A 144,179-nucleotide genomic window follows, 5' to 3' on the forward strand; every position below is an offset into this window, starting at 1 on the left:
AGCAGAGCCATGCAGAAGACCAAAATGTCAAGACATTCTCCCATCATTCCCTGTCAGCCTCCTATGGAGCGAGGGGATGAAGATGGGTGGATTACGGCGGCCGCTAACAATTTACATCGGCATTTCCTGAGGCATGGGAAGCTACAAGAACATGCAATATACTACAAGTTATCACATCTGACTCCAGTTAACCAATTTGTATTTCCTCCTCTCATATAAACGGAAGCAAAAAGTTTATGCTCCATACATTAAACCTCTACTTATTATGGAATCCACACACACACACACAAATAAAGTAGTGACTTGGTGTTTCACAAGGAAAGGAGTTGCCCTCTGCTTTAACGAACTGCTTGAGGAACTGCCTGTTCTAAAGAGTGCAAATGAGTCGGACTGCCTCCTCCCAACCCCCACTCATACGCGCCCTCTTTCCAGTATGAAGAAAAAACTGTAATGACCTCAGCGTAGTCAGAGTCGGGCAGGTAGCCAGCTTCCTCGCTACGCAGCAGCAGTATCCTCCAGAGCTAACTGAAATAGCCTCCATAGCAAAAAAAAGCACAGTCAGTCAGAGATGACACACATACTCCCCTCCCCTCTGACAATAGATCTTGATGGAGAGATATCTGCCTGGCAGCTCTGGAGAAGTCATACAATCAGGGGCTGAAAGGCCTGGAGTTAGCAGGATAATGCACAACGACACAGAAAAGCATGGAGGCCGCTTCTGACCTTGGCCTAAACCTTTCCACTTGCCACTTGCTTTATTTCTCTTTTATCACAGAGCTACCAATACAGTGCGGGGTAAATGATTCATCAAGCAAAATGCCAAACTGACCTCAGAGCTGTTCCGAGGGTGTGGTTGTGTATTTGTGTGTACGTGAGTGTAGGAGGTGGGGTCAGAGGGCAACGGTGGTACAAAGAAAGCACCAAAGCCAGTCCCATTTGTCAATATGTCCTCCAGCTTTTGTCCAGACCGGCTGTTTAACAAGACCGAAAGGCTTGATTACTGACCGTGAGAGGGAATAATTAAAGTGAACGTTATAGAACGGGCCTCCAGACTTTACAGTCGGAGTAGTGAAAGTCAAGCACGCACACTATACGGCCTGAGCCTGATGAATGAGGATGGGCAGGTATACGGCCGCGGTGGCTGTTCCAGAGTAAATTACCCAGTTCATCAGGCGTGACGACCACGAGAGGCAAGAGCCAGGTCTGTAAACACAAAACAGCAACGACTCGCTAATGACGCAGGAAAGTGGACAAATTGGGGAGTGAGGTATAAGTAGTGAATGTAGCCGGGCGGTGTGTGGAGCTCTGGGTAAATTCCCAGAGAGTAGCAGAGTATTCATGTTACGTAACGCTCTGTGAAGAGAACTGATGGTTCTGAGTCCATCTGCCCGCTCTGATTAAAACCAAATCCTGTCCTGTTGCTGGAAATAGTCATTTCAGACTGCAACCTAGCTCCCACTAGCCAGCATCTGTAAACTGAATAAGTTAATTATTAGAGATTTTCTTTGTTTTGTAGTTTGTGTACAGAGGTCTGTGGATCATTGGGGACTCCGAATGGGGATCCCAAATGTGGATTACTTTCCTTTTACTGTCATATAACTAAGTTACTTTCATTATTATATTATTGTGGCTTTGGCCTCACCTATAAAACAGATTTATGTCATTTCATAAGCAAAAACAAAGCAATATAACATGGAAAAAGGGTGTTTTTGTGACAAAATTAAATTGGGTCAATAATCTAAAAAAACAACAACACATATTTGGAGATCCTCGATACAGAAAAAGACAACTTTATGACCCTGATCCAGGCTGAATGCAATAAAAACTAATCATTCTAAAAGTGGAATAAATAACAAAAGTGTCTCAGTGACAGGTAAAAAAAAAAAGTTTAGGAACAAAGGGTTAATTGTAAAGCATAACTTGATCCAAAAGTTCTTCCCTTCAACCTGAAGTGTCTCTCTCATTGTCCCTGTCTGTCCTCACCAGGCCTTTGGAGGACACAGAGGACACAGAGGACTCACTGGTGTCCCTCCACAGGGGGCAGCCTGGAGCTCCACCAGGCTGCAATGTGCTGATTGACCACAAGCAGCGAGGACATTCAAATGAGATGCAGATCACAACTCACAGCATTCTGAAACACACACCACACACTGCCTGCAGCCCTGTGATACTCAAAGCCCTCACTAGTGGGCGTGGCTTAATGCATGTGATACACATCAATCAACTCTGAAACAATAAGAAGATACAATGTTACCTTTTGGGGTTTTTTTCTGGAAGTTTCAGGATGTAATCCACTGAACTATCCGAGGAGCAGATCTGAGTCCACGAAGTCACTTTGGTCTCCTCGACAGGACGGTGCGCTCCTCGGTGCTCAGATCTCCGTTTAGTTTGCATGTGTGTGGCGCACAAAGCGGCCCTCCCTCTCCTCTCCTCTCCTCCCCTCTCCTCCGCCTCTTCTCATGTACCACCTCCTGCTGCGGTTTAAAGGGACAGAGGCCCCTTTTTATCCACAACACATAAGAAAAGGCAGGGACAGAGGCCCCTTTTTATCCACAACACATCAACTTCAACTTGGAGGAGCTCCCAAGGCTTCAGTCTAATGGCAATTATATATATAAAGATATACTGTACATTTGTATTCCTGTTCTTTTGTTGTATAGTATGTGTATTTATTGTCTGTGTAGTTGTATAGTATGTGTATTTATTGTCTGTGTAGTTGTATAGTATGTGTATTTATTGTCTGTGTAGTTGTATAGTATGTTCTGTGTAGTTGTATAGTATGTGTATTTATTGTCTGTGTAGTTGTATAGTATGTGTATTTATTGTCTGTGTAGTTGTATAGTATGTGTATTTATTGTCTGTGTAGTTGTATAGTATGTGTATTTATTGTCTGTGTAGTTGTATAGTATGTGTATTTATTGTCTGTGTAGTTGTATAGTATGTGTATTTATTGTCTGTGTGTAGTTGTATAGTATGTGTATTTATTGTCTGTGTAGTTGTATAGTATGTGTATTTATTGTCTGTGTAGTTGTATAGTATGTATAGTATTTATTGTCTGTGTCTGTGTAGTTGTATAGTATGTGTATTTATTGTCTGTGTAGTTGTATAGTATGTGTATTTATTGTCTGTGTAGTTGTATAGTATGTGTATTTATTGTCTGTGTAGTTGTATAGTATGTGTATTTATTGTCTGTGTAGTTGTATAGTATGTGTATTTATTGTCTGTGTAGTTGTATAGTATGTGTATTTATTGTCTGTGTAGTTGTATAGTATGTGTATTTATTGTCTGTGTAGTTGTATAGTATGTGTATTTATTGTCTGTGTAGTTGTATAGTATGTGTATTTATTGTCTGTGTAGTTGTATAGTATGTGTATTTATTGTCTGTGTAGTTGTATAGTATGTGTATTTATTGTCTGTGTAGTTGTATAGTATGTGTATTTATTGTCTGTGTAGTTGTATAGTATGTGTATTTATTGTCTGTGTAGTTGTATAGTATGTGTATTTATTGTCTGTGTAGTTGTATAGTATGTGTATTTATTGTCTGTGTAGTTGTATAGTATGTGTATTTATTGTCTGTGTCTGTGTAGTTGAGCTGCTGCAACACTTGAATTTCCCCCATGGGGATCAATAAAGGAATATAATTAAATCTGATCTTCAAAAAGTAAACAGCAGCAGGACATTTTAAAGGGGAGACATGTTGGGAGTTTCTTGGTTAGCGCCAAGCCCCAAATGAAGAGCGCCTTGGCTTTGAAGCAAATTTTGCATATTGACCAAACGGTGGAATCACAATTTCCATGTCCGTCACGTGATGCAATGAGGCCCAAAATAATACTTTTATTCCATAGACTTACATTGAGAAAGAGACACTTTTAACTAAGCAGATATCTTTTTTTTTAAGGGAAAACCTTCCCCAGTACAATCACTTGAATAACCCTTCAAACCGTTAAATCATTAGCTCCTAAAAGTTATAAAATGTGCTAATTGCCAAATCATCGTTTATGATCCGTTGGATGTTTGTATGAAGGAGAACAAGGCTGGATAGAGGGTCTTATCTTCGGCCCCCTGGATGAGAAAGATCGCCGGTAGTTTCAGGGATTTTCATCTTAATTATCAAACTTTTTTGCTTCATTCGCCACTTAGCAACTTTGAAAGGAAAGAATTGGGTAATTCATATTTATGCTACAGTGGTATAAAATCTCCAATCCAATCAAAATACAAAATACTTACTTGTATGCCTGCGTGTTCTCGAGGCCTATGCGTTGGGTTGATCAAAAGCCACACTCCTTCTCATGCATGCAACAAGGCACACATACAAACGTGTGCATAGTATGTTTTGGTAAATGTAATAGTAATTAAGTTATTAAATAATTAAAAATACTCACTAAATATTATAAATGTGCTAGCATGAGCAGAGTCCATAACATTCAGCAGGGATTAATGTTCTTCCTGCATATGATTTGTAGCATTAGGGCCAATGTACTGCAGGGTAGCCCTTACTATAATTAAAGGTCCAAACACATTGATTTATATTAGTACATACTTAAAATAGCCAAGATGGTAATGAGGGTTGACTTGGTACACAATTATTTTTGACAACTTCCAGATTACATTAACATGGGCCTTTAATTTCATACACATACAAAGCAAATGTACAACCTTTGATGTATTTACTCATTCCGGTTGTGTAGAAATGAGCTCGTTCCTGTGTGGTTACAAAAGCCATCTGGTCCTCAGGTGTGATCTTTACTTCCTGTTACTCTGAAGCGTCATGCGCCCACCTGTAACTATCATCAGGGCTTATATTAATACATGATGGACCAATTAGTGGTGCGGCGTTTTATGGGAAGCTCTGTCTGGGCCCTTCAGAACTTCAGTGAGGGTATACAGGACAAAGAACTTTGATGGCACACATCACCCCTGAAGCGGGCCCCTCATTCAATTATTGCTTCCTTGTGTGGCTTTGTGTTGTACGTTACATAATGAATCCAGCCTGGAAAGGCTACAGTAAGAAATTGGGACACAAGGGATTTTCTTTACTAGTGGAAACCTGTCAACTGGACAAACCAGCGATAAATATAATTGTGACCGAATGACTTCATCTAACAATTTCAGCAATTTATGTTACAATTTTCAGTTGCCTCAGATCCCTAAGTGCATTACACTTGAACCACACACTGTGGAAACTAGTGTCCATCCAAACTGCAAGAAGAGGGAGAGGGAGCGGCTGGCCGGAACAAACGGACTTACCAAAATAACTACGGTCATCTTATAGTCCCCATAATGCGCATTGAGTCAGAAACCAATTTAAGCATCCACCACCACCAATCAGTGCATTAAAAAGGCATTCATGAACGGCACCCTTTTCTCAAATTAGTATCCTCTCTCCAACAGCCAGTATTTCCTCTTCATATCCCCAAACCACCCTCAGTGAAGCTCACAAATGAGGCAATTAAATTCAGGGTCTTAAAACTCCTTTGAACTACACCTTCTGTCTGAATCCTTTATTATTCCAACTGTGGGTTCTCAAAGCTCATCAGGGCTATTTAGTACCCTGGGCTCTCCTTTTAAACAGGGACCACCAGCTCGCTCTCTCTCTCTTCTGTCATTCATTTCCTGAGGGAGAACGAAAGAGAGACAGAAGGACATGAATTTTTTTGCAGCAAGTGAAATGCCTCCTGTCTGTGATTCTTCTGTCGGAGGGAAATTTCCCATGTGTTTTTCAAAAAAGGGATTAGCGCTCGTTCCAATTCCCTGTTCTGTCCCATCCCATCTAATCTCCTCTCTTCTCATGCCTATGTGTTTAGTAGGTTAGCCCTGGATCAAGCTGAATGTGATCCAATTAGCATCTAACACCATCTGACATTGTGCTTCCGTCATGCGAGTGTGTCTCTGTTAGTTCAGGTACTTTTTTCAAACACATCGCTTTGGCCTTAAATACATACAAGCATCACTTTATGTGCAGTCTGATAGGTTTAAAGGGCCGACGGAGCCAGTTTATTCGGCCGAGGAACAAATGATGAGCTAATGAATTGCGTTGGAGCGCAGAGGAAGATGAAAAAGTCCAGAGGGGACATTTGTAACCAGATAACAGGATTTCACAGCATCTACACTGATCCAATTTATTGCTGCCCTGAGTAACACTAAGGTTAGGTGGAATTTCATCAACTAATTAGCCACAGGCAGACCTGATGCTAAAAAACACATTTATACACAGAGCGTTTTGCTCTCTCACATTTATGCACGCTTCCCTTTGATGTTTTCATGACTTGTCATTAAAGGTAATGCGCTTTTTGTGACACGATATACTCCGCGGAATTAAACACGTTCACCGTTTACCTGGAAATACCAATTAAAAAGGTGCATGCAGACTGAAAAACAGCCCTTTAGTTTACATTCTTTCATTTACTGCTGATATGGAGTGATAGTGGGTCACATCAAGGCAACCTCTATTTCCTCTCGTCATTAGAGAATAGCAGACTACTGATGTGCAATTTAGTGTTTATGTTTTTTTCATTCACTGTGTTAGAGCGGCGGTCGTGGTGAGGAGAGGGTTCTCAGTGGTAATGGCTTTGCTAGATGTGTGAATAGCCACAGAGGCCTTGTGGGTAAAAGTTGATCTCTCGTATACAGTTTTCAATTGAGCACCAGAACTGTTAACATTCAAAAATAATTTATTTCAGAAATGTACTGTGATCATATATTCATTCAGATTCTGCATGATAAGCTTTTGTTGCGTACAATGAAATCACCCCACAGAGAAAAAAAAAAAAGCTGATTTTTTTTCCTTTTTTTTAACTATGAAAACTAGGAACACACCACTGAGTCTTCACTATAGCGTTATGAGTGCGCCTGTCAGACGGCCGGCCGGTGCCAGCCCTCTGTGGCGTTACTCCAGGCATGTTTACAGATGCTGCAGGACAATCTCTTTATAACCAGACACACAGTGAATGATCCGTAAAGCTTATGCACAAGAAGTGTTATCACACGCACACATGCACACGCACGCACACACACACACACACACACACACACACAGACAGACATACACGCAAAATAGCATTTGGGACAATACAGTCACACCTGAATAGTACAGCGTGTTTGATTACACAAAAGGGAAAGAGGTGAGGCAATTCGATGACATCATCTCTTGGCGCAGGCTCAGCACTGCCCCGTGATTGTGAGCAGAAACAGAGAAGAGTTATACCAGCAGGGAAGGAAACAGGAAAAAAACAAAGTGTTTCTTATCAAAATCTCACGGTTAACATTTTAGCAGAACCAGCAGCTGTGCTCACGTGTGACAGTGTCAGTCTTCTTTAGACAGTTCTGACGCTCTTAAGTCGGACTTCAAAGCATTTCCGTGGACAAATGCAGAATGAGACTGATGTGTGTGTTTATGTGAGCCAGCAAAGGGTGAAAAGAAAACATGGGTCGTGAATGCAAACGAATTCACAGCCCACATCTGTCAGGATTAAAAGAAGGCTCTCTGAGCGCGAGGCCAGCCGTTACCATGCCGCAGTCCAGGGCACCATCAGCAGTTTCAGTAACAATTGGTACCAGATATCATAAATAATTGTTTCTCTATCAAGGCATCTCCGATCCACTTTAACACACAAAAACGACTTAAACACTTTCACTTTAACAGATATACACTATTTCCATATATCTGCAGGATCCCTCAGGCCCGGCACAGTCCTTGACATTTGACCCACCATGGCCAGTTGTCCGATTTTTCTCTGCATTAGTGTGCTATAGGCTAGAGAGCTGTTTCCATGGGAACCCATGATTGTTTCGCCAATGTCCGCTAATAACGCTCCCCGGTCAACACGTTCAAATTTGTTCAATTTGGCATGAAATTCCACATCCACGTTCGTCCTCATTTTTGTTGTTTTTACATCCAGTTCATCATGTCCAAGCAAACACTTGTCCTTTCACTTCCACAATATGGCTCCATCATATTGTTATTTCAGTCTCCATCAACGCAGACTCTGCATTGACTTGATTTTGTCTTTTAGGTACATCTACTATATATATGTTTATATATATATATATATATATGTATATATTTATATGCGTGTGTGTTTTCAAAGATTCTTGTGACTTTGTACAGAATCAAAGAGATTACCATTTGAATGTTTCCAAAGAAGAGTAACAAAAAAAGGGAGAAAAAGTCATGCATGCAAATAGTTCAAATAGCAAAATATAAACAAAACAATGATGCAGAGAGTATTTGATCATCTGGTGAGAGAAATCTACACTGGCACACTTCCACACATTAAACAATAAAAAAGTGCTCCAAAAGTGTTGTTCCGCATGTATCCAGGCTGACTAAAGAACAGTAACACGTAAAAAAAGAAAAAAGGAATCAAAAGCTAGAAAGCCGTAAATGGCTTGAATGGGTTGACTGCGTGCTTCTGTGTTCTCCTTCAACACGAGGTGTGTAGATATTTCCAGAAGTTTGGATGTCCTTTTCAGCATTTTTCACACAAAGGAGGAGAAGCCAGCGATTGGGGCCCGCGATCCAGGAGCTAGGCTGCTGGGGGGCCTGTAGAGGGTGCTGTGCTGGCTGGGGGGGTTGGAGATCTGTTGGGAGGGGGTCGGAGTCCGGCTACCTTTGGGCCTAAACAGGCTGCCTTGGCCCTGGGGCGGGACCTGAGGTGGACCCTGAGGCGGGCCCTGAGGCTGGCCCTGGGCCTGCTGAGGCTGGGGGCTGGGCGAACTGAGCTGGGGGCTTGGCGAGCTGAGCTGGGGCGGCAGTGGAGGTAGAGGAGGCAGTGGCGGCGGGGCGCAGTGATCCGGGTCGCCCGACTCGGACTCGGTGTAGCTGTAGGCCTGTGCCCGGGATATGCCTTTCTGTTGGCGCCGCCAGGAGTTGTAGTAGGTGGGGTCGCTTATGTAGTGGTTGACGAAGGAGTGGGTCTTCTGGCGGTTGGGGTCCACCTCGTACTCACTGTCGCTGCCCTGTGTTAAGAAAAACAAAAAAGAGGAGACTTTAATGTATGGAGTTAGCATGGGGAGGTCTGTAGTGTTTCCATGTGGAGCAGTTAGAGATGCTGAGGCTACAAATGTAAATGAACATGACGTTATTGAATTATTTCGAGCAAAGTCGTCAAATTCACAATCGTCCCTGTCTAAGCAGCACACACATGCACACACACTTACATTTACAACACGGCACAAGAACACATGGACACCAAAAATGGTCAAAGCATGATGACGGAGGGATGACTTGTTACTGAAGCGTGCATTGGAAACGGACCATCAACACAAGATGGCAAAGGTCAATTTTATCTTCTGGACTTAATCAGTATGTTCAGGATCTAAGATCTCTGTCTCCCCACCACGCCAGCAAGAAGCTGTTTGGTGATGCGTAGCACAGTGTACCACATAAAACCTGTAATGGGAATCTGAGGGAGAGGATTGGATGGGGACTAGCACTAGGAACCAGTCACCTATCAGGCTACAAACATTCAAAGCAAGCAGCCACAGGAACCTCACCAAATGCAGTGGAAGTGTATGTAGGCCACCTGTCCCATATGAAAACACCAGCGCCTCCTATGGGTGAACAAAACAATGGGTTTTACAGTACATCACCATAACAGAATGATTCAAATGGCCCAGTCATGACGATGATAATCATAGATATGTTATACATATGTATCGGTCCTTTGTGCCATTCTGGGTGAATGGTGTGAAAAGCTAAAGAAAATAAAAAGCAACATAGGTCGTGCATTTTCAAACATAGATTCCTATTTTAGGAGTTCATTTGGAAGGAAGTAGAATTTATTTTCCTCATTCTTTAATCAGTTTGAATTCCCTCCAAGCGATCTGTAAAGAAATGACAATAACCCTGGGCACATTCTCCCTACCGACCCAACAGCTAGGAACACTATTGTATTCACGTCAAGTAACATTCCATGCATCAGACAAAAAGCAATGTGATCATTGAGCACTCGGTTGGGATTGCTCATGGTCAACTAATTGCTCTGAAAGCAAGATGCCAATTGGCTATCCAGCCTGTGATTAATCACCTGGCCACAGAGAACTAATACACAGTCGACGCTGCCAAAATTGTCACTGGGTAATTTCCCAAAGAGGCTTATTTCTTTTCAGAAGAGTGCACCGTGAAAATGGTGCTGATAACTGTGACTTGTCTCTAGGTTCTTTATCTCTCACCCCTCATATTATCATGTTCAATCTTCTCATGCAGGAATCATTGGCTGCTGGCACGCACTCGAAGGATGCACTCCGGAGCACAGCTCTCACGCTGCATAATGCACAGCACATATGTGATGCATGTGGCAGTCGGCTCAGATTTCCCCTCAGCCTCAACATGTCTCCTACGCCGAATCCCTTCATGAGGACTTTTTCTTTTTCAGCTGTCAAAAGAGTTTATACATGTCCAAATAGACCTTGTATTGAGTATCCTGCTTTTTTGATCTTCTTTGGTTCTAAACAAAAGAAAGTAATCCCCTCCCCCCCCACTATTTTTTTCCCACAAACTAATCAAAGGCAGACATTTTTTCTCGAACTTTCTTTTATATTGCTGTTCCTCTCAATAAGGAGAGCAGGGGTCTGAGATGCATTAGTGCTTTCCTGTGTTTGTTGTCCATTTGTGATATTGTTACCCAGTTGTAAACACTTGAGGCCAACCAGTGCTGAAAGACATTCCAGTCACCCAAGTGTGTTTAGCAACACAACAACAAGATCCATTCACAGTGGACCAAGAAAACATACCGCACCACTTCAAGTGGTATTACCTCACTCTAAAAGAATTAGCACCGCATTGAGAGATGAGACACCCCTCCAGTTGTGTGTGTGTGTGTGTGTGTGTGTGTGTGTGTGTGTGTGTGTGTGTGTGTGTGTGTGTGTGTGTGTGTGTGTGTGAGTGGGAAAGAGCGTTGGTTGCCTGGCTGCTTGGCTGTATAGTGTGCACAACAGTTGGACTGACTTTTGAGATGTTCTACGTACAAGTATAAACCAATGCGATCTGTCCTTCTTTTTGCTTTTGGTTGATAAACAGTCTTTAACAGAAATAACTCAAGGATCCAATTGAGGTACCAACAGTGAAGATGCTTGACAATCTGCCTCTGGGGCAGCACGGCCTGTGAAACAGCTCCATACTTCAACTCATTAGGAGCTAATTACTAGAGCTGACTGCTGTGAAAGAAAGAGACTTGAAGGCATGAAGTGCAGCATTGCACCTCAGCCTCGAGAGAATCCACATCTTATGCATTCATGGATATGTTTTAGATAGACACATACCAGCCTGCCAGTAACAATTATAACACATTTTTACATCGTTACGATGTTAAATTAGGCAGAGAAAGCGATTAAGACATCTATCCAATTAACTGGTGAAACCTCTTGACAGTAGTTTATTTTATCATCACCAGAATAAAGTTGCCCTGGGTTACTGTTTACAATAGCTAACATCATGGAGGGGAGAACAACGTGGGAGAGGGACAAAAAGGAAAAAAATACAACAATGGATGTGCATTACATTTTGGACAAAATTACCATTTGGTGTAGATAAATTGGTCATTGTCGGCAAACAGAGCAGGTGTTCAGACAATCTACGCCCTGAACTATGAACTCTTGACCTCAGTCTAGTCAGAGTTCAACTGAAAATTTCACAAGAGCAATACGTTTGTATCTATATATTCATGACTAAAGATGTCCTGCAAAGCAGTTTAGGATTAACCGAAGGTTAAAGGTGCTTTGTCAATAATTGACTCTGCTATGGTTTATATAACGGCATGAGACTGAAACAACAGTCTTCTGACAAGCACGGCCCCCTACCCCCAAAATGTATGCATGCATAACTCAATACCCCAGAGTGGGTCAGTCCTTTGTCCTCTAGTTATGGATTATTGCAATGTGGAGGGGGACAAAAAGGGGGGGGGGCTGTCTATGTCACTCTCATTGATGAAGTGAACACAGCAGGGGTCCCCGCAGACAAAGACAGTATATGTGGGGCTCGAGGGGGATTAAACAGTCCAGTGACATTCAGGGTACATACATTTTTGTGTGCTTTCGGCGATCTCTGTGTAGAAAAAAAAAAGGATTAGAGTAGAGTAGAGGAAAAACAGGAATTTGTGTTTTTGGCATTCTGAAATGCCCGCCGTATCAAAGTAAACTTGTACTTTTTCATCATCAAGGCCGGGATATAGGCCTCCTTAGCAAACCCCAATCCCCTCTCACTGCTATAATCTATGCTGCTTCAATCAGAACAACTATGGTAAAGGGATTTGAGATGTTGTTGGGCATTAGTGCCGTCCCTGTCTGTCCAAGTTTAATGAGAGTAATGGAAGCGTGTGCTTTTTTTTGCAGTTCCCAGCAATTTTTTCTTTCTTTTCTTAATTTGCCACCCGTCTGAATAAGGGGCTAGTTTTAATCTCATAATTCCTACTTTCATCCACTACCCACTACTCTCTGTTGTGTACACACGCCTTAAAATTATAATCAAATTGAAATCTAATTTATTTGCAGTCATAATTTTCCTTTATTCAGGGTTATGACATCATGCTTCAGACTGGGCTAGTCACAACAAAGTGGTGCGTTGTCACTAGAGACAAACCCAAACATTACAGAGCTGAGTCTCAGTTGAGCCCCAGCCAAAAAGGAGCTACAGTAGTCGGAGAGACAGGGGGGTGGGGGGGTCGGAGGGTGGTGAAAGGGTGAGATAAACAGAGTCAGATAGGAAGAAAGGGAGAGAGAGCAATTAACAGAAAGCAGACATTTTCATTCCTCTCCCACGGAATGCCCCTCTGCAGAGAGAGCGTGATCGACGATCCATCTCTGACTCACAGATGAGATCATCTATCATTGAAGGGTTTCGGTCTTAAATGACACATAAAGACAGTGCCACAGAGGCAACCTTGCAAAATGAGAGAGCCTCTACTCTTAAGGGACAAAAAGTCAATAGGGAACTATCTGCAGGGGGGGCAGAGCAGTAATGGTGGCCTTGCCGCCTTGCCAAAGTCAATGTTAGCTTCCTCCAAATCCCCTCTTGAGGACGAGTACAATAGTCAACTTATACCTGCTGGCGGAGCCCCCGGGGATTAAAGGACAGACAGCACAATGTCATACTGATAGCTCAGAGTTATCCGCTCAATAAAACTTCAAAGAGCATTCCTGGATTCTTCCGAAGCACCATTGGGTGCTGATATGGCGGCCTGTCAGGGGCCTGGCAGACGAGCCGTAGGGTAACAGGCAGGGCTCTGTGTGGCGAAGCCCATCAAAGTCAACGTCAGCCCCTCCAATGTGCAGTGTGGCACCGGGCGGGCTTCGTCATCGCCTACTGCACTACTGCCATGTTTGACAATACACAAGTGCGGACGGTAGATATGTCAGACGGGCGATGAAATGACAAAATTATTTCATTTGAGGGAATGTTATCGTGCTGCGAAAGGTCCTGTCCGTAGCGATTCATTGTTGGGAGATTTTCATTTGATCTGGAAATGGGCTTTAGGTCCCGATAAGCCCAGGTGGGGAGAGATGTCTGGCTGCGGAATTCACACTGGGGACGTAGCTAGCTGAGAGATGTTCCAAGATCATTTTGAGAAATGCCCAAAAGTAAAGAATTTGCAGATAAAAGGGAAAATTGAAGGAAGCCTGAAAGCAAGGGAATCAGGACTACTACCCCCTCCCCTGAAGCTTTCATCTGACTGGGATCAAAACCAGACTGCACCACGCAAGATGGTTCACCCAAACCACAGAGAGACTGGGAGGGAGGCGACATAAACCAAAAACAGAAACAACATATGTACATATAAGACATCGGGGAAGAAAACAATTCAGATTTAAAAAAAACAACAACTTGAGAATAAAGGAAAGTCCCCAAAATGAAATAGAAATAGACAGGAAATCAGAGACATGAGGGCGGCACACAGACTGATCAATGGAAAGAGACAGAGAGGGACAGAGAGAAAGTCTGAATTTATCGATTGCACTCACTTACTGGGCAAAAGCAGTTTGGCTCAGCACATAGCAAATGCCACAAGTTAGACACTCGAGTGGTACTTGTTCATTTATCAGTCCTGGCAGTGTCTGCCAAGAACCCTTTGGAATTCCCAAGAGATTCAAAACTAAGATATCTGACTTCCTGCAACGCTAATGAGGCTAGGGTTCTGCCACAATGGAGGAGTGAAAAGCCAATACAGTATTTTAAGTCTTCCTCCGAGATGAGTTTTACTGACTCTGACCCTGACTTGCAGAAAATTCAGTAGGAAAGTTTGCTCGGCTGCCTGGCTGTTGGAGCGGTTCTTACCAATGGGTAACTAGCTTTGCATGTGCTCTCGTCGTCTTACATAACGAGTGCTGAGGCTGAGTGCAGTGGCCTGGATCGCAGGTGGATGTCTGCAGAGTGACATTCTCCACAGGCCACTGCCTGGTCTAAAAACTGCTCGCCCGCCAGCGAGCAGAGCCATTAATCTCTCATCTCTCCTGGTGCATTGCTCTAATGTATCTTACGACCTCTGCGGGGCGAACGGCATTCAGGTGAATGACAGAGGAAAGACAGAATGAACTGACACAAAACACTGTACTGTACAGCCCACAATGCAAGAAGCTGAATTCGCAAGGAATTCAAGGAGATGACAGTGTGCACACACGGACGGGTACAAACATTTAACAAAGACACACTTAATGCAGACGGACGGACAACATTTGACAGACAAACACCAGACAAGATGTAGCATAAAAAAAGGAGACTTGCTACTGCACCTGTGAGTCTGAGATCTCGGAGGGTTTTTCAGTCAGACTGCTGCTCTCTGCAGGGATCAGGTCGTTGTACTTTGTGCTGACGTCCTCGTCTGAATAGTGAAGACTGCCCGGACTGGGCCTAGGAGGAGACCTGGGCAGAGATGAGGACAGACTATTGGAATGATTCATCAGAAGAATTTTGTTTACTCTTTTTCTTGCATTTCATGACAACCATTTCCAATTAATTGAAAATCAAAGGATAGCTCCAGTTTATCTCAACCTGGTCTTAATTTTGTATTTTTTTTGCCGAATTCCTACTGAGCCTAATAACATTTTACTTATCAAAGTATTTGCTGAGTTCTGGGAACACACTGATAATAAAACAACGGGGGCAAGTTATAATTATTTTACAAAACTGCCTGATGTGAATCCATCACAGTTTGCAGACTGAATTTCTTTGTTTAGCATTGACTTCCAGAACTAATTGTGCACAGTTTTCCTGTGAAATTTCGGATAAATACAGAAATGTCTGCTGCGGTCACCTTCAGGTTCACCTCCAAATAGGTAGTTAAGATATTATGGTTAAACTGCTTGTGATTTTGCTCTGAACGCTTTAATTTCTTGTCCCATCTTTTTTGTATGGATGCTGCATTGTTCTTAGATCCCAGAAATTAACCACATTGGTGTCCTTTAAAGAGTAATTTGGCCTTCTTTATTGAATCCAGAAATCATATTCAATCAATCTCTGATTCACAAGCAAAGCTATGCAATGACTGGAGGCATTCCCCATTCTCACTAATGTCTGAGTCACCACTGTAAGCACTTCCTCTTAGTTTCTCATGTATCACTGTCTGTCTGAGTGTGTAGGAGTGCAGCCTGATGAGAATCATGGGACACTCATGAGATGGCTCTGTTGGGCTGTGGAACGTCAAACCGCTGGGCCCTTGTGACTAAATTAGAAACTGAACTCTTGGGATTCTCAAGGGGTCATCAAACAAAACGGCAGCCTCAGGCTTCGCTCAGGCAAATGTTATCAGAGCTCACATGAACGATTGCACGGATTAGACTGTCAGTGGCATCCTGCGGCGATCAAATATGTCATTCAGATGTATGTTTAAAGAGTGTAAGTGATAGGACTGAGCAAAGTAAGGCGGGTGAAGTGAGACCGGGGTCGAGGAGAGGTGTTGAGTGAATCTGAAAGCTGAAAGCTGAAAGAGAAAAGGAGTGAGGAAAAAAGAATGCAGAGAAAGATGAAATACTGGAAAAACATTCCCTAAAATGGTGTGCTCTAGTCAGTGGTTCTTTAAATAAATATGAGAGGAGAAAAAAAACGTGCCTAAGCTCCTCCGTACTTTCCACAGTCGCCGGTCCTGCTAAACAAACACCCATCTGTTTGTGCTGATTGGTGCTGGTTTGGCTGAGTCTACTGGGACATGCTGACTCCTGTTGACTTTCCAGCCCATAGTGTCGGCCGCCTGGCGCTGCCAGCGGAGCGGCTGCAGCACAAACACAGCCGCTTTGCTCATCGAAAACCACATTAGCATTTTTCCCAAATAAATACATCTCGAAAGCATTTCAAAAATGTTGTGGGTAAATTCCAGCAGTTTTCACTAGTATTTAGAGTATGGTGTGGACAAAATGGAAAACTCCACAGCGAAATCACAAAGCAAGCTGTAATTCAATTACACTTTAAATTAGAGTTAATTCACTTAACTTGAGTGCAGTGAAAAGTGAACAGTAGTGAGCTACATATATACAACACAATACAGGTTTATTAATTTGTGTCATATTTGAGGATGTTCAACAGAACTCTCAGGCTGTGCAGACATATTATATGACTGTGCTGACTACTTAAAATATTAACAAGGAATGTATTTTGTTTATCTTATTTGGTGTTGTAAAATAAGGGATAAAAAGGATGGATATTTACTTTGTAGGCTATATTAAAATGTACTTCTTTTAAAAAAATAAACAAGAAATTAGAGTTGGAAGGAACTCCATACAGACAAATGTAAGGAACTAATGGGGCCAATTAAAAGGACTAAGAATATAATCCTACTCAATATTAACTGTTGTCATGTGCTTGCAGATAGATATTCATGTGCATACATGTTTGGTTATGTGTGATATACATGTATGTATATCTCTCCTGTCCTTCCTTAGGTGAAAATGAAAATGCTCACTGAGCCTCACCGTGTTAAGGATGTACTTTGTTTACTTGTTTTTGCTCTACTCTATTACAAAATGTTCTCTTTATGATTGTAATTTGCACTATATTATCATCAACTGTTACATTGGGGGTTATGAATGCAGTCATTACATAATTAATCAACTAAATTAATGACAATAAAGCATTTAAAAGTTTGTAAATTTCTGTCAATCGACTACTTGATGAATAGACATAGCATTAAATATATAGCATTAAAACAACGTTTTGAGCAATAGCATTAAAACAACGTTTTGAATACTTTAAAGTGATGAAAAACTACTAATTAACACCATTTAGCACTTTTTAAAATAATGGCCAAGTTAAATATCCCCAGAGATACAATGTTTTCTAAGAAAAAGAAGAAGAAATGCTTTTTGTGAGGCCACTGGGCCATTATGATGAACTGCCTGTTTAAACACACTGAGTAAGCTCAACAACACTTTCACCTCTTCTCCTTGACTCTCTTACACTGTTGAGTGTGGTGTGAATTATTTATCAGCGCTCTCACTTGGACAGAGAAGGGTCCACTACTTAATCCTCTCGTAGCAAAATCCAGTCAACAGCGCGTCGGGGAAGAAATGAGAACGGGGGGGGAAATCAAATCTGCCTCTGGTCTACACTCATTATCAGACTCTCCTCTTGCTACGATCGCCTGTGGGGACTCATTAACATGTCTGAAGTGTTCAAGAGCTTTGTCACTCGGCAGTGTTTAAAACCATCTTAATCTAAACTGAATTACTTCACCAAGTAACCCCCCAACCAATGTGTCAAAGTGAATTTCAAACTATTGAAAGAAGAGGATGCAAAGACATACGGGAATGATGCTGTTAATCCGTTCCTCTTATCATAACAGCAGTAAAACCTCAAGCCCGAAACACATTTGGACTCCTGTGAGTGAGTCCAAGGAGGAGTGTATGTGCTGTCAGAGTGGATCTGGACTGCTAATGTCTGACATAAACTGTAGGACCGCATAATACCTAAATTGATTATTTTAAACTAAAATCAGCAATGTGAAGTGAAACGGATAAATCATGTATGTAACGATTCTAATCATTCATTTTAACCTTCTTAAGGTGCTGAAAAGGTACATTGACAATCTAAGTAGTATCAAGTTGTTAGTCACTCAAAGTGAACTTCACTGACTTCCCGGTGATGGTGCTTAAAATGTACTCTCATGCATATCGGCCCCTTTTGTTAAACTCTGGACAAATGATCCCCACAAAGAGAAAATCTCTGTATCCAAAATCAAACATGAATGACATTTGCTGTCTGACACGGCTCTGAGTTAGAAGGAACACAGTGGGATTAGGAATGTTTGATTTCTGATCCCGGTATCAGGCAGGGGACTTCATCCTGTCTTTGGTATTCTGAGACGGGAGATCAAGATGTGGCATTAATCTATAATCGGGGGGGCTCAGGTGTTGGGATTTGGATTCCCTCCGCTGTGGGCTGAGTTCAAAGAGTGCTGAGTCTGAAAGTACATCTGTGCATTCTTTCACTCCCCGCCTCCCCCCCCTTCGAGCCCGGAGACATAATAGGAAGCTGCCCTGGAAGCTCCTCAAAGACCCGGAGCGGCTTTGATCTGTTCTCGAGGCCGCGCTCACGTCCACACCTACAGATGCACACACCTTTACGAGTTCCTCACACGTTCTCATACACAAAACAATGCACTTCTTCACAATATGGACACGCAGACTCGTGCACATTTGCACACACGGAGGATGTTAATGAAATTTGGTGAAACATCCGAGTGCACCTGTCTCCCCTCGAATCACATCTCCCATTCAGTACCACTACAGAAAGCTATGACACCCATATGAGATACAGGTACTTCTGAAAAACTACCACAAACCTTTCAACTGTTCGCCACAGCACGACCGCAGCCGTCTCTAAATCCACCTCTTACCTGAACAGGTATTAATGATCTAATGCAAAGTGTACAGTTGGATCCAAAAGTGGGTTTATGTCTCTGCGGTGTTCTTAGCACATGTGTCAGTCAGAGTGATATTATTAACAAGGTCATGGTCTCATGTCCTGTAGCTGGGATTCACTGAAACACAGAAGCTCATTAAAAGTCTTTTATATGCTGCTTTTAGAGCAGGAAGAGTGGATTTGAGTTAAGTTGTCAGGAGGCAAGGTTTTTTTTTCCTACAGATATGACAATGTTTCCACAGATAATCCAATTATTTTACCATATGGTTATTTAATTGTGTCCTCTAGTTTAAATATAATCTGCCCTTTATATTTGCCGGCTCATAAGCTGGGTAGATCACTGACCTGGTGTAGACGCCGTTCTTCCGGCAGAATGAGTTCTTCACCGACAGCCTTCGGTTGTTGAGCTCCAGAGCGGGGAATCGACCTTCGTCCAGGCTGACCAGGTCTCCGTGGGTCAGAGCGTTGCAGTTGGAGTTGTTGCCTGGACAAACGTACAGAGACACTGTGTGACCACAGGCCGGACGGACAGGCAGGTTAGTGTACCGGGGGACTAATGGAGCGGTGAGTGAGTGAACTTAATTAGGGAATAAGGAAGGATGACTTAAATCATTAAATAATGATTTTAAATGAAAACATGGACGGATGAACCATCTGAAGAAAAATAATGAATGAGTGAATCGTAGAGATGCATCAAGTCCTCGACGACAAGTCTACATAAAGAGAACTGAAGACTTCTGGTCTTAAATGGCGATCGGGGATTTTTTGTTACGAAGCCATGCATCGTGTCAATAGCGCAGCTTTAAATATACAGCTGTGAAAAAGGTGTTTGGCCATGTGCTGTCTTTTTAATAATAATTTTTTTTGGCACATTAACAGGTCAAACATTTGCAAAACGTTTCAAGTCCAAGTAAACTCTCAAGAACTCATTTTTGTGACTTTTGCAAAAAAAAGCAAATAAGCCTATTTCAAAAAATGTTGACATATTCCTGAATTGACATCAAGTCACATCAATTATGTCTACATCTTTGTTTCTTATGTGTTAAAAGCAGGGACCTTTCACAATGAGATCTATAGTGCAAAAAAAGAAGAGAGAAAGACTTAAATGTCTTATGACAAAAGACAGAGTTTTAAGTTATGAGCACAGATGACACCAAACTCATGGAAAGGCATGTAACAAAACACGTCAGAATATGACAGATGAGTCTTCCTCCCTGTGTAAACACTGTGCATCACAGATGAACGGGCAATAACACAACTCTTTTGCATCGACTCCCAAGTGTCCCTCACGATTAATCAAACCGCCAACACACTATAAAGTGAGAGTGACAGACTGGCCATGCTGCTCTACACTAGATTAATGTTTGGAGGCGCTGTTGCTTGCCATGCTTCAGGTTCAAAAACACTTTCAGTCATCCTCAAGACTTATGAGCGACCACAGCGAGGCCAGGACCTCCGTGGTTGCTCCGGGGCTACTCATGGCCAATTGGCGGTTACGCAAACACACAGAAAAAGAAAGGGAAAAGAAACACACTGGGTAGGTCCGGTGGCCTGGGCCAGATTCCTGGTGGGGAATATGGAGGCTTTGAGAGCGTCTTTGTGTTAGAGTGAGAAGGAACCTCTTGTTTTTCCTCCGTCAGTCAGAAAGATGGGCAGTGACCCGCAGGGACCCCCCCCCCCCCCCCCCCCGCCTGGCAGCTAAACAGCGATGGCAGAAATGCTGAGTTGAGGGAAATACCCGCTGATGTCAGAGCTGCACTGAATGGATGTATGGCCGCCTTTCTCCTGCTTTTTTTTCTCTCTCCCTATACTCATTCTCTTGCTTATCGTTCCAAATTTCACTATGACCCTCTCAATAAAAGTTACCTCATGTTCACTGCTCAGTATTTGAAAACTACAAATCACTTTGAGACTAATTTATAAGAAAAAGACAATTCATCAGATTCTTGGCGGTCCGTGCCACTAGAAGGTAGAAGACTTCATTAAAAGCTATAGTGTCTAGTTAGAAACTGTACATTTAATTGTGTGCACTCACCTGATTCAGACTTCTTGGCGTACTTCTTGCTCTGTCCCCTGATAATGAGGATGAAGACCAGCAGCAGGATGAAGATGAGGCCCACCAGAGCCACCACAACCAGGAACCACCACTCCTCGTAGAAGGGCGCTACTTTTTGGGCTGGACAAAAAAAACACAGAAAATTGGAAGTCATGGTTGTTAAAAAACAACTGGACATATTTCTGTGATGTCTGAATAACCTTAGGGAATTTAATTAAGTCTGCAAAATTAATGTAATTTGAATTTTACAATCAAGAAATACATGAAAGCTCACCAGATATGGAAGGAGAAGGTAGACTGGGGGAGCCGTAGCCGTAGTCGTTCACTCCAATTACCCTGAAGTCATAACTGACGCCCTGCTTCAGGATGTCCATGTTGAACGTGTGCGATGTTACTTCCTTGGGGATGTCCTTGATTAGGATATCCCACAATCCCTCATCTGTAAAGTTGCGTTTTGGGGTGAGTATGGGTTTAAGGAGAAACTGAAACTTGTAAAACATCTGAACAATGTCAATATGTCTTCGTTAACAGGTCGGCTGTTTTGTTTGATATAAGGCTCCGGTCTGGCTGGCAGCTACCAAGGTGATTCATAATTCCTGCAAATATTACACAATCCATCAATTCCACTGCTCCCGTAAAATTAACAGCAACCAAATCTACATCATAAATATAGTTGCAGCCATATATCTCAAATGAAGCAACGTTAGGTGCTTAGCTTTGGAAATCCTGCCAGAGACTATTTATTACACCTCGCTGCTTGTAAACATCAATGTAAGTTTGACTCCTTTAATGGGGGTACACGTACATAAACAAGCTCCGGAGTTAATCCGACTCGTTGCTAAACTTTGGCAAAGTTAGAAAAGCTGACGTAATTAGATTTAAAGACAAAAACAAGTCATCAAGTTATACGACACTGCAGAGTTTTATGGCCCTTGGCATACGGAGACGAGAAGATGAGGGGGGGATGGGGCTGAGTGAAGTCAGTTTAACTATCAATCTATGCAATATATTACCATCAATAGTGTTGCTAATCCTCTTAAAAATCTAGCACTAAGAACCCCCTTCACTTTTACCTTAAAAAGTAGTGAAACACAACCCTCCCTGAGAGTCAGCTACCATCCATCACCCCCTTAACCCTGCCAGGGCCTGTCAATCACAACTGAAACCTGATGCTGATTGTCCCAACTGCAGCGCCACGATCAATAACCCATTAAAATACCGGTGAGACAGACTGCGGGGCAGCAGATGTTGACACTTTACACCACTTTATTTAATCAAAGCATCAAGGAGGCTAAAATAAGGCAAGGTTAACAAAACCAAGACTGAAGTGGTGATCAGCTGTTGATGCTGCTGCTGCCAGAGCATGTGCTCATTTGTAAATAATAATAACAAGCCACAATTAAAAAGCCAGTACGCCATTCACCGAGCTGTGCGAGCATCTGCGTATGACAAAATTGTCTTGCAAATATTTCAAAAATAAAAGCCTTGCGTAAACAAAGGGATTCTGTCCAAAGAAAGAGCCTAGAGGGCTTTTATTTCGAAACAAAAACAGAAGTTCTGAGTTTAAAATAGATTTCTCTTTTTCATTTCTGAGACATGTTCCACAGATATAGACACCAAGCTGTTGCTGCTCTAATGTCATAGATCATATTCACTCTATTTTTTCTGTGAACCAATAGATGAGACCTTGAATCCCTAGGATTTCTGAGCCGCGCTGCTCATACAGGTAGTGTGACCCGGCTATTATGCATCTGAGGCGCCCACCTGAAGGTCTGGCCTCGATCACGTAGCGCGTAATGGGAGCTCGTCCTGGGTCCCCGCTGGTCCAGTGGATGGTCAGGGCCGAACCATAGCGTGTGATAAAGGGTTCTCCGGGGGGTCCTGGGGCTCCTGAAGGAAGAATAATCAAGTGTTGAAGTAAAGCATTTCAAATGAAGAATTCAAAAACATTACATTTTCCATAAACAAACCTTCTCCCGGGCCGGTGGTGATGTTGGCCTCCACTTCGGGCCCGTAGATGAAAGTCTTGGCCCGGATGCGGAAGTTGTATGTGATGCCGTCGGCCAGGTCTCTGAGCTTCAACCAGAGCGGGCCGCTCCCCTTCACATCCACCGTCACTGTCTTACTGACGCCTGGGGGGGAGGGGGAGTGGAGACAGTCGGCACAGGCCACTGAAGACTCTAGACAAACAAACCACATTTAGAGCAGGTCTTACACAGGCCAGGCAATGTGGGAGCACACTCAACACACACACACACACACACACACACACACAGTCATGGAATTAGTAGCGGGAAATATGTTCACATTTTGACTCTGGAGTCACGAATCATTTACGATGATAATAGAAGATTTATAAAAATAAAAGGTTGCAATGACATACAAGCTGTTAAGGTCAAGGTGATGATTTGCTTACAGCCCAAGAATAAAATGCACACCACAAGATTTAGTTACATTGAGCCAAACAAAAGTCAAATTCTACACAGCGTTATTGATAATCCTGTTACATCTTGTTGTGTGCATAAAGCTTTAGCAGAAGCCAGCAGTCGATTTGAGCAGGTGAAGAAGGGTCAGACTGAGAGCTCACCATCTACCGGTGTGCAGGGCTCGTAGACCAGACGGTAGCCCTCAATTATGCCATTGGGGAAGGTGGGCTCGCCCCAGGACACGTTGACCGAGGTGGTGGTCAGCTCACTGAAGTGGATGAAGCTTGGAGCACTGGGAGCTGGAACATTCAGAGGTCAAAGGTTAGATGATGCAATAGTCAATAAATGAAGGATGCGTAAAGGATTTTGGAGGTTTTGGTAGTAAAATGTGTCTGTTTGTGTGACAGAGGGCACATTACAGATATAAAAGTTTAGATAACTAAAAGATAGCCAAATGGCAAAAGGTCAGGATCACTTTCTATTGATGAATACTTTATATATGAGAACTACATTTTGAAACTGCATAGAACAAGTTTTGACAGATTTTCTACAAAGGCTAATAAGAAAGTTTTCAGAACTGAAACGAACGATTTAGTAAATCAACTTAGTTTAACCTTCTGTAAATGATAACTAGTATAAGTAACAATGTTTTGAGTGGATGTAAAACACCTCATGGCACTTCTGCGGTAACCAGAGTAACCACAACAAGAAAAAGTTTCCCATGAGGGCAAATAACAAAATAGCTACGGAAATATTAACATCTGTGCATCCTAGACGCTATGACAGTTACAGATGCAGTTTTTTCTCTTTTTCTTTTTTTTCTAAAGCTGCAGTTTTCTTTGTGTATTTGGCAAAATTGAAAAAAGTGCTGTAGCTTTTATAACTGCACATCCAAAACTGCAGTTCTTAAATTGTTGTTGCTGCAGTTCTGCATCTGAAAGATATTGTCTGAGACTGGTTCCAGTGCTCTGCAGTGAGTCTGTGTCTTTGTTCAGCTGAACTGACTTGATTTGGTTGACATCACATTTTCGATATGTTTCATACAGGTTAAAAGGCTAGACATCCCTATCTGAACTAGGCCATACTTATTCACTATCACAATGACAATCCTCAGCCTCCAGGCCCCATCACAGCTGTCTGAGCATGTGACACCACTGAGCTCGACACAGTTTGCCCCGTTGTCTCTTAGCTTGTCAAGCAGAAGTTGAGACGCTTGCAAGAGACAAAGCTCCTTTGTCTTCTAAAAAGATGGGATAACTATCTCCACGGCGCTCCTCCCTCCTCCCCCTTCCGGCTTGTCATCTGCTTCCTCCTCTCAAGACAGTGGCCCAAGAGGGAAAGACACCAAGAGGCTGTGAACATGCTCTTTTTTTTTCATTCTTGCTGGGCCAAGCTTCAATATCGAAATGCACCAAAATTGTAAAAATGGCTTCTTTTACACAGGGGTTTAAAAAAAGAAAGAAAAATTAAGAAAAAGAGAGAGAACGGGATGGGTAAGGGGGCGGTTTGGCAGTGATTCTGTGTACAAATAACGAAGCCTTTAGAGAGAAAGGCTTGCTCAAAGTAATTTTCATACCGTCTACTTTTCAGACAAAACAGGAGCTTCAGCAAATGGGTTCAGAGTGGGTTTGCTGATTAGGAACTTATGCTCAGTGTGTGGTTCCGCTAACATCGTTTGGCATGCTGACAGAGACGATTAGCATCATCTTCACATCAAATTCTTTCCTCATACTTGACTCATCCACTTTGAGAAAACACTAAGAGTTCTCCAGCATCAGCAGCACCACCTCCAGCTCATAAATATGACAAATGAATAAACATGGCTGTACGTGATTCTAATTTATCCGCTTTAGTCATGTCGCCCTGTTGCCTCATTTGTCTTCAGCTTGTCTTCTTTATCTCAGTACCTCTCCATCTTGGTATTTGTTCTGCTATATTGCTCGATTGCAGTAGTCTTGCTTCACAGTGAACAAAAAGACGTACCCGCTTGCTGAGTGCGTCCCCTTGTCGGTGGGCTGCGAGGTCCGTCCCCCGCTGCATTGAAGGGCGCTACACTGATCATATAGGTGGTGTAACCGGTCAGGTTCTTCAGCTTCACCCCTCCTTCCGGCATGAACAGAGTCCGCAGCCGCTCCGTCTCATTCTTACGCTGGAATTCCCAGAAGTAGACCTAAATGGAATAAAAGTCATGAATGATTATTATACAGATGCTGTTCAGGGAAAACAGATATTTCTGCTTCTATGAGACTCACTCCCGTTTCAAACTCCCTTAGGGGAGAGCAGTTTCATTTCATTCCCTGTAAAGGTTTTCTTGAGCAACAGACTAAACCTTTCATTGGAAGCCCCTCTGGAAAACGGTCTTTGCTAAATGTGAAATCCTTTATTAGTCCCGCAGCGGGAAATTTGCAGGCTTAGTAAAGAAAGTGCACAGATAAAAATAAAAAAGAAAATAAAAATAAAAATAAAAATAAAATAAAAACAGTATTATAAATAAGCAATAAAAACAGTAGAAAAACACAATAACTGAAATATAATATTTACCAGAAAAAAAAAACTATATTAACCATTATTGCACAGTGTTTTTATTGTCAAAGTGCATTTAATGGTGATTAACATCAAATTGCTGTAGTCTCTTGTGAACCACAAGACAGATTTGAATATTTATATAAAGATAAAAAACTGAAGACAATGTTGTTGCCTTATTGTGAAGTAGGCCCATTAAAGGTTTTGCTCCTGGGTCCAATATGAAAGAATATGAAATGTGATTGAACAAAAAGTTGAGGTGCTAAATGGGATATGGAAACGCAGCTGTTTATGTTGACGTTGTCTTCTCCAATATTACCGTAATATGAAAATGTTTGTTTTTGTTTCTAGTCAGCATGAAATATGGCCAATACGAGCTGATATGAGAGAAGAATTCAAATTCCTGACGATAGTTTTCTCTCATAGATGGGTTTGAAGGCCAAGTTGACAGTTTGCTGGCTGATTACAGCCATGCACAGCTTGTACATTTTTACCTTTCAATTAGTTGCAGTGAGGGTACATCTTTAGGGCCTATTCAGATGTTCTTCCCTTGTCCTGACCTGAGGATCAGGTGGGTGAAAATTCACGATAGGACATACGGTTTTGTGAAAGGTGTAAGTGTAAATGGCTAAATGGGGAACTCTGAACTAGTAGCTTGTGACTGATAGAACCCTATTATTGGCACTGTTTTGAAAATATTTGTGTATTTATTTTTTTATTCTGTATTTAGTGTTAATTACTAGTATCTATTTAGATTGTTTTATTTTGTTAGTATTTACATTTAAGTATTACTTTATACTTTCATTTATTTTATTATAAACCTATTTATTAATCCTTTAACTGTATTAAATATAGTTATATAGATATAAATGTAGATATAATTGTCGTTTTCTGGTTCATGTTGAATGTCTTTTGTTGCTGTAAGCATTTTCTGAAAACTCAATAAAATATTAATTAAAAAAAATGAATGAACATGTGAATCTGACCTTGTAGCCCTGGATGTCTCCATTCTGTGCATCCACAGGAGGAGGGTCCCATGTCACGTCCAGCTGGGTGGCTGTTGCGGACTGAATGACCACATTCTGGGGTGGGGCTGTAGGCACTGTTGAAGGCCATCACACAAATGAACCATACTATACAAGACAAGGACATTTCTTCTGTATCATAAATGATTGTTAGCTTCATTGTATTGCACAAAAAACTACAATACCAACAATACAACTACAGTACATACCTGCTTCTCCCACAAACACCTCCTGTGGCGGACTGGTTGGCCCCTCCCCCACAGCGTTGTACACACTCATGCGTATCTCATAGCGTTTATGTTTACTTAGCTCTGCGGTAGAAGTAAACAACCAGGGATACAAAGTTAGGAATTGTACTTCCAATATTCCTTCCGCCCCATCCCACATCCCTAAACCTCTCTCCAGGTGCTTCAAACAATTTGTAAAACTTGGGAATGCAGTAATAAGGATAAAGATCTCTCACTGGTGGCCTACTCGTCCTCACAACACTACTTCTTGGAACGGAACACCGATTTTCCGTATTCTGTTAATAATTTCAAGTGTGCAGGAGAAATATGTGGCCATCTGCTTTTGAAATGCTAATCCAAATAGGCTGACATAAGCAAACCAAGTGTGTTGGAATATGCGAGCTTGTGGGCTCAGTGTCCAATCATTCCTGTGGACAGTTTGTACCGATGCGATGTGAATGTAATCGACCAAATGTTGTGTTAATTTGCCCGAGGCTGCTCTTCGGCAGGGCACTTGAGAACATATGTATAAGATGGCTTTAAAAACCGAATTCATTTTGGGGATTTAATCATTGATAACATATTTGAATGTGTGTTTTTGTGAGACAAAAGAAAAACTTACTGTCCAACTCATGCTGGGTCAGAGTGGAATCACTCAGGTTCTGGATGCTGTAGGGTGCTGCGGAGAAGAGGTGGAAAAAAAGAGCGTTAGAAAAGAGGTAACATGTGAGAGAGGAGATGGCTTAGTGTCCAAAGTCAATTTCCTTGTGGAGAAACCCTTCACTTTGGTAATAAAAAAAACAAAAAACAATCACAGTGATCATAGAGTGAGCGTCAGGATGACTCGAGAGCAAAATTATAGGCTAGGTTACACTGCGCACTGGAAACAGAGCAGCGACTGAATAAACCTAATGATATCTTGCAGCTGATAGCTACTGATCACAAGATGAAGTGTTTTGCTGTGAAGTGTCAAGACCAGCTGGGAGAGCTTGGAGACAGAATAGGTTTTTCCTCTGATGGGAAAAATGGTGTTGCATTGACTCCAGAGGAGTAATCAACCGTGACAGTCTTGTGTGAAATTGTTCCTGAACTAACGCAGATAGATAACACTTTTTATTCCCAACATACTATTGCTGAATGAATTTTGATGTTGATTCATTATTATAGAGCTTTAAATAGCGTACTTAATGTACAATTAATGCAACATACTGACAGTTCTAAATGAAAAATGTTCTGCAAAATGTATTTGTGTACTGAAGCAACAGCACAGGTGGTAAAATACTGCGATTTGTCACGTTAGCTGCGGTAATGCCTCACCAGTGAGCTCACCCCAGGTGGACATACTGTTGATGGTGTGAAGAGAGTAACTGCGGAGACGGTCGTACAGCAGCTCACGATATCGAATCCGAAAGCCCAATAAGATTCCATTTATCTTCTCCTCAGAGGGGTGCTGCAAGGGAGAAGATGGAGAGTTATGGTGTAATGTGGCACTTCTCTGCAGAACTGAGCCCAAGAAATGGCTTTGAATACTGCATGTGACCCACTTTTTAAGTTTTAATGCCATCATATAAATTGCTAATTTCGCCTAAATATGCATTTAACTTGTATGTTCCTTTAATGTAAAATTTCCACTCTAGCACTCTGTGTTTTGTCTCCAATGCTGCATTTCCACTGAACGCTACGGCTTTTAAAACTTAACTTAACTTTTTGGTGTCCCATTAGCACAATTAATGGAAAGCACCTGGTACTTGTTTTGGTAGAACCTCAGTTTAGGTTCAAATTGCTCTCCCAAACACTTCAGGCCACTGATTGGTCAGAGAGAATTATCACTAGAATTGTAGACACGGGACATGCTGCACAAATCCGCCATTTTTAAAATAGCCAAGCTACTGTTAGTAAAAAAAGCATTTTCTTTTGTATTTATTGACCCAGATTTCTAATAAATGGTAGCCCCCAAAACTACACTGTAAACTTGGCAAAGTGCAGACGTTTCTCTTTTTGGTTGCCAATAAAAGAATTAGGCAAGTTTCGTGTTGAACATGATTTCAAGGCAGTTTCATGCTGATCAACTGAGAATCCTGCCTTCACTGAGGGGGTACTAAAAAAAAGGTTGAGTCTAGCTGAACAATCTAGTGGAAATGAGGCACAATTTACCATCATTGAAGCGACTTACAGTAGTTTAAACAAAAAAAAACATCTCCCCAGACTGAGCTCACCCACGCATGACTCACAAAGAGAAATCCCCTGTTGTAGAACATGAGAGAGCAGGGCCAGAGGGGAGAAGCAAACAACTACCTCTCTGTCCTTATAAACTCTACAAGTGTTCTCCATAAAAGTGAAATCGTGGCTTAGAGCCTCCAGTTTTCCTCTTTACTGCCTGTGAATTCAGGTGCGAGTGTTTTTTGTTAAACTGGAAGTATAGATCTTCTCTGTGTACTGCCGTGGTCTCTCATTAGAGGCCACTTTCTTAGTCTTGCACTGATTTTGCAAACAATGAAACATATAAAAACCCAGTATGTATACTGTCTCCTCTTACCTGCCAGCGGATCAGCACGGACGTTGTTGTGTGCGGTGTGACAGAGAGGATCGTGGGTACTTCGTCAGGCGCTGAGGCAATAAAAATGGAGATTAATGGGCTAAATTGACCTGAAAATGTGCACAATTCAAGGTGCTAAATCTATCCAGGTGCAGTGGCATTCATGGAGCATAAACACACAATAGCTGCAACAGAACAAGCGCTGACAGATGAGTCAAAAATAGCAGTTGGAAAGAGGACATTTCTTTAGTCGGTTAAAGCACAGACGGGCAAACTCTGCCAAGGTTTTAATGCCGTCCTCTTGTCTTGTGGTAACTGCAGATGGTGCACACATGACATCACCTGCTGCCTTTGCCAGTAGTGTCTGGATCACAACAATAGGCTAATTCTAGCAGACATTAAACTCATTTCAGAGTGATACAGAAGTGTGTAGTGTTAATATCGTACATAAAGTATATCAGCATAGGGTATATTTGAAATATCTCTGTATTAAACATACAGCACATTACAGAAGATGCATAGTTTGACATCTTTGTCTTTACAGGACTATTTCTTGGGCGCAGTGACTTCCTGGAGTCTTGTCAACACTGTGACGTTTCCAGGCAACCAATGGAGAATCACTGCTCCAGCCAATAAATTGTCCGGGCACATCACGTCCCATAGGACCACATGTCGTTTTTGCACTTGGACAGATTCAACACATGACACATACGTGAGCTTTACGAGTGCTGGTTTGCTAGATTGTTTTACCTTCAATCCAGTCTTTATGCTAAGCTAAGCTAACCGACTACTGGCTGTAGCCTTGTGATTACCTCACAGACATGAAAGTGGTGTCAATCTTAAGAATCTAACACTTGGCAAGAATGCAAATAAGCACATTAAAGAAAATATCAAACTATTCCAAGTTAATTTACTGGTCAGATATTAATGGCGGGAATCTTGTGATGTCACTCTTACCGTCCTGTAGTGTCGTGATGGCTTCGCTCTCCTCGCTGTACTCGCTGTCCCCGATGTCATTGGTGGCTTTTACTCTGAACTGATAGGATGTGAAGGGCTTCAGCCTTGAGGATGGAAGCACAGGAAAGCACATCAATCTTGATGATAAACTACGACCCTTTAAGTCACAGATATCAAAAAAAATAATGAAGTCGCACCGTATGAGCTACTGTTTTTCAAGAATCTACTAGAAACAGATCTCAACCAAAACGAGACCTCATTGCTGATTGCTGCATATGCTGAATTCCTACCGCCCTACATGTGTTTGACTATACCGTTGTTAATGTTCTAAACCACACTGAGAACATTATTCTGTATTAGGATGTTGTTGATCTTCCAACTATACTGCAGCCGAGGGAATATTTAAGTGAACGTAGCAGTGGGGACTGTGAAAAGATAAAGTGTTGTTTCATTTAGTATCACCCTCTACGTCTGATGAGAACAAGTAGAAAAAAGACAACATTTGTTGTAACAAAGGGGATGAAATCCTCAACTCTACCTTGACACTATGTAGGAGGTGGCCTCGTGGTTGACGGAGGCAGAGTGGACTGTCCAGTTGTTCTCAGGGAGCTCTCTGAGCTGCACCGTGTAGTAACGCACAGGAGACAGGCCGTCGCTGCCGGGCTCCCACGACAGCAAAACCTGGCGGGCCTGGACATCTTTCTGAGGAACCATGGGTCGGCTGGTGGGCTGTGGACGAGCTGGAAGGACGGACACAACGGGAGAAAGTGTAAATGAGGCAAAAGAGACACCGGTAACAGAGGGGTTGGATTAGAGGAATTAAAAGATGGCGTAAAGGATAGAGCGTGATCAAAGGATTTAAGGAATGAATGGGGAGTGGATGTCGGTCGGAGGGATACAAAGAAGGACGGAGAAATTCAAAGAAAAAGTAAAGACTTCTATTGCTTGCTCTAATTTGCATTTCTTGCACAAACAAGAGAGAGGGGGGAAAAAGTGTGATTCTGATGAATGAAAAGTAGCCGAGAAATGAAAGTTGCAGAGTAAACAATCCTTAACATGCCTTGAGGGAAGCAGATGGACTCATTCGTTCTCACGACTGCATCAGAACGCTTCCGATAAACACCCACCGGGCACAAACACTGCTTTAGAAAACACATCTGCTGACTGGACTGTTAACTGGGAATGAACCGAGTGCGAGGGAGGCTTAGTGGGAGCTCTCTACAAGTTGTGTCATGACTGAGATCACATAATTCTGCTCGTGGAATTATGCCTACAATTTATGATGTGTTTCCTGTTTGCTACTATTCAATTTTATACTATTAGAGATAATTATTTTTTTTTCATGCATCATTCAGATCATTGTTATATAATCATCATCATATCCAGCACTTGTTAGAATTAAAAATACACAGTGTAGAATTTGAAGGGAAAGCCTGGAGAGTTTAAAAATATTTGGGGTGGTTTTCTTTAAAAAAAAAAAAAAAAAAAAGATAATACACCACACATTCATGAAGTTATGGTTACCTCTTTTCTCTGTGGTGACCACCAGAGCCTCAGCGGCCTCGCCCCAACCTTTCCTCGTCTGCGCTTTGATGCGGAACACGTAGACGGACTCCGGCTTGAGGCTGGTCACCGTGTACTGGCGAGCGCTGGGGATCAGCACGTCCACCGTGGGGGTGTTGCTCGTGGAGGAGTTGAGGTGGTACGTGATCTGGTAGGCTGGAGAGACGTTGGGGACAAATGATCTTATTGAAGGTGTCATAAGGAGATCAATGGTGAATAAAAAAAAAAAGGTCTGTGTTGGTTTTCCTAACACAAACAACAAGAATTCTATTTGCATCTTTGCTGCTGTGTGGATCATACATACTGTGCAGTTGAAAATTAATGATCAGACATATATATAATGACTCAAACACTCACAAGGAGATCCCCAATTAGCTCAAAAGGATATTCAACTGCCTTTACAGCTGGAGAGATGACAAGACTTGATATCAACATTAAAAAAAAGTATGTTTAGAGGCATAAGGGACTACACCTGTGGGCCTGATGCTACATTAAATCTAAATAAAGATATGTGGCATATTTGGTCGTTTCCTGGTGACTTACTGATACTAATGATGAAGTCATTTCTAGACTAGATTCTAGATTTCCTTAGTTTAATATCAATAAATAAAGCCGAACAAGATAAAATAAATAAAATAACCCCTAACCACCCTTTTCCTTCCCAAACAGGAAAAGGATGTAGCCTCGTTTTTAGTGTTGATTTAAACCGTGAAAACATCATGCCTTGAGAAATAAGTATTTGCAACAGTCTGCTCTCACGTACATTTAACACATGTTACTAACCAAGTATAATGCCATTGGGCTGCGAGGGGGACTGCCAAATAAGCCGGACTGATGTGGTCCGTACTTCGGGGAACAGGATCCCCACTGGAGGTCCTGGAACTGTGGGGAAAACAACAGATAATACATAGCATAACTTAACAACTCTGGAGTTACTCAAAATTCCAATTTGATGAACGAACATCCCATGAAACTATTCTCTCCTCTTCACCATTTTAATTTGAATTCAACGTTTAAATTTCCCCAACAAATCACAAAGGCCACTCAAATAAAACAAAATGTTCTACATTCCAAAAAGCCCTGATTAATTCAAGTCGAGATTTAACGAAAAATAGCCTTTTAACCCTTTTAGATCAAAACCCGATAATATTGTCAACCTATTCAACAACATACACATGTGTAACGTATAAAATGGACTATGAAGAGTTTTAATTTCATATAATTTCATTGGAGAAAGTATATACATTATTATTGCAATAGTACGATTCATGTTTTGACATACTGTAATAATGCTTTTTAACTATAACACTTATAGTTGCTTAATCTTTTTTCCATACCATCATCCAAAGTCCTCTCCAGTATGGGTGGAGAACTGGGCCGTCCATCTCCAATCCGCGTGAAAGCCAGGACCTGGATCTCATAGAGCACATACTTTCCCAGACCGGTCAGCTGGACACTGTGGGTGGCGTTTCCATCCACCATCCAGAAATGAACTGCACTGTCTGAGTCCTTCTCTTTGTACACCACCTGATCCAGCGAAGGAGACAAAGAGATAAAGAGAAGCTGGGATAAAAAGGTTTGGAAGCGGCCTCACAGCCTGTCACCCTGCTGCTTGGTATACTGCCTGAAAAAGAGCTATCCTTTCTAAAAATAAACAATTAGAGGTGTTTGACTGCTCAGTGAATAAATCAACACATAGAAAAGCACAAACAGACCTTGTAGCCCAGAATTAGACCATTTCTGTCTGGCTCAGGAACTTCAAACCAGCGCACCAGGATGCTGCTGGAGGTGGTGGCGAAGGAGGACACGTTGGTGGGTCCACAGGAGGGGACTGCAAAACAAAGGGAGCAGAGAGGCGGAAAACATTATGCCTGAATATTCCATTGTGTGCCATTTATTCTGAAAAAATTAGTTTGTTATGCTCGCTATGTGTGCGGATGTAGGTGTTCCACAGAGACGCAGTTTGAGTGATCTGCTACGGTTAGGTCGTGCGTGCGATGTGTTTGCTCAAAGCCTCTGATATCCTGGTATACCCTCAAGGCCCTGCTGTTAAAAAAAAAAAGACATTGCATTGGCCTTTTCTCTTCCTTGGCGCTCGTCCCTGGACATAATGCGCTGATTCCTAAGAATTTGCTGGAGTGAGTGGAAAAAAAAAAAGAGCACAGGAATTCAACATTGGAGTCCATGTGTTCTCAATTTCCTCAGACTCCTTCCACTACCCAATGTCTGGTGAGCAATATGAGGAACGAAGCATGGAGGGAAAGGGATGAGATTTTGAGCTTTGAGCTAAAAAAGACTCATCATTTTAACACATGGCAAAGTGACAACCCTGAGTGTATGTTCATGACACTAATGTGAATAATTATGTAGATATTCCACACATGTTGAGAAAAAACAGTACTCAGGATGCGTTCAGTAATTTGTGTGTTGCTGTGTTTTTTTTTTAGCTCTATAATAACTCTGCATTTCATTGTTGTTTCTGTTGACAAGAACTTGACAACAGTGCTTTTGAGTAATTAAGTAAGCAACGCTATGTCTTTGTGATGCAAATGATTCAGCGCGGTTTGCTGCTGCTCTAGGATCATGGATCATCACATCGTCATACATCAGACAACCAGTGTTTTTCTCTCTGAGGGTGACAGATGAGGCCCTAACTCACCCGACTCCCTCGTCCTGCCTCTGACCGGCTGGCTCCAGGGCCCCATCCCGATGCCGTTGACCGCCTGGACCCTGACCTCGTACTCTGTCCACTCCTCCAGGTCTTCGATGGTGAACTCTCTCTCCAGACGGTCTGCGATGACGTGGGTCAGCGCCCGGCCCTGCGAGAAGGCGCGGGAGTACTGAACCCTGTAGCCCACCTGCTCCGCGTTCCCGTTGTATTCCCATTCAGGCAGAGGCTGCGCATGGACATTGGGAGAGGTGGATGGAAAGGAAAAAGTGGGTCATAATGGTAAAGTGGGTTTTAATACAATTTCTGTCACTCATGGCTGTAATATTACAGTCTCCAGAACAATTGCTTTTTTTGGCATACTTTCAGTTTTAGATGACTCCAATGTCCCTGCTCATTTTCAGAAGGTCATTGCCTCTTCCTCTTTATTAGCTAGACGCTCAAGCTTATTCAAATTGAAGGCTCTACTCCTTCCATCACACAATCAATGGATCAAAGATGTGATAATCTTTGTGAATAGACCGACTGGCTTGGATCCATAAACTCATATTCATGCTTAAACACCTTCTGTTTCAGTTGCTGTTGTGTTGGGCCTTGTTTTTTTGTTTCTTTACAATATTCTTTTCTTTTTGCACATATTTGTACCTTGAGATGATAGCTTAAGTCAATGTCTTGTGTGATGAATGGATAAATAACTACAAATAAAGTGCAGAAAAAACAAAAACAAGCCAGACTCCTTAGGTTACATAATATTAGATTTAGATATGTAACATCATGATTGAGAAATGCAGTGACTAATTCAAACTGTATGCACACAGGAAGTTGATCCATGCTTACCATCCATCGTAACCAGAGGCTGGTCTCGCTGGCGGTGCGTAGGGTGACGTTGGCGGGGGCCATGTCAGGAGGAGCCGGCAGAGTCTGGATCTTCCTGGAGGGCTGACTGGGAGGACTGGTGCCCACAATGTTCACCTGACGCATTCGGAGCCTGGTGTTTGGAATTAAACGTTATGATGCAACTTTTGCATGAGGAGAAATCTCAGCTCAGAATCTGGCAACTTGAAACAAACATCCAGCATTACTGCGGTACTTGCAGCGAGCATCCTCTTACATGAGGCTTATTGCATTTGAACTGAGATCAGAGCACTGAATATGAATGCAGTCTGAACATGAGCGGAGGGCTTATTTGTGTTACAGCCTGAAAATGCAAAAAAACAACATTTTGATCCAACACGAGAAACATTTAAATCTACTCAGATGTAAACTGGCAGCACTGATGTTGGAATGATGATAACCCACTATAGCTGTTGTGGGTCTTCAGGGATTAATCAGTGATATTGAATGTGATCGTGGAAAACAAGCAGACTGCACCGAGATAAAGAATATGTGCATGCTGTAAAAAAATATATTTAAACCACACTATCCATAACAAGCCAAATCAAAGGAATGGAGAATAGGATAAGGCTCCTGTGATATGCTAAAAAATAAGATGAGATACTCAAGCTCGCATACACTTTATCTGCTGTTTGTCTCAATCTTCCATGTTATCTAGCATAAGTTTGTACTGTGGTTCTAATAACACTATTATAACGCAGTATGATGTGTAGGCATGTCTTATGTACAAAAATCTACTGACAGCAGATCAAAATCACATGTGTTTTGGGCTTATGATCTGCTTTGGTTCTTTCTATATATACATTTTTTAACACATTTTACTTCATTACATTTGCAGGATTGCAGAGGAAAGCTGATATATTTCTAATAGATGAATGTTCCCAGTATGGCTACCTGTAGAAGGTGTATGGGTTGAGACCTGGAACCTCCAAGGATCGGGCCTCGGGCTCGTTGGACACCTGGTGGACCGTCACCCAGTCCTCATTCTCTCCCACCACACCCACCTGGGACCAAGACAACAGAGAGCATGACAAACACAGTAGATACTGCAATGACTGCGCAAGCACCTCAAACCTCTCAGAGGATCTGTATTTGGCCTTGAAATCATATTTGAGTCAAGATCTTGAAACAATCCGACAGAAGGAAGATGAGCCCAAAAGCAATAACACATGATTAAGGACATTGGAGCTTCAACTCCGGATTAAATCTGGTTCACCTGAGCCTCCACCTGCCAGCGGGAAATGGAAGTTTTGCCATCGTAGCCCGGTTTGAACTGCAGGGTGACAGAGCGTGGGCCGATGTTGGAAATTGCCATGTTGGTAGGGGGGCCAGGAAGTTCTGTGAGGAGGCAGAGAGAGAGAGAGAGAGAGAGAGAGAGAGAGAGAGAGAGAGAGAGAAGACTGTTGGTTTATCCTGTGTGGCTGCCTTTCACACAGGGTGGTTTTGCTCTGCTTGGGAAAATCTATCTACCTCAGCGCCCCCTTGTGGCCGTACAGATACTGCACACAGATGCATTTCTCAGCATCCTCACTTTCTCTTGTTCTCCAAACTTCAGCTCAAACAGCAAACGTATATCGGATTTGGAAAAGAGACGCTTACAGGCGGAGACAAAGCCGTGAATGTCAATTACAGCGCAGTTATCTGGAGATACGATTCAATCTGATAGCTCACTGTTTACACTTGAGCTGAGTAAACAATAAGAATGGATTATTCCCCTGGAAATCCTGGAGGGGTAATAAATCTGAAAATGGTGAATTCAAAAAAACAGCAGGAGGGCGGTTTTTGTTGCGTATATGAATATCATGGTTTGAGTGTGTGTATGTGGGGAGCTTTTTGTGTTTCCGTTTCATCTTCTCTTTCCCACATCCTTCCCTCGGGATAAACAATAAACCCTACCATAACATATACCCATTCCAAAAGTGCAATATAGTTCACATAAATCCTGGCTGGAGATATTAACATCAGACTGAGGCGTGTTGGAGTGTGGACAACGGCCCTAATATTAAAAACATATAATCATTCCCATGGACACACTGAGCAATGTTTAAATGAGGATGTATTCAACCCTAATGAAACACAGATTATACGTGGTAGTAAAATTATCACTTTAAATCATTTGCATGACTAATTATTGAGGTGTTTTTTTAGCTGAGTCGTTGTGACACCATTGCAGGCTCATAGGTGTTTTCTTACCACGTATACAATGAGAGTAATTACTATTCTGGGGACTTTAACGGCTGCTCTGAAGCCTGCTCGCAATATAACAGCCTGTCATTGCACAGGTTCCACAGATGTACAGGCTCTGAATGCTGCTCCGGTAATTGATGTGGGCATTGTATGTCTATTACACAATTTTGCAAATATGAAATCATTAAACACTGTAATTGTCCTTAATGCTCTCGCGGGAGCTATTATGCCGCAGATGTGGTGCAGATATGTGTACGGGTGAGGTTTTTTCTTTGGCTCCGGCCCAGCTGAGGTGACTGGGGTTCAATTTCATCGTGTCTGGCGCCAGACAGCAGAGAGTGTGTTCACTAAATTTAATGTGAAACAGTAAATATGCAGGAAGGGAAGGTTTAATAAAGGTTTCCCAGCTATTGAAAAATGAACCCTGACTTAAATATGTTTACAGAAGGCCCATATTACAAACTGGAAGTGTGGAGGTTTGAAAGACGGCATTTATTTATGAAATATACTGTTGCATTATGGGAAATGTAGTATCCAGCGTTTTTGGAGCTTACTTAGAACTTTAAAGGCAAGATATCTTGGTCTTGATTGCTTTCATTTTGAGAATTGCTTTTTTAATCAGACTCTGAAGTCGCACAAGTAACCCTTTCAGTTTAGGAAGTGTTGGCCCGGATATCTGCTGGCTACACCAGAACACCAACAAAGTAGCACCTTGACTACAGAGGCTTATCTATCGTCAGACTAAGAATCAGTCCGAAGGGTTTTAAATAGTAAGGTTAGAGCAAAGATGCATGTGTTTGGCAAGTACTAAGCTTACAAACGGATCAATGAGACTCGGAGTAAACAGCATGATTTGTGTGAGAGTCTGCAAATCGATGTTTATGATAAAGCTTTGCTGTAGTTAATAAAAATAATAGTAATACATTTTATACAAGGTTCTCATAGACACTTTACAAACAGTAAAATCATCATAAACAGCTACACACTAAAAACATGGAATACTCAGCAGTTAAATGCGGCCCCCCATTTATTCAGTTCATCAAGACCTTTCTCTGTTTTTGATTCTTCGTTCAACATGCAAGTTTTCTTCACATGTGGGTAATTGATATAAAAATGATCAGTATGTGGGTAAAGTATTCCTTAAAGTATCTAAATTTACTGTTTGGTTACTGACCTGGTGGGACGCCGGAGGAGATGGTGGAGGAGGACAGCTGGCCCTGTCCCTTGGAGGTCATTCCTGCCACTTCAATGGTGTAGGTGGTGAGAGCAGTGAGTCCAGTGACCCGGTACTCTAAGGTGACGTTTGGCAGGTAGTGGGTGACTCTGGTGTTCGTTCGGTTGTACTCCTCCCACGAAATGCGGTAACCTGAAGAGCAGCAGAGACAGGTTGACAGCAACCAACAAGAGAGAATCCTCTCAGGGAAAATCAGACAGCAATTTTTACCACAATGGCAACTCTCAGCTCTCATGCTACGGGGCGAAGCTAACAGAAACATTAAATTAACTTCATCAAAAATTGAATATAGCAAATTAAATCAGCCTGTGATTATACCTCCCTGCACACACACACATCCTCCGCCCACTCCCATCCAAACACACACGCTTACCCTCTCAAAGTTAATGCAATTTGCTCCTTGGCCAGCAGCACTTTTCATGTGATTGCATAAGGCATTAGGCGGCACTTCTTGCCAAATCAATAATTTCACATGGCATGTCAGTGTTTGTCTCCTGAGAGTGGAAAAAACGCTTCACAATATTCTGCTAAATCTCAACCTTTGTAAACACTTCAATATTAATGTCACTGGTGGGGATTTGTTCTTTATTCAAAGTTTGAGAGCACTATGTAAACTGAATAAGAAGTGATTTAATAAGGAGAAGCTCATCCCTGGATATGTCAGACAAAATCTTTATGTTGAACTATGATCTACTTAGTATTTTTCAAAAAAAGGTCATAATTGTGACTGATTTAAAGCGCTATATACTTTTTTTTGTAAACCGCCCTTCATCTCTGCTTACTTCTTCTATTATTAAAGTCTTGAGTTGTGTCTTCGGAAGCGAGCCTTTTTTTATGACAGATTTTTCTTGCAGAGCTTGGGGGAGGAGACAATGTTCTGTGTTTGCTATGTAATGTTTTATGTAAGACTTTATATCCTTTTTTTTTGTTTTCTCGCTGATATTTCATGTCTTATGAGTTCATGCCGCCTAGGCATTAGTATATGACCCAGATTAAAAACAAAAACAGACAAATAATAAAGTAGCTGCGTACCCGCCATAAAAGCTACATGTGCTGGGCTCACCTAATGAGTTCAAGCCGTTGTTAAAAAGCAACGTAGAACAAGACTCAGTGATTGATCTCTTATAGTCAATACCGTCTTAGACAAACTGCTGTTTCCAGCCCTTTCTTGCCTTACTACTAAGTATGATCTTGGAGTGAAGTGAACATACCTGTGAGAACTCCATTCTTCTCGCCGGGCTCACTCCAGCTGACTTTGAGCGAGGTGTCCAGGATTTCAGTGAAACTCAGGTGACCTACAGCACCGGGGGCTGGACAGGGACAAATAAGAATAATGAGCAAGGCCAGTGGGCAAATGAGACACTCTATATTCAATAATAATTCATGCTGATCAGCTTCCACTGGTGACAGCATTTGCATTTTAAATGTGTTTACAAATCGAGCAAAAAACAAGGTAATCACTGAAAAAAGAAACTGTCTGATGACAAGTTGGGGAAAAATCTTTCCAAAGCTCAACCAATTATCTCTAAAGGGACTAAATCCCAATTATGATGATCCTGGCTGGATGCAGGATAAACTCAGTCATTAGCACTTCTCTACAACTTCGTTCTGCATGAATAATAGATCTTGCCCGGAGGATGTGTTACTGTGAGATGCTTGGTGGCCCCTCGCCACCACCAGAGAGAGAAAACTGTGGAAGAAAAGTCACTTACTGTCCTCGTGTGTCCTCAAGGCCTTGGGCGGGCTGCGGGGGCCGTCTCCGGGCGTGGTGAAACACAGCACAGAGGTGTAATACTCTGTGAACTTCTTCAGACCTGTCACATATCCCACATGGACGCTGTCCTGGAAGTTCGGTCGCACCGTTACCATGGCAACTTCTTCGTCTCTGCCAGGCTCCCAGGCCAGCAACTGAACCAGACAAACGGAAAGGAAAGAAAAAAAAAGTTACAGAAAAAAATACCCAGACAGCAGCTAATCATTTTTTCTGTAATAATTCTCACACATGTACTCTCACTAAAACCAACAGTAGTGTCTCTCCTCGGTAGTCCTGAGCCAGTCTGAGGAGGTATTTGGCAACGTAGCTCACCGAAATATATTTAGAAAGATACCCTGAAGAGGTTTTGACTGGGAGGGAATAGCTCCATTAAGACAGACTGGGAGAGCTCAGGAGAGGCATGATAGCATCCCATCATGCATGTTGATTGTGCACCATATAGCATCTACTAATGGGACCTGGATCGACCAATTAGTTGCTTCGGTAATGAGTCCCAAAGGCAGGTCTATTGGGTTTGTTTCCAGTTTCCAGAGAGAGGGAGCTTCCAGGGAAGCAAAGAGCTGGCAAGAAGATATCAGAAGATAGATACTTGACTGTCTTCTGTTTATTTCACCCATCTATCTGTCTTTTTCTGTCCCTTCCTGAAAGGCTTCACTTCCCATCAGCTTTCACACTCTTTAATTCCCTTTTTTCTCACTGCTCCCTCTGGAGAGGAAAATCTAGCATTTAAAATTCTGATTTGTACAGTGACCCCTCCAGAGCTGAGTCGGGCCTGTGGAGCGCTATTGAACAGATAGACAAAAAGCCAGGAAGAAAAAGAAACCCAATGACATAATTAAGTTGCAACAGAGTCAATGGGGGAAAAAAAACCAGAACTACTCTATGGCTGTGGCTTTATGCTTCCCTGTGGGTTACATTTGTTTCAATGAAGTATACACAAGAGACAGAGAGATGGACTATATTCAGGAGCCCGTGACAAAATAATGAAGACATTCATCATTACGTTGCACACAGCTTCACAATAAAACATGAAAAATGGTTGCAAAGATAAAGAGGATGACCTCCGACTGACAAATGGGTGACAAAAGTCCATCGTTCACTGTGGCACCAAATATCTTTTTTTGCCCCTTTGGCTCCTCTCTCTCCCTCTTGCTACACAGGATATGTGATACTACAAGTTCAGCCCTGACAGTTCTGTCAATGGAGGTGATGGCTGGCGCTGACGGCACCGCGGCGGCCACTGACCTTGTAGCCCTGGTTGATGCCGTTGATGAACTGAGGGTTCGGGGCAGTCCACGTAAAACGGATTGTTGTCGAGTTGACCGACTCGGCCTGCACGTTGCCGGGAGCGATGGTGGGAACTGGGATGGGCGCAGGAGAGAGAGGAAAAAATAATGGGAGACAAGAGGGGAAAGATAAAGAAGAATAAGGGAAGAGGGGAGGTGGGAAGGCAGAAAATAAAGGTGTGAGAACACATTTCAGTTGACTGCTGGAAGTCTGCCTGCATCTATTTTGATGTCGGTATTGATCGCTGCTGCACAGGTCAGGGCAGATACCGCCATCACTCTCTTTCTGATGACACGGACACCTAATACCAGCATCTCTGTGGGTTTGTTTGAGACGCTGTGAGCTGCTTATAGATTTCAGGGGGATGCCACACCTTTGTGTGGTCCTTACAAAGAAGAATCAATCTTAATGCAGTTGAACATCAGATGATTTCAGTCAGAGATGGAAATTAACTTGATGCTTACTGGAAGATGTACAGTAAAAAAAACAACACTGCACTTGCAGGTTGTTGCATCCCAGTCGCACTCATCATGAATAATTATCATGCTTAAAAGAGAAACAAACACATGCAGATTTATTTAAAATGACAAATTACTGAAACATTCAGCATATCAGCTTTAGTCTAGCATCAATGGATGTTCTTAAAATCAACAAAGGGTTCTTGAATGGCTGAATTTCAAGGATGCTAAGTCATCGAATCCTGCCTGAGGACTCTTCCAATTTCGAGTATCCTTGGAATTCTACCGAGTACTTTGTTGGGCGGATTTTCAAGGATGCATGAGTGTATCCTTCGCGGTCCCAAAACACCCACAATCTTATGCGCATGATGTATTTCCTGTCCTCCAAGTTAGAAACAAGAGAAAATAGGCTAGTAAACTTTCAGTTATTTCACTTCAGCAGGCGGCCAAATCCGTGTCTGAACCATTTTGAGAAAAGAAACTTTCTTTCATCAGTCACAGACTCAAGCTAACCCAGAAATGTTAGCAGAAGCACAACAACGAAGAGAATCAGCATATTTTCATATCTAACTTGCTGAATTAAGTCTTTTTTTGTGATTGGCGAGGTGAAAGTGTTATATTACCATGGAGTCTGGTGACTTTGAAGAAGGCATTTTAACTGTATGTTTTGTATGTTTATAAATCATAAACATTTGCAAAAAACCATGTGTATTTTATTTAGTTATTTTCATGTTTTGAATCTGTGTGAATTAATTCTACGAAGGCAAAATCAATATTCCTACTAGAAATTGTGATGTTTTCTTATTAACACCTGATGACATTAATGAATTTGAGTTCTCACCTCCCTGCAGAGTCCACTCAGTGACTTTGTGGCTGAAAGTGCCCAAACCCGCCCCGTTGTAGGCAGCCACCTCGATCTCATAGTTAGTCCAGATGATGAGGTCCTCCAGCAGCAGGTTGGTCACGTCGGGGCTGGAAATGTTCTTCATCTGGTAGTCCACAGGAAGCCCAGTCAGACGGTACCTGAAACACACACACACACATGGACTGTGAATGCTGGACAATAAAAACATTTCAAACCCGTGCTGTTTGCACACCCAGCTTTTGACATGTCAGATGGTTCCCTGACAAAGTGAGGACATTACAGTACTTTGCTGCTTGAGCCAGTTCACTAGACTCCCTGCTAGGGGGAGACAAAGCACCAGCGAACAAGCAATTAAAAACCACTGACAGCTCTGACTGCTGTCTGGAAAACACCTGCTGTTTCATTTGGATGTAATGAATAAAAAGCCTGACAGTTAAACCAAACTAATTACATGTTTACAGGATTTACAGTCGGTTTGGCATATTGCTGACTCTGCCGATTAGTGTCGCTAAAGTTTTTTTGAAGTCAAACTGTTTGAGTTTTGTCTCAGACTAAATAATTTTTCTTGATGCAGTGGTGTTAACTGACATTGTATGAATTCCTATGTGAAATATACTGTATGTGACTGAATTACAACCAGATTATATCTTTATAAATCTTTATATTTGTCTTTAATTCTCAATGTCACAAATTAAAAGTGAAATCCACTCTAACAGTAGGGGTGAACCTTATGCTGAACTAAATGTATGTTTGTGACTTCCAGCCTTTGTAATGAACAGTGAGACACAGATAGTTGTCGGTGGAGAGGTGGAGGAACAGCGATCTTACCGGATGGTGTAGCCCCTGAGTATGCCGTTCTGGTGGCTTTCTGGCGGAGGCTGCCACTGGATCATGATGGACTGGTTGGTCCGACCGCTAGCGATGACATTTTGTGGAGGAGCACTCGGGGGCTCCTCTGGGAGAGAGACACTGCAGAACACACAGATATGAAGAGAGAGGAAATAGGATTAAAAGAACATTATTCCTCTCTGGAAATCATCATGAAGACAGCTTTAGTTTATTTCAAACTAAAAGCTTTGTAATAATGCAAGAGCCTAAATGAAGCCTATCAATTTAAAGCTAAATACGAGTTTCATTTCAACTGAAAACCCTCTTCTTCTGTCTCCTAAATTGTTTCCTACCACTTTGCCGTCTTTGTTAAAAACCATGAGCTGTCCTTATGTGCTCTTATTACCCAAAATAAGCACAATGCCCAATAAGGGTGCCTGTGCTCTACAGCCACCTAAACGCTATATATTTACTTTGACAGAACACCATGAGTGTCTGGGGGAGAGATATGTATGAGAGATGGGAGTGAGATCAGTGGCGGTGACTAAGTACCAAATGGCGTCACATAGCGTACGATGCCAGCCCTCCTGCAACACGCAGACGGAGCCCCCCGTGGTTCTCCTCTGGCAAGGGAGCTGGCAGCGAGAGCAGCGTGACAGACTGGTGGAGGGCGGGAGGGAGGGAGGGAGGGAGAAAAGCGGGTGAGGGATACGAGGGAGAAACAAGTGCTTGAAGTTGGGCGAAGGCCGCAGACAGGCCGAAAACTAATGTCGCCTGAAACCTAAATCCCTCCTGCGGCTTTCCGAATGCGAGAGCATGCGGGTGTTTGAGTGTGTTTACACGTGATAGTGCATGTTTGTGTGTGTGTGTACCGGCTTTGGTACACGCATATCCCTCCTCGCCGACTCTTGACTGAAGGGATCAGTCAAACCGGTTGTCTAGGAAACGGATTTCCTGAGAAACAATGTACTGTTTGCTAACAGCCACAAAGATTTGCAGGTTCTTGTTGTTTGACAATTTCTAGGATTTTTCACTGCTATTTCCAATAAAATGTTTTAGTGGATTTTAAATGAAGAAAATGGACAAAAAAGCTTGCTTCCCTACAATTATAAAAAAACCAAGATGATTCATCAACATCCCGTCCTCTGAAAATTGTTAGAAAAAAGTGTAGCTTGAAAGCCCCCCTACAAGGGAAACTGTATATGGGAATTTTGTATAACCTGGAGAAAAGGGACACATAACTGTTCTGGTGTTGATGTGAAGTGGAAGGAAAAGATGTAGGATGTGTATTTAACTCACCGGTCGGTCTCCTTGCTGAACTGCCCCTTCCCCACATCATTAACGGCACAGAGGCGGAACTGATAGGAGCGCGCCGGGATCAGGCCATTGACCGTCACCGCCACGGACTGTGGCTCAATATTGGCCAGCAGGATGGCCCAGGGAGCGTCTGGAACAAAGGAAATCAACGTTAACACCTTGTTCCACACGTTCACATATCTCGCTCATCGCTTTGCTAACCGTTCACCTTAACATCCCATCAAATGAAACATTTTGTAAGGGAATGAGCATAACATCTCGAGCAATTTCACTAATATTCAGAAGGGATTTTCACTCTCATGCCTGCAATCATTTTGTCGCGGTAGGTCACAGTTAAAAAACTCAAATTCATTAAATAAATGAAACAAGTCATGCTGAAAAAGAGGTAGCGAGGGCACGACGTGCCGACGTGACACTGTTCTCCAGTGTATCAACTTTAAAAAGGAACACTTCACCCCCAAAATGATCATTTGTAGATGGGGCCGCTGTGGCTCAGGGGGCTTGGCAGTGTCTGACCTCGGCGTATGAATGTGTGTGAATAGGTAAATGTTGGCATGTAGTGAGAATAAATCCTTCGAGTGAGACTAGAAAGGCACTATATAAATGCCAGTCCATTTACTATTCACATCAATTACTCACCCCGTATCTTGAATTCTTGAAGAAAACTTTTTTCCTCCACGGCTAAGAATCCAAATATGTCTAAGTTATAAAAATTTCCAGCAGATGCTCAGTACTTTCCAAACACATGTATTGGAGCTAAAACCTCAATATTTAAAACATTTTTTCACATAAACAGTCTCACACTCGTCTGAGCGAGTACTGTTAAGTTATTATAAGTTATTATAAAGTATAACAAAAACTGTGTTTGGGAGCGTTCAACTGGATAAATGAGACTTGAATATTACTGTAGGAGTTGTGTGAGACTTTGTAAGCAGATGTTATGATATGGTTGTGCTGTGGTTAAACGTGGCCCACATTTACTTCAATTCTTCAAAAAAGTTTTAGGGATTATTTCTTCGTCGTGGAGGTATGCGAGAAAAACAACATTTTCTATAAGAATTCAAGGTAACGCCGGGTGATGATTCTGGGAGTGAAGTATTCCTTTGGGATGCTTGTTACATGCAGAGCTGTAAAGTGATAGACTGTAGCGTAGCTTACACATCCAACGTGAGATCAAAAGCGATGATGGACATTCCTAATTAGTCTTATTGATCATGCTTTTGCAAGATCTTTACGATATTTTCTTTGCAGTTAAGCTCTTTGGGATAAACATTGACGTCATACAACCCTGGCTGCGTAAAAATAAAAAAATAAAAATCCAAACAAGCAACATTTAGCATCTTCTTGCTGCAATGCTGACCCTCTCCCCCAGACCTAACTCATTATATACAATACATAGATCTTAAAGTAAAGGTAGAGAAGGATGCAATGCATTGATGCATGACTGGAGAACATGTGACTTACTGTTCTCAGAAACCTCCAGGATGTAGCGTATGAGTGGACTGTTGCCATCAAAAGGCTTGGCCCAGGCCAGGTCGATGGCTCTTTTTTCCGACGTGCTCAGCAGGGCTGTAGGGTTCTCTGGGGCATGGGGCAGCTGCCTGCAGGGAACACCGGGACAACTTTCGATAAATAAAATAATCTCTCCTATCGCAGCAAATCCTCCGCTGGGACAGAGCGTCACAGAGCATTTCTGTCTTCTCTGATCGTCCTCTTGTACAAATCTGAAGTAAAGCCGAATGTTCTGCAACAGTTAGACAGCTGATGAAATGTGGCATGACAAGACGGCATAGACGGTTCCTTGTCAAGATGGACACGCAGGCAAACAAAAGGAGATAGATATCACCTGAGGCGGGGAGGGGGGGGTGGATTGAAAGGCATAAAGAGACAGATAGGAGAGAAAATGCAGGGATAAAGACATGAATAAATGAAGCCAAGGCTGGGGATCATTAATTCAGTCAGCCATGAATTCAGATAAGCACAGACAGATTGATAGATAAACCTTATAGCAATGAACGAGTAACTGGCAGTAACTCAGTCGAAAAGGCAGCCAGCCAACGAGACGGCCGATAGGGGGGGACGAAGAAAGACAGCCAGTCGGTGCATCAGTCTGGCAAACAGAAAGTTAGACGTCTCATTCGTATTCTGTTTACCCTTGCTGCAGTGTACAAGTACAACAAGAGCACAACGTCTTGGGGAGAGAGAAGATTTGAGAAGACAAAAACAATCCGGAGGAGTTTGTGTGAGGACGAGTGTCTAGTCTCACAAGGTAGGGAAGGATTGGGGGGAGGGGCCTCCCATGGGTCTAAAAGTGTGTTGTGTTAGAATGAGGACAAGGGAGGTGAGGAGGAACGGGCATCATTTAAGTGGAGATGAGTCAGAGGTGTCGATAAGAACGGGATGGCAGTGAAAGGTTGGTGTGTTTGTGTGTGTGTGTGTGTGTGTGTGTTTGTGTGTACGCATTGTCTTGCTTCTAAAGACATGTTCCTTCCTGTATGCCCGTGTTGCACTGGAGAATACCAGAGTCAAAAGAAAAGTGTGAGAGCAAAAATAGAAACAGCCAGGCAAGTGATTACTTCGACGGTGGTTACCTGACGCGGAGGTGGGCGCTGCGGGAGTCGTTGCCGCCCACGGAGGTTACTCTGCAGGTATACGTGCCGATGTCACCTGACCAGGTTTGGGAGATGTGGAGGGTGCCGTCCGCCTCCAGTCGCATGCGGGGGATGGACAGGACGTTGATCACGGAGCCCTCTTTTTCCCAGACATGCCTGGAATGCAAAGTCATCCGTCAGCTGGCCATTAACGTCACCATCAGCATCATCAGCATCATCTGCTGTGTTTCCATCCCTTCAACAGCATCAGCCGATCAGTTTGACGATATTTAGTTGCATTGAACGCTGCTTTTTAAAGGGGTGTTTGTCAACCTGGGTGTTTTTTCACATCGTCTCCGTCTCATTAGTAAAAACACAGTATTACTCACCACCTCCGTTTTATAGATTTTTATATCACTGTCAAACAGGGCAAGGAGGGTATGCCTCCTACGGGTTTCCACCCAAAAACTTTATTCAAACAGAAAGCATTTGAAAACCTTGTCTAAATTGTTCCAGCCAGAATCTGCAATTTCCATATCTAAAATGTTATCATGTGAAATGAATTTTAGAAAAAGCTTGACAGCATACACAGTCAATAGAGTGGCCATTGGAACTGAACAAACAAGTTGTTTTTGTAACGTAAAAGAAATATACAACACATACTCAAACTGCATGTAAAAGCACATCTTTGAATTCACACCTCTTCATTGCATTATACAAAAACAAATCCATCAAAAGAGTCTCTCACACATTCCCAGAACCTGACTTGCTTTGTTTAGTTGCCACCTGCTGAGATGTGAACTATGATGTACACATGCATGTCAGCCTCAGATGTCAGGCTAACTTATTGTGACAGTAAAGCAATGAGTAAACTGTTTTTTTGCTTGTTATTTACTCCGCCACAAACAGAGAAGAATGTGTTATTAGCGAGATATTTCATCTTCCTCCTCTATGTCTCTTCAAAACTTGCCCTGCACGCATATCATGGCGGCTGTCGGCTGCATATCAAACGACAGAATTCACGCTCATCAAAACCACACAGCTCAAACGTAGCGTCAGATGTAGCCTTCTCTTCCGAGTAGAAAGGGACAGGATGGTCTATTGATCGTCACTGATGTCGGCTCCAAGCTTGGAGTTCTGTAAATGTCTGTTGCAAAGGGGTTGTGTGTTTTGCACCGGTTTGGATGCCAATTGAAAGCTGGAGTTGTGTCTTCTAATGACATACATGCACGTCAACAGTCGGCGAACATTTGTCACACGTGTGGGTGTTTTTCTTTTGTACAAGTCAGGGAAACAGCTTTGCGTCTTTCGCTCAGTCTTTACATTGCAAGACACGCATTTATTTGAATTTCGATTAAACTTGTTTATACAGGGTCAAATCATAACGGAAGTTCTGTAATTTATGTTTGTGTCCACTCACTGGAAGGCTCCCTGCGAGGGCGCTGGAGCGTAGCAGCAGCACAGAATAAGATGCAGAGTTAAATAATAAATACTTTGTGCTCAGGGTAGTAAAGGACTAATTAACAGCCGACGGTATAGAGAACAGATCAGCAAGTAATAACTAATGATGGAGCATCTTCATTAACAGACCTGTAGGCCGAAATGGCTCAACAACAACAACAGTGCTTTATTAAGTATTCACTTTGATGTGTGGAGGATTTCAAATATGTAAAAACGTGTAGATGGATTTAGCATCCATTGATCCATTGGCAATAGTCTAGATGGATAAGCTATTGAACCTCTGTTCTCACCTGCCTTAGCAAGGCATCCCTGAATCTCTTTCAACTAGTCCAGAATGCAGCTGCAAGGCTTTAAAACAGGTCCTTCAAAAGTGTTCATGTGAGTTTTTTCTGTGATCTGTCAAATGTGGCTCCCTATCAAATTCAGAATCCTATTTAAGATTTGTCTGCTTGGTCAGGCACCAGCAGGCTTGTTTGTTGAACCTCGCTCGGGGCTGAAAACCAAGAGAAAAACTGTGGCTTTGAGGTTGTGGCTCCTTCACTTTGAACCTCATTCTTTTTGGACTTTTGATCCGTGGACGTTGAGGACTCCTTTAAAGGATAAAGACCTTTACACACCGGGGGCGCTTTCTTTCGTGCGATTAATTCACACGTCAATATACTTTTCAAACTGTGTTTTTTGTCATGAGTACTTCCACACAGATCTGGAATATTACACATCCGATGAGCAATAGAACAAGGTCGATTTTTCTGAGCCCTCACACTTCAAATAAAGGTATCAACCAATCACGTTGTGTGAACGGACAAATTCAAAATGTACTTCATTGTGTACAACAACACTGAGGCTCCGTAGTCCGAACCAAGAGAGCAAACTTTATTTATCCTCCCAACCTTGACAAAGGCAGCGCAGACCAGATCCTCTCCTTTTCATTCTTACCTTTCACAATAAAAGCCCTAGACATGTATACTGCATATCTGTTTACCAGAGGGAACTACAATTACAAATATCTTACAGTAGCTCAGAATATAGAACAATTTCCCTCAGACAGAGTGCTGTCTGAGGTAAATCTTTTAATCCTGTACATGAATAATACAGGTCATATTTACTGACTTTCATATATATAATAACTAGATGACCATGATAATAGGAAATACAATACCTATGTGCAATTACATATACATTTGTGTGTGTGTGTGTGTGTGTGTGTGTGTGTGTGTGTGTGTGCGTGCGTGCGTGCATGTAAATGTAAAAAAACACTGAATAGCAGAAAATAAAATACTAAAGTTAAGTACAGGTACCATAAATTGTACTTAGGAAAATAAACTTTCCACCACTGTGCAGGATATTGTTCTTACTGTCAAATAACCCAATGAAAAGATAAAAAAACAATAATAAAGGTACCAAGTCAGTGTAGCCAAAGAAAGAGATAGCGTGTTCATTAACACCATTGTTACCAAATAAAAATCCCATTATTGAGAAAAACTGAGTGGTCAATCAATCCCATATACAGCTACCTGCTACACAGACTACTTACTAATGCACCAAATGTGTGTTCATACAACACTGAAAATAACAAAACACTTGCTTGTGTCACATTTGCTCAAAACCACAGTGCCCAGCTCTGTGGTTCTCTCGGAAATTACTCTGACTTAAATAAAAAGAAAAGAGAAATATCAAGGGACATAACAACACATTATTGGTTTTGGCCATTTTATTTGTTGACAAGAAGAAAAATATAGGCCAGTTTTATTCTATGGAACAGCACCTCAAAACCTACCAATTTTAGCATCCCTTTGTTTCCTTTTACACTCTGTCACTGTGTCTGTATATTTACTCTCTTCTATTGTGAAGCACTTTACGACATCTCTTTTGGAAAAGTATAATGTAATGTCATATAAATAAACTTCACTTATGTAATATTTCTAAGAAGGTACCCTCACCTGACAGTTACACTGGGGTCATGTGTGACTCCGCAGGTCATAACGGCTTTAGTTCCTTTGATAACACTCTGGTCCTGTGGGGGGGTGGTTATCCTGGTGCGAGCTGTGGAGACAGAAAGAAAACAGAGAGAGAGAGAGAGAGAGAGAGAGAGGTGAGGAAAGTATGGGAGAGAGAAAACCGCTTACAAAATGTCCTTCCTTAGAAAATAAGAACATCAACTTGCCAAACAGATTTCAGAAAACTAATTTCAGTTGAATTGAAAAGCTGCTGTTTGGTATTTTGTTTTGTGATGCCTCGACGATGACTCCAAACTTGCACAGAATGGAGCTTTTTCATTTGAAGTTATCAAACGCATGTTTTAATATCACACGACACAACCTCGTTACCCAACCTCAGCTTAACAGACATTCCTCTTAATAAAACTCCACCAGTGCCACAGATCTTGAAGGTTTGCCTGGAGAAACAAATCATCAGGCATATGTGTTTTTTTTTTCTAAAAGGTTGTGAAAGGCCTAGTCCATGTAACCCTGCATGCTCACCCCAGACCACAAGGTCAGCGGATGCCTCGTCGATGCCCCTGGAGTTGCTCGCCATGCAAGTGTAGGTCCCGGCATCTGAGATGTGGGAGGGGGAGATGAGCAGGCTGCCCGACTCGAGCAGGGTGAACCTGGGCAGCTGCACCGAACCGCTCGCCAACACACGCTCACCTTGAGTGCATGAAGAGAGAGAAGAGATAAAAAAAACAGATGAAAAAGGACATGCAGAAACAGAGACAAGATAGACAGAATGGAAGGAGAGAGGAAAAAAAGCAGACGTTCAGGAACACAATAGGAGAGGGGATTGTGAGGAAAACAAGGGCAGTGTTTTCCTGATCGGCTATGCGGACCCAAACATGGAATCCAATCAGGCTTTATTTGTTAAGCCATGTGGTCCCACCCGTATTAGAAAACAGACATCATAATCCCTAGGTGTTTGTGTGAGTGTGAGTGTGTGTGTGTGTGTGCATGTGGGCAACGGAGAGACCTTTCTGCCAGGTGATAGCCGGTCTCGGAGCTCCAGAGGTCTCGCAGTGCAGGATGACTGACATGCCGTCGATCACAGTGCTGTCTGAGGGTCCGGCTGTGATATTCGGGGCAATGCCTGAGGGGAGACAAACACACACACACACACGGAGGATAAAGAGAGAGCTCAGTACAGTGGAGAGAGAAGGTAAGAGGGTTAGAGAGGTGAGAGAATAAACGCCTATGGCAAAACCCCTCTTCAAACGTATTTGCTGTAAGCGCCAGGCTGCTGCATCTCAATGTTGAGTCGATGCTTTGTCCCTCTAATTCTTCACGGACGACACAGCATTCACCTCGACGGCACAACCGTCTGCTGTCGGCCTAGTTTTTTTTTTTTTTTTTCACCTGCCGAGATAGCGGATATAGGAAGAGGAGGAAGGGAAAATGACTGAGGGAGAAGCGTAGAAAGAGAAGGCAATATGTAGATAAGTGGAATCCCTATTTGTGACATGCAATAAATCAAAGCTTTCATAGGATGAGAGAAAGTCGTATCGCTCCACAGGGAGTAGGGAGTTTGTTCGAAGGAGCAGTGGACAGGGGGAGCATAGGACAGAAGGATAAGTGGGGACATGTATGTGTTAAGGAAAAGCGAGACGATGAGATGAGATCTGGAGGGGAAGAGAGAGAAGAAGACGAGACAGTGTCAGAGCGAGAAAGAGAGGGAGACGGCGACGGACGGGGTGAGCTAGTGAAAGAGAATATCATGAATTCTGATAGTGTGGTGCAGCGTGGAGGGGAGGCTGCAGGAGCTGAGACAAAGTGAAGAAAATTAGATTGAGGGTAAAATTAGCGTTCATTTTCAAATTCTAGCAGTGGCGCATGCTAAAAAAAAAAAAGACGCATCTGAAATTATTCAGGTGATAAACGCAAGCTTCTTTTTTTGGAGTAATGTCAACTTTCAGTTTATATAAGAAAACTAAAACGCAGTTCTTAACTACTGAGAGAATGCAAATACATTTATATATTTCTGCAAAAATAAATAAAACAACATGTATTCTCCAAAATAAATTCAGCAAATTAACACTTCTTGATGTCTTGGATTTTGCAACGTTGTCACCTACAACCAATCACATTATTATAACATCATGTGTTGCTATCAATTTCTTGTCTGATCAAAAATATATCTTTTCGTGGTAACAAACTATGTTAGAAACAAAATAAGTAATACATTATTATAAATAATCACGTTAAAATTCAATGTTTCTATGCCTTTTATTGGAAGTCAAGCTCAGGTAAATTTTTCTACACTTTGACAAAAAAAAGAGCTCAGTTCTAATGCAGATTTCATGTCCTGAGTTGAGTGTTTCTTGCATTGAACACCTAGTTTAGTCAAGCATTGATCTAAGTCAGGTCCTTGTAAGACGAGTATCCGGCTAGTAGTTCTTTTGCTTATATACATAAGCAGTTTCAGGTATGTTTTTAGATTTGTTGGCTTCTGTTGTGCTTTTAGTTAGCGCCACATAATTGCTGTTATGAATAGTTTGCTGGCACAGGAGATAGACACCTGTGAAATGCTGCTAAGCATGATTACATTATGCGCTGCAAATGTTATGTGCTGCAAAATGCATATATTGGATTGTTTAATCAACATCATTTTTCAAAAAAACAAAAAGCCCTGCTAGTGGCTCTGTTGGGCTTTACATACTATACTAAATGCTAACAACAGCATGCTAACATGCTCACAATGAAAACACTAACTAATAATAGCATGGCGGCTGACGGGGATGTCGTTAGTTTTGTGCACACTTGGTGTGACCTGGTAGTTGGCAGGCTACAACCTCTGGAGACCATGAACGCCGGTACAACATTTCATGGCAATCTGTTTGATAGTCGTTCAGATATTTTTTGTCCAGAACAAATGGAGGCAAACTAACTGAACAACGTCGTTGCCAAAGACGCTAGCGTGGCGGGAAACTAACATAATGCCTTTCCTCTGCAGTTGATGAACAAAATTGCGAGTAAGGATTGCATTTAAAGCACTAAATTGCTCTTCTCCTTCCTTACAGGTTGGAATTGCTATCCATTTTTGGAAAAGCAATTATGAGTCTTTTTCTCTGAACTTGACAAGGGGCTTGAGAGAGCTGTGTAACAATTTAACACTCCTCTTTTTTCCTTCTTCTAACAAACCAAATTGTACTATAATAGCAGTAATTATCTGTGTAAAATCATATTCTAAAGAGCTGCCTTAGCACTTACTGGTAACAGCCAGGTATGTGTTGGTCTGAACCTCTCCTGCCGAATTTCGGGCGAAGCACTGGAACATCCCGGTGTCGTCCGGCAGGAGGCCGTTCACCTGCAGGCTGCCTCCCACCAGCACCCTGTACCTGGGCATCTTCACTGGGTTGATGGGCAAAGCATCTTTGTACCACACAATGTCTGGCTGGGGCACTCCTGCAGAGGATGAGTGACGGTGGGGGTTTTTACAGACAATGAGTCACGCTTCCTTTATTCCATTGCATTTTTACCGGTATAAAATCACATAAAAAAATAATAATGTTTTTCACCTCGTGCCTGGCAGGGAATGTCCACCACCTTCTCCATCTCAGCCGTGATGTGCTTCTCCGGTTCCTTAATAAACTGTGGGGGTTCTGAGTGATGGAGCGAAAAGGAAAAACAGGATGACAAATTGATAAAATAAGAGGAAATATTGCAAACCATGCAGCTGCAATCATCACAGCTCACAAAGTAACTTAGTGATAACCGAGTGAGATCTTAAAATGACAGTGCCTGTAATTGAAGACACTAGGAGGATAGTGAATATATTGGACTGTTGCCTTAAAACGGTAGGTGATGGGGGCAGACTGCTCATTCAGCAGCTGGAAATAATGTTATTACACAGCAGTTTAATTGCAGTAATCAGTTATTGACATACCGTGATGGTTTTAAATGCATCATTCAAACTCATGGCGAGAGGAAATGCTCGGTTAGCTCTTTCAAGGGAAAAGTTCACCACACCTTGTCCTTTGAATCACATTACAACCTTGAAAAACATCAAAGTGGTTTGGTGGGATGGAATGAAAGTGACTCGAGCGATGCTATTAAACAGTTTCTCGAGGCTAACCATTAGCTTTCTCCCTTTTAAATCAATAACGATTTCCCCTCACTGCCTCATGACTTCACAGCTGAAGCTTTTGCAAGATTCGTATAGTGAGACCGGTGATATTTATATCATTTTCATACCAGCTCTGTGGCTTGAACTTGCAAACCTTAATGCTACGTTAACTCCCACACATTTGCCTGATTCAGTGTGTAGCTGAATGGAGAAACGCAGTTTTTTTTATTTTATTTAAGTTTTCATGCTGATGCAAAATCACATACAGCAAATATGCATTATGACTTATCACATCGCTTTCTCTCTACCTTGTGCACAATTAAAGCATAAAATGATGGTGAACTTTAAGGACAAAAGGCAGAGAATGAAAACACAAACATTAAGTAAATGTGCTCTAACTCATGAAATACTGAAAACACATGCTATATAAGAGGCAAAAGCACATTTATCAAAACACAAACACAACATGGGGGAAGTCAACGGTGAAACTCTTTTGACTCAGCAGCAGCAACGATACTGAAGCTCTCACATCACGGCTCATTTGAATGTGGATTTCGAGCCTGTTTCCTTAATATTTGTGCTTTCACTCTTGTGTTTTTTTTCCTAAAGGCCAACGGTAAAAAATAGTACTTGGAATGCAGGGTCTAGTTTGAGTACTGAGTGATAAAACAAGAAGAAAAACAGGCAAGAGCATACTTACCTAGTACATGCAGATAAGCCCCAGCGCTGACTGAAGGCACACTGCTGCTGCGGAGGATGGCCTCGCACTCGTAGAAGCCGGCGTCGCTCACCACGGGACTGAGGATGGTCAGTCTGCGGTTGAAGTCGCTCAAACCGCTGGTCACCAGCACACCGTTCTTCCGCCATGAGATACTCAGCTTGATCAGAGGCCTGCAGAGGGAAAAGGAAAGCCTCAGATGTGTTCTTATCTCACTGTCTCACGAAGAATCTTGTTTTTCTTTTGTGCTTGATAATAAATTATTCTGGTTTGGCAGCACTGGTCCGCTGGGACACATATCCATCAATCTGTTTAATCTGCTGGCTGGAGCATTGAGTATTAAAATACAAAAAAAAAGATCTGTTTATGGGCTGAGATGATGCCAACTGTTATCAATTCAAAATGACTATTTTATGAATCAAGGGATGTCATTAGTGGAGTAGTCTGTTTTGATAGATTATATTTATTCAAGATACAAGAACACAAAAACTTGCAAAACAAGAGAGAATGTATTGGATTTTACTATAATTATCATTCAACACACGTAGAATATTTAACTAATTGTACAAAGAAACAAAATCCCAACAAGGAGTTGGACCAAACATTACTTAGGATAGGTATTAGTGCAGTGCAGTGGATGTATGAATTACAAACTATTATTTGAAAAATTGTCAAGTTGCTTTTTACATCCATGTCTGTTTAAAATGTCATCACTTCATATTTTTTTTTACATTTGTGTGAAAATGTAATTATTTGCATATTTATTTTTGAGTTGTGGGCAAAAATGTGTTTTGTTGGTCACAGTGACCTTTGACCACCAAATTCTAATGCGTTCAAACAATTTTTTGAAAAGACTCTTTCCAGAATCAGCGTAAACGGCCAAACTGCATTCATACTGACAAACATCTCCTGTGCTGAATTATCACTACTGATTTAAGTCAACTGACCCTTTAACAAACATATGACCCTGCAGCTCCAGCATGTTTACCTGGCATTGGCGACACACTCGATCGTGACCTCTGAGGTGCCTGTAACCACGCTAGTGTTCCTCGGAGGGATGATGATGGTCGGGGCGATGGGGTCTGCTGGACCTCCTACATCTAGACAAACAAAGGGATCGCAACACACCAACAAAAACACACATGTGGAGAGGTTAAGCAGAAAGCAATGATCTTGATAGATATAGAAATAGATATATTCATCACAGACAGAATGCGGCGATTCCTCTGGACGACGGTGTCATATACATTTCATTTCCACCCAGTGCACTCTGGGGGTGTTCATCGACGTGACATATTGAAACTGACCGGTGAACACAGTGTATCTGAGTTCTGACAGAGAGATGGGCCGAATAGGACGAGGCAGTTCACTGACTGTGTATAATAAGATGTCCGCTGGAGAAACAGAAACAAGGAATAGGGAAATGCTGCCTGACAAACCCGGAGCTGAAGGCTTGAATAGGCTGCTGTGCGTACGTGCACAGATATATTTTCATATGTGTTCAAAACTCTGATAGCGCAGATTTAGTTCACGTCTGTGTGTGTTTGCGCTGTGAGCGTCAGACACAGACAGCCCATGGCGGTGGAAGTACAGTGTGTGCGTGTGCTGCTTGAGAAGTGTCATGTCTGTGATAAAGTCACACTGATCTGTCAATCCCATCATGCCCTGGGAGTGTGCTTGTGGCTGCACATGTCAGATGCAGCTACAGGGGCTGTCAGGATTCAATCTTAGCAATCTTGGGTCATTAGATGCTGTATACAGGGCATGTGTGCACAACCCAACACACACACACACCTTAAAGGTTTGACTGCTAGTCAACGGAAAACACCGCTACATATTTCAGTTGGACAAACCGGGTTTTTAAAACGTACTTGAAGGAATAATTCAACGTATGTCTTGCTGAAAATCAAGTTTTTAAACTTTCTTTACGAATAGTACGAATACTGTAACATGAACATTTGTCTCTCCAGAGTTCTCTTTGACCTTTGCCCTTGCCCTTGCCAAGTCCTAGGCATGTACTGTTTGAGGATGAGGGCTCATGGGAAATGCATCGTCAGAGAGCAGCAGCTGCAGCAGATACTGACAGATGCACATACAGCGAATAGCAAGCACTCACTCAAACACAACACAACTGTCAGTGTTACCTCTAACGGCAGCATTGTGTGTGTATGTGTGCATACGTGGAGCGTGAGTGGAATGCTAATGTGAACGCACGGCGTGATTCACTGAGACCTGCCAAGTTAAGACCTCCTGCTAGGCTCTCGATATAACCTGAATCAGAGCGTGTGTGTGTGAGTGTTCTAGCACTAGTATAATCAACTCTTCCACTGTTCCCCATAGGCTATTTCTGTTCCCTTGTGTTGTCAACTGTAATATCTCACCCTCACCCCCCCTCATTCACTTCGACACTGAACTCCAGTCTACCATGTCATAAGATGCTGTCTGTTAGGTTTCCTCTCACATTTCACTCTGCTGAGCCGAAGCCATCGAATTGGTTTGATATGTGCATACTGTTTTTAGTTTGCTTTTTTGTTGTGGCAGCTAAGGGTGCTAGTGAATATTAACAACTACTTGGCAGTCAAACAGTCACTCTGTGTCCTCCGTAGCCTCCTCTCTCTGTGTGCGTATATGTGCGACAGAAACTATCAGTACTATCAGTGTAATGAAAATGATATCTGTTTGTAAAAGTGAAGCTTCTTAGGTGTCGCAGGACCGACAATGTAGAAATACTCAACTAGTCCTCCATCCAATTTTCATGAAGAAGAAAATGCAGTATTGTTAGAAAAGTGTACTTTTACTTTAAATACCAAAAGTACTCAATCTGCATATTTCTTAGTAACTAACACGAATAATTAAATACTGGATTTAATCAACAGATCTGTAAGATTGAGTTTCCCCTTAAAGAATCACACAGAAGCACCACTTTGAATTGCCTTCAAGGTTCTGAAATAAGTCACTGAGCATGAAAGCTTTAAAGAAATGACTAACGGACTAAAGAGATGTTAGTCGGCTAAGACGAATAGACTAATACGGGGCAGCCTTAAATGTGAGGTACTTTTACTTCACCATTTATATCACTTTATACTTTTTACATTTCAGAGAGACATATTGTACTTTTCACTTCACTACATTTAAAGATGCAATATTCTACATTCAAAAAGCCATATAATGCAATGGTAAACATGAAGTGCAGTACTTGAGCACGGTCTGAATGTGCTTATTTGCTTTCCACATTTGACGTTGCATAAGATGTAACAGTGCATCTACACTTGTCAACCTGTGTGTTTACAGTGTGTGGTTACTCACTCTCTACTGACAAGGTGATGGGCTGGCTGGTCTTGTTCTCTCCGTTCTTGTCGTTTACCGCTTGGACGTAGTAGCGCCCGGCATCCGGTGCCACCGTAGACAGAATGACCAGCGTGTTGTCCAGAGTGATGGCACTGAGGAGGGAACAAGACAAGTAGAGCGGTTCTTAAATAAGCATTTTAAATGAAGATATAGGGGAGGGGAAGTCAAGATAGGTGTAAGGGATCCAGCATTTCAAAAGCAGTTCCTGTGCTCTTTCAAATCCAAGATGTCCAAAGAGGAAGCACAACACAGTTCCAGCCCTCAGAAGAAGACTGCCTAATTAGAGCTAAATATGTTTGGAGTCTGGTTGCGAGTCCACACTTGATCTCACGGCCAGAAAGGGCATTAAACATTTTAACATTTTAATTACACTGTTCAAGCTGCATTAGGTATATCGATTTACAATGTGTAAACACGGTGTTGGTGCTGACTGAGCAAGGCAGAAATATTGACATCCACCCTTGTTCATACGTCTCCTCATGGTCCGCTATGAAATATGATAGCCCCGCGTAATAACCCAAGGCTTTTAATTGGCTATTTGTATCCCGTCTCTTCCAGTGGCCTGCACTCTGGCAGCCAACCACTTCTGGCAGGAAACAATAGCGTCTTCTTTGTCGGCTGCTGAAATGATGTCTGAATAAATCCGCACTAATCCGTTTTCATCAGGTGTCCTATAGGGGCTAATACCTGGAGCCTGGCCGTCTCTATCAAGTTCTCTCCCTCGTCAATGTACCAACCAGTGAGGGAGTAATCTTCCCTCCCTCCTCTCTGCCGCCTGATGTTACAGCCCCCTGACCATGTTTACAATCAATATTTTCTTATTATCTGTGCCTGTTCAACAATCTGGCGGTGGAAAGCCAGTTCCAACTCGGTGCCTCCCTCCACATACATCTTTTCCTCTGTCCTTATCCCTCCATCTACTGCTCCATCCTACTCCCCCCTCTCTTTCCTTCACTCCATCAGTTCCACCAGCTGATGGATGTAGTCATGTGAGGAGGTGATATCTGGTCATCTACCCTGGCAGACACACAACTACAGAACCATATCTGGGCAAAAACAATCCTCAACACAGCCTGATAAATATCTTCTAAATAAAAATAGCAAATTGATGATATTGTGACACGCCTGGAGACAAATGCACGGTTAAACGCTTCAGTACAAATATCTTAGGCCAGGCAACGAAAGACAGTTTCAGTCAAAGACCAATCAGGAAGCTTGGTCAACAACCAATCAATTCAATTGATTTAAATCATAGATTAGTTAGGTCTATGTTATTAGGCCCGGCATGCACTGTGGTATTGGACACTTGATGAAGCTAATGCCAGGCAACACTGGGAGATCAAATATATATTAGTCACATTTCCATTTCATTCTCAGTGCATAGGTGCATCCCTATTAACCATTTATTTAAAATATATCTTTTTTGATTGTATTAAAAGAGCATTGTACAAGAAGACATGGATATGTTTTGTTTTTTAAATAGACAATACAATTTTTTTATCTGATTTATAATGGATTAGTCAAAGTTATAGTCGACAGATTAATCAAATAACAAAATAGTCTTTAGTTGCAGCTCTAAAAGAAAAAAATCAATATCATCCAAATGGTTGCTGCTCCTGCCCACCTTCTGCACTCTGTGACATTTCAGTCGGATTTCCTCTTCAACGTTTTCTTTCAAGTTCCCAGAGCTATTGGCAGCACAACATCTGAAATAACCCCCTACAGGTAATGGCTTTTTTTCTAGAAAAGTACTGTCATTCTTACTGGGTGTGTGTGAAAAAATCATAAACCCTGTCATGTACAGACATGTTCCTGTTTCCCAGCTGCTTTTCTCTCCTCCACAAACCCACTCCACTTCTCCATCCACGTGCTCCTCCATCCTGACATGCACCTCAGCAGTTGGTGTGCCTTATTAAGGGAGTAAGAGAGCTGACGAGAAACTGGACGTAACACAAAATATTCAAAAAGGGTAAAAAAAATGCTCAAAAGCACAGAGCAGACTCTCTTTTAAGCTCCAGAGTGGTGTGTAGGAAAAGCACTGGACACATCACAGAGCAGCGTTTAAGCTACCTGTGCTGTTGGCTTTAAGTACGATGACTTATGAGATCCGTCTCCTGACTGATTTCTCCAAGCAGCCTGACTCACTGGGCTCATTTGGGATTCCCTGTGCATGCTGAAACTGAAAACTTCCTAAAGGGACTGGCAGGCCTCAATGGCTGCAGCTTATGATCTGCAGTAAATATTTAATGCTAGCTTGCTGGAGCGGTGACATCCTGGACGCACAGCCATGAATTATAGATCCCCCTCAGGGATGAGGGCGGAACAGAAGTGTCCAAAAAGCGACTGAATGAATCCCAGGTGACTTCCCAGGACCTGTTCTCAAACGGGGACACAACCCGGTGCTTAGCTTCTTTACCTGTCGCTTAAGAAACTCTTGAAAATGAATATACAGGGTTTTATACGGCCTATTGTCGCCATGATAATGTCCAGCATTGTATGAGGTGTTGTAACAAGCTTGCACAATTTATTTTCCCTCCAAAGACCACTCCCTACTCAATGACCCCCGTCCAAGCGCCTGCAAAAAGAAGTCTCAACTTGTATTTTACCATCATCCAGAGCATGCCCGGATTTCATCAACAACAGTGGGAGTGGGAGGCAATTTTTTCCCCCCGGCTAGTTGATTTTAATGCACTTCCCTACTGAGCGTTCTCTCCCCTTGGCCTGTAATCAAGCCGCTGCAGTGGGGGTCACACAGGACTTTGTTGCACAGCGTGTTCAGCAGGTCTAACAGCTCCCCGTGCTCGCCGGTCCTCAGGGATCAAAGAACCGCATGATGCAGGGAGAAATTAAGAGTAAGCCAATTATCCAGAATGGCTTTACATGTATATCGAGGGAGCAGGAAGAGGGAGATAAGACTTTCGTTAAAAGAGGTAATGGATTTTTTTTTGACCAGCCTTTTGAAGTAATTTATTTCAGCGTGTTGCTTTTTTAAAAATTTTTTTTTTATAAATCTGTCTCATTATCTCTCTGAATGCATTTTGGTCATCCTTATTAAAATCCCCGGTCTCTCAGTGGTGTGTGAGCAGCTGTCTGAGATTTGCCGGTAATGATGGCTTACCACGTAACCGGCACGGTGCAGGGATTTATCAAGCTACAGAGCTGAGAAATTTGGACAAATCAGATATGCAGGAACGTGCCTCTGTACCTGTGTCTGGTTTTTATGTTTATTCCTGCAACTTTGAATGCTTTCTCTTTTCATTCCAACCCAAATTTCCTTTTCCATTATTACTCTCCAGAAAGAGCTGCGGTCCACAGGAGAGCCTGGCAGGCTGGACAGCTGCTCAGAAAACATCTTGGCCAAGTCTGCAGCTTCATGTGCCATCCCAGTTTTACTTGCAGCAAGAAGCAGCACTGGTCTCATATGCAATTACTTTCTTTTGGATCAATTTATTTATGTGAGGCGTCAGGGGTGGCTTTTCAATGACTGCCAGCCTGATAAGGATTCCGTAATGCTTGAATCAATAATGATGATGAGGATTCATGTTTGATTGAAATGGGAGGATAAATGTTTCATTTGCAGGGGGGCCTATGTATCGCATAGCATTATATATTTGTTTATTTTACTATCCTTATTAACTATTAGAAGTAAGAAATGAGAAAAGCATCATGAATTGACAACTGTTTATTTATATGCAGGCAACATACTCAACTATCTCTCATAAGCCCCTTTTATACAGATATCCCACAATACCTAGCGGTGGAGCAACAAGTTCGATGTCCGTACCTTTTATATAGGTATATACGAGCTACTGTTCCTCCCGGGGAAGGGTTGCCCGCACCGAGACCTGTCCATCACCATTGATGATGCCGTGGTGATGCCAACTGGGACTGTGAGGAATCTGGGTGTGACCCTGGACGACCAACTGTCGTTCTCAGCAAACATTGCATCGGTCACACGCTCCTGCAGATTCCTCCTCTACAACATCAGGAGGATTCGCCCCTTCCTCCCTGAGGAGACGGTGCAGGTGCTCTACAGGCTCTGGTCATCTCCCGCCTGGACTACTGCAACTCACTACTTGCCGGAGCCCCGGCGTCGGCCATCAGACCTCTGGAGTTCGTCCAGAAAGCTGCAGCTCGTCTGGTGTTCAATCGCTCCAAGTTCTCCCACACAACTTCCCTTCTCCGTTCTCTACACTGGCTCCCTGTAAGAGCTCGCATCCAGTTACAGACTCTGGTGCTAGCCTACAGGGCAGTGAAAGGAACAGCTCCTTCCTATCTCCAGGCCTTGGTCAAGCCCTACACCCCCGCCCGACCACTTGCTCTGCTGCCTCGGGGCGATTGGTTGCCCCGTCGCTCAGAGGTCCCTGCGGCCGATCCACCCGGTCACAGCTTCTTTCTGTCCTGGCCCCTCAGTGGTGGAATGAACTCCCCACTGACCTCAGGACAGCAGAGTCGCTGCCCATCTTTCGGCGCAGGCTGAAAACTCACCTCTTCAAGAAGTACTACCCTGAGCCTTCCTCGTAGCACTTATTGCATTCGTATTAGTTGTTGCACTTACTGTATTCGTATCAGTTCGCTGCACTTATTGAATTCGTATTCGTTTACTGCACTTATCCTATTCGTAGTAGTTTGTATTATATTCGTATTAGTCTGTTGCAATTATTGTTTTCGTAGTAATTTGCCTCTGCACTATACTTTTGCTCTGGTTTATGCTTTAAGATGCTTGCTTAAGAAAGGAGATGCACTGATGACTTCTGGTGACTAGTAGTTCTCTTGAATACCTATGTTGAATACACTTCCTGTAAGTCGCTTTGGATAAAAGCGTCTGCTAAATGACTGTAATGTAATGTAATGTCATATAGAACAGCAAATCTGCAGTCCTGCCTTGAACATTTGGTGCAAAATGGGCTTTAAAGACTCAACTCACAAGTCTGGTGCAGGAGCATAAAGACATTGTGTCACGTGTTTAGCGCCATCCGATCGGCCTTCATAACGACCACGAACCAACCTATATAGGACGAATATCGGCTGGTAACGATCGGTGTCTAATTGATTGGAGTTCCCTTAGCCAAAAGCTGCTTCCCTTCTCTAATTTTCATCATCACTAATAAAATGCATTACAAAGGAATTAATCCAGTGATGCTTTAATGCTCTAATTATGGATGCATCGTTGCTGGACTCATTTTTAACAACTAATCTTCAGAGCATTTGTATTTTGTTGTTGCGTGCATATCTTAGCGTGTTAATGCAGTTCTGACACAGTGTGACAGAGCTGTCTCTGTTCACACACACACACACACACACACACACACACACACACACACACACACACACACACACACACACACACACACACACACACACACACACACACACACACACACACGGTCGGGAGTGTTTTGGCATCTGTCGTGGCTGTCCCTCTCCGCCGGGTCTAACCTCGCTCTGCAGCCTCAGACCTCCATTACATGCAGACAAATGGCCCCGGTCGGCGGATGGCCTCCCCCAGGAGAGAGGGAGAGGGGTCGACGGGATCAAGCAGATCACATGGCGGGCTAAAGTATGAGTCAAACTACAGCCAGTGGACAGATGAAGGCAAAACGACAGCTAGAGAGAGAAACCAAAGAGTGAGAGCGAGCAGCAGGCTAACATGTCCTACTGCTCAATAGACCTGTGATGAGAGAGCCACAGCTCCTGGGGACGGAGAGATGGAGGAGTGAGAGAGATGAGAAGGAGAGTTAAGGGAGCGATGCTCATGAAAACAGCCACTTTCTATTTCACCGGAGGCATGAACTAGAGATGTGTGGCTCGCTGTTCACTTTCTGTGTTCATCGCGGTTGGTTGAGAATACAGAAAACGGTAAAGTAGAAACAGATGTCCTAAATACCACACAAGGTCAAATAGTGACATCTAAATGAACTCAAGGTCATTTCTGATCTGCCGAGTGACAGAGAATCCAATGACAAATCGGTTTACACTAGAACTGAGATTAATCAGTTAATCAATTATAAATTGATTAACTGATTAATCTCAATTAAAAGTGATTTGCCATTATTTTGATAATCAATTAGTCGTTATATTTCCCAGCAAAAAAACCAAATGCTTGCTTGATCCAGCCTCTCCATTGTGAGGATGCTAATTTCTTCTGCCGCTCAAATCAATGTATATTAATGAAAACATGACAACAATTTGATATTGGTGCCAATATAATACCTATAGGTTTTGGTACACAAATCAAAACAATGCTTTTTTCCTATACCTTTGCTTGGGGAATATAAAAATACTGGGCATACTGGGCATATTTCACTATTGATAACTGAATTTTCTTTCAACAAAATATGCCGAAGCATTTTGCACACACATATAATCACATATTGCTTATTGAATATCTTTGAGATTCAGACTGTTGGTCGCACATAACAAGCAGTTTGAAGCTGCGTCCTTGGATCAGGGCACAAATAAATCAATAATAATAAAAATAATTAGAATGGAAAGTTGCAGCTCTATTTACAGGCATCCATTCATTCCTGCATCCACATGTATAGTGTGTGTTGTTCTCTGTTGTTAGAGCTGCTTCTCCTTGACACCCCCTCCCTCGTGACCTGCAGATTGTCGGGTTCATGACTAATGCTGGGCAGTTGGTCAAAGGGAAATGCAGAGAAAGAGGGCCTGGCTATTCACTGGCCCCTCGTGACTAATGGAGAATCCATATCAGACTGACAGGACCAGAGCATCACAGGCAGGGGCCATTAATTGATCAGTAGCTAGAGCAGATTACTCAAGGAATTGTTGTGTGTGTGTGTGTGTGTGTGTGTGTGTGTGTGTGTGTGTGTGTGTGTGTGTGTGTGTGTGTGTGTGTGTGTGTGTGTGTGTGTGTGTGTGTGTCAGGGATGTCCTCCCACTGACTCCACCAGGTCAGACTCCTCTGTGTTCTGTCTTAACGGACACCTCTACAAGGTTGTTTTCAGTGTAATGCAGATAAATCCATGCAGGGTGTCAATGGGAACGTTTCTCTGGGAGAGGAAAGCAGGTAGCGGGCAGGAAGCTGTTGTCAGTGGTGAAATAGTGAGAGGAGAGGCTCCGCTTTATCCCGCGGCAGACTCACCTTCTATCCAGCAGCCCTGCAATTCCTGGCAAATGTGTTTACTGAAGGAGCCTCTGATTATACACCACATTAAGTCCCCAAAATAACACAACAAATCACGGCAGCTGAATGGAAAGGACCCTGCCAAATGCATTCCCATTCAATAATGGAAGAATAATGACTGTTAGCGCTAAATAAGTTCTTTCTCTCCTTGCATGCTGCTCTACATCACAACACAACATAGACGTGAGGACCCCTGGGTGAACTGATCCATCGCAAGGCAGATAGACCAACACCTAGCTGCATATTTTTAGCACCGAGTCAAACGAGGACACAATTTCTTGAGCCTGGACGGCGGACAAGAAAACCATCAGAGGGGAAACGCTACAATAAGTGAATCCGTAAGTTTATGGGTGTACTGTGAGAGACGGCACAGGAGTCTTTGCCCACGCCAAAAACAACAGCTGCAGAGGCCACATGGCAAAGAGAGAGCAGTCACAGTGCCACAGTCAGACGCTGCCTTGCCAGGGGGGAAACTGGCAGCAGGGAAGCAACAATGCAGTATTCACTAAGTTTTTCTGTGGGTTTCCTTTAGACACGCCGGGCCAGGATGATGTGCTGTGTTCACACTATACAACATATCAGTCTACGCTCACCGGGACCCTGACGGATGGGACTTTTAACTGGTTATGAAATCTTTTCCAATTCAATTCTGGTGCTTCTCAATGACCCACATAAGTAAACGAGACCATCAGCGAGAAGATTGGCTATTTATAGTTATTCTTAATGCCTGTCATCGGTGCCACAAGGTCAAATTCCTGCAGGACCAATTGAAATCATGCAGGTTCCCCAGAATCTCCCTCAGCTCAGACTCCACCGGGTCCGCCGGCAGTGACGTGCCCGCAATTGACAGACCCAGATCCCACCTTTGAACTGCAGTCGGAGCTCCGGCGGAAGTTGGAGAGCTCTGCCCCCGTAGGCAGCTTGTCCTCCTCCTCCGGCCAGGAGATGAGCTCCACCTTACAGTTCAAGCTGGGAGCCACTAATGACACCAAGCTGGAGGAGTCCCATGCCGTATTGCCGGGCCGGGAGAAGGGAGTAGAGGTTTTGCACTGGGAATCTGGTGCTCGGAAACACTACCGCTTTTGTCCACAGGGAACACCAAAATCAACACAAAACCCTCGTAAACAGGCTGATGAATAACCAGGTTTCTCGTGCTCCATGTATGCTCCACCATATGCCATATCCCCGATGTCATGAAAAGCAAGACACTAATGTGCATCTAAACACCCAAAGCCACTTAAAACTAAAAGACTGTCTTCCCTGTCCATTAAACAAACTCCCTAGATGTTTAATACAGATTTAAATAAATACTTTCAAACCCTACTCCAAGTATTTTGCTATGGTGTGCAACTCCAACAATACCAACATTATATTTTGAGGTGTCTTCTTGTGATCAGATCACCTGGCATGTATTTGCTCATTGTGCACAGAACCTGAGACACATAAAAGTCCTTGAAATCAACAAGTGTCATCCTGGAGTGATTTCACATCTTCTGCCACCTTTCTACTGCAAAGAAAAGTAGCAAGACAAGACGAGATAAGAACACGCTCTCCCACTGGCGATGCAATTTGAAGAAGCAACTGACAGCATTTCCACACAGTTCAGGGCCAAAATGATTGCACAGTGAATGCAAACACAATGCGACAAATAATGTAGTACAAGTACAGCAGCCTGCGGAGAAAGCGTCCATTTAAATAGCTGCTGGTTGGTGGTGATTACCACAGTTATTTTGGGTCTGGCTGTTCCTTCCCCTTCTCTTCTATGGCTGAGGTGTGATTAAGCAGAGAACAGAGAGAAGAACAAGACGAACCCCTGGAGAGTCTGCAAATTAAAGTTATGACACCTGAGGAGGGATATAAGGAGCAGGGGGACAATGAGGGGAGATAGGAGAGAAGGGAGCAAAAAGTACAGCGTGGTAAAGTAAAAAGAGATTCTGTAAATGAAAGAGAAAATGGTCTCCATGGTTGTAGTTCATCTTTCCTCTAGTCCTCTTCTTCCCTTCACTGCTATTCTACATTGTATCTTGGCAGGCATGAATCTTGCAGATGGAGGCCCATGTGATAATGTTTTAAGAGACCACACAGCTGGAGAGCACTAGTCCTCGAAAAAAGCCCCTTTGTCAAGGTAACATTTGCAATTTCGGCGTGGAACTCTCTCTCTGGCACTGCCACAGTCTCCCCCACTAGTGAGACTTTGATGCCTCTGCAGAGTCAACGCTAGTGGCACGAATCAAATTCAATTAAATGATTTTCAATGAAAAAGGCCGGCTGTTATCAACGGTGCTCATTTGCACAGAGTGACCTTGGTGGTGCGCGCGGCATTAGCATTCTCAGAGCTAGAGGGTAGGTGGCGAGGATGAAGAGAAGCACAAGTACACACAGTGGGTGGCCGGAAAATGGAGACAAAAGGAGTGAGAGGGGGAGAGAGAGAGAGAGAGAGACATCCACAGAAGAAATAAATGAGACAAGACGAGAGAGAGAAGGAGCTGAACGATTCTTTGATGGACCCCTTCTCCTCAAAACTGTCTGCAAAGTGTGATCATTTAACAAACTTTCATAACAGTAATCTCTTCAAATAACAACTTCAAATAAGATGGCTCCACGTGTCCCTGTTGGTTGACCTTTTTTCTCAGCCGCTTCTCAAAAGTAATCCCCATTTCCACACAACAGGACGGAACGAAATCGAAGCGACCGGCCATCCCACGAACGTCCGCAGCCTTCAGCGTCTCAGTCAGTCATGGGCGCTTGTCTCATTGTCATTCTAGGTCAGGGTGTGATTACTGATGATGAGGAGCTGATAAGAAAGATTCACTCTAACCAAGGGCAAGGTCGCCTCCCGCTGCTAAGAAATGCAGATGTGATGCTATGGGGATAAGTGCCTCTATAGCACACATGAACGACAGGCATTACTTGGAGCTACGATATCAATATGGATATCGTGAAAAATTATGTTATTCTTGTCAAGTTTTCAGTTTATTCTTAAAAGACCACCAATTTTTTTTTATCAATATCTGTGTACAGGTCTTGGGAGTGTTATTGCATTTGTGAAAAAAAAGCCTTGAAATAAAATAAGAACCAATGGGTGTGGAGTTAATCAGACCTTCAGATCTGCTTGAGGTGAGCAGCTCAAGGATACTTTAGTCACTGGAATCTACAAATGTGAACGTGTGGAATACAAAAATACGATATCTCTGGTTCTGCTGCATCAATTTTAATCTTCTTGCCCCATTATGAGTCCGACAATGTTATAGGTGTGCAATGTTTAATCGGTGGAGTGCTCTTTTAATAATATATAAGCCAAAATACATGAATGCACATTCATTCATTTGTTATGTTTCTAAAATTGGAGCAAACACACTCCTCCCTTTCACACTCCTCCCTTCTTCTTACAAAGAGCAAATCAGAGATAGAACACCTCTTTCCCAATCCACCTCTACATCGCCCCCTTTCCATTTTAAGTGAATAGAACGGGAAGGCAAACCAACAATCCCATTTTAAGCTGTCAGCAGCTCCAGTGCTCGCTGGTCCCATCGGGTACCCATGGTGCTGTTGGCTGGCAAATTCTGATAGGTGACGTCAGAAACACACATCCTCCCATTTTGAAACCAAAATGAAGACTGAGAGAGACATAGAAAAAGCTGAAATAAAAGTGGTTGGTCGAGGGGCAAATTGGCGATTTCATTTCACACAGAGCCGAAAACTGCTTTGGACTTGGCCCCTTCGATTCCCAGGATGAATTCAAACTCTCCTTTAGCACAAAATGTAGCAAGATGAACGACAAAAGACAGGTGGGAAGACACATTCTCAAACTAGAGCAGTCAAAGGAACAAACAAGGCTCAAAGAAGTATTTACAGGATCAAACACAAATTCAAAGCAAAGTGCAACAAAAAAAGAATCTGAAGGAACAAAGCAACCAAGTGAATAAAAAAAACGAAAGAAAAGGACTTACATGCGACTGCTGGGTGGAATCTTGCGGCCGTCTCTGAACCAGGTGACCTGTGGTTGGGGGAAGCTGCGGATGCGAGGCGCTGGGATAACGGCGCCCTCTCCTTGAGAGACTGACTGGGTGCGTTCACCCTCCTCAAAACTGCCCATAACTACAGGGAAAACAAACAAACATTACACACAAAGACAGAAAAACATAAGAAAGGGAAAGGGTGCGTGAAGTCACAGACACAAATCTCCATTTCTTTCTCAAATTCTGACTTTTTGGTGCCCACAGAGCTTTTTGCCATCTGCTTTCTGTTGTGTAATGTTACAGCGAGCCACTTTGATGGACAGCGCAGTGTTGTTGCCATGGTTTCCGCAGTACATCAAGAAAAAAGCTAGAAGGAACCAAGATGTAATGACTCACAGAGGGACACAGAGGGGACGCTAAATTGACTCATATTCATATTCCGTATCCTTCTGTGTGGAGGCATCAAGGGCAATCAATCTTGATCAGGCTCTAAATGTGTGCATTACTCAACATGGTGGATGACCAGCGCCGCAGCTATTCTATTATCTCCTAATATATTTCATTTGTTACAGCGCTTTCATTCTTCCCTTGCCTCATTATATCTTAAAAGCTGACAAAAATACTGCGCTAATATTCCTGCGTCTGCCTACTCGTAAGTGAGATCTATTTTTTGATGGATTTCACGTCGATCAACCCTATCTTTCAATGGTTGTTTCGATCTCAGCTGTGCGATTCTCCGATGCAATCATATTGGCTGATGCTGACTGTAAACCTTTATAGGACAGCGGTAACGAGCACTGTTTGTCTTTTTCTTCCTCCACTGCTGTCTGGGAGAGAAAGTGCAGACTTTGGCTTTGTGAAAGCTGCATACCTTAAGATTGTTTTTTTTGTTTTTTTTCTTATTGAGCTCCATGAGAGGTGAGGAAAGGATCATACATTTGTCTCTTGAATCCAATGGGAAACAATGAAGAAAACGCTACTGGAATAATTCGAACGCAACATCAAACACTCAATTAACTTCTAACAGAGTTTAGAAATAATAATATCTTTGCAAAAATGTAGGGATCAAGGTATGGGGGCTTTGATCCGGGGATGTTGGAGTGGTTGTGCATCGATGGCAATCTTATTTTTCTCTCTCGTGCGCTCTCTTTCAAAGAGAATAAAAAAAAAGGTAATCTGGCTTTGCGGTGGAGCTGTGGTGCTTAGCTTAAATGAAAATCTGGGAAGTGTGCAAATCCCCTGACTTTGATCTGCGGTCTCGCCGATGTGATGTCCTCCTCCCCTTCCCTAAACTCTAATACCTCTGCATGTTTCCCTTTCTCCGAGGTGTGTCTCTGCAATCCTAATTGTGCTGCCTCAATGGAATAGTATGCAAAAAGAGATCTCCCCATCTCTCCTTCCCTCCCCCGTGCATCTCATCCATTTCTGCTGCAGATGTCCTTAATTCTCCTTCTTTACTCTGCCTCAGCATCCGTATCCCCTTCATGAGCAACTGATGAAGTGGAAGAGAAGAGAATTATGGAAATGGGAAGAGGTGGGAATAAAGAGGAAAGGGAATAGCAGCGGGGTGGAAGCCAATAAATAAATAGAAAGCAGTGGTGGCCAGACAGGCTGACTAAAGTCCACAGAGAGGGAGGAAAGCGAGAACCAAAAAAGAAACTGTGATGAAAGCAACAGAGAGTCAGACTGCTGGAGGAGAGAAGGGATGCAGAAGGAAGTTCTGTTTTCTGTTTGTCCAATTCTATAGGAGTGGACCGGTGGGACCGGGGGCCCTCCCGTCTTTTTCTCTCGCACGCCTGGTTGGCTGCATTGTTCTGTCAGGTACAGCGACGTGTCACATCCACTCAAATGTCGCCAAAACAAGGGGAAGCCAACGAACCTGGCAAGCCCTGGGAGGGCGGGATAATGGGCGTAGGACGGTCGTGCCCATTGGGGGGGGGGGGTGGATTGGTTTCTGTGACAACACTCCAGACACCTCGGCGCTACATTCCTAATAGCTCGTTAACAAGACGTGGGAGCCGAGCGGCCTGGAAGCGGCGCCGGAAATTTTTACAGAAAACAAGGCGCATCTGAGCCTCTATTTTTCGGCGGAGAAAACGACAGATGTTGTTGACAAAAGCGGGAGAGAGAAATAAGCGGCGGTCATATTGAAATGAAGCAAAGTTAAAAAACGACCACGGCAACAATATCAATCTAATGAGAATGCTGAGTGGAACAGCTGTCCGGGTTGATAACACCCCGAATGATATGCAGGTAGATCTTTCACCCTGCCAGCATCTGTCCCTCCCTACTCAGCCCTTGATACAAAGGCATCCAAACAGAGTGTCTGCGTACTGTGTACTCTGCAGGCAGCCAAACACTCGCACACATACACACTCCTTTCCTCTGCATCCATCCATCATCCATCATCCATCCTTTTATTCATCCATTAGGTCCGTTCGTCTGTGTTTCACCTGCACCCTGTGTGGATACTTACAGGCCACCTGTACTTCTGTGCGTCTCTGCAGAAGGGCTCCGACCCGATTCCTCACGATGCAGCGGTAGAAGCCGGCGTGGGAGCGGTCCAACGAAGGGATTAGGTACCTTTAATAAGCACAGATACACACACACACACAAGACACGGATGAGGATTCTTTTGAATTGCAATAAACCGGTAAACTAATTAAGACAGAAGTAGAAATCAAAAGGGTACTTATGTAAGGGCACGAACACAGATATTTGCAAATTTGCAAGCATGAACACACGCCGTTGTCTGAGAACACACACACACACACACACACACACACACACACACACACACACACACACACACACAAACAAACATAAGACCATCTAATAGAGGAACAAGGGCACAGAGGACATCGGAGCTTAGCTATTGTTTATTCCAATGATAATGATGCTCGAGAGGCTAACCCAGCTTCCACAGCAAAGCTCTCCCCGAAGACACACACACACAGACACACACACACACACACACACACACACACACGGGATGCACACAGACAGGCGCAGACAACAAACACTTGCATTCAAATTGGCTCTATGCAAACACTAACACAGACATGCGTGGGCACCAAATCCCCTGGGACAAAGGTCAAAGCTGTGTGTCTCCTGCAGTTGACACTCTCCGTCTGACCTTGACTTCTGTGTCCAGCTGTGGTGGCAGTACCGCCTCCCTGCCATGTGGAGGCAGCGTAGCATATACTTTACAAAGCTGCTGTACTGAGGAGACTAACTACCCACTTGATGTATGTGGCGTCTTGAGACACATCTGGTGATACAGCTGATGCCAGAAGAACAAGTGGCGAGTCCTGATGATAAAAACATGCCGGCTCTCAATTATTCTGCAAACCTTCCACAATAACTATAATAAAAACGTATCTCGCCGTGAATGTACTGTTAAAACACGACTCATGTTACACTACAAGACATACATAGGAAAAAAAAAACATGTGAAAACTATAAACTTAAAACTGTACTATTACAGTTAAATAGTGATACAAAATTACAATTCAATTAATCTCAAAAGAATTCTGATAACGACGAGTGACTTCTTCGAATCTCCCACTTGAGCTCTTGTTTCACATCGACTTCCATTTCTTTTCACTGGCTTCGCTACAGAGTGCAACAACAGGACCGCCCTCAAGCAGAGACTTTCCAAAAGTGTTATCCCCACATGTACGACTCATTGCATTGAGACTTTAAAGACACACCTAAGACACAGAGCTCTTGTTAAGAGATCAGGGAGTGTGATGCAGCCCGGAGGAGGCTGAGATGATTTTAAGTGGCCATTCAAAACGCCCCTAATGGTCCTGTGTGTGTGTGTGTGTGTGTGTGTGTGTGTGTGTGTGTGTGTGTGTGTGTGTGTGTGTGTGTGTGTGTGTGTGTGTGTGTATGTGTGTATAAAAGCTGTAAAAACGCATCACTTTTGAGCTAACAACCAGTTTACTGGCTTTAAGAAGAGACTCCTGCTGATGCACATCAGTGATCAATGTTTGTTTATCTTTGTGCATGTGTCTTTTTCCATATCTGCACTACACCAGGGTAAATCTGTGAGAGATAACCTCAACGGTGCTCGGATACAGAATGGATGCTCTATTCTGAGTCATTCAAGACATTCATTTCGGAGATCAGGCATCCAGACTGCTCAGAACGCCCGGCATCATCGTAACGGCATATTCCAATAACTAATAAATGTGGAAGTGCATTCAGAGATACGTGGAGCGGCTGACTGTTTAAGTCTCTAATGGCATATTAGATGACAGCACAACATGTAGAAGTTGTGATTTAGCCTACAGCGAGTTGTACATGTTTAATTTGAGTCATCCTAGCACAACGCAAAATATTTCTTGTGGGAGGTGAAACACTTATCACTGAGAGTGCACTTGCAATCTTTGCTGTCACATTCACGCATGCAACGTGCTCAAGAGTGCTTAGCGCACTGCCAGGCAGGATGTTGGAGGGTAGCATCAGTCATGGGATGTTGTTGTTATTGCAACCACATGCAATTAGTTTGAAACGTTTTTTTTGTTTTGTTTTTGTGTAAAGAGGTTTTATTTGCATTAATACATGTTTGGGAAGAGCTTAAGTGAATGATAGAGAAGTGAAAAACAGAAATTCAAAGGTTCAACAAGCTGTTTGGATACTTTTCACAGAAATAAAGCTTTGGTTGAGGACGAGGGAGTCACATAATAGGAGCCATTATAAGAAGTACTAAAATGTGTGTAAGAAGTTGCCTAAATAAACAGTACTCAAGCTAAATATACATGAAGAGAGGACTTTTTTTCACAGACCGCCAAAGGCTTAAGAGAAAAGAGGCAAAATGAAATGATACTTTTCTAAGAGGCTGTGTAGAAAGAAGCAAACCAAACACATAAGTGTGCGAAACGAAACCCAATACAGAGAACGAGAATATATTTTGAAGTCCTTGTGAATTTGAACAGGCTGAGAAAAATCCCCTCCCTTTAAAGTCGTACCAGGCGTCTTTATGCCTTCGGGGTTGCAAAGTAAAGTTACTTAGTACCAAACATACACATACAGATGAGTGACAAATTAAAAGAAAAACTGACATCCAATTAGGAGCCGCCAGAACAACTTCAATGTGCTGCGGAGGAGATTCTTCAAGTCTCTCAACCGGCAAACCATTCCTCTAAAATATATTCTCTTATTTAGCGTTTTAACGAGGGTGGTGGAGAGCGCCAACACTCACTCATTAAACCATTCAGCCCCCCTTTGAGCCCTGTACGGTGGCATGTGCAATTATTTTGTTTATCTACTCAATTTTGAATTTTTTTCTTTCATTTGTCACCAGTCTATATATGTCGTGTATGCGTCGGGATACTTATTTGTTTGCCACATTTCAATGTTCAAAACCACTGATCCATTCACAGCAGCCACCTGTTAGTTTGCACATAAACACTGATAAACATAGCAAATAGGTCAGGTGTTGTGTTCATTGATCTCCCAGCTGGAGACACAATTAACCAATCAGAACTTTGTACAAGAATGGGGATGATGCCAGTTTATACATCGAGCTAGTTACCTAGCTACACAAAAAATAGCAGATGAAATGAACAGAAATAACACCTCTAAAAAGTGCATTTTTCTTATACTTGATGTGAAAAAAAGTCAAGATAACTCCTTTCCAGCAAACACAGTTTCTGTGTCGACAGAGAATGGATATGTCACTCACTGCTAATTGTTTCGGGAATTAAAAAGCAAGACAATCCACTTTCCCCGAGCGGACATCTTCCGACATTAACATGATATCGAGCTCAGGGGATATACAGGGAAACCAAATTGGCAGTTGGTGCGAGATTATTATCAGTCATTACAGAGCAAACTTTCTCCTGTGTTAATCTCGATGAAAATGTCTAGAAAGCACGTCTTAGTGCTTTGGAAGTGGCTGCCACCAAAATGGAAGTATCACCGCAATAACAAATGGCTGGGTGTGTGCGAAGGCTGTTAATATCCATAACAAAAAAAAAATGTGGTATCAAATCTCATTAGCAGCAGCGTCAGTTGGACCCGAAGGACTAAATGAGTTTTTGCCCAAAGTCTGTTTAGGCTTAATCAACTAATCAGGAGGCTCTATTAATGATGTGTGACTCCTTTCATACGTTCCATCAACTAAATGAATACAATTACGAGTATGTGTTACGCATAGATGGAAGGATTATGAGGTGAATAGATGACGGAATAGTCTGCAGGAGAGCAGGCGAAATAAAAAGGACAACAAATGTCACATCAGAGTTTGGGCGGAGCAGGAGGAGACATTAAGAGAGAGATGGCTGACAGGTGGTGTCGGTGCTCCAAGTTTAACCTCGCTGAGGCCGACGGAGAATTCACACCGGAGCTAGAACCTTCAGGGTGACTTTAGACAGTGCTCTCCCCTGCTCTGTCTCCCTCTCTCTCTCTCTCGCCCTGTCCCTTATATAATGAATACAATTAACCTTTTGCGGAGCTGTGCGTGTTGGCAGCAGGTCGGGGGAGTCAGCGTGGGGGGGGCTGTGTGTCGGACAGGGATTGATTGATGTTCCTGTGGTCAGCTCACTCCGTCAGATCCCCTTTAATTAGCCCCCACTCAGGAGAAATGATACGACGGAGGAGGGGAAGGGAGACGGATAGAGGGGACACGAGGAAGAGGGAGGAGCGGGTGTGAAGTGGGGTTGGAGGAAGGAGGAAGGAAACGAGTGTGGAAACGATGGAAGGAACGAAAAAAGGGAGGTATAGATGATGGGATGGTAGGGGATGATTGGCAAAACTATAATCCTTGATTTAAGATGGCTTTATAGCGATTGTTCCCATAATAGCATCAAACCCGTGTCCAAGGTTAGCTCCAATAACGTTTTACTTAAATTGCTAGTTATACAGTAAGATCATAAACTCCTCATCCACACAAGCACGTTGTAATTATGCCCCTAAATGCATGACAGTACATCATGATAAACCATAAAGCATTGTGAATCTTGGATGACACGGTAATGACACGCGTCTCTTATCGCCTGGCATCAAAGCGTTTTCATGTCATTAGGGGTTCGTGTCATTTTTCGCTGCTAAACACGGCAAATCATTTGAAAACCTGACCCAGAAGGCCGCCTCTTGCAATGCGGCACGTCATGCAACAATTATTTTACAACTCATAATGAAAGCAGACACATACAGCACACAGCGCGTCGCGGCTCACTCGTAATGATGTTGTTTTTTTTGTTTTTTTACTCTCGTCGTATTGTTTTATGAGCGGGTCATCACCCTCTTATAACACTTTTATGTCGTTTTACTTTCCGTTAATGAGTGAACCTGCGGCATCATGGCATACTTTTAAGACTTTAACAGCTTGTACGTTCAGTTCCGTATAAACAAAAGCAATAGCAGTGGAAAATGATTCCCTCTGACAGGCTAATTAAATATTCATTGCAGGGATTCATGATGGATGGATGTGCACCTTTAGTCTGAGAAGATGATTATATGTTAATTGGAGATCTCCATCACAGAAAGCAACGAGTCAAGTAAAATACTACCATGTGACACACAATGAAACACACAGGTTTCCAGTTCTTCAGCTGGCAGCAAATCTATAACGTACTATATTTTTATTTCATAAATAGACATCCTTTAAAGGGTATTGATTTATATATTGGGATCATTTTCTCAAATTCGTCTTCATTCTGATCGTCTTCTCTCTTCTTAAGAGACAAGATCCCCTCACAAACAACACATGACAGGTAAGAGGGACTTCTGGCTTAAGCTATGGGAAATCAATAGTGGGTAATTTGTCTACACCTCCAGAGGGACCGACTCCATGTGTTCTATCTTTTCTAAGGATTAAACAGATGAACAGCTGTCTGAGGGAGACAATTTACCAAAAAAAACGAGTGTTAACGGCCTTTTGTCATTCATATGTCTGCTTTTTCATTTTGTTCAGCTGATTACTATAAAAGCTGCGTCGACAGTGTTATGTCCTTAAAGCAGTGATGCATCTCTGATATTTGTTTGGTGTTGCGTGTGACACACATGACATTATACTAGTTGATTGACGCATAGGCACACTAGACTGTAGTTTGACAAATACAAGCTGCATCTGCTTGGATGAAGGTTGCGTTAGCGGGCAGTGGAGTTTGTTGCAGCCTCAACACTGATGCATTGAAATATTGGTATGAATGTAATAAAAAAAAGGACTTCAAAGAAACTAAATGTATATTCATCAAACATAGGTACTGAAAAAGTATTGTTGTGGTGTTACATCAGCATCAGTATTAAGACGTCTCTGAAAATGAACAGCTAGCAGCAGCGAAACTAGTTTGATGTTTGCACTGAGACTTTTAAGCAGCCACTTTAGGTTTTTAGGAAAGAGATTTTCAGATACCTTTTTTTTCCTTCCCAACACTGATTCCAATACCTGAACTATCAGCCATTGTCTCCCCGATCAGTACCGCCTCTATGCAACTCTGCAAGAGACTATGCAAGATGAGAAAGAAGCGAGATGGATCACTATCAGCTACTTCCACCATCAATTTCGGACGCACGGTCGTATTATCTTCTGGGGCTAATCATGGAAGTAGCTAACGAGTGAAGCTTTGTTTAAACTTGCACTTGTCACCAAATTACGATAAATTGTGTGAAAAGGTGATAACGGATCGGTGCATAGGCTTGCGTACTCGCCGATCCCCCGATCCAGCATATTAGGCCATAACAGAGGCATTTCTGACACCTTATTCTCCGTCCATTCTGTGACACATTGGGTGTACCACAATCACTGAGTGACACAATACCAGCAGAGGCACATTTTCTTGCAGTGGCTCTGTTCGAATCAGAGAGTAGCCTGCAGACACCAGCAGCCCAGCAAGCCCACTTTGAATGTAGGTCAGCACTAAACGTTTGGGAACCTCACCAGTATGTTTCCTTCACACCGTATCAAACTGTACACACAACATTATGCAAAAATGGTACCAACACTGCCTGCAATTATGATTATCCAAACAGTCCAAAGGCAACACATCTACACAATATACACACATAATTCACGCTGGCGAATGGTTACATCAGAGAGAAGTGCTTTAATGTTGAGCGGTTGAGCTCTCGGCCGAGTTGTTAATGTAATTAGACGTCCGCGTGCTTATGCAGACATGTTTCATAATGCTGGCTGTGGATCACAAATTACAAAAGAAGCCGTACCTGCCAACAGCGCAACGGCACTAAAACTCATTAGGACACACACCCTCGAACACAAATACAGTAACCATGCATAATAAAACGAATGCCGTCTGTTTTTTATGTTTTTCTCTCTCTCGCTGTCGCTCTTTCTGAAGTACTCACTCCCTCCACTCCACCACAGAAAACAAGGAGGTGAGCCAGTGCATGGGGGTAGAGAGAAAGGTAAAGAAAAAGCTATTGTGTCTGGGGGCTGTGGAGGAGAATGCCAGGGAGATAGAAAATGGATGTTTTTTAGTTACAGAGGGGAATCCATTAAGGTCATCCAGAGAGAGAGATGCTGCCTGGTTGGCTCCGTCCGAGCCCTGACAGTCACTGACATGAGGCGACTCGAGTGCAGGCATGTTTTCCGCCTGTGATTTTATGTTGCTGCTACTCTCTCTGCAAGAATATCACCCAGATCTCATCAGAACTATCATACTGACAAAATGAGCACAGTCAAAGTAAATCAAATATTCAGTTAAAAAAATACAAGATCAATTTCTGTTTTGCTTATCTTATTGAAGGCTGTTTAAATTTCCTGGATCAGGAGGAAGATTTTTTTCAAGGATACTGTCATTTCATCCACTGAAGTGGCTCCACATGTACGAATATATATATATATATATATATATATATATTTATATTTGTATTCATTGCATTTATTCGTTGTGTAAGGACTATTTAAATCTTTATAAAAGGGCATTGAAAAGCATAAATAGGAGCAGATTGTGGGAGAATCCATGAAGATGTAGTAGAAAAATACGGTCACAAACATAGAAATAGAACTGGAGTAGATGGACATAAGTTCAGAGAGGCAACCATTTTTATGTTGCCTGTGCGGCAGTGATGTATTAAGAGGCATGGAGACGGTCTTTTGTGTACTACGTATATCCGGAGAGAAAAGGCTTAATACAGATGTAAGGCTAAAAACAGAGTTCTCAAACTAGCTTGTGTAACCCTTTCTTATCCCACTGACATGTGTCGTCGCCACAGCAACAGACAATCACTCTATTTCTACAGTCATAAATGAACAAAAAAAGTGTTCGTTTGAATTGAACTTGGAGGTGAGAAGCAGCAGCAGCAGTGAGAGCAAAGCATTGATTTGTCAGACGTGCTGGATGGTGCCAAACTTGGGGGGGGAGATGGAAAATGAGAGTGAGTCAAAGGGCAGATTTGATTTTCAAGGTCTTATTCAACACTTTGTTTGTTTCATTTTTTCACACATGCACCTTAACCCTCCTCCTGATTTGAACACAGGACTTCCAACTGGTTGCAACTTGCAAACAAGCAAACTGTTTTGGCTCGTGTGTTTTAGTTATTTGTGGAGAACGCCAAAAAAAGAGAGTTATGAAAGGAAGACATATAACAGTCTCCAGTTGTCTGGTTCTAAATCTCTGATTGTTTATGACAAATTGCTGCGTGGTGCGGCCAAAATCAGATGAAAATAAAGGTGGTTTTAACATTTGTTCATTAAATTAAATGGTATAAAACTCAAAATATATCATTTTGCAAATGCACACATGTCGCCATCATCTACAGCTACTTTGCCCCCCCTGCTTTTCCTTCATCCCCATCTAGTTAACAAGCTGAGCCCGTCATCTCTTTCCCCAGACATAGAATAATATTTTATTGAACTTGTGTTAATTTGTTCAGAGCCACCATGAAATTATATCTGTAAAAAAAGTTAAAAAAAAAAAACGGTAGATGCTCGGTGGTAGTTCACATACGAGTGGAATATCTGAGGCAGACAGGATGAAAGAGAGATCACTTCTGAGAAGAGAGGCGGGAAAAATGGAGCGGAAGGTTTTCAGAAAATACACGAGCACAACTTAATCGATCTACATCTATCTATAGCTTTCTATCACTTACATTTTTTTTTTATAAGCAATAATAAAACTGTTCTACTGGCCTATTTCTGAACACATTGTCATAATTTGCAGAGACCATCATTACTGGAGCGATGGAAGTGACACTCTATTATGCTAGCTGTCAAAATGTTAATCTCATTTTCTGTTCGGTTTCTTTTTTTTCCCTGTCTTGATTGTGAAAAAGAGAGTCGGCTGAGAAAGCACTCTTCTGGTTGTGATTGCATTGTGGGGGGAAACTAATTTTCATTCCTCAAAAAAATTGACAACAACAAGGGAGAGTGAGCACAAAAGAGATGAAAAGTCAATCAGCATGGACTCGTGATGCTGGAACCGTCATGTCTTGTCATGTCCACCATGCTATTTCATTTACTTCTGTGAGTGACTGTTGAATAGATTGTGTCGCTAAATCATTTAAGATTTTTTTTTTGCAGTCTGTCCATCTCATTACTATACGAAAATTGGAGAAAGGCTTACTATCCCCTAAAGGAAACAGAGGCCACACTCCACCAACCCAGCCAAGAACCAATTGACAAACAAAAACGACTCTTGAGGTTCGATTAATAATTAACTCTCTTAATTAAGTTTGGAGGTTAATTGGCGGCGTAAAGACTGGTGGCATGCCAGGTAAAAACGCCCCCGAGGGGTTTTTCGATCATGTGATGGGAAGTCGTGGCGCTTTGCTGTTTGTTTACAGGCCGATCGATCCACTAAAGCATCATGTGCGGGGGATAATTCACAGGGCTGATGGGTACAAAAAAATCCTTAATTGTATTGGATATAATCTTCAATCTTAATTAAGTTGAATTATAATTGGGAGATTTATCTTTTAAATGATTATACGGGAACACAGAAATAAGGATGCTTGCCAAAATGCTGTGAATACAAGTGTGTGTGTGACTGTCTGGCGCTCTACAGATACTATGTGTAATATGTGTTATGTGAAAGAGAAGTCAATGCTGGAACCTGTTCTCTCCCAAATGTGGCTCTCCCCACAGCAGATCATTAAAACTCTGCCACTCTCTCACCTCCTCCAGCTCTCAGACACACACACACACACACACACACACACACGCTCGCTCCCATCTTTATGTTGAATAGTAATGCCCACCCACACACACACACACACACACACACACCTTGCAGTATCGATCGGTTGCCAGAGGACACGAGGTCAAGTCGCATGGTGTCAATATTTAAACCAGCACTCAGCACTGGGGACCTCTACCATAACCTCATTAAATATGGGGGTCTGTTCTGCTCAAATACTCTCCTGGCACAGAGAAAGGTCGACTTGAGGAATGAGGAGGGCTGCATGCCCACACACACACACACACACACACACACACACACACACACACACACACACACACACACACACACACACACACACACACACACACACACACACACATACTGCTCCTACACCTGCAAAAAGCTGTCAAAAAACTAAAAATGTATGATTTCAAACTGTAAGCCAATGGGAAGACTATCTGATTTGATTTAAAGTGGCCCTATTATGCTTTTCAACTTTTCCCCTCTTCTTTAGTGTTATATTTATTTTTCTTTTACATGTAAAAGGTCCGTAGAGTGTAAAACCTGAAGTCCACGCCTAAAAGGAGTTACCCTCCCCCTCAGAAGCTCCTGAGCAGCGTGAAACGGCTCCATTGAATTCTCTCCTTCACTTCCGTAACTTCATGAGGTCACAATGTAACTTTATGAGGTCATAATGTAACTTTATGAGGTCATAATGTTACGGAAGTGACATAAAACTCCGTCCGGCTAGTTTGGCCCTCAAACAACAAAAGAGAGAGACGGAGATGAAGCTCCGGAGGAAGAGTTTTTTGAAATGTGAAACGTTGACCAATCACAACAGAGCGGGCTAGCTGACCAATCAGAGCAGACTTTGCTTTCTGGAGGGAGGAGCTACAACGGAGCGTTTCAGAGAGAGGGTGAGAAGAGGTGCTGCAGGACAGAATGAGGAGAAAAACCAGGAGGATTATGAGCGTTAAAGCATGTAAACACGTTGTAACTGTAACTTCAGATAAAAATATGCACCCGGAAAATAGCATAATAGGGCCTGTTTAATGGACATTTTTTATTTCCTTAGTATTTAAGTGCAAGTGTTCCTTTCACCTGGTCATGCTTTCCCACAGGGTACACACACACATACTCACTCACACGTGAAGAATCCTGCACAGCTTTCTGCCTGACCGTCTGTTTAATCACCCATTCTATCACTCACCCAATAACACGGTCGAGGTAGCCCCCGAGGCTCCAGCAGACATCGTAATTCTCAAGTACAGTCCGTTCTGATCAATTGTTGTAGCATCTGTGTGTCACTGCTGCCCTTCCCACCCCGCTGTCCCCACTCTGATCTTATCTGTCTCCAGAGATTGTCAGCAAAAAAAAAAAAAAAATTATGAGCATTAACGCCCCGGCTGCATCAACAGGGCTGATGTAGCTTGTACTGTATGTTCACCCCCATGTTGTGTTCACATACACACTCTTATGTGAACACAACAGTTGGGCTAAGATCAGCAAAGTGTGTGTGTGTCAACAGGCTTTCTTTCAATCCTCTGGTGCTTCGTTTACACTGCTGTCTGCACACACACACACACACACACACACACACACACACACACACACACACACACACACACACACACACACACACACACACACACAAACAGAAACACCGCTCAGAGACACACTGCTCGCTGAGATAAGAGCAAATGTTCCCCACATTCCAGATCTTAAAGTTACCATTAAAGGCGGTTTATCTCCTGCGCCAACTCTCATTCACGCCTTTTGGCTTGTGCGCTGCCTCTCTAGAGAGAGTGATGGAGGTCACAGAGCCTCCAGAGGAGAGGAGAGAGGCAGAAGCAAGAGAAAAAGAAACGATAGAGAGAAAAAGCAAAACAGCAAGAGCTATTTCCTTATCTCGTGGTCTGCTCTGTGATGAAACTAGAACTGTCCGTGTTAGAAAAATTTACATGGAGAATAGTATACAGGGACATAGAGATTTTGGAGACTTGAGCCTTAACTTTACCTTAAGTTGACATCTTTTTAGGCCGAATGTTCTATCTTAAAATAGATTTTCTATCCATGTTTAAATACAAAAAAGTGTTCTTTCATATTCCTTGTCCATTTGAACTAATAAACTAGAATAATATAGTTTGATATGTTTAGATATATGAATTAGTGACACTTAATCACCTATAGGCTAATGTTTTTGACCTTTTACTTTCCTTCTTCATCAGAATTTGATTTAGTTAAAATACCGCCTCATGCCTGTTGTACTGAATAATAATTTGAATATAAAAAAATTAAAACATTAGTATGGGAAACAGCTACTGTAGGAAAAGGTGGGATCATTGTGCTCACTTCAAATGATATATTAAGATCAAATCTACAACATGCCATGTTTACGTGAAAGACTTATTGTTCACTGTCATATCTTCTATACATTCTGCCTACAATAAAGCCAGGAAGCAGTCGCTCTTATTCTGTTGTTTGGTCAGGAATTTAGCAAGTTTAGTCTGAAATTTAAAAATGGAAGGTACGACTCAATTTTGGCCAAATATGTATATTGCGTTTTGGCTTTGTTTGACAGTGTACAGGTGCAAATATGGCAGCTCTCCAACCAAAATTGAATTCACCATCCCATTTATTGGACCAATCAATCAGTCTGTCAGTAACACATCTCTCTCCTCTTTTTCAGTTATTCAGTTTGTCCTCACCTGTACTCCAGAGAGAAGCGGGTCAGCTCGGTGCTGTTGTGGATCCATTTGAACTCCAGAGGCCAGCTCCCCTCAGCCATACATGTCAGCACCAGCCTGTTGCGCTCCAGATGGAGCTGGCTACGCACCGGCTCCGTCTTGAAGTAAGGAGGCACATCATCTGTGAAGAAAAAAGAATTGAAGGAATTGAAGTTTGGAATTTGTTTCATAACGAGACATCTTGCGAATGGTAAATACCTCAAAAGCATCCGAATGAAGAACACCTACTCTCAAATCCCACACTTATACATGAACCCGGAGGCACAAATGTGAGCATGAAAACACAGACTTAAGAACGACAAGGAAAAAAAATAAAAGCGTGAGCTCTGGAGATAAGACGGATAGAAAAGCAAATTTATCTTCTTGTGATAAGGTAGGCATTGATGAGGAGCAAACAGCGAGTTGTCAAAGTGGTAAAAAACATTTGAAGAGAGAAAAACTTGAACAAAGAGGAAGAGTTGATGCTGAAATCTATAGGACTGTAACAGACTGTAGATGGTCAGATGCTGGGATCTCACCTAAGACAAAGCAAACTCTATTGTGTGGCGTGTAAACACCAAGCTGCCACACTCCAGATGGAAAACCCCTTTCTGAAACGTGTCCCGTTTGGAGCTACCTAATCTCCTGCGTTGCTTGCGTTGGGCGATCTTGACTTGTTCTGGGGGGGCGTCAGAGATGTCTGGCTAACAGCGGAAACGGATGCAGAGGCATCAAGTCGAGAAAGGATGGCTCCACCGCTGTGTGTTTGTGTGTCAGTAACTCATTGGCATGGGGGGCAACCACTTTTCCTCCGAGCTAGACGGAGCAGACAGGAGAGCCGAGGAGGAGAAGAAGGAGGAGGAGGCATGAAATCCTTTCATCATTCGTTTCGCCTCCACTCCCGTTTCGCTCCTCCTGTGTTTTCTCCAACACGCTCTGCTGAAGTGTGAAGGAACGGATTGAGGAGCACCAGCGAGAACCTCTCCACAGGGTGACTGAACATGGCAACAGTCACACACACACACACACACACACACACACACACACACACACACATGAAAACACACACACTGAATTTTTATATCTCAATCAAGAGGCCTCACACACAAACTGCCAAGGTCCCTTGTGGTTCTAATCTCTCACCCCTTGATAAATGACGCAACAATGGAGGGCCTGCTTTATGATCATTGTAAATATAGAACACATTAATTGGATGGTTGGATAATATAATTATCAAATTGACTGATAATCAGGCATTGAAATTAAACTGTCAAAATGATCTATAGTGCTGATATTATGTGCCTCAAATCCAGCAGAGTTAGACTGATAAGAGGAGGAATGGAGAGAAAAATATAGAATGAAAGTAAAATATAGTGAGCAGATGATTTACAAGCTTGTCACTGTCGTTTTACTGAGACTTCTGGAAGTATGCACTTCATGTGATTACAAGATATCTTTATTGGTGGTATTCACACTACTATATAGCGTGAGGTTCAGTATCTGGTCATGGAGGTACACATCCCTAGTTTCTAAATATTCTAAAATATTGGTGATCATCGACGCAATTCTTGTTTATGCTGCTGTTGTAAGTCTTGATATAAATGGGTTGGATTAAATATTTAAAACACCTCTCAGTATAGTACAATACAATTCAACAGCACCGCAAAATACAGGCTGCAAAAAAAACATTACGAGCTTCATGAAGGTGGTATTTATTACAGGACTGTTGTATAAACCCATGTTAGCTTTGGTTAGGTGAACCTAATGAACTAAGACTGATTGAATAGTTCAGAGAAGTTATGAAACATACAGATGACTGATTATTATCGTGTTATAAAAGATCAAGAGGAATTAGAGGCATAAACAGAGTAGTTGCGTGCAGTGCAAAAAGTGCATGACATATCTGAATAAGTCAATAATGATTATTCATACCTTCCAGCAACTTCTTGATGCATATTTATAAACAGCACAATGTGCACAGTGCTGACCCTCAGGCTGGCCGTCGTTAATAAATATTCATAACAATAAGTCAGAAGACACTCAATAAAAGGCCACACAGTGTTGATCTGCATTGCCATCTAGAATTTCCAAGTTTGAAACTGTGCCCATTGCCATCCTGACTGCACTTCTGTTAGTCAAACATGAAGAAAGCCTCCTCACAGAAACGATGCCAAAGAACACAAACATCTAATCAGGAAGTCACACGGTGCACTGAAACCTCTGTCGGTGCAAAGAGAGAATGTACAACGAACAAGGAGGAAAAAGGAAAACTTGATATATGAGAGAGCAGCATGGCAGACAGAGGGCTAAATAGATGCAAAGTAGAGATGTGATGCAAAATAGACTCTGAGGTACCTTTAGAGTTAGTGTGAGTTACTACTCTGCTGGCACAGACGGACTGTGAGGGAGATCGAGATGTGCAATAGTGATTTGAGATTGGCCGAGACTAATTATTCCCTGGCGATGTGCTCTTTTTGCTTCTATCTACGATGGAGAGATAAAAGAGAATGAGGGGGGAGGCAAAAAAAAGGGAAAAAAAGGAAAAGACAGTGAAGCGAGAAGGAGAGAGGGGCGTGCTAACAAAACTCATGCATGCATGCATACCGGATCACCCCGAACACACAGATACTCGTTCAGCCACAGGAAGGTGTGTGAGGCCAAAGAAAACATTGATCACTGATGAGTATCTCCAATAGTCCCTCTCATTAGGAAGTCCATGAGAGCTCATCAGTGATATCTGAACGTGGAATCAGCACATGAAGAGGGAGACACGCTGGGGACGCGGTGACACAACATCTTAGTGATGCAACTTATGATTGTTTTCTTTTAACAATTAATATGTTGATATTTTTCCCTTAATCGATTAATTGTTTATTCTATCAAGGTAGAAAAAAATACTAAAAAAATTGCTTTCAAAAATTCTACCACTACTAAGACTACTTCCACTATTTATACAAAATAAAAAATAAATAATAATGACAGTAACAATACTACTACTACTACTAACAACAATAATAATATTTATAATAACAGTAATATGTATAATAATAGTAATAATAACAATGATACGAATACTAATAATACGAATACTAATACTGATGATGATGATGATGATGATGATGATGATGATGATGAAGAAATGAATATTAGTCGGACTTAGTGACTAACTGTATTTATCTGCAAGGGTTGTAGAGACCAAAGCAGAGCAACAAGTAGAGAAAATATTGAATTTACATTTGCCAAGTGGCCAGAAACAAAATATAATAATATCCCTATCCGAAAATCCTCTCTAAATTATTTATAGCCGGTATGAATATGTTTTTTTAACTTTTGAAAGACAACGTTTTTTTACTTCTTAACCCACCTTTTTTAGCTGACTAATGAAAAGACACCTTAGCTTTACAGGAAAAATATGTGCAGCATTAGCTAGCTTAACACCAGAGGTCTCCAGTAGCTAGCTTAACGACAAGAAACTCTCAAACCATACAAAAGTATACAATGCAAACCTTTCTCTCATAATGACATAACACTGACGTTGGATAAATTATCAACAACGTGCAATGTGCTAACAAGTTTACAGTGCTTTGCATACGCTTATTAACTCATGGGGATGGTGAAGGGAGACTGAATGGCGGCTTCACTCTTCTGTCTTTAATAACTGCTGCAACAGTTAAAGGAAATTCTGTAACAAGAATGCAATTATCTTTTCTGAAAAAAAAATTGTCGGAAAGCCAATTATTCGTATAATTGTGTAACACCCTTCATTCTAAGTGCAATGTATACTGCAAACTGCAAACAACCACCATTGGTAAATAAGGCTTAGTTAACATAGTGTATCTCCTGTGTCATGTCACAGCCATGACAGCAAACGCCAATGAATGCGAACACGAAAACCAACTCCAACCCGACTGGAGCTTCCTCTGTCTGCTTCCTGTGCAACACAAAGCAATTATTGTACGATAGAGGCCCCTCATTTGCATACAGCACAGCTCATGCCAGAGGATGCTCCCTGGGGCCACGGCCCAGGTCGACTTGGAGCCGGGGCATGCGAGGATGTGTGTGCGTGCGCGCAGGTTAGCGTGTCAGACGGACGCTCACAACCCAGTCTGCAGTGCACAGTCAATTAAATCAGCTCTCTCATTAATGAGAACAGTGCCAGGTACAAATGCCTGCCCTGGGGTTGGAATTCATAATTGAGAAGAACTTGGAGAATTCATTTTCTAAAATAACAAGCGCTATAGTCAGGGACGTTTCTATTTCCTTCCAAATACTCTTAACAAGGTAAAAATAACCTTTTTCATTTTCACTGACAATCACATAGACTATAGGAAAGAAAGAAAGAAACAAATTAAAATGATACATTGAGTAAAACTTGAAATTCAATCACGTTTCTATAGCATCTGAACCATGAAATCTCTCCATGGTGGGGGATCTTTTCACATTTATGCAAATCTACCCATGGCCTGAGACTACTTTTTACTTTTTGACTGAAAAAAATACACGAAAGATAATGCACGCTGAATAGCGGCTAGATGTGTCGCCAGTTTAATCACTAGTGATTTTTGTCCACTGTCAAAGAAATATCCTCTTATCATTTTCATGAAAACACATCTTTTCAATAAAAGCACCTGAGTTCTTCACAATATGTCACCTGCTTTACAGCTGGAATGTTCTCTCAGCTTTAGTTAGCCTGGTCTAAACCACACTGCTGAGTTTTCACAAATAAATCAGGCAGTCAACACACACACACACACCACACACACACACACACACACACACACACACACACACGGGCTACTTTCCAGTTCCCAGAAGGCTGAGGTGCTGCAGCCGTGAGTAGAAACCTCCCTCCTAGCTCAATCCTCAGGGGCCCGGTGCTCCCGGACACAGCATACATATTTCAGGTGCAGCCTCGGGGCCGCACACATGCAGACAAACACAGGTGCTTATATTTTTAACACTTGAGTATCAAAAAAGTACTAAGTTGTTTTGATAGGAACAGCCTACTGTGCGTAAATCACAAATGTGCATGAATGTGTGTGGATGTTCGTTTGGGACTACATGGGATATGTTCATTTCAACACAATGTGTGCTTGTGTGTGTGTGTGTGTGTGTGTGTGTGTGTGTGTGTGTGTGTGTGTGTGTGTGTGTGTGTGTGTGTGTGTGTGTGTGTGTGTGTCATTCTTTGATGGCAGGTGTCTGGATGTATGTTCTGGTGATGCTGATGAGGATGGAAGTTTGCTGGTGGTCTAACTGAGCTGCTAATGGCCCCGCTGGGTGTGAAAATCTGTTCCACTGTCTGTCTTTATTTAGCACACTGGTCTGGCCCTCTTGCAGAGTGTGTATCTGCGTGTTTGTGTGTGTGTGTGTGTGTGTGTGTGTGTGTGTGTGTGTGTGTGTGTGTGTGTGCGCAGGATGGGAAATGGAGTGTCTCCAAAATGTAGCAGTGTATGTATGTCAGTACATTACTGTACATGTTCTGTGTGTCTCTGTGAGAGAGGTTTGGCAGGAGTGCGTGTGTGCTGACTGATATTTTTCTTCATCCCTGAGAGACTCTCAAACCAAGGCCAGCTGCTGCTTTTCACTAGCCCTCGTCTATACGCACACATATATAAGGCACTCGGATTATAAAGAACCAATCAGCTGATCGCTCTTCTGTTCACAAACATATCCATATATACACATACATGTGCACAAACAGGCATGCATCTTGCCCTAGCACACAGCTTTTGGCACATGTCCAGTGTATTACTGTTGGCCCTTTTTGTTCAATTCATGGCTCAGTGACGCCTCCTCCTCCTCGCCTGTAGCACTGCATTTCCCATGAGACCGTGCTGGCAGACACTAATCTTTAGTCTAGCTGGACTTCCAGTGCTGCAGGTCCAAAGACCCCTGCATTGTCTCGGAGAAGGACTCTCAGTGGACGGGAGAAGACGAATCAACCAAACTAAATTTAATTAGTGAATATCATTTATTAATGTTTCATATTTCTGTTTACATTTAATACTTTTTTGATACAAGACTGGACCCGGTCAGCTTGTACTGCATGCAACATCCACACCCAGCTACATTTTGATTTTTAACCCAATGGATGGGAAGAAAAAGTGTGAGTTTACCAAGCTGATTAACAAAATAAGAACAAAGAAAATGAATGTTCCTCCAACAAATAAATGTCACTTTTATCCACCAAATATTTCAGTTATTTATTGTTTTCCCCCTGGCGCTGCAACCTGCCATGTGATGAGGTGTTGCAAGTACTTTCTTTTAAAGAGTTGACAAGCTGAACGGATTGGAAACCATTGATCATAGCTATAAAATGATCAGTCATCTTCAAAAGTTTGAAAACTGATATCCCTCACATTTCTGCTCTCGTCTCCTCCGGTGTGGGGATGCGACAGCACTGTCTGGCCACAATCAATCACAGCAGCTCAAACATTAAAAAAGTGTCTACCTCTTTAAGCAGCCTGGGCAAAGAGGGACTGACGTAAATCTATGAGCTAACCTTTAGCCACGACAGGCTAAGCTCTCAGCTTGCTTGCTTACTTTTATCACTTACCCCGCGGCAATCCATTCCCCACCTCCGATAATGACTTGCAAAGCTAGACTAAGCAGCTAATGCTGTGAAACTGAGCAACACAAGGCAAAAAAGTTTAAATACACAGGTGTGGGCAAGATTATGTCCAATAAAAATGAAAGAAAATATGATTTAATGTCTGCCAATACATGCCCCCCAAATCCTGTTACTTCTGTGTAATGGCCCGTTTTTTTCTTCCACACGCATATTTGTGTACGCGTGTGTTTAGTAATGCGTGTGCATGTTAAAGAGCAAGCTGCTTTAATTTCCCACAAGATCTAGAAAGAAAAATCTCCTTAGTGCAGGAGTGTGGTGCACAGTACACTGCATATTACGCCATTATGTTTATGAGGCAAATCAATTCCTGCATTGTGGGACACGATAAAGCCGAGAAGCATCTCATGTTTCGGGATCATATGGCTACACTAAAACAGGCAGGATTAAGGCCTATATTCTCCATTCAAAATCCCATGTACTGTAAGATTTTAAACAAATTGATGTCAGTGGGGATTTTCTACATCAGGTTAAGTGAAGAATTGGGTAATTTTAAAATGGTGAAAGCGTGCAGGGAATGCCAGGGCTTATTATAGGATGTGCTGAAAGACTCTTTTCCGGATACCAAGAGCGCTGAATGAGGAAATAAGTGCAGTCAGAGGAAATAACAGAGCAAACACACAGTCAGCACGCACACAACAGTGCGAGGCGGTACGCGTCAGTGACCAGACCAAAACCGCAGATTATAGGGATGGGTGTGTCTGCAGTCCACCCCTGGCCTGCTGAAAAATTAACGTTGTGGAACATTGTTCGTCGGTGCTCAATAATGTATGGGCAGGGTACAGCAGGAGAACCATAGAAGAAGAGAAAAGAGGAGTCCTATAGCTGACTCCCTGAGTGTACATACTATGTGCACGCAAGCACAAACACACTTCAACGAGGTGTTCACCAAAACTTCATAATAACTTCATAACTGCCCATGTGTGCGCTTCTGTTTTATCGAGCCAAGTTTGTAGTTCAACGTGAGAACGGACTGAAGCGGAGTGTTGCTCATGTGTCTGCCACAAAATAACACATTCCACCCTCGTCTTGGCCGCCATTCATTACATTCCGCTCAGCCAAATCACGTGGAACTGAGCCAGTGTTATCAGTGCATACTCTGCGCAAATACAATACTCTTTTGTAAATATCACTGATATTTGGAGAGATGCCAAATAGCAATTCCCCCAGGAAGACGACTTAATCAGAGCCCACAGGTGGATGCAGCTGCAGCACTGGCACGAGGAGTGTGGCCACTGCCTCGTTGCAAAGGGTGTGTTTGATTTATGCAACAGACACAACTTGAACTATGTTTGAAATGGCTCGAAGGCTTTACATGCAAAAGTTTGAAGGATGGAATTCCCAATGGTGAAAGTAATGTTTTAAGATCGGTACTAGTGCAATTTGGTAAAAAAAACGACTGTAGGGGTTTGATGGCAAGTGTTTGTTTGGGCTGCCAGAAAAAGCTAAAACCTACTAAATTTCAATCTGGGAAGGAAAATAAATGTCAGAACACAAATCAGGAAACAACTCAAAGTGTTCATGACTGCAGCTGATGTATTATTCATAGTACTAAGGACCTGCCAGTCTTTTCTTAGCGCTCAGTTGGAATGAAAAGACAATTAGCATCAAGGGTTTTTCGTCTTGAGGGCCATGCCACAACAACAGAAACAACATGTGTAAGGAGAATATAATCATGAAAGACGGCCCTGCATAGAAAATGTAACACTTACCAACCATCTAAAAGTAATGTAAATCATTATAGACTCAACTAAAGGTACCTATATAACAAAGAGCTACAATGACGTAAATGTTAAATGTTGTTTTAGTGAAACACATTGTGCATGTAGCATTTTTTCCAGTGCTTCCAACGAAATTGCATGGTTAGACCGTCAGTTCACTTTTTATCAAGGGGGAGTTCGCTTTCGTTGCCATGGAGAGCAGACCACATGCGTTCAAATGGTAACGGTCGGACGTGAGATGCGGTTGAAAAGATCCAGAGAAAGCTATCAGACCTCTTGTCATACATTTGTTTGTGTCGCGGATGATATGAAATTGTTTTAAAGTGTAGTAGCTTTTAGAAATTTGGAGGCACAATTGGCACTTAGTGAAGATGATTAGTGCAGGTCATGTGCAGAGCGTTTGATAGCTGAGGTGGTTACACAGAGGGGCCATCTCACTCTGGAGTACGGCAGGAAACCATTCCACTTCATTGGCTTGTTTGAAGGCTTTTAAAGCACTACAATGGGCTTTTAGTCTCTGTTATAGCCCATGTATGCTGTTTGTTGGACAAAACTAGTCAAGATGCTTCAACAAATTAGGTTTTAACATTGGCTCCTCTCAGATCACAAATTGGCATCTCTCCTCTCTTTACTCTTCTTTACGTGTTCTTACATTTTTTTCTTGTCTTTCTGGAGGCCGTGGTGAACGGGTCGATGGAGTAAAATATGTTGTGTGTTGTTGTGTTTATGTGCATGTGTGCAACGCTGAGCAAGTAAATGTAACGTAATGTATTTGCTGATTGTCTCCGTGAGCCTGGGTATTTACAGTGTGCATATCTGTGCACAGCCACGCAGGTTTGAATGCACACAGCAGGTGTGCGCTTACGAGTGAACGTCTCTTCTGCACACGCACACGAACAAAGTCGGCACACAAGCAGAGCTGCATGCGTACACACGTTTCGCCAACCTCATCCATCTCATCCATCTCATCCCCGTCTCTGCTGGCGGTTCTCTGCTCATCCTCACGTTCGCACAAACAAATATACATATAAACAAGGAGACTTCCCAACACCACCACCTCTGTCCCTTTGTGACACACACAAACACACACACACACACTGTATGGGCCACCTCCACCTCCCCGGGATAAATGTGATCATTGCTCTGTCGTCTTTGTGCTCACCTAATGAAGGGCATGTCTTAATAAAGCCGAGGGAATGGATGGGCTGCTTTCAGCGCTCAGCAAGCCAATTAGCTCCTTCTTACCTTCTGCCATACATTTTTTTCTTCGACCTCCTGCCAGGTTCTCTCACAGTAATCATGGCTGGTTTACCACTTGCTTTCCTTTCTCCTCTGATTGCTTCCACTGTGTACCTATTTATAAGTGTTTGGAGATCCAAAATGGAGCAGCAGGAAGGAACACACGTGCAGCAGTTAAGTGGGCTAAACGCTGTGGTATGTCAAGCCATGTTTACACTTTTCTTCCAGTTCTTCGATTATATTTTCTTGCAGAAAAAATAGTTGTTTGTTCTTTACTTATAAGTAGAAGGGGTCATAACTTCCATCCAAAGGGTATGCATTTAAATACGGGCACAAAAGCCCTGCTGTAGACCTCTGTTCACCTGCAGGGGTCAATGTTTGCTCCTTTTGTGTTCGGTTCTTTGTACTGTACATGGGCACAGAATTAAAGCCTGCCGTGGCCTTTCAGAAGAACCATAATCTTTCATTAATGAGATTTCAATTTAGGTATTATTTGTGATCAGGCTGCAGTGTGAGCTATTGTGGCAGTATACCCGGGTCCCAGGAAAGAATGAGGGAAAATGGATAAAACATAAAAGAGGAGGATAAAAAGTGGGCTGGGGGAGCAGAGTGATTATACGGCTGGAAGTACAAAAACACTCTAAGCTGTATAATAACGTCTGAAGTTTAGGCTATGGGGGCAAAACAAGGGTTTTATTTACATCACTGCACACAGAGAGTCTTAATCCAGAAGCCTTATTGGATGGGTATTAGGACGGGATATTTTGTTGCAGGGCTGCTGTGTGCTGTGCCTCATGCCAGTCAAATTATGCCCTGAACTCTGCAAGACAATCTGTCACGGCCCATCATCATAGCAAACAAGCTTTTGTTATCGTAACATAACATTCTCATAAAGATTAAAGAGATTGAGAAAGACAATAGATAGACGATAGAGGGCAGGGCGGTGGCAAACAAAGAAGTGATAATAAAAGATAATGTAAACGGTCAAAAACGCTGGCTTTATGCGGATGGAAGGCCAAACATTGAGGGAAAACAACATTTAAACTCAACTACTGTATGTAACAGTGTTTCAGCTTTCCATTTTGCAAAAGCATAATCGTTGCATACTATGCTTAGCTGAGCAGAGACGAGTGTGATTGTGATTAAAGAAATACAAATGTGCCAGAGCTTTTTTTCCTACCTTTAGAAGACTGAATATCTGGAGCCAGACTTTTTCTTTAGTGCTGACTCAGCACTGTGTCAGTGCGTATATGCAAATCATGTTACATATATTCAAGACTATATATAACATGAGTTCATCTTGTTCAAAGCAGACAAATTTAGTATTTCTTGCCCAAGGACATTTTGTCATGTGGACGTATGCCGGGTTTGAACTGCCAACCGTGCACACTGCAGCTATAAAATGAACCTTCAGATGAGATGTTTTGTCAGCTGCTGTTTGCAGGGTCAATAATAAGCTTTAAAAGGGAAAAAAATTGTGTCTTAAAGTAATTGGTGAGATGTTTAAAATCAGGTCTGATGACGATGGGAAACATTTTGGACGAGCTTTAGCCAGGAGAGATGCTTCTTACAGAGTATTAGTCCACGAGTCCAGATGGAATACGAAGAAGGCGTGTACGTGACAGTTAACAGGTTTTCATGAGTAATTCTTTAATCTTTTTGAAGTCTGGCACAACTGTTTTGAGGGAGGGGATCAGTCAATAGTACAAGTGAGTGCATACGACATCATAAAGGCAGTATTTGATAAAAGAAAAATTGATGGTTTGGAAGACTAGAACATGTATTGTATCTGAAGCCGCACTGAGATCTAGGAGTCCCAGAGGTTGCTGACTGATAATAGTTTTCCATTCATTACTTTGAGGAGCACAGTTTTTATTTTTGTGTGTCGAACCTGACCTGAACTCTCTAAAACACAACTTTTTCATTCAACCCAGAAGTTCATCTACAACAAACTTCCTGCAAAGCTCAGCCAGAAAGAGTTTTGAAGTCAGTGTGAAAAAATAAAAGAAATATTTATTATTTGGACTCGGTGTTGTTTTTTTTTTTTATTCAGTAGAGGTTGAGCAAGAACATTTATTTTCCTCAACACAGAAGCAGTAAGGATTGCTTGTGGTAATAAATCTTTTTAAACCTAAAGAGAGATGTGTCGAAAGGGCAAGTGGGAAGTTTAATCTTGTTTTTTTTCTTTCCTATTTGCTGTCAACATGGGAGCAGAAATTGGATTGAAAGAGAGGTTGCAAGATTTACCCCAACTGAGTTCCTGCTGCTGTGATCTCCTTTCAAATATGAGATGCTTTTGAGAAAAAAAGAAACAATAAAAAAACATCTATTAAGCATTTATTAGTCCTTTTGTCTCCTTCCTTGATGCTTCTGGTGGTGGACACCTTGGAGGATCACCAGTTTAAATAGATGGATTTAACAATGTTTGCTGGTTTCACATTTCATCTAAATGTGTAAATCCTTTACGCCTCTTACACTCTCAAGTATGGTGTTTTTGTTTTGATCGAAGAAACTCAAAATGTTCAAGTGTCGTATCAGTCGGCAGACAGCAGGTAAAATCCTTGTTTGAATGATTGATTGATGGTTCAATATTTTGGGAAACATCCTCATTTGCTTTCTTGCTAAGAGTACGATGAGGAGATCTATACCACTCTCGACATAAGTGCTATCGATTCTCTGTATTCTCAGCGAGAAAGCGGGAAAGCGTACAGTATTTGCCAAAATGTCCAACAATACTATTAAAACGTAAGAATTTCAAACAAACACACACCTACAGCTATGCTCCCTGCAGCTATGCAATAATTGTCTCAAACAGCTGTAGGTGGCAACTCCAGGAACAGTCCTGGAGAAGTGGCAGCTCTTCTCCTTCCACTTTACCAAATCAGTTTCTGCACCTCCTGTCCAATCTCTCTCTCTCCCTCTCTCTCTCTCTCTCTCTCTCTCCAGTGACAACCGGGCCGTTACTGCACCTGTCAGGTGACTGACAGCTCCCTCAAATGGAAGTGTATTGGCTTGCGAGGTGATTGATGGGTTTGCCGCCCACCCCCGTAACCGCGTCTGCCATTGTTTGATGAGCATCTGTCTAAAAGTGGACACTCAAAACACACGCTCAGCCACTCCACTGCTCGTAGCGGGCCACTCTCCTCCACCACTTTATGAAAAAAATAGTGTTTTTCCATTCAATTTCTGTAAGATGCACTCCAGTTTTCAGCGCCCGTTTTCCATCCCTCTGCATAATGTCCTGACGGTCCTGAGGAGACCTCATTCATACACAGCTGGCCTGACAATCTTGCGATATGCTTACCTGAGCCAAAATTCATCCAGCTGGGAGGCCATGTTTGTGTTACTTCTTTGAATGCTTAGAAGGCTATCATTGCACTCAGTAAACAATTTTCCACTGTTTGTTTTTTTGAATCAAACACTCGATTCAACTAGAAACTCGAGGTTCTTTATTCATGATGCTCCTGGAATGAATTTTGCCGCAGGCATTACATTTAGTTCTGAAAAAAACAATGTATGATTTGTCAGGATCCTAATCTGCCTTAAGCCTTTAAAACCACAGAATTACCCCGCCGTCCTTGGAGGGTTAATGCCCATCACTGAAAGAAAATGAAAAAAAGAAGAAAAAAAAAGATTTAATGTCATCGGAGGCATGTGTGTGCATTTACAGTTCCGTATGAAACTGCCATTGGACCAGTTTAGCTGCACTGCACGGAGAGAAAATTAGTTTGCCCTTTTGCTCTGTATCTGTGCAATATAGTGGTATCCAATTCATACTGGAGTAAAGTAGCTGAGATAAAGGCGGTGCTGGAGGTCAGTTTGGGTATCACTGAGTATATATGAAGAGACCGTATATGAGTATATGAAGCGCTGAATCCTACTGTGTGTAGACATCTGTGGAAACCTTCCAAATCCAACTGAAAGTTTTGAGTTTGAATGGTCATTTTCACAGAAACACCAACACATATGTAAGTAAATCAACATTTCAATTAATCAACTTGTCCCGTTCGCACAAATGCCGCAGTGAAAATATTGTCATGGCCGTAGCAGGAGGTTATGACTTATAGATGCGCGTGTGTGGGTATCCTCATTTCACACAGCTCCAGAATACACACCAGTGGAACTTTATTCTTGATGGCTTCAGCTGACGCAGCAGCCCGGTGATGAATGGGCGATGGCACCGCGCGCCGTATTCAGACAAGTCCTGCAAACCTCGGCGCCTAATGACACTGCAAAGAGGGCCGAGGTGGGACCATCCATCAGAGCTGTAGCGCTCATCACTGTCCATGTGGAGATCACACCGTCGCCGCGCAATGTGGGGCTTCACCTGTCCTTTACCCATCCTCAACCACCTCTCCATTTTCTTTTATAAGTGACCTGTTGCCCTCGCTCTTAAGTTGTCCCTTCATTTGTTCGCTTTTCTTTTACCGTCCCCTCTCTCTCTCTCTCTCTACAGCTATCCTCCCTTTTAACACTAACTGTTTCATTCACCTCCACAAAACCTACAATTTTAGATCCAAAGCACTTTGCTTTATCATGGCTGCATGTGACAGTAATTCCACCTGTGCTTTTTTCCGGCTATGACAAGTCAAAATGTCTACAGTGAGAGAGGTATAGGAATATATATGCCGTGAGATGGCTAGAAATGGATCTAACGGGGTGAGAATCATGAGTTACCAAATTAGCTTTAATTAGAGGTTAAACTGAAAGTGTTTGTTTTAATCCCTGGAAAACTATGAGTTTGCACAATTTGGAGTATCAGTTGTTTATAACAGACAGTTTGGGTAACCTTCATTTTTGCTTCCACATAAATTGACGTGGGGACTATTTTTTCTCAATTACTTCAACAGCTTTAAAACTCCCCTTTAACCAATCGCTCCATCCTTGTAAACCTCGTGTCCCCTTTTCCATCCCACATATATGTTTGGAAGTGAGTCTCATGTCCCTCTATGGTTGCATCCTATCTGCAGTTTGAACACGCAGCGATACGGACCACATTGTACTCCGGGTATTGAAAGGAGGTTGGTTGTGGCCTGACGTCTCTGAGCGGCGAGAGGAAGGCAGACTGTGAGAGATGCTGAAGTGTAGTCTAATTGTGCCGCCTTGCTCCATTGTCACCGCTGAAGGTCAAAGCCATCCCTCAGCAGCAGCAGCACTGCGGTGACAGGTGAAGCAGCCGTGATTGACGTCCTATGAGCGGTCTTTTTCCATCACACAGGCGCTTACGCATGGAGGTACACTATATATGTTGCAAAAAAGCCTACATTCTGGATAGTATTCCAACGCCTAACTTGCCACACTCTCACGCACACTTTCTTTTCCCTAGCACACACAAACACACACTCTACGTATGCAGCGCCACCGTCATATATCCGAGAGCTCCACATTCATTGTCACAGTCTCCGTGCATGCCACTGAAAAAGCACACTCCATTTCTCACCCACCTATAGTTGGTCCTATAGGTGAGGTGTGGACCAACATGTATTCACCGCCGCATAACAATGGCACATCGCTCTCTGGCTGCCATGAATGATGACCATAATCGGTATCAGTGCCGTAACATTCTGCCGCTACAGCAGGACCTCAGGTATCAGAAGGTTTTTGTTGAGGAGTCCTTGAATCTAGCAGCAGCTAGAGCTGAAGTATCAGCACCATTTTGTAAATAAAAAATAATAACACTGCTACAATATATTGTGCTGCATCTATAATAATAGTAAAGTATTTTTTTTGTATCTATTTATTTAATGAATTTCCAAAAAATGTGCTTTATCGTGATAAATATTGTTATTGAGATATGAAATGACCCATACCTTGATTGAAGATTTTGGCCATATCCCCCAGCCCTGCTTTGGCCATGTTTTCTAACAGTTATGATAGCATTGTAGAATACGAAGTAATTGCTATGATAAGGTAATATGTTGATATCTTTACGACGAATTATAACGTTACAGATTATCAAAACCACTCTATGGATGCAAAGCTGAAAGAGTGCATCCAAAATTTAAGTTGTATCAAATAACAACCAGGATGTTGTGCATATATATATATATATATATATATATATATATATATATATATATATATATATATATATATATATATTAGACATTTTGGGTATAAACATTTTAATGTTCACCTCTGTTTTCTCTTTTAAATAAGTCTGGATAACCTGGAGGTTTGTTTGAAGCCTGTCTGAGACTGCTTATTTTTCTAGTGAGCTTTTATTTATTCTTTTAGTTTTTAGTGAATTCATGCCGCTGCATTCCCAGACCTCAGCAAGTAATTAGGTGAGTATAATGTCATCAAATCATTACAAATGAGAACGATGGCCTAAACTATGAACACAGGAGCAAAGTTGCAATAAACTGGATTTAATATGTTCACTACATTTATTATGGAACCACCTCTTCGCTATTCATTAAATCCAGATTTGTTCCCAACTTGTTCTTTGTTAAGTGCTCAATCTTTGTTTGTAACAGATTGTAAACTATTACCATGTTCTCCAAAGTTTAGCCTTTAAAGGCCAATTAAAGTGAAGTCATTCAGCTTCAAACCAAATCTCTCCTAAGGACAAGCTTTCTTTCCCCCTGTGCCCTCTACCTGTCTCAACACATCTAACCGCAAGAAAAGCCGGCTAGTGTCCTTTTCTGCAATTAGCCCCAACCTGTCCTATCCTTACCTGCTGCATCAGGCTTCTTTTATCATGCAGATCAGAGCCAAACACAGTTCTAGGGGTGCATTGTCCTGGAAAGGAGACTGTTGTCAGTGTAAGAAAAAGGGCAGAATGGCCTTTGCCAAGCTGGGTGGGCAGGCGGGATGAGATGAAGGGCTGAGGTCCTTCAAAAGCAAGAAACCAGAAGCCGCTTGCCTTTGCCATTTATGTCCCGTAAATGCTTCCTGCCTTTTTTGTGCTCTGCCTCTGTTCACCTCCTTTTCACTTGATCACTTTGTTCTTCATGGTGATCCGACAAATGCTTTATTGTCAAAAAAAAAAAGGAAAATGACATACAACACTTTGGCACAAGTGTTACAATTCTGGTGAAGGAGGGATAGAAACAGAGAAAAAATAAAACATTAACCTTTAAAGGAGCTGTGGAGACAGGGCTCTTCTCCCACTCCATTTCATTTATTTCTCTGAACATTATATCACAAAGCTGGTTTGGGTGGGAGGGGTGCAGATGTGCCAGAATGACTGCGATGGACGTCACATAAGACTCCACACTGATAGAGATGAGAGAAGGCAGAAGACAGGCACTTTAGGAGGCAATTTGAATGAGTGTCTGGAGCCGCTCTGAGGTAGAGCTACAAGTGGAGTGGAAGTGTTCATTACTCATCTCAGGTCTACAAGCAGACCTAGACCTGCCTAGAACAGCAGTATCATAGGCTTCATCAATGTATTTTCCTTTTTTTTTTTATGTGGATCATATGGTGAAGCCGTTTCGCATGAAGTACACTGTGAATGATTCGATTCAAATTCAAATGAAAAAAATATGAATGAATTCAGGGGAGGGTCTCATGGTTGTTGTTGATGGCACATGTCTTATGGATACAATGGTGGGCAGAGGCACAGATGGGAAAATCATGTTTATGAAAATGTATGCACTTTAAATATAGATATTTTTAGATACGTCTTCTTGCTATCAAATGCTTTCTTCAATTACACGTTTACGTTCTGTCTTTTATTCCAGTCACTATCCTTGCTTTTGGATGGTTGACCATGTTGCGGTTGCACAAGGGAAGGTGTGTGCGCATCCAATCCTACATTTAAAGCCAGATGCGGGATAGCATTCAGAATAAAACCTTGTGCGTTGTTTGTTGCAAACACTCACCCATGATGTGTGATTACAGGATTTAACAAATACAACATTTCCTTTCGAGTTTCCCTGCATGGGATCAATTAAGTGTTCTTATCTTATACAATAAGCAACAAGATTGTAGCGCATTGTAGATGCATAATGGGATGAAAAACAGTGCTCATACTTAAGTTTGGAAAGCAGTATATATCAATTCTTAACAATGCTGAAAAGTACTAGTTTCATTAATTCCAGGTCAGCAAGCAAAATCAGCCTGCAACTACAGAAAAGCTTTATATGCATGCATGAAATACAAACAAAACCACATAGTGACAATGTTTGTGAGGACCTTCACTAAAAAACTACATTTTTTCCTACCCACTTGCAAACTGAAAATACTGTTAAGTGAAACTTTCTATGTATAATAGAACCAAACAACATTTATCTTAATGACAATTGTTTTTTTAGTAACCTTGGTTGGTGGTGTGTGTGTATCGGTGTGTGCATATGTGTGGCATTTAATGATAGTTCAGCATATCATAACGAGAGAGGCTGTTCCTGAATGGAAGCCCACAGCCTCTCACTGCTCAAGGTCATTAGTGCTAATGCCACGCTTTTTGCCATCTGCTGAGATTGTTTACACTTGCCTAGATAATTAGCTCCTAATTAGTAGTGGATGGTGGGGAATATACGCTCTGTCTGTGCACATGTTTTTGTGTGTTTTTAAGAGATGGTGTTCGTGTGTGTGTGTGTGTGTGTGTTCCAGTAAATATATGATTGTTATTAAGGTAGGCAGGTTTACCTGAGCAATTATAGATTGGCATCGAGCTGCAGCATTTATATGTTACTGTATCATTGCTTCGGTGTAACAAAATAAGCACGATGAATGTCATTCCATATTCTAACGTAAGCAGCGGTTCACCCAAATCACAAAAATACTTTCTACTCACATTTTGAATGTTCTCAGCCGATTGAATGGGCGTTATCAGTTGTTATTATGTAACCATTCTGATGTTTCAGACGGGAAAACTGGACCCACGACGTTGTGAAAGTGAAAAGTAATGTTGTGAATTGAAAATATGCAAGTTATACAACACAACACAGTGAACGGAATTCCATTCATACATGTACTACGTTGATGGAAGCAAAAGTATCAAAGATGTTTCAAAATCTGGCCATAAACATCCAAAACTATGTGGATGTCTCAATGCCACCAGGATAGAGTGACAGAATATCTTTGGGTGAACTGGCCCTTTACTGGTGTTCCCTATCTCTGTCCTTGAAGCTGCCCCCATGTGGACGGATAACGAAGGGTAGCAACACAAACACATTGGGCATGTTTGTACTGAGCCCGTTGTGGGCTGGCATTTTAATTAAAAAGGCAGGAAAAACAGCAGTCTGGCCTTCAAATCCAAAGAAACACAACAAACAGATTGTGCTTTCTCAGCATTTTCTCTTCAACAATCCCCCCTGTTTTTTTGGGCCTCTTTGTTCTTCTCTTTCATTTGGTATCAAGAGAGAACTCAGATTCTAATCGCTTGATGAGATTACATCTTTTGCCAATGTGTTTGTAACAGAGCATGTGGTTCCTCCTATAATCTCCATGGGACTTTATAGTAAAACAGATGTCGTGGAGGGAGATGTCCCTAATCCAGTGATGTACTATAATCCACGAGTCCTCTGAATGGAATCACAGAGGATATTATGTTTCCTGGTTCAGCCGTTGTTACTTGAAGGAGAAGGCAGGGCTGCTAAGGGTTTGCGTTGGGGGCTGGAGGTCGGGTTGATGGATGAAAGCAATACAATCCATGCTTGAAAACAATTTCAGTGTAGCTGCAAAGCAAAAATTGTGCTTTTTAACTTTGATTCATATACAGAAAACTCTTTGAGAGGAGGCCAGAGGTCATGTTGCTGGCCTCTCAGCTCCTGCAGGTCTGGGTAAATTCAAGTTAAGTCCAACAGTGCACTGCATTGACAAGTTTCTAAATCAATTGTTGAGAAAACACAGTGCACGCCTTTGTTTGATAAAATGAGCGCCAAAGGGGAATCACAGACCCAAAGCTTCTTGGAGTTTTTGGTATTTGCTGGCACGTCTGAAGTGTAGCTCGGGGGCAATATGAAAAGTTGAGAGCAAAGAGCTCGTTCTGTCCCACTAAACAGCTGGAGTTGTGACCCTTTACGACAAAGGTCTGTTCTGTGGAGTAACTCCATGCTGAAGGACTTGTCCAGCCTTCTTCCAGATGTTGATAATATGTCTCTTTACAGCAGATGTTTCTTTCTTTGCAAACTTGAAACATTGGCAAGAAGTGTAGCTGAAGACGAGGATGGATGTTCAGGATAAAATGCTACGTATCTCCTTTGTCTTACTACTAACTTCTGCATCTTCACGCATCATCTTTTATTTGGAGACTACGGCTGCCTGTCGACTGGTGAAGAGTTCGATTTACTCGACGTGGAATAATGCAAACATATTCAGCTTTTAGCCCAATGAACACAGAAAAAGACAACGCTGTACATAACTGGTACGCCACAAAGACAGGAGTCGATTTCATACTAATCACTCATCTCGAGTAATAAAGCGTATAGTCCATGGAGTATGAATCTCTGACAGATGGCAGATGATAATGCCGCTCTGTAGTTGATCAGAGGCTCGGAAAATGAGCAATATGCAACAATGAAATAATCTTCCCATTTCAATTTGTGAAATGAGAAATATAAGCTCTATAATTCTATTGGGAATCAGGAAATCTGTCTTACAAAGATTGATGCTCTGATTTTAGACATGAAAAAATATTACTATGTAATATTCCTAGGCAGTGCATCACTTCACACAAATGTAAAAGATAGTTTTGGGAAGGAGTTAAGAATAAAAATCTTGCCCGGGTCCCCCTAGAGGCCCGGACCAGCACTGTACGCAGTTCAAAGATGTTATTGGCCCCCGTGATCTCCTCTGGACTGGGACTGGGAGGAAGATCAATATTTATGTTTTGGCAGATCAAAGGATCACTGTTCAAAAATAAACACACTGTCCAGTGCATCCACCACCTCCCTCCTCCACCGCTTCAATCTCCAACACTTTTTCACCTCAGAAAATCATTGTTTTCACAGCTCAGCCATGTTAACTAGAGATAGGTGCGGAGGAGATTTTGATCTCGCCTCAGCTGGTTAACGCTCAATAGACGTGATAAATTCAACTGAAGCAGAAAAGGTCAAATTCGTCCGAGTCTCGGAGAAAGTTGACTCCCACGGCTGCAGGGGGCGTTTCATTTGGAGCGAACCCTCTCTTACTCCACACCTCCTTGTGTGCTCTTTCAACGCTGTGTTGTGTTTTGCATGTCAAAGACGGCAACCATTTATGCGGAGCGGAGATGTGAAAACGAGGAGCGAGGCTGTGCGAGTGTCGCTTAGAAAGAAAAGGCTACCGGGGTTTTGAGAGGTGAGAGGTTTGCACAGGTGACGGAATAGAAAATTATTGCTTTTGCTGTTCTAGCAATGATGAAAATAAAAGAGCATGTCAAACTCAAAAGATGTTTTGATATTTTTGCAAATTTCTAGTCATTATTTCTTGCAATAATTTTTGTCAAATGCTCAACCAACCTGTTATTCAGTGTTTTACATTTCCTGAAAATCAATCTGCTTGTGTGTTGTCGTAATGAAATGCTTTGAGTCTTAAATCACGAGTCATCCCTTTTTAAATCAAAAAGCATCGCCAATGCCAAATCTAGGTTTGGCAATTTCTTTCTTGGAGATACATCTGAAATCCTCCTTTGCCTCCAAGCCTCTGAGTGGGTGGTGGGGTACGTGTTTTATTGAGAGGGGGCTACAGAGGCTCCATGTAAATTAACCGGCACTTTTAGCTACATCTTAAAAGACATGGGCAGACTGCCTTTTGTTAGCGGTGGTGTTAAAGGAATAGAATACACTTTCGTGCTGAGAGTTACATGAGAACGATCGATAATCGGCGATGATGAATCTGGTTCTACAAACTTTAAAAGGGATTTAAAGTGTCAGTTCACCCATCAACCTACTTTAAGGAGTTGTTTGACATTTTGGGAAATGTGCTTATTTCCTTACTTCCCTTATATGAAAAGATTGTTACCACCCTCATGCCTGTATGATAAATATGAATCTAGAACCTGCAGACAGCAGCACAAAAGGACTTCAGAGGAAGACCTAGGAAGGCTTACCGTGCTTTTACTAAGCCTATCTGGAAGTAAAAGCATTCAAGCCCAAAAACAAAGGTCAGACTAAACAACAACCAGTATGGCTTGGAAATACTGGGGAGTGACATGAAAAAAATGTATGCCTTTCATAATGGATCCGTAAGGAAATTGTGCTGCATCTTCTGGCCTGAGAAGATCTCAAATAATCGGCTATACAAGATGTAAGAGCGTGGTGCTGGAGATCAAACACCACCTAATGCAATGTCTAGGACATGTCGTCAAAAAGGCCCAAGATTGAAAGTCCAAAGGTTGCACTCAGACGGACTCCGTCAGGAAAAGGGAAGAAAGGTCAGCCCAAAACAAATTAGGTCAGCCCAAATACCTTATCATACCTTACCATAACACATTTGATCAAGTTTCTTAAAACCAAAATGTACAAACAACACCTGTTTATGGGTAAATTACATTACATTACATTACAGTCATTTAGCAGACGCTTTTATCCAAAGCGACTTACAGGAAGTGTATTCAACATAGGTATTCAAGAGAACTACTAGTCACCAGAAGTCATAAGTGCATCTCCTTTCTTAAACAAGCATCTAAGAGCATAAACCAGAGCAAAAGTATAGTGCAGAGGCAAAATACTACGAAAACAATAAGTGCAACAAACTGATACGAATACAATAAGTGCTACGAGGAAGGCTCAATCTGTTTCCCCATGCTTCCAGTCTTTGCTGACTGCATTCATATTTAGCGTACAGAAACGAGCATGGTCTTCTTATCCAACTCTCAACAACAAAGCCAATTCCCAAAATGCTGAACCATTCCTTTAAAGAATGACGACCACTTTGTTCAGCAGACTGAGGTAAACCAGACGTGTGTCCATGCTTGTGGAAAAGAAGGAGACATTACAAAGCTACTTCGGTGGCCATGTTTTAACTATGCTTGTTCTCATCAGTCCGGCTAAATGAAGAATCAGTGCACCAAAGCAAAACGAATCCTCCTATGGTTTTAAGTCCACAATTATACCAAACTCACTGTCCAATTCTGCTTACACAGGACACTCAGGCACCCACACACAAAAGAAAGAAAGAAAGCTTTTACAATACGGTTAGCCAAGTCCATGTATATCAAGGTGTAAGGTGCAGGAACACAATGTGGAAAGAGGAAAGGGGGAGGCTGAGAAAAAAGAAAGAAAAAGAGGGAGCAATTATGTCTGCCAAGGACAAAACAGTAATGTAATAAGACCCCGTGTCGCGGGAAATGTCTTCCCACTGTGAAACATGGCCGCTGACATGATGCATAGATCAATAGTCGCCCACTGGAGCTCCCTTCATAGGCCTAATGAAAATAATAACAATGATAATAATTGTAATGGCCCAGTCACACTAATAATGTCCATAACAATTACAATAAATTGCAAGCTGTCCGATGTGAAGCGTCTAACAGTCATTGTCCATTTAACGGAATTAATCATGCTGGTAGGGAGGGGGGAGCATATGTTATTAGCGGTTGTTTGGAGGTCCTGGTGCTTAAATGGAACATCTCTCATCTGTCACCTACAGATAACTGAAACAACAAAGGGACAACTGAATGTATAAATGATGTGTCTCATCTCCAGTTGGGCAAGGAAAAAGGTCAGGGTCTCCGCTCACGTGGACGGACGGAGACGGAGCGGAACCAAAGTCCATGAGAGCCGATGATGAGGGAAAGAAATGCTAATGGTCTAGGTGAGGGAGTAGCATTAATACCCATTTAATGCACTGTGGCGGAGCGCTGTGAGAGAAAGCGAGGGGTCTATGTGTGAGCGTGTTTTGTGTAAGACGGCAGCTCAAGGTTTAGGGGTTCTGCGGAGAGCCATTGTGTGTTACTTTAAGCCCCAGATTTAACCCTGCTGCACAGGGAGCAAGATCAGCTATTACTGTCAGCAAGTTATTACAGCTACACGCCAGTTGCAGGATTACTCTCCGTGTGTGCCTGAGCGGATGTGTGTGAGGAATTTCAGGGAGTTATTGTACGAGTGGATGTGACAGTATATTATATGTTGTCTGTGTCTCATGTTTGCATACACACGAGGTGATGTGTCAGATTGCGTGACGTTTACGTGACGTGTGCTTGACAGCGAACCTGTCTAAAGCAATCAGTCGTCTAATATGAGTGTTGCTCTTTACAACGTTGCCACCATTACTGCGTTGGCATATTTGAATGGAACGCAGTGGCACTGACAGAGAAAGCATTGATGATTGGATTGATCACGGGGAAGTGGATGTACTTCAGTCTAAACAGAAACTTCAGAAATTAGTCCAATTGTATGGAAGTCTATGAGAAAATGACTCTACTTCTCTCTTGATTTATTCCCTCAGTAAACATTGTAAACATGAGTTTATGGTCTCAATCTCTAGTTTCAAGTCTTCTTCAATACAGCATGATGTTCATTTAGTAAATGATGCTCCATTTAGAGTCAAACAGACCATAAAGCAGGGGATGTTTGAGGGCGGGGCTACCTTTTGATTGACATGTCGCTACCACGGCGATGTCCGGTTTGGGGGTTGTCCACATTTACATCTTAGAACTTCAACCTTTTCACTTGGTGGTTTTAGTTCATGGAAGTTAATATTAACATTTAAAAAAATGTCTTGGTCAGTGATTGGTTTCTCAACCCTCTTGTGTCACTCTTGGTGCCAAAAACCAAGATGGTGACGGCCAAATGCCGAACTAGAGGCTTCAAAACCATAGTCCACAAACCACTGGGTGAAGTCATGGTGACTATATCCATTTATTATATACAGTCTATGCCTAAACAATATATTCTGAAATGAGTTATGGCACCAGCTTCAGAATAAACACCTGGACCGACCTCCACAGAATACATGTGAAAATACGGCCTAGTAGTATTCAGCTTTAGCCCGTTTGAGTTTGTAAGCATGCAATTTTCCAACAACAAAGTCGTAATCCATCATTATGTTCACTGTAATCAGATGAAGTATATACATTCCTAAAAGAAAAAGAGCTGTTCTGAAATGATCCTCTTGGATATAAGGAAGCCTGTAAAGACAGTCTGGATTCAGAGAGAACATGAGGATTTCATGGAGATGAAATAAATATCCATGAAGATTTCATAGAGCATATGCTTGTGGATTTTCTTTTTGTGTTTCCACAGTTCAGGTTTGCCACGACAGTACCGCGTTTCAACGGCAATCCAAAGACTATTTGAACATATGAGATGTCACACACACAGTGAGACGCCGCTGCGGGAATGGCAGTTTTGATTAGTCTACAAATGAATACATGTAAATGTATGCATATATGTGTTTGCGGTTCTGCACTGCTGTTTGTGTATGTGTGTGTGTGTGTGTGTGTGTATGTGTGTGTGTGTGTGTGTGTGTAAGTGACTGAAATGCATTTCCCGGAAGATGACTGGATGACCACTCAGCCTAAATGACTGCCAAACCCTCCTGACCCAGACTATTTCCTCCCCACATACCAGTAGACATACACACAAATTATCCGTCTTCAACCTCTCATCAGTCAAGCCCTCTGCTAACATAACAGGCCTCCTCCTGAGCTCCTAGGTTAGAAGAGGGAGGGAGACGGAACAGCGAGACAGCCGTTCCATCTCCCTCCCCCCTTTTCTCGTCTCTTATCTGCAGATGTCTCGTCTCCCGCGGCCCTCCCGACTCTTTTCAGAGGTTCTATTTTAAGAGCAGAGAGTTGCTCCGTTCGATCACGCTGTCCGTCTGTAAGGTTTCCAGATGACAAAAGGAAACAAAATCTGTCTGTGTGTACGGTACGTCTCTATGCGTACGTGTGGATCTTTGTGTGTGTTTGACTCTTTGTGTGTTTGTGTCCGTGTGCCTCTTTGTGTTAGAGAAGACTATTTACACAACCTTCACATCCCCAGTTAAAACGGCAGACCAAAACTTGAGTGCTTCCAGATGGAGACACTCTGTAAACCACTGCGGCCCATCCCTTCAACCATGAAGCAAACACACACATATAAACACACACATGCACTCACACACACACACACACACACACACACACACACACACACACACACACACACACACACACACACACACAGAGTGGAAGCCTGTCCTGCTGCAGCATAACATATCTCACTCTCCCCACTATGTTTATCTCTGGTGACAACTTTCTAGGCCAGGCTATTGTTTCACTGTTTATCTGAACCTCAGGCTCCAAAATCAGCAGCGCTATGATTCAGTCTTTCTGCTCCCTTTTAAAAACCGCCGGTATGAGGTTTGGAGAGAAGGGCGGTTTGGAGAGGAATGAAGTGAGAGAGGGGGGGAAACCCTGCCATGAAATGAGTGTTTTGTTCAAGGTCTCTTCAAGGTCTCATCATTCAAAACTCATCAGAGCCTGACAGGCATTGATGAGACTGGAGATAAAGCGGTTCTGCATATGTTTACCAGGGATTATTAAAGGGTCAGTTCACCCAAAGCACACTTAAAGAAGAAGCAGAAGAAAAAAAGCCACAAGAAAGAAAATGAAGTGTCTTCCTTTAACCCAAGTTGTGTCTACTTACAGAATAGTTTCAGATTTATGTGCTGCATTTGGGGATTTCCACCACTGCAGTATTGTATTTAAATTTTGTATTTAAAACAGCGTGTCTTTTCTAGAAACAATGACGGGTTAGGCTGTGGGTAATTCACAGACCTTGCACTAAACAGTTCTCATGAGGACCAAAGGGTCTGCAGGAGAAAGCAGTGAATTAGTGGATTATGCAGAGTAATAAGGGTTTTTTATTCCAACACATGTTGACAATCTTTTCAGTCTGAATGTGAGATTGGAAAAAGTCAGGGACATATAAAACCAAAACTTTTTTTATCCGTCCTTCTCCATTCATCCTGTCATTATCTCTTCACCAACTTCTTTCTCTCCCCCTTCTGTCCCCGCAAGGCCTACCCGTGGTCGGCACATTGTGGAAATGGCGCTGTCCTTTTTGAATCTCAGGCCCGAGCCAAGGGCACCCTCACCAAGAGAAACACCGCAAACAAGGACAAACCCACCGCCCGCCGCTGACTGGAATGAGACTGTCTTTTTCCAGCATTCAGAAGGCAACGATGAACCGAATACATTAATATGCCCTTTGACAACTTAATTCACAAATGATGAAATGTTAATAATAGAACAAGTGCTAGCCGCTAATGAGAAAGCTGCATTAAAATCTGAGGAAGAGAGGAGGCAGAATGGCTGCTCTCATCCTCTGTGCATGGTAAGTCCACTCTGTGTTCTTGGAGGAGCTCTGAGTAAGCTCAGAGCCCATTTCGGTCTGTTTCACTTTGACAAAGCGGATGTCCTGAAAATCCCCCCTTCACTCTACACCGTCCACGGGCGTAGCTCAAAGCCCCGGCACCGACTAAGAACCAGTCAGAAACACCACACATTCTTTTTTAATCCCCCTTCTCCTCTGGCTTTGCTTTTCCTCAGTACGACTCAGAACATGCAAGTGCATTAAGTTCCGGCTCAGGCGCTCGGTTTGGCTATTAACTCTGTCCAACAGGCCGATATATATAACGGAGATGGCCTCCATTTGTAAACCGTTTTTTGATAATAAAGCCAATTTTGTTACAAATTTCTGTTCTTGCCTTTCCGTTCCTCCCCACTCGTGGAAAGAGACAGCTTGTGCTTGAAGAGATAACGCTAAAACCGATGAAGCTCCTGAAGCTTAGAGGAAATTCAATACACCGGCTATGCCTTACAGATCTGCCGCCATCTTGGGCTTTAAAAAAACACTGCTGCGCCGCTGTGGACCTCTATCATGTTGGTGGACATGTTGATTCATTTCATACACTAAACCCTCAGAGAGCTATCTATGTATATAAATCAGCGAGTGACAAAGGATTCATACGGCCGCCATTTCCGTTGGCTCGAGGCGATGATCCTTCGCCGTGTAAAGCTGCAGGTGGTTTGATCGATTGGCGGGAAAAAACACACAGAGGAGACAAAACAAAGATGAGACGTGGACGCCCCGCTGGGTATTAAGGGAATATTTGGAAAATCAGGGGTTTTACTGAAGCGAGAATGAATCATTCTATGTGTCTGAGCTGGGTGGGGGTGGTGGTGGTGGTGGTGGTGGTGGGTGGAGGAGGAGGGGGGAACTATAAAGCCCTGGACGAAAAATACTTTTTACAATATTCCTTGAGACGCTAAACGGCACGCAATGTATATTATAAACGTTATTGAGTCATGTAAAGATATAATATTATAAAAAATAATAATAATCCCTGTGGGGAATACATACAATTCTTCCCTAAGTAGATGTCTGATTGCCAGGCTTCAAATGTATTTCCATGCAATATGAAACCCTGTTCCTTCTTTTACAAAGGAAGGATTTGAGTACAGGCTGTTATACAAGTTTAAATCCTTCGCCAGCTGGGAATATGTGAAATGGATTCAGACGCTGTGAGAAAGAAACAAACGTAAAAAGATTTAGAGGGAAAAAGAACGAACTGACCTCCTCTCTGAGTCCTAGTTAGTGAGGGCCAGTAACCCCACAGTTCCTGCAACTCTGCGGTGAAGCCTTGGCAAACCCCAAAAAAGAGATGCTGGCATCACAGCCGGCAACACGAGGACCAACAACCGGTGCTCCTCTTTACTTTTATGGCCTGATGAATATGCATGCCAATAATCTTTGCTGTAATATGCCGGACCTCTTCACCTTTTCCAAACACAAGGGAGTGCCCCCGAGGTGTATCAGTGATATTAACACACTAGGATAAGAGGCTGGATGAAAATAAAAGGAAAAAGTGCCTCAGGGATATTTGCCCTGGCTGTTGTTTTGTCTGATCAACGCTGTTAGATCTCTGTCTCTGCACTCCAGCTATGAAGGCAGAGTTGTCGGCATGCTCTTTTTTGGGGATGAAAACTCCAAATTAAATCACAATAATAATAATAATAGCTTTGAGCAGCAACTTCACCACCAGTGAGGCCAGACCTGCTCGGCCAGCGCATTGAATTGAAATGCACCCTCACCCTGATGTGTGACAAATTCACATTTCACACCCGTTTACGTTCTGTTTCACACTCCTCGATAATTGATAAATGCACAGCAGCTCACACAGAGTGTCAAATAAATAGGATGAGAAGGATTTACCTCAAAGCCATCTCATCATCCACCCTCCTTCATTTCCTCACGTTTAATCACATCCCATCATCTGCAAAGAGATGAATAAATTTCCTCCAGGCGGATATTTACATTTCACGAATCTGTGTGTCCTTAATCCTTCCACGAGAGCCAGGTTATCTCGGACTGGATCATTTCCATAAACAGGATGATGCCGAGGCTAAAGGGGTATCCTGAGCGTTTTTTTTTATTTATTTTTTTTGCAGCAAATGGTCTCCGAGCTTCAGGCTTGCCCGAAACACTTAAGACCTTTATTACAGGCACTTAACCGTTGGGCCCGTCGGTGTTGGAGATGGGCTCTAAGTCACAGATAATGGGCCGAGACACAGACACACACACACACATACACAAGCAGACATACACACAGGTTATGGTATCATTATGGTATCATCATCTCCTCTCAGGCAGCAGTGTAAAACCACCTGTGTTTGACGCAGTGAGGAGATTATCAAAGGGTTTCTGTGTCTACATACAGAAGTGTGTGTGTGTGTGTGTGTGTGTGTGTGTGTGTGTGTGTGTGTGTGTGTGTGTGTGTGTGTGTGTGTGTGTGTGTGTGTGTGTGTGTGTGTTTACTGCGCGTGTCAGCCGTGTTTATCGTGCATGTCCTTGTGTAGCCTTTGCAGACTCCCTAACAAGACGCGGCTGTAGTTGTATCATCAGCATGCACAGTTACTATGCAAAAAAATATAAGCACACCACACAATATCCGAAGGAGTAAAGAGTGTTTGTGCGTGTGCGTGCATGTCTGCAGGCCGATTTCATTTCTTATAGCTTTTTTTTTTTTTCAGTGGTTGCACAGGAACAATTAGCATTCCCGACCGTTCCCCTGGTCTCCTATGAGATGTCTCCTCATTTGAAGATGATACATCTCCTCAAGCATGCAAGTGAGAGAGAGAGCGAGCGAGCGAGCGAGAGACACCCGGTTTACGACGGAAGGTCGAGGTAGCCGGGCTGAATATGCAGTATTTCCTCCACAGTCAAGGCTTTGAAGTGCAACGTTGACCTCGACCCTGAACCTCTGGTGGAGGAACGTGGCTCAATCTGCAGTGTGGATCAACACGTAGCTAGGTGCAAGCCACTGACCCAACAGTGGACATGCCGTGGAAAAAATGCAAATGTGTGATTAATGCAAATGACACGCACGCTTTCATACATCAACTTAGACTACACAAAAAAAAGCATGCACACATACATTCCCTGCACACCCGTATCGACCCTTTCTCCCATGAGTCATCCACTGCACCCTCATTCATCAATATTAGCACATCACGCACACACACAGGCACACTTTCCCAACGTATATGGGATAGAGGAGCAACACACACACACACACATTTACCATCCTCACAATTACTCTGCAGCTTCCCCCTATGTGAGCCAAGTAAATGGGCTGAGGGAGGACGTTAGAGGAGCAGAGGACACAGAGCGGCTCTGCGGTTTCCTGCCAAGCAGTTGACTTTTAAGCAACTGGCAACCCCGTGGCTCAAGCTTTCCTCTGATGGAACCGAGCTGACGTGCGAGACTTTCATTATTACCACCGCGGCTCGCTCTCGTTTACTCATTTAATTCACTCTTTTTGTCGGCAACTGGCTATTTGTTTCTCTTGCTCTATTATCCCCCTGCTTTTCACTTATATCAGTGCGTCTCAATGATTCTTCGCTCTTTTTATTACCCCTCCCCCCTCCACTTTTATATCTTCGTCTTTCTTTGTGCTTCTCTTTTCCTTGTCTCTATATTCTACGAGCCTATCCTCCAGTTTCTGATAAAAAAGTAATAAGGCTTCTAATGGCTTCAATTTCCTTCCCTCTTCTCTCCTAGTAATCCTTTGTGTATTGCATTCCCGAAGATAGCCTTTTGTTGTTTCTAAAACATAGAGCAAATGTGTGTGTGTGTGTGTGTGTGTGTGTGTGTGTGTGTGTGTGTGTGTGTGTGTGTGTGTGTGTGTGTGTGTGTGTGTGTGTGTTCTCAAGAATGCTTTCGACCATATTCAAGAGATATATGCACACAGGTATTTGTGTGTGTGGACAGAGAGCTTTTTTTTCGGGATTTGTGTATTTATGTCCGCAGTCCTCCCCTGTGATTCCGCCCCACCACTTAGGCCAGGGGTGTAATTGAACAGTCAAAGTGGTCGGACGCTCTCTTCAGCGGTAGACACTACCCATAACCCCCCTCTCCCACCGCTCAAATCACGCTAGGGGCTTTTGCCCCGGGGCTATAAAACTTTCACTAAAGCAATCCTGTGCATGCTCCGGCCGTAGGAGAGAGAGAGAGAGAGAAAGTCTTGATGTGTATGTGTGTAGACGTGTGAGGGAGACAACAGAGGGAAGAAAAAAAACAAAACACTGAAGGTCGGCCTCCTTCTCCTCATCTCCCCTTCCCTCCCTCACAGCGCCATAGATCCACTTTTAATCTCCCCTGTGATCTCCCTCAGAGGTGTAAAGAGACCCAATATGGGCCTGGGCCTTTGGTGCTTTTGTGCTCCCTGACTCAGACAATGCGTTGTCCCACCACACAGGATGAATGTGCCTCATAAATACTCCAAATGAAATGGGATCCAGTCAGAAGCACCCATATAAGGCCAGGAAAGAGAACTGGCCATAATATGTATCGCCTCATAAAATGGGTGTCAATACAATATTTTCTCTCTTTTATCTTTGTCTGGTTTATATTCAGGCATCTCAACATCAAGGCGTACTGGAAAAATCATTTTTCATCAGCCCTTATCACATATTTTCTTATCACTTGAGTCCCTTTGGTCCTTATTCAAAAAAATTTGAATTCATGTTATTTCCTAAGTGCTTATCATCTGAGGTAACAGTTTGTTGTTGTACCTTAATGTGAATGCATGGATCAATCAACAATTACTCCAGTTTAGTCTAGTCTATTTGTTTTTCTATTGTTAAGGCGAGGGAGAATTGCACAGTTTGCAACGATTTCTTGAGTAAATGAGACTTTTCTTGAGAAAACAGAAAGGGAAGTCTAATCTCTCCTTCTATTAGAGGCCCACCTTTTCTTTGACAAATAAGGCTGTCTAAGTGAGTCTAAGATGGATGTCCCCTCTCCAAAGCACTGACTGACCCCTGCTCTTGTTTCTTTCCTGTATCCGTCTGGTCGCACTCCCAGGTGAGATAGCCCTTGAAAATGCTCCTCCTTGACTCACCTCTCTATCTCCCTCCCTCTCTGCTCTGTCAACTATATCCTCGAAATGAGCTGAGAATGAGTGGGAAGAGAGAAAAAGGGGGCTGCGAGATGGAAAAGAGAGAGATGGAAAGAGGAGAGATATTAATAGTGACAGGGGCAGAGCTATCGAGAGCTGACAACGGTACCTCTGCCTCTCGCCGAAGGTGTTGGGGACGAGGTAATGGGTTGATGGTGACATGGAGGGATGGAGGGAATGAGGTAGAGAGGTAGACGAAGGGCTAATGCCTATAGATCGTGACCTCTGGGGAGTGAGATGCTATTATCCTGACGTGGCCGGGTTGAGAGGCCTCTAAAAGCCTGAGGTTCTGGCTCAGATCTAACCACCAACAGTCCCTTGACTAAGCTAGTCGGGGCTTGTCTGAATAAGTGGACCTGACAACCCCCAACAATGAGGTCTCCCTGCAGACTCACTTCTCCGCCGGCACGCCGTTTAGTTCAGCCAAGGGTATGTCTGCAGGGATTTGTCTATTTCCATTTGCTTCCTACAGGTGTTCTCATGTCTATGAACGCCACCATTAGGGTTAGCAAGAACCAGCTTTTTGTCAAATCATCGTGCCGTTGTCGATGTATTGGCGAGGTGGATTCCAGAGGATTCTTATAACGCTAGTTCCCAAAACATTATAAGAGCAACACGACCGTCCTGTGTTGTTTTAACACAAGCTGACAGGCGATAAAACACGTGTTGGACACCAAACCACATTCTTCATCAGTTAGGACCCTCTAGGGGCTTATGTGTGGGAAGAAACGCACACCCTTAGAAAAAAGGTGCCAACTAGAACCATATAGGGTTCTTTGGCTTTTCCTTATAGGCAAACCCCTTTAGGTTAAGCATTTTATAAAGGTTCCCACTCAGAGGCTTTTCCTAGCACCAAACATAAAGAGTTATACCTAGAACCTTCTGTGAAAGGTTCCATTAAATTCCCCAATGGGAGGTTCTGCAGAGAACCTTTCTATGGTGTGTAACGGTTCCAACCAAACCCTTTCCACTTTAAGGTATTTTCAGACCAAACATGATATATTTGTGTGAATAAATCATTCTGCAATTTAAATATTATTTTCCCAGCTGTTTTAATTTCTGCGAATTTCAGATGCAGATGAAAACAGGCTAACCTCATAAAATAATGACTTTTGCTCATAAGATCAATAGTTTTTCTCGGCTGTCATGCGGTTCAAAGCGTCACACAAAATGGATATTGATCATGCAAAAATTCCTATCCTCTTTGATGAACAAAGCAGAGACTATAAGGTGGAAGAGGTTAAGAAAAAATGCAAAAATAAAAATGTTTTTGGGAGGTTTCTGACAAATACAAGTAGGGTTATTAAATCACGGGTGGGCTCCCTCTAACGCTGCATTATGGTCAACCGCAACCTAAGATCTATATGTCATCTCTGAGGCAGCGTGTGTGAACGCTCCTCTTCCTTGATATGATATTTTCTTACTCACTGTTCTAGTGGTGCTCCCATCATGGTGAGGAGAGAAAAAAAAGCTGCAGATCTGCCTTATCGTGTGTCATCCGTAATGGTCCTGTCATGTTTCAACAGAGTCAGAATAACAGAGATCTATGATACACTTTAGCAGATAGACCAACAGAGCATTATGCTAAAAGGGGGCTACACATAGTGGAGTGTATAAAGGCAAAAGCAGCTGCAGAAATAAACAACAGCCGTATATATTTTGATATTTGCATAATGGAAGAGACTGCAGCTGTAACAGCAGCACAGTTTAAGGAAGAACATGTAAAATGTAGAGCTCCTAATGTGAGACATGCAGACGGTTTTTCATTTATTAATGCACTTTGTGTTGAGAGAGAGGCCTGCGGAGGGCCAGACCTTTTTCTTTTGTTCACTTCACTACTACGCCTTTCACACTCTTTTCTATCTCCATTCTTGCTCACTGAATATGTTTACTTCGACATCAGGTTAATCAGGTTACAAAGGAATCATGTTTATCGTGACTGTAGTGAATTGATTATGCAGATTTTACATGAAGCCGATCCATTGAACGAGTTTTCCCCTACTCCCAGTGATACAGAACGCTGCTTTGATGTTGCTATTTATTTTATGAGGAAGCACAAATGTGTCTAAACTTTAAAAACACAGTTCTCGACTTACAGAATCTACTCACCATCACTTCAGTATCGATGTTACACTTGATAAGAAGTTACACAGTTACATGAATACATGGCCAAGAATTCAGCTTCCACCAGAGAAAAAAAAGAAAAAGATTTAACAGGTTTCTCTGTGTTAAATTTACAAAAATCAGGTTTATCTGAGAGAAGTGGACGTAAACTCACTGGCTGAGTTAAAAATATCTATTTCGCCTCAATCTGCTGTTCCTCAGTCTGCTTATGTTAGCTCCAACACCTCCTCTTAGGAGTTCCAATGTGTTGCAGAGGGTGGCCTTTAACTCCATGAACAAACTGCACCATGGCCCCTCAACAACAAAAATATAATGCCTTTTGAAATATAAATTGATGAAACGAAGGGAAAAACATTAAAAAAGATGAGGCAGTTGGTCTACCTCCCCTCTCTCCCTTTTCCTTTTGCGCTCTTCTGAGGAGCCAGACGCCTGGCAGAGCTACAGAGCCAGTGAGCCAGCATTAGAGAGAGAGAGAGAGAGAGACAATGAAAAGAGAGGAGAGGTTCAGTGAGGGCCAAATGGCTAGTTGGCCTCCAGCGATGAATCGTCATCGACTCTCCAGGAGGAGGCTGCTCGCATTCAGCGGACGGCTTCAATAAGGGCCAAACGACTTTACTCAGAGAAGGCCGTGAAACCTCTGCTGATATCATACTTTGCCTCCCACCTGTGTCTAACAACTGGGGGTAAGGGCTCAAAGAAGTCTTGTATAGTGTGTTATTTTTCATCTGCCTTTGGAATTGCAGGCTCCTATCAAGAGACACAATAGAAAAGAAGAGAAAAATAAAGAGCGCCAAATGCCTGTATACTGAATATAAACTCCCTCTTCTGTATTTATTATCAAGACACAGGGGGGAAAATACTGTCAAAGTGTGTGCATGTGTGGAAGCTGTTATTGATTTACTCTGACGGAGGAGCGCTTTAATATTTAAAAATAATAATAATAATAATCAGAACTGCGGATTCAACGTGCCTAGAAGTGGAGGAGGGTGAAGGTTCGATACTGAATAAATCTGGTGCAGTTTTCTGTCAAAGGTGCTGGGACTTCCATGAAAACAGTATATTTGTCTGGCTGCTAATTTCCTAAGTCCAACACTTTGTCTGCACTCCTACCAGTCTATTTTCTGACATTAAACACTTTGATATGAATACTTCCTTCTTCATCATCCGTGCTGAAACCACCGACGTTACAAAACGCAGCGTTGCTTGAATCGCAGGTGGGGATCCAAAAATAGGTCACAGCCAACCTGTTCATGCAGGACGGCAAGAGTCAGCATATTCCCGTTAATGTGTTCATAGAATGGGAATGGAAATGTATTCACAATGAACAATTTGTGCTGGAAATGAAATGTAGTATGTCTCAAAAGTGGGTTGTAGGTTGAAACTATCCAATGCATTTCCAACCAAGAACAATTAATTGTCATAGTGTAATACATTGTCTTGGATATGGCAATTTCAACAATATGTCTTATTGATATCAGTGTTATCATCAAATAATTGCTGAAATCGATGAAAAGTAGGTTCCATATGGCAACAAACACGAAAGTCAGAAAACCAGACAGGTTGTTAAAAGGAGGAGCAGTAGATAGTTTCTATCCAGAATAACTACAACTTTATTTTTAAGGTACAGTTGGCCAACCTTTCAGGGGTTTAAAATACAACTGGATGCTAACTTGATAACTGATTGTTTTGTCAAAAGCTGAATCACATTTGATCTGCAGACAAACCAGCTGTAAGAAGAAGTTACCTTAAAAGGTCAGTCCCATAAAAGAGAAATTCATTTTTTCTTCCTGTACGTACCAAAGTAAATGCTGAGACACTGTTGTAACGAAGCCACAAAAGTCAAAAACACAAACGGCCGGATGACCAGACAGGATCTAAACAAGACAACAGTTCAGACGGATTATCTAAAGAACCTCTCAATGTATCGCATCTTTAATTGTCTATAATACTTCACATGGCATGCCCTTTCCAATCAATTAATACAAACAGTTAGATAAATCTGAGCTAACTGTCTACAACTGTCTCGTCCATGTGAGGAAGAGGGTCTCTTCTACAAAAGCATTCCTAACGGACACCTACGGGGTCGCTCCCCACGAGTACAATTGTGCCATTAAAATTCGGAACCACGATTACCCCATGGCTAGACATCTTAGTGTCAATTTGACAATGAGAGTCACAATGCTAATGATTCCGCCTTCACATAGAGGGCATTGAACACATTAAACCTTTGGTCAAGGGGGTAAAAAGAACACAGAAACATAACCAGAGTGAAGCTTTTTGGATCCATCGTAGTATCGACTTCCTGTTTTTCTTACAGCCTGTTTTAATACCTATGGGTACTTATCTTCCATTGATAATGTATTTACATTAACAAAACCTGTGTTCTTATCTCATGTTATTTCATGTTTTCATTATTTTAAATTTGTTTCACCTGTTATTATCCTTGTGATGTGATTGCCTCTCATTGGTTGCTTGTGCTACATAGGCGAGGCCACGCCTTTTTTGTCTGTTTGTTAAATATACTAAGAAAAACCTACAGTAGTCGAAACAAGTTGGCTTTTTTAGGCCTTTTAATATGTCTACTTGTACTTTTGAGATGTTGAGGTATCTGAATTCTCTTCTTGTTTCTTTATGATTGTAGAGTGTTGGATAGATGGATGGGTAAAAACTTCCCCTTAGTTCTCTCATCCAAATAAGTTTTGCCTACTGAAAGAGATGAGATTCCCAGCCCTCAGCAATTAATTAGCGAGTACAGCGTTATTATTACTGATAGGAGTGATGGCCAAAACCATGCAAACAAGGCCCAGATTGCATAAAACGGCTAGTTCAGGCAGATAGCAATTAGTATGAATGGCTTTGTGGGTTGGAATCCTGGTCCACACCGTGTTATCTCTCCTCTGTACACTTGTCATAATAAGGAAAGTAAGTACGAGAGCCAGAATGCACCACTGATGTACTGATTCCTGCCCGTCTCTGTGACTGTGCCTTGCTGTACAACCCTGTCAGAGGGGGACCATCTGTCTCGTTCTATCTCACCCATAGCTGGTCTGAGGCTAAAAACATAGAATGGTGAGAACACAAGACACCTCCTCTAGCTATACACCCCTCGCCTATACGCCTCCCCTTCTCTCCTCCCGACCTCTTGGTTGATCGATACCCCGCTGTAGGGGGAGCCATAGAAGTTTGGATCAATCTAACTACAGCTGGGAGCTACCGTGACGGGATGAGGGGGAGGGGGAGACGGAGCCTGAGGACATGGAAGGAAACTGGAGACAGCGAGAGAGAGAGAGGGGATAGCAAAAGTAAAAAGAGAGAAGGAATCATAAAGGCAGGACTGGATGACTCAACATGAACGGAAGACAGAGGACGAGGAAAGCAGGGTGTTTGTTATCTTATCAATATTAGTAATGATACTTGAAAAATAAAGTCTGATTAATATTGAATGATTCCATGGATATTATGACCAGAAGAATAACTCGACTGTGCTCTGGGTGGAAGCTGTGATCATACTGGAGCAGCCGCTGTCCATGGTGCTGCATCGCATTAGCGAGGCGTTTCATCCCATAGTCAGCCTTCAAGACTTGTTTATCCTTAAAATAAGAAAGTACTCTGCCAATGAGGAGACAATTTGCGCTTGTTCCCATTCACAGGATTCCTTTTAGAAAGATGTGTCAATATCTGGATAAGACAAGCTGCACGGGTAGGAAAAGACATTGGCTGAATTAAGGTTGATTTATTGAGGAAGTAGGGTGAATCTTTTTTTATTTTTATGTGTGAATGTTTCAGACAAAATCATTGGTTGAAGATTGAATGGAGAATAGAGACCAATGGGTGATTTATTGCAGTGAGGCTCATCCGAATGTGGCACTATCTCGCACTGATTAATGAGTCGCACCTGGTGATCTGACTTTGCAGAATATTGTGCTTAATGTGTGTCCCCATCGGTTAGTTATGTTGAAATAAGATTCTGTGGGAGTCACTTTGTCTGCTAGAGCACATCTCTGCTACGATGAATGCAGTATGTAGCTGTTATAGTGTCATACTATTCTGACTACATTTATTTACTTTTATCTATATTTCTTGCACAAAACACCACGTTCCATGAACTACTTTTGGAAAAGATGCTGGGAATAAGGCAACGTGGTAAGACCAACATATTCTCACAGAACCCGTCCACTATCGGCCTGAAGATGAATAATCTTCTGGGGTCAAGGGGCTATATTTCTGGGGTTCCGGTGTAGCCAATGGATATACAGACCAAGACTTGATTTTCCGTTCATGCTCATTATTAACACACAAGCAACAAAACTGCTTTGGTTAAGTTTAGGTAACGAAAGTACTCGATTATGCGTTACATATGTAAGTTACGTAGCTAAATTAAGGTAAAGGATAGTAAACATTAACCTGGTTTCACACGGGACAAAAACAGTGGTCTCCTGTGTGAATGTCCCAAACCAAGAGGACTTTATCACTCTTATACTACATCAGTCGCTCTGACCATCTAATGATGAAACCAATGAGTTTACATTGGAGTTAGTTGAAAGTCTGGTACACCCAATACAGATGCTTGTATGTGCAACTTAACAATTTTCTGTGTAGGTTGCGTTTGTTATTAGTGGAATCTGAAATATAGGGTTTGGTATCCCATGTGTCCAAGCGCAATTGTTGTAAGCGAGTGATGCATTCACTCTACTGAGGGCAATAAGCATGTTTACTGCTTTGAAAAGCATTTAACAAGGCGTACTTTAAATCTATGTATTTTAAGGGTAGTTTATTACTAGCTGAGTATGAGCATTCTTTTTACTTTTAAATAGAATCCATCTTACTCTCAGACACAAATTCAATAGAAAATACTGTTGTGGGCAGGAGTGGGAGGGCACCTCTGTAGGATCCGGCAGTAATGGTGAGAATTTGATGAAGAGTTCAGTTCAGACAGTCTCTACTTGTTCACAAGGTTTACTAAATGTTTTGACTTTGAAAGGGGAAAAAAAACGATTTTGTGAGAGTTTATTTTTCTATTGCAATACAATCTTTGCTTCCAGAGTGATGGCCAGCTTCATTCGCCCTGCAAGGTTTGGTTTGTTAAGGGATGGTGTAGACAGTGGCTCGAATCAGAGAGGCCATTGATGCAGCTATCACTGCTAGAAACAATCCTTTAGTGATGCCTCCTCTGTGGGTACCTCTCTCGGCAGTACGGAGTGATTTGCTCAAAGTGTAACAAGGCAGATCAAGGCAGGTTACGATTGGATTATTTGGATTCAATACTAAAACCATTTACTACTACTACTATTCTACTATTTTTTTTCACTGACTGAAACAAGCCTAATAATTTGGTCTGCGGGTCAAGACCGTTGGTTCAGTGTGTGTTTGACTCTGAGTTCCGCAGACAACCTTTTTGATTTGCTTGGTTTGGTAACAGCCACGAGCCTTGGAATTAGTTACTTCTCTTACACAATAGCTGCCGAGCAAAAGAGAAAATAGAAATGATGTGAGTAAAGAGATTGACAATTGTGTTTTCCAGCTGACACTTTCTTAGACACACAGCCAGTGGGAAAAAACAAAACAACAAAAAAATGTGTTTTTTTTGTGTACGCTACTGATTTTTAATTCAGCTCCTCCTCAATTTCCCTTGCCTTTGGTATTAGCCCTTCTGTCGGCATTTTGACTAAAAGCATGCAGAGTCATGGATAACAGTATCAACATCAGAACCGTGATAGAAACTATAACCGAGACGGAAAGCAGAGAGTGAATCATGCCTGATTCTCAAAGAAAGCCTCCGGAGACACAGCGCCTGCAGCTGCAAAGCCAGACAGAATTAAAACAAAAAAATAATCAAAAAGGACATGAAAGTATCCTCTCATAACCCGGTCTGTCTCTGTTTCTCTCCTCTGACAACAGAGCCGAATACTAGCTTCAGTGATCTGATTTCAGTCCACAGCGGGAACCAGAAAGAGATGCCATGATGGAGGGCTCACAATGAAACCACAAGAGGCCGACTAAGGCTAGGGTTAAAAGACTGGCTGTTCAGAACAGAGAGCCATAAGCTGCACATTTTGTCTGAACAGGCAGCCTCGAGATGGCAGCATGATGAGGGAAAAAGAACAATAAAAAAAAAGAGTTATTCAGTGTTGTTTCTAAATGTAGTTCCAGTACCCACAGCATTAAATGGTACTTGAACCAAAAACTTGAAATGTCAAAAAGATGCTCAAATTGACGCCTTGCTGTTTTTGCTTAAAGTTGCTAAAAAGAACACATTTGGGTATTGTTTTCTTTTTGTTCCTGGGTCAGTGTACTCCTTCTGAATTTGACATTTTCAAAAACGCTGCATGATTTGCTATCCCCAGGAAACAATCTGTAAATAGGAGAACTTTCAGGCCTGTTGCATCATTAGCATTAGCCCGTAACATTAGCTTTACTTGCCTTGTGTTGTATTTAACACATGTTCTCACTGTCCCTTTGGTGGTATTTGGCCATGCAGATAGTTGTGGTTTGATACGGTTGGTTTTCTTAGATTTCCACCACCACCTCTGTACAATGGCAGTGAATGCATGTCTGTGGTGCACACACACACTGGTTCTGAAATCTAAAGGTCAAAAGATACTTAACTATCTACTCTTATATCATCTTGCCCTCGTTTTCCCTTCATTGTGAACACATCCTTTTTCCATTTCTGTGTGTGTTTGTTTGTCTCTTCATGTCTCCACGGCTTTCCTTGTTTCTTTTTTTTCTATCTCCGTCTCCCAATCTGTCTCTTTTTCTCTCGTTCTCAGGACATGCAGATGACACGGGGCTTGGCCAGACAAAGTGATTCCACGGTAGCGAGGTCTGCCAGGGAGAGATAACTTAGACACAGTGTCACCGCTGTTAGCTAGACGCAGAGGGAAGGAAGACCAGGGCTGGAGTGATGAGGGGATGGAAAGAAATAGGGTAGAGGGAGAGGTAGTAAAGGGGAAAAAAAGACCTGGCACAACCAGATGATGGAACCAATGCTCAAATGCAAACAGAGTTCCAGTATATAGCATTTGCTTAATGAGACTCAGAAGGGAGGGTGCCTTTTTAATGTACTTTGTTTTATCCCCTTACTTGAGCACCTCTATTAAATCCTAGAGGAAGTTTGCTGGCTGGGGCTGAATGAGATGCACCCTTCAAATAAAATCTGTGCTGACCCACTTCCCTCAGTGTGTCACTTATCTAGAGGAAGGCAACACACACTCTACTCTCTACCACCTCCAAGGCCTATTCCTCGGCTAAAAATAGACACACACACACACACACACACCCCGGCTCGGTTCCAGAAGACTTCGCAGCTCTCATGTTACTGTATATACGTTGGGCCATATCGATCCAGAAATAAGTCGTCCTCAGGTTTCATCTGTTTACACATTCATTCATCCATCCTGCCGTACGGTATTTCTTCGGGACAGAGTAGTGAAGTTTTGAATGTAGGTTCTGTCCAGCTGTCACACGTGCTGCCATCCAATCACTGCTTGGAAAGTGTCAGCTACTACTGACAGTGCTGCTCAGAAACGAAATGCAAGACACATACTGTATGTGACAAGAAGAAGGTGGTTTCACTCATTTACATAATTGTAAATCGATCGGTGGTCGGACAAAACAAGCCATTTCAAGACACCCCTTAGGTTCTGGGAACCTGTGATAAGTGTGTTTTTACATTATCGATTATGATTCACATGTCAACGAATGGGCATCAACTAATGTAAAGAACAATCCAAATCAATATTTAGTTCCTGCCTTTTTCAGAGAGTGAAAACTAAGAGAAAAGTAGAGATGGCATGACATTCATGTTATTAAAGGGTATTTGAACGACAGACACTAAAAGAAAAAAAATCATCACAGTGGCACTATCTTGCAAAAAATGTAATAGAGACCATCAAAAGCAGAACAAAGAGCCCGCATTAATCTGATGGACCTCTGGACATAGGTGGCATTTCTTTGGGGTGGCTGTAGTGTGTTCTAATGAGAGTTTGAGGTTATCCTGTTAGATAGAGGGGGGAAGCATCAGTAACAGGCACCAGAGGGGGGTTTCTATGGATTTCACTATACCACCACACAGCTGTGCCTGTCTGCTTGTGTCACCGTGGGTGACAGAAAGAGAGAGAGAGAGAGAGAGAGTCGGAGCGAAAACAATTCGACACAGGGACTTGGAAATGGCACCGTTGCACAAAGCCAACTGGCCCAGTCATCTCCAAGTCATTACCAGATGGATTCACACATGCACAGACCGCACACACTCTCTCTCTCACACACACACACACACACACACACACACACACACACACACACACACACACACACACACACACACACACACACACACACACACACACACACACACACACACACCTATCATTGGTGGGTTGGCACACTGAAAGTACAAGTGCCATATCTGAAAGACATCCAGATAAATAAAAATATTTATGAAAAACAGACACACAAACACACGCACACTCACACACTTTGGGCATTAAGTGAACATGTCATGGACAGGTTGGCACAGTGATGAAACTTAGCACCATCCCTGTAATTTACCCAACATGGACACACACACACATACCAACACAGTGCTACGTCTGTCTGGCCGGGTGCGATGCCATGTGGTTTGGTGTCACTTGACAGGCATATCAAAGTCCGACACACATCGACGCCGCAAATCCGGAGCTGGTGATGGAATGGAGCACTAATCTGGCAGGAAGGCAGGAGCTGTTTCTTCAGGGCACGGCGCCTGCTGTTAAATCCCATCTCTACCTCTACTGCCTGGCTGCTGCAGTGGCACGCTGACCCCTGGCCCAGTTGTTCTGGCACTATTGATGAATGAGGGGGCAGTAGTGTATGAGTCATGCGAGAGTGTGTGTAGGTGGCTGAGACGGTTCAGTGAGTGTGTATTAGTGTTAGAGGGCGCGTGCATCCTTAGTGTGTATCTGTATGTAAGGTACTTGTGTGTAACCACACATTTCTTACTGCAAGGAGCAAGAGCAAAGAGCCACTGGAAGTCCACTCATTTCCTACTGTGCTGAGTGAAAATGGAAACCAACGTGTAGATGGTCATGAAAAGCGTCTCCTGTTGGAAGATGACTACGGCTTGAATATCTGTTGTCTCAACAACATCAATATCCCTGCTAGCTTTCTTGTTGTTTTATCGATGGGATCTTTTTCCTGCAGAGGTGCCTCCTGGCATGTTCAAAAACGAAACAACATAAATAGTTGTGGAGGGTTTTGTTTGAGTTTTTTTCAATAAATGCTACCTATTCAGCAATTACCAGCTAGTTTCTTAAAGGGATACAACATTGTATATAGGAAACAGCGTTTAAAGGGCACCTAGCATGCTAATTTTCAGGTTCATACTTTTATTTGGGGTTTCTACCAGAACATGTTTGCATGCTTTAACTTAAAAAAAAAGGACATTATTTTTCCCTTACGGTCTGTCTGAATATAACTGTTTTCACCCTCCGTCTGAAACGCTCCGTATTTAGTCTCTTTAAGTCCCACCTCTCAAAAAAGGCTAGCATGCTCTGACTGGAAAATAAAGGTAAATGTAAAATGATTACCCTAACTGTCCATCATAACTCAACCCTGCCATACCAACTATCGTTGTACATTCACACATGCTTATTTATATAGTGAGATATTTTACCAACATTTTGGATGTAAAAAGTAAACACGCCTGACATAAAGTGATTAAGATAATCTGACGGTTTGCATTTTTTTGCCCCGTTGCACTTGTTGTTTTGATGATATACGATTCTTACTATGCCTCATTTCCCTTTCACCTCTCACACCTCACCCAGTATCTGTCAGCGTTTTAACTAATCTTCCTTATCAAAGCCTGGTTTTCAGCAGGGATGGGGGGGGGGGGGGGGTTGATTACAGCAACTTGTCATTACAGTTTACATTGTCTGCACATGCAACTGCTTCTTTTATGGTCATGTCTGAGTGGGAGAAAGCCATGCAGACAGAGAGACACGGACAACCGTAGCCTGAGAATTGGATTTTGCTACCACAGAGAATAACACTGTCTGGGAAAAACAAAGGTTTACATATTGACATGTCACTGTTTGTTTATTGGTTGACCTTGTGGCGAGCTTACATTGGAGGTTAAGTGGAACTTCAAAATCGAAGAAAAGCTTGAACAGTGGAAATAGTCATTTCCGCAGCTTTGTCAATACACACCGATGCTTGTACATTCACAGCAGGTGAGGAGCCACGACGCAGGGCACATTGTGACCACTGTATGGGCTTTTGTTAAACTAAGGTGAGACATAGACATCCTTTTCACTTCTTGCTTTACAATTCCTCCCACTTCCTCAATACGAATTAAACAAATAAATAACCTAAGTCTTTTGATATTTGCATTACCTTGTTTTTGCTACATTTGACTCACTTTTTATGGAGAAACTGACAAAACGGAGTAGGACACAAGCACAAAACAACTCTGTCAACACTTTTTTTGACTATTCCAATGCCTCAGGGAAAAACCCCATACTTGCATGCTGGTGTGCATGTGTTACCATGGTTACTAAGTGATCTTGTATAATTATATGGGAGGTCTTTCCTTCACAGTTGCCACTAACAGAAGAAGGATTGTGTAAATGTGAAAGCAATTTAGCTCTTGATTCGAAAATGTCACCAATATGCTGTCACAACATCCTGTGTTTGGTCTGCCTTGCGTTTCACACAGCAAACAAACCTTCCCGGTGAACAAGGAAGCAGGTCGAGACCCTCTTTGTATTGTTTAAAGCACAAAAAACTCAATAGGTGTGAAAACATCTCAGACAGCCTGGGTTGGACTGGGAACAGTGCACCTGTAAAAGCTAGGAGTAGGCGACATATACCATATTTTTGACCAAATACCTTGATATCGATATTGCGACGATATTGTAGTGTTGACTATTGTGATGTGGATACGAAAACTTTGTAGGCAAGTTCAGAAAATAACAGCACTTTACTGTCATGCAGCCTTTAAACGCAGGAAAATACAACACTAATGCCATATTACAATATCCAAAATCTAAGACGATATCTAGTTTCATTTCACAATATGAACATAATAGTGTTGTATATTTCCTAGCCCTCTGTTAAGCCCTTGAGACAGGATGTAATAATGGGATATGCATTAAACATGACTGGACATACATTCACTTTTGAACTTTCCACTTAAAACTCACACCATATGCAGTAGGCACTCCTGATGACATGCTCCAAGTGTTTGTGCATGTGTGTTATAGTATGAGAGTAGGCCTGTCAACCCACAGCGAGTCGGGTCATCCACCCTCATAGTTTGACCCTGTCGTGGGGCATGTTCAGAGTTGGGAGCCAGAGGCCCGGGTCCGGCTGCACTCAGCAGCTTGATGACCGGCCTGAACGCCCAATGACACAGGCAGCTGGTCCCTACAGGCCCGCTGGCACCAGACAGCCCTGTGTATTGTGTGCCAGCGTGTGTTCATGGGTATGTGTTTGCAAAAGCCAGCAGCTGTTGTTCTCACACCAATTTCCCCTCTCACACAGACACACCTTGATTTCCAGGTTTGAGCTGGCAAATGGCACATAAATACTTTTTTTTCTTCTACTCTTTGCCCCCGTCAGCAGACCACTGCAGGCTGAGAAACATTTGTCTTAAAGCAGCCACTGTGGTAAACTTAATCAAAGACATCACAGACAATAGAAGAACGATAAAACAGAGATGCTTTCATCGTTCAACTGGGCCATATATCCCAGCTGCCCAGGAGGTTACAGCACTCAGCTTCACAAGTCAGCGGTTTTCTTTTTTCTCAAAGTAATATCTCCGCTTTGTCTCCCACCTCTGCCTGCTCTTTCAGCGACTCAGGTAGTGTGGAACAATTTATTCAAATCTGAAATGTCTCCTACTATTGACTTCTGTGTATATTTGAAATAAGGACTGCACACACTGGCTGCAAGGGAATGAGCAGTTTATATTGGAGTTCAGGGTTAATAAACAGCGACTCTGTAGGGTAGTCATTTAGTCTGTTTTTGCTTGGCTAATATGTCTCTGATGATCACTGGTGGTCATTAAATAACCTTATCTATATTTATACTACTGAGTGAAAAGTCTCAACAACTTTTGGATGCATTACTGTGGATTTTTCCACACATATTAAAGGCCAGACTATAAATCACAACCACATTTTGGGAGTCCTTAAACTTTTCATCTAGCACCACTCAAAGTTCAAGTGTGTACAATAATTGACTTGACTAAATACCTGATAATCTAATGACATTCTCATCAGTTTCAGCTGTATTTTGTGTTACATGCTAATGGTTAACGTTAGCTTGGTAAGGCACTGAGCTGAACATGCCAGGACCCATTAACTGTCAAGGACGAATGCTCTGAGATTGGGTCTCGTTGCATTGGGATCCGATCAGCCGGACCCCATGCCAAGGTGGCCTGGCTTGGATTGAGTTTGGATCTCATTGAGGTGGTAAAAGCATGTTGGCACAATCCAGACGATTTATCAAACAAAGGTCTTGCATCATCTTCCCCTCACATGGGAGGAGAAAAACAAGCTGAGACCCGCTGTCTGAGACATGTGGAGTTACTGCTTATGAAAACCCAACATTTCCTGATTTTATTGCTTCAAAATAAAAACATTTTATATAAGAAAATAATGGGTGACCTTTATTGTGAAGAAGTTATTGGAAAATGTGTTTATCACCGAATTAGAGGCGCTTTGTTAAAAGCTTATCTTCAATAAAACTAGTCTACTAATACTGCAGGGTGGAAGAGTAACCAACAAGGTTAAAGGGGGAGTTTTATTGTGGAGAATCTAAAGGAAATGAAATGTGTTTATCCAGCGTTTTACAGACATTCTTTTGACCCCAAACATCCCTATCCGATCAGTCAGATCGCATTGAAGTGTGACGTGTGGACACATACATGTGGACACAGCTGAGTTCCCATCTGGTGCATCCGATCACAAAAGTCACATTGAAAATACAAGTGTAACCACATCCTAAAAACATGTGAACATGGTTTACATTATACCTGCTTAACATTAGTATGATAACCTCTCCATTGAGAGCATGCCGGCATGCTGACATTAGCATTCTGCTTGAAGCACTCCTCGCTGCTTCTCTTAAAAGGGAGAACCGAGGAGGTGAATTGGACTTAAGAATAAATTTAGAAGGTTCAGTGGCAGTATCTGCTTGGTACTTGGCCAGACTGATCCATCTTTTACAATGGTGTTGATGGAGTTAAGATGGAGAATAGCAAGTGGGAGAAGAATGGCACAGAGGGACTGTGGGAGGAGCACAGGAGGGTGCAGGAAAGAAAGTTATAAAAATGGAATGAAGGTGTGAGTGGATGAAAAGAGAGAGGGGGCACAAATGATTCCTTCCACTCTGTACTTTGTACGGCTCAGACTTGTAGTAGAGTCCAAGGTTGGAGTCAGCATTAAGTGCATCCGACAAATGGGTCCCTGCAGAGAGAGACCTGTAGGTGTCCAAACCAAAAGTGGCCGTACATTAGGAGCTCTCTTCGTCGTCCTCTCTCTTCCCCCCACCCTCTCTGACTTTCTCGCATACACTTCCTCCTGCACAGGAACACACACACACACACACACACACACACACACACACACACACACACACACACACACACACACACACACACACACACACACACACACACACACACACACACACACACACACACACACACATCCACGACCACACCGTGGCTGCTGCCAGTAAGACTTTTGCTTCGTCAGTAAACAGTTGACCGTCCTTGTCAGTAAAATGTTTATGTAGCTGGCCGTAGTCCTGGGCGAAGCTGGCAGAGGGAGCTGGCTCCGTAGATAAGACTACAGATGAAAGGAGGAGCGTGAGGATAAATAATGGCACCGAGCCACCGAAGAATAATTAGACAAAAATAGAGAGAAAGTGGGGTATTTAAAGTTGCAACAGGGAGATTAGCAAAGTGTGTGTTTTTTAAGACTCGTGGGCCCTCTCCATCGGACCAGACTGATACACATCGGGGCTTACTGCTGCTTAAACAGATCTCGCCTCGGCCAGACAGCAGAATGAGCTGGAGTACATGCTGCAAGGTCAACTCACTGTGGAGGAGGCATTTTAGATGATAGTGCAGAAAATGTGAATACATTCCCCCCTAATACTTACACGCATAAACAATCAGCGCCGCCCTCTGCATCTTAAGTCAGTTTTCTCTCTAATCTTGTTCTTTTTCTTTTTTATGACCCTTTCGTCTTTTTCATTTCTGTCCTTGTATCTGAATCCCTCAATTAGACCTGTCCCCCTTTCTTTGTGATCGTCCACAAGTGTCCTGTCCAACAGGCCAGGACCTTCTTGACATTGTTTGAGAGGATGGACTAACACATCTGTTGTTATTTCCCCAGCTCATTACTCCATCTCCTCCGTGCTCCATCTGTGCCATTGCAGCATTTCATCTTCAGTCACCATTTTTGGGCTTCTGTAACTACACTGATGATAACTTTGCTGTAATTTTGGCACTAGTTTGTGGACACTGTAGTTGTTTTGCCAACTGAGAGGATGCCAGAAGTTTCCCAAATCTTCTTCTCATAATTACCACAAAGAGGCTGACCTGAAATCTCTCCCCACTTGGCTGCTCATACTCAGCCGTTTCAACAGAGCTGCCCTCACCCATGTCCGTCCCTCTGTTTACCATCTTGGTCCTCCAACCACCCGGGATATACTCTCTTCCTCCATTCCACACACTTCCTCATCTTCCCCCCTAGAAAGCCTAGTCTTAGCTCCAGGTTGTGGCTGTTGCAAATCCATTACATCAGATAAAAAGGGGGACAGAAATCTGATGCTGCTTTAGATCCCTACGGGGTTGACAAAGAGGAGCAGATGAAAAATGGGGGGATTACTCCACTCTCTCCTCATCAAATCCCCACAGAAGGAGGTCTGTGTGCAGCCATATGGCCAGTCATCAACTCCTATTGTAATCTGATTGAAATGGGGGTGGGAGAAGAGAAGACATGGGGGGGGTTAAGATCCTTAAAACAGCCCCCACCATCCTCTCCTCCATCCCCCTGATGTCTCAATCTCAGTCGACAACAAAGCCAAATACAAAATAAGACAAGAGGAGTGGCGTGTTGCCAGGTTGGGGGTAAGCCTTACATTTGTCAGTCCCCACAGCGAGCAAAAGGCCACTCAGCCAACTAATAATCCCCTATTTGAATAATGGCTGATATTCTATTTCACTTCCAGCTACTCTCCATTTAGGCTGGTTGTAATTTCCTCGCTTATCTATGGCTGAGCTCCCAACAACGCATGAGAGTTCAATCTGAATCTCTCTGCAGGCCAATTGAATGCAAAGTGAGAGCAATCGTAGATCATTTTCCCGCTTCCTACACCTTGCCTTCACGTCTCCCTCAGTCTCCCTTTGCCCCCCCCCCCCCCTTCAGCTGGCTGTCACCCTGAATGCTCAGCCATTCACCCTCCCCACACCGGCCACCTTGCATTGTCACAGCAGACATTTAAGGTGGAGGGCCCCCCGAGATGAAACGATTGCACGAAGCCAGGGTACATTACCCTTTTCTCTATTTTCCATTTAGCTTGTGCTACATAATCTTTGTCGACACCGCTTGGACAGACAGAGGAGGACGAGGAGGGGAAGGAGAGATAAAGTAGTACACAGGCGGAGAACACTTCTCTCTCTCTGTTGAAACTTTGTTGAATAAACTCCGGCGTGGCGGATGCAGTCTGCCGCCAGAGGATACACGGCAAAGTTCATCTGCCGCCATTACGATAACAACAGCTGCAGGAACACCGAACACATGACAGAAACTCTCAGCCACGGTCAGAAACGCTTCCAACACATGCTGTGGTAATGGGATTTTGAGGCAACGCTGCGCTGCGGCTATGCTTACAACTTGGAACAGGGTGTAACTCTCTTCACAGGTCTTGGAGAGGGGAGCGCAAGTAATCTGCCTTTACCGACTTCCACAAAACAAACAGAACAGAGTCACACTCAGCAGCTCGCGTGAGTCACAGCTCCCATCTCCTCCAACCCCTGATGAAAAAAAAATAAAAACCTGCAATTACCCTGCTCGACTCTACTCCTACTTACTGCTAATGCTACTATTGGCAGTAGTACTGATATGATGAGTCAAACTAATTGATTAGTCAAGTGACAGAAAATTAAAGGAAAATATATGCTTATGCCCTTACTTTCAAAGAGAAAGAGGAGAAGATTGATACTTCTTGTCATCACTGTGAAAGGCTTTTCTTTTTAGTAATATGATTTTGATAACTAATGAATTGCTTCATTCATTAATTGTTTTTACTTATTTAAGCCGAAATACGCCAAATTTGGTGGTTTCAGCTTGTCAAATGTGAGGATCTAATGCTTTTATTTTATGATTGCAAATGAAATATCTATTGGTGCAATGGAGACATTATGTTGGGCTCTTGGAGATTCACATTTATCTGTCGAGGACACATCACAACAATGGGCCTCATGAAAGAACTGCTCATTCCAACAGATGTCTTCTTAAGCCGTTTGTATGGAACTATCTGCATTCAACAATTACCTCGTATTTTGAATTTTCTCTTTGGTATAGACATTATTTAAGAGTTGTCCAGACCTGTTGTGGGATTCATGTCCAATTAGTCTGCTGAAATAACACTTTGTAATTATATTGACATTATTATCCTGTTTGACTGTGCAATTCAAATTATAGGCTAATATAATTCTAAATGAATTCATATAACATGAGCATATAACTATTAATTTAAATTGGCAATTGATGCTATTATACATCTCTACAATATCACCATGAACATCTCCTGTTGCTGTCATTGATCAGCTTGCTGGGGTGAGATGTTTTTCATATGGAACCATTTCTTCTTTATGGATCTCCGAAAGAAGGACTAAAGACTGGACATATGGGGTAGGAGGTGTAGCTTTATATGGTATATAACTATATCATTATGCTAATGTAATGCTCATTTATGCACAGATGGCATTCATCATGAAAAGTTAGAAGAGAAGTTAGAAGCCTTCATGTCTGCGAATCTTATGTAGTCCACTGACGACAAAAAGTTCAGATACAAATACAAAAAGGTTCTTCCATCTCGTCCAACGTCTCTCTGCTCATTTACCCTGCTGTTTGACAAAGCTGTGTCTCAGTAGTTAGTGAGAAGTTAAAATATCCAACCACAGATCCTAGCAGCACTGCCTCTTTCTCTGACTGCTATCTTTTCTTGGACAAAGTTGTCACAAAGGTTAATTGAGACAAAAACTTCAGTGTAATCAAGTTGATTGAGGTGTCTCCATTAGTCAAACTTAATAGGTATTAACCTCTTACCGCTCCGTGTGAACATTATTTACACCACTGCTATGTATAGGTAGGTACTGATGCGACATATCTTTGGAAAGCTAAGATTCTTGTGATTCGATTGATGCAAACTATTTCAAGATCCGATCACAACAGCAGGTACAATCACCGCCTCTGTCAGTCCAACACCAAACAAACAAACAGTTACAAACTTGTGGCAACTCACCTCTGTGATCCACAGATCAATAGATCAATAACATTCAATAGTAATCCACAGATCAATAACATTCAATAGTAATCCACAGATCAATAACATTCAATAGTAATCCACAGATCAATAACATTCAATAGTAATCCACAGATCAATAACATTCACTAGTAATCCACAGATCAATAACATTCAATAGTAATCCACAGATCAATAACATTCAGACCAAAACGCTCTTGTTACATTGGCAAAGGTCCAGACGATCCAATCCAGTAAAGTCCAAAACACATTATTACATATCAATAAATACCCACGGACTGCTGTTGCATCATTTCAAATTGCAGAAATCTCACTATCAAGATGGCCGCTGCACTCTGACCTTTCGATTGACACCTCATTTGACCCATTAGGAGGTCGTATAGCCAATGAAATTTCGAAAACAACGATGTGCCGCTTCAGGGGTTTATTTAAAAGCCACAGCAAGGAAGTCCATGCGTAAACGCCAACAGCTGCTGCCAGCTCCGTGTGCGTCCGTGCGTAAAAGGCGTAAAGTGTGGTTTCTGAGAGTTTTGGAGACTTTAGGACCGTCAATAATGGCGAAACGGTATAATTAATAATAAATATTAAATAATAATGACATTTTTTATATAAACTGCTTTTCCATCATAGCACTTGTTTTGACTTGGACAAAGTTTAGTTTCAATTAGGGGAAAAAGCACTATAATCTGTTTATGCTTCAGTTACTCTGTGTCAGCAATACTGAACAGTGAATCTGGATGGGATAGGATACCTCTCAGTGTCACCTTTCATTAGAGCCCAGAATTATGAGACTAGAAGCCTTTTTAGCCTAGGTATGTGACCATGGTTACCAAGGGTCCTTTGGAGTTTTTGGAACGCCTAGACATACCCTTAGAAAAACATGTGTAAAATATTCATTTTCTGTGGTATTGTTATCAAATTTGAACTGGGACTAGGTAAGGCTTCATGCTGTGGTCCCATTGTGTTTCCCAGCCCATAAGTATCAGCTACAGTCATCTGCAGTCATCTGTTTGCAAAAACATATTCAGGCGGAAATAAAAACCTTCTACTTCAGTGTGTTCAAACTTCTATTAAAAACTTCTGAGTGTTACCTTTCAAAAGAGATCAAAACCATGCATGTACTCCAAATGGTTTAAGAACAGCTTTCAATTTTCTTTGGGTATGCCTTGGATAGGCATTTAGGCAAATTTTACCGGAGTGGGAAGGACACTGAACCACGTCCCACCACCTCTCCATCTCCATCTCTTCTCCTCCCTAACAATTGTTCGTCAGAGTTGACACAAAGGTTACTGAGGCGTTTAGAGAGTGTGGCACACATCGATGTTCGTTAACCCGTCTGAGACAAATGACACTGTTTGGTGAACCACTGAGTGAGCTCTCTGAGGGAACAGCTGGGGTTGTTAACAGTTTGTCACTGTTGTTCAGTGCATCCCGTGCAAGAACCACAGCAAAACAAACCCAGCACTTTCATCCACCTCAGACCAGGGTCCAGAGGAGCATGTATATAGACACACAGTACCTCAGTGTTTTTAACATGGGTGTATACGCTGCATGGCAACTGAACTAATCCTGGCTATGCTAATGTCACACTCCACCTGTTTTTTAATATTGTTTTGCCTTTTTTCGGGAAAAAGTGCATAAAAAATGTAATAATTGGCTTCTGAAATTTGTATTTGTTTACATATTTAGAAAAAAGAGATAGGAGCTGTTCTTCTTCTCCAAATTAAATCTATGACGCTTTCTTTGGTGACCATCACGCATTATTGGACAGCCATTACACCCAATATTTAAAGCTTACATTACATTACAGTCATTTAGCAGACGCTTTTATCCAAAGCGACTTACAGTCAGTAGTATATTACATATCATTCACCCATTCACACACTGATGACAGGCTACCATGCAAGGTGCCACCATCAGACTCTAACTAACATGCAACATCCAGTCCACACCGATGGCAAGCCTTCAGGAGCAACTTGGGGTTAAGTGTCTTGCCCAAGGACACATCGACTGCTGAAGACGGGTATCGAACCACCGACCCTCTGATTGGAGAACTACCTTGCTCTCCACTACGCCACAGCCGCCCCAGCTGCACTTATTATGTATACTGTATATAATGGATCATATCACTATGTCTTTGTCCAAGTTATTATTATGTGAAATGTGGAATGGGCTGCTGATGGTGACAAATCAACCAAATCTGTGGCTCCCTCCAACCCTACGGATAGTTAATGTCTTTTTTACAGCCAACAACTTTATTTTTTTTGTTCACCCTTTCTGCTCTTATCGACCTTATTTCCAGCAGTAGCGGCACATAGTGGTTTTTGAAAACAAACCAAAACAAAAACCTCCAAATTCACTGCCTGCCCAGTGTCACACACGCACGAGCCAGGATTTTTTTCTCAGGAGTTATTGAGACCAAAACAGAGCTTAACTTCCTAAGCTCCAGCCCTGACCGTCCTGGCTCACAATTACACGGGTTATATACAGATTACAATGTATTACTTTTTTGTGGGTGTAAGTACAAACAGTGGATAAGAAAGGCCAGAATTAGGAAACTTTTTGCCAAAACAACTTTGTTTGGTAACAATATCACAATGTTTTTCTGCTGTCCCCAAGTGGCCAAAAATCAAAAACTATTGATTTATTTTCCAGCTACCAGCTAAATGTTCTCATGTACAATATGTGTAAACCATTCAGTCCTGCATTGGTAGCCACCCTGGGGGTCAGAACTTTGGTTCAAAAATGATGCAAAAGATGCAAGATGATTAACATGATAGGAAAGAAGAAGACACAGCACACATTTGACATATCTTTGTTTTTTTCCCGTTTTAAATACTTGAGAGTTTCACATCTTCAAAGCTTTGAACCCTATTAGAAAGGAACAGTCTGGGAAGGGAACACCAGTCTTTGGTTGAATTGCTCACAGTTATGCAACCTGTGATAAGGGTAACAATCAGGCGTTGATTGGAACCAAAGGCTTTCTTGTGAATCAGTAGCCCAGAGGGTGTCACAAGTGGCTAGCTGAAGCAGAAGTAGATGAGACACTGAGAAAAGGTGGCTGCGACAATGACGAATTTCAATATTTCATTAAAAAAAATAATAATCTTAGAATGTATTGATCACAGATTGAAGGTGCACTACATAATAAAGTGCGAGTGCTGTATCTGAGAGTGCACTTTTCCTTTCAGGTGTACAGGAAGGCAGTTATGGCATAGTAATGTGCTTTGGATAAAGGCTTCAAATAAATGTACTGTATAGTAAAAAGGCCTGTCGCCTCGCAGTCTTTGCATTCGGGCTGAAGTTCGCAGACTGCTGGGCTGGCATTTTATCAGCATCATGCACCGGCTGCTTTTATGTGAATTATTGAATTTTCTCTTTTTCTTTGTGCGAACGAGTCAAGAGAGCCAACTCAGCGAATGCAGTACGTGACCCACAGTTTGATGGAGGACTCCTTTTTTTTTTAATTCTCTTTTTAAATACTGGGGGAAAACAAAAGAGGTCCTCGCCTAAGATACCAATTTGCTTCCAGTGGAATGTCTTTATGTCTACACAGCAGTACCTTCGACTGTTCTGTTTAGTCAGGGGTCCCGAACAATACTGTTGTGGTCAGACAGCAAAGAGAGGAAATGATAGGGTTGAAGAGAGAGCTTAAAAGAGAGGTGAGCAAACACCTTAGAGGGAGGAGTGAGGCAAGCGACGGGGATGAAACGGAGACAGGAAGCGAGAGGCAGAGGTCAAAAGCTCTGATAACGGCCGGCTATTTTTGTGCAGTGGCTGTTAAGCTGCTGGATTTAATTGCTTAATAGCAAAATATTCATTATCATTCCAGTCATTAGTCATCCTGAGTGTGTGTGTCTGTGTGTGTGGGTGTTTGCTGGTGTTGGTGGCCTGAAGTATCAACAGGCATATATATACAGTCTATTGTTGGAGAAAAATGTAGATCTTGCAACAAGTAGTTAAAGTGGAAGAAGGAGGCCAATGAAATGATGACCTGTAATTTCAGCATTCAAAGATAGAAAAATGAATTAAATGAAATGCTTTTATTACCTGTTCGTGGATCCATCAGTGAGAGGCAGCAGCAGGAAGAGAGAGAGAGAGAGAAAAAAATACAACATTAGGTCAATCAGAACCTACATACCTAACAGGCAAAAAAAGAAATCCTCCGCATTTTATTTTCCTAGCAATCAGCTGGTAAACACATATTTCAGGTGAAGGCGCTGAGTCTAAAAAACACTGCAGATACGCAACATTTTGGAATGCTCGCATAAGAAAACAAAGTCTTTATTTCATTTAGAAAGAGTACAACATATTGAGCCTAGACTAAAGGGATCAAGGTTCTCGTCACATTTTATTTTCCTACTAGCTTTCATTCACTAAGTGTAAGTACGACAATTCTGGATATCTAACTTTCCATAAATCTTCCAAAACAAAGGGCAAAATAAAAATAGCACAGTGAATTTTGCTGCAGGTAAGCTTTACTTATGCAGTGTTTCATCTCAGTGTGAGTCCAGAGTGCGTTCCCTGAATACCACAAAGACTGGCAAGGAACCGCATTAGTCCCAGGATGAAAACCGGGGCTGATATTAAGTTGTTTTTTTCCACCTAAAAGTTAATTAATAATTACAGTCCCCAAAGCTAGGATTCTTGGGTAATAATTTGAGGCTGTGGGGATGCGCTCAACTGGCTTCAACTTGGTGGGGACTTGGCTCCGACACTGAAGCACAACAACACGACTGTGCATGGGATTAAAATAAAATATGATGAGCACTGGCTCCATAATCTTCTCCCTATAGCCTTGAGCTTAAAGAAAGCTTTAACAAATAATTAATACTACAGATGTGTACATGACAACCTGTATGTTCTTATTTAAGGTGGCCCTATTATGCTTTTCCACTTTTTCCACTCTCTCCTTTAGTGTGCTATATATATTTTTGTCCATGTAAAAGGTCCGAGTGTAAAACCTGAAGTCCACGCCTAAAAGGAGTTACCCTCCCCCTCAGAAGCTCCTGAGCTGCCTGAAATGGCTCCATTGAATTCTCTCCTTCACTTCTGTAACTTTATGAGGTCACAATGTAACATTATGAGGTCATAATGTAACTTTATGAGGTCATAATGTAACTTTATGAGGTCACAATGTAACTTTTTGACTTCATAATGTTCCATCATGAGGTCATAACGTTACGGAAGCGACGTGAAACTCCTTCCGGCTAGTTTGGCCCTCAAACAACAAAAGAGAGAGACGGAGCTGAAGCTCCGGAGGAAGAGTTTTTAAAATGTGAAACGTTGACTAGTGGCTAGCTGACCAATCAGGGCAGACTTTGCTTTCTGGAGGGAGGAGCAAGCGCTACAGAGAGAGGGTGAGAAGAGGTGCTGCAGGACAGAATGATGAGAAAAACAAGGAGGATTATGAGCGTTAAAGCATGTGAACATGTTGTAACTGTAACTTGAGATAAAAATATGCACAATAGGGCCTGTTTAATTATTATTATCATTGTGGCTTTATTATAATATATATTTAAAAAATCCTCTGTCTCCTAAAAAGTGCTTCCTTTGCTTGGGCTGTTCTTTGTCCACAGGTTTCATAGTGTGACAGACCTTGAAATGGAAGACATTGGTATTCAAATAGCCTCCCACTGTGTTCTAGGCCAACAAGGTGTAAAACAACGCATCACTGCAACACCTCGGACCACTTCACACCGTGAATAACAATCCCTGCAGCCAATAAGGAATTTAAAGTCAGCAAAATGAAACACAGAGGAGGAGACCTTAAAGAAGCAGCAGCGATTTCTTTTCTCTCCCCCTTAGCATTTGTCTCCGTCTGTTCTCTTCCTCCCTGTCCCTCATCGTCTCCATCCACCTGTCCCCCTGAGTTAGGAGTCGTAGCAGATGAGCTAGATAATCACTGACCTCTTCAGATCCCCAAAAAGTTCATCTAGCTCTGCTCAATAGAGTGTCAGTCCGCGCCACATTTGTCTTGGAGCTCCGCATTGTGGAAAATGGTTGAAAATTGGCTTTTCCCAGGTCGAACCGTCCCCTCCATAGATCACCGAGATGTCCTCCAGATAGCCGGCCCACTTCCACCGCCAAGGCAGCACGCTCAAATAACTCTCCCTGATAGCTCTCTTTCTCTCCCTGCACTATCAGGAACCAGTCGAGCTAATATCAGATCTAATTCTTTGTGTGCTGGCAACACACAGCCCTGACATGGCTTATCTGAGGACATAAGAATATACATTCTCCGAGTATGGAGATGTGAGTTTTAATGGCCATGGTGCAGATTAACAGATTAGTCAATCAATTGATAATGCATTGAAATATATATTGATAATTTATTACTTAAAATCCTCCACATTTGTTGGTTTCCAGCTTCTCAAATGTAAAAATGCAGTGTATTTTTTTTACATCTTTATAAATAGAATCTCTTCAGGTTTGATTGTTGAACAGACAAAACAAGGACTTTGAAGACGTGCATTTTTCCCTAGACTTTACATTTAAACAAAAATCATCGATGGAAGTCGACAACAATAGTGTTTTGTTTTCTCTTCAACAAGAGAAGGCTGTTTGTTGGGTTATAATCTGTATAAAAGATGACGAAGAAGAAGAAAAAAAAATTGTAGGTGGAGGGCGGCAATGTTCTGTCTTGTCTTTCTTATCTGCCCGTTGCTACTTCTGTTGCCTTTCCTGTAAATTGGCCTTTACACACACACACACACACACACACACACACACACACACACACACACACACACACACACACACACACACACACACACACACACACACACACACACACACACACACTTTTCCCAGCCATCATTATCTTCCCAAACCTAGT

At 42.4% G+C, this 144,179-nt stretch overlaps 2 protein-coding genes across 2 annotated transcripts in view; both read right to left on the reverse strand.

Moving 5' to 3' along the window:
- Positions 1 to 2,454, reverse strand: part of cdc42ep4b (CDC42 effector protein (Rho GTPase binding) 4b) — a 17,337-nt gene extending 14,883 nt beyond the window's left edge. Inside the window, exon 1 of the mRNA XM_054598863.1 lies at positions 2,255 to 2,454. The gene's annotated coding sequence lies outside the window, so the exon portion shown is untranslated. The remainder of the gene's footprint in view (positions 1 to 2,254) is intronic.
- A 5,946-nt stretch (positions 2,455 to 8,400) lies between these two features.
- On the reverse strand, positions 8,401 to 85,827 carry sdk2b (sidekick cell adhesion molecule 2b). The gene is made up of 44 exons (XM_054598860.1): positions 85,748 to 85,827; positions 73,424 to 73,530; positions 70,939 to 71,086; positions 59,800 to 59,933; positions 57,482 to 57,593; positions 56,476 to 56,666; positions 55,228 to 55,311; positions 54,920 to 55,114; positions 52,686 to 52,802; positions 52,202 to 52,369; positions 51,662 to 51,764; positions 48,261 to 48,437; positions 47,134 to 47,270; positions 45,652 to 45,799; positions 44,353 to 44,493; positions 43,501 to 43,682; positions 42,160 to 42,275; positions 40,853 to 41,048; positions 40,352 to 40,450; positions 39,081 to 39,272; positions 36,936 to 37,057; positions 36,614 to 36,723; positions 35,663 to 35,813; positions 34,817 to 35,054; positions 33,873 to 33,988; positions 33,495 to 33,684; positions 32,941 to 33,039; positions 32,119 to 32,313; positions 31,133 to 31,334; positions 30,595 to 30,698; positions 29,638 to 29,708; positions 28,419 to 28,551; positions 27,724 to 27,780; positions 27,084 to 27,185; positions 26,836 to 26,951; positions 25,310 to 25,496; positions 23,488 to 23,625; positions 22,871 to 23,032; positions 22,665 to 22,790; positions 21,175 to 21,339; positions 20,880 to 21,020; positions 19,190 to 19,328; positions 14,725 to 14,854; positions 8,401 to 8,958 (listed from the first exon to the last, which is right to left on the reverse strand). The coding sequence occupies exons 1-44, from the start codon at positions 85,825 to 85,827 to the stop codon at positions 8,479 to 8,481; spliced, it is 6,501 nt and encodes a 2,166-aa protein (XP_054454835.1). The 3' UTR covers positions 8,401 to 8,478.
- Between the last annotated feature and the right edge of the window lie 58,352 nt (positions 85,828 to 144,179).

The sequence above is a fragment of the Anoplopoma fimbria genome, chromosome 5 (assembly GCF_027596085.1).
Source record: "Anoplopoma fimbria isolate UVic2021 breed Golden Eagle Sablefish chromosome 5, Afim_UVic_2022, whole genome shotgun sequence".
NCBI lineage: Eukaryota > Metazoa > Chordata > Actinopteri > Perciformes > Anoplopomatidae > Anoplopoma > Anoplopoma fimbria.

What these genes read in the sequence shown, in the direction of transcription:
- sdk2b (XM_054598860.1), bottom strand. Translation starts at nt 85,827, where the DNA reads ATGGCTGAGGGGAGCTGGCCTCTGGAGTTCAAATGGATCCACAACAGC. An exon ending in AGCGCCCACCTCCGCGTCAG is followed by an intron (nt 47,271 to 48,260) that starts GTAACCACCGTC and finishes TGTTCCCTGCAG; the next exon opens with GCAGCTGCCCCATGCCCCAG. An exon ending in CTCCTCCGGCGTCCCACCAG is followed by an intron (nt 37,058 to 39,080) that starts GTCAGTAACCAA and finishes GCCTCCTCACAG; the next exon opens with AACTTCCTGGCCCCCCTACC.